At 31.6% G+C, this 144,179-nt stretch overlaps 12 protein-coding genes across 15 annotated transcripts; 3 read left to right on the plus strand and 9 right to left on the minus strand.

Moving 5' to 3' along the window:
• Positions 1-8,110: 8,110 nt before the first annotated feature.
• SPS1F (sucrose phosphate synthase 1F) lies at positions 8,111-15,267 on the minus strand. Its single transcript, XM_020381621.3, has 13 exons — positions 14,938-15,267; positions 14,772-14,861; positions 14,453-14,700; positions 14,238-14,301; positions 13,153-13,851; positions 12,494-12,610; positions 12,193-12,324; positions 11,898-12,074; positions 10,382-10,435; positions 10,242-10,304; positions 9,214-10,158; positions 8,964-9,091; positions 8,111-8,638 (listed from the first exon to the last, which is right to left on the minus strand). Exons 1-13 carry the CDS (start codon positions 15,115-15,117, stop codon positions 8,359-8,361), a joined length of 3,177 nt encoding a protein of 1,058 aa, XP_020237210.1. The 5' UTR covers positions 15,118-15,267; the 3' UTR covers positions 8,111-8,358.
• Positions 15,268-26,534: 11,267 nt separating this feature from the next.
• Positions 26,535-30,652, plus strand: CRCK3 (calmodulin-binding receptor-like cytoplasmic kinase 3). 2 transcript variants are annotated; one of them, XM_083075631.1, is made up of 8 exons: positions 26,536-27,002; positions 27,070-27,579; positions 27,660-27,875; positions 28,127-28,386; positions 28,573-28,738; positions 28,819-28,908; positions 29,351-29,649; positions 30,212-30,652. In XM_083075631.1, the coding sequence occupies exons 2-8, from the start codon at positions 27,315-27,317 to the stop codon at positions 30,419-30,421; spliced, it is 1,506 nt and encodes a 501-aa protein (XP_082931757.1). In that variant the 5' UTR covers positions 26,536-27,002; positions 27,070-27,314; the 3' UTR covers positions 30,422-30,652. The 2 variants fall into 2 exon arrangements, with proteins under 2 accessions (XP_020237200.1, XP_082931757.1); XM_020381611.3 differs by having other exon boundaries at positions 26,535-27,579; positions 28,136-28,386.
• Positions 30,653-31,428: 776 nt separating this feature from the next.
• Positions 31,429-37,417, minus strand: LOC109816553 (Voltage-gated chloride channel family protein). Its single transcript, XM_020381607.3, has 7 exons — positions 37,066-37,417; positions 36,753-36,953; positions 36,482-36,659; positions 34,735-34,997; positions 33,563-33,832; positions 32,327-33,458; positions 31,429-31,881 (listed from the first exon to the last, which is right to left on the minus strand). The coding sequence occupies exons 1-7, from the start codon at positions 37,209-37,211 to the stop codon at positions 31,759-31,761; spliced, it is 2,313 nt and encodes a 770-aa protein (XP_020237196.1). The 5' UTR covers positions 37,212-37,417; the 3' UTR covers positions 31,429-31,758.
• A 21,064-nt stretch (positions 37,418-58,481) lies between these two features.
• On the plus strand, positions 58,482-69,069 carry LOC109807983 (synaptotagmin-5). The gene is made up of 12 exons (XM_083075632.1): positions 58,482-58,870; positions 58,950-59,002; positions 59,081-59,201; positions 60,084-60,205; positions 60,704-60,805; positions 61,266-61,340; positions 63,542-63,621; positions 65,395-65,545; positions 65,642-65,872; positions 67,489-67,785; positions 67,865-67,978; positions 68,607-69,069. The coding sequence occupies exons 1-12, from the start codon at positions 58,663-58,665 to the stop codon at positions 68,751-68,753; spliced, it is 1,701 nt and encodes a 566-aa protein (XP_082931758.1). The 5' UTR covers positions 58,482-58,662; the 3' UTR covers positions 68,754-69,069.
• A 2,038-nt stretch (positions 69,070-71,107) lies between these two features.
• Positions 71,108-77,687, minus strand: LOC109808023 (bifunctional purple acid phosphatase 26). Its single transcript, XM_020370821.3, has 10 exons — positions 77,527-77,687; positions 76,502-76,730; positions 76,123-76,323; positions 75,803-75,914; positions 75,404-75,630; positions 74,126-74,264; positions 72,802-73,022; positions 72,537-72,658; positions 72,175-72,336; positions 71,108-71,349 (listed from the first exon to the last, which is right to left on the minus strand). The coding sequence occupies exons 2-10, from the start codon at positions 76,673-76,675 to the stop codon at positions 71,277-71,279; spliced, it is 1,431 nt and encodes a 476-aa protein (XP_020226410.1). The 5' UTR covers positions 76,676-76,730; positions 77,527-77,687; the 3' UTR covers positions 71,108-71,276.
• A 2,126-nt stretch (positions 77,688-79,813) lies between these two features.
• LOC109808171 (bifunctional purple acid phosphatase 26) lies at positions 79,814-84,853 on the minus strand. 2 transcript variants are annotated; one of them, XM_083075634.1, is made up of 10 exons: positions 84,708-84,853; positions 82,335-82,508; positions 82,035-82,235; positions 81,580-81,691; positions 81,264-81,490; positions 81,038-81,176; positions 80,725-80,945; positions 80,490-80,611; positions 80,217-80,378; positions 79,814-80,048 (listed from the first exon to the last, which is right to left on the minus strand). In XM_083075634.1, exons 1-10 carry the CDS (start codon positions 84,726-84,728, stop codon positions 80,021-80,023), a joined length of 1,407 nt encoding a protein of 468 aa, XP_082931760.1. In that variant the 5' UTR covers positions 84,729-84,853; the 3' UTR covers positions 79,814-80,020. The 2 variants fall into 2 exon arrangements, with proteins under 2 accessions (XP_082931760.1, XP_082931759.1); XM_083075633.1 differs by lacking the exon at positions 84,708-84,853 and adding an exon at positions 83,357-83,692.
• Positions 84,854-91,561: 6,708 nt separating this feature from the next.
• LOC109808519 (uncharacterized) lies at positions 91,562-93,307 on the plus strand. Its single transcript, XM_020371555.3, has one exon. It carries the CDS (start codon positions 91,944-91,946, stop codon positions 93,018-93,020), a length of 1,077 nt encoding a protein of 358 aa, XP_020227144.1. The 5' UTR covers positions 91,562-91,943; the 3' UTR covers positions 93,021-93,307.
• A 7,640-nt stretch (positions 93,308-100,947) lies between these two features.
• TOC90 (Avirulence induced gene (AIG1) family protein) lies at positions 100,948-106,075 on the minus strand. Of its 2 annotated transcripts, none has more exons than XM_020370748.3 (3): positions 105,751-106,075; positions 105,106-105,236; positions 100,948-103,824 (listed from the first exon to the last, which is right to left on the minus strand). In XM_020370748.3, the coding sequence occupies exons 2-3, from the start codon at positions 105,230-105,232 to the stop codon at positions 101,570-101,572; spliced, it is 2,382 nt and encodes a 793-aa protein (XP_020226337.1). In that variant the 5' UTR covers positions 105,233-105,236; positions 105,751-106,075; the 3' UTR covers positions 100,948-101,569. The 2 variants fall into 2 exon arrangements, with proteins under 2 accessions (XP_020226337.1, XP_020226336.1); XM_020370747.3 differs by having other exon boundaries at positions 100,948-103,830; positions 105,751-106,074.
• Positions 106,076-117,141: 11,066 nt separating this feature from the next.
• LOC109808132 (ubiquitin C-terminal hydrolase 22) lies at positions 117,142-121,650 on the minus strand. Its single transcript, XM_020370994.3, has 3 exons — positions 120,599-121,650; positions 120,328-120,452; positions 117,142-118,203 (listed from the first exon to the last, which is right to left on the minus strand). Exons 1-3 carry the CDS (start codon positions 121,480-121,482, stop codon positions 117,431-117,433), a joined length of 1,782 nt encoding a protein of 593 aa, XP_020226583.1. The 5' UTR covers positions 121,483-121,650; the 3' UTR covers positions 117,142-117,430.
• A 6,790-nt stretch (positions 121,651-128,440) lies between these two features.
• On the minus strand, positions 128,441-130,152 carry LOC109808663 (uncharacterized). The gene is made up of 3 exons (XM_020371747.3): positions 129,925-130,152; positions 129,093-129,148; positions 128,441-128,948 (listed from the first exon to the last, which is right to left on the minus strand). Exons 1-3 carry the CDS (start codon positions 130,012-130,014, stop codon positions 128,606-128,608), a joined length of 489 nt encoding a protein of 162 aa, XP_020227336.1. The 5' UTR covers positions 130,015-130,152; the 3' UTR covers positions 128,441-128,605.
• A 1,725-nt stretch (positions 130,153-131,877) lies between these two features.
• ARPC3 (actin-related protein C3) lies at positions 131,878-134,492 on the minus strand. Its single transcript, XM_020372148.3, has 5 exons — positions 134,334-134,492; positions 134,145-134,212; positions 133,918-134,026; positions 133,563-133,832; positions 131,878-132,127 (listed from the first exon to the last, which is right to left on the minus strand). The coding sequence occupies exons 2-5, from the start codon at positions 134,145-134,147 to the stop codon at positions 131,985-131,987; spliced, it is 525 nt and encodes a 174-aa protein (XP_020227737.1). The 5' UTR covers positions 134,148-134,212; positions 134,334-134,492; the 3' UTR covers positions 131,878-131,984.
• A 4,399-nt stretch (positions 134,493-138,891) lies between these two features.
• MGD2 (monogalactosyldiacylglycerol synthase 2) lies at positions 138,892-142,013 on the minus strand. Its single transcript, XM_020371020.3, has 8 exons — positions 141,549-142,013; positions 140,941-141,113; positions 140,504-140,665; positions 140,277-140,418; positions 139,980-140,204; positions 139,816-139,878; positions 139,506-139,580; positions 138,892-139,412 (listed from the first exon to the last, which is right to left on the minus strand). Exons 1-8 carry the CDS (start codon positions 141,810-141,812, stop codon positions 139,155-139,157), a joined length of 1,362 nt encoding a protein of 453 aa, XP_020226609.1. The 5' UTR covers positions 141,813-142,013; the 3' UTR covers positions 138,892-139,154.
• Between the last annotated feature and the right edge of the window lie 2,166 nt (positions 142,014-144,179).

Genomic DNA, 144,179 nt, shown 5'->3' on the forward strand with positions numbered 1-144,179 from the left:
TATCTATATATGATCCTTCCAATTTTTTTATAAATTCTTAAAATAAGTGTTTTGTATATGCCTTAAAATGGTCATTAAGGATAAAAAATGGTGACTTTAAATTTAGAGAGATGAAAATCAAAGAAAAAATATTTTAGAGAGACCAAAACTAAAATTTGTTTATTTTATAAGAACCAAAAACAATGTTTACAAGTTTTAAATGGATGAAAAATAAAGAAAAAAATTAGAGAGACTAAAATCAAACTCACTCATTTTATAGGGACTAAAATTATATTTAAGTCTAAATTATTTTTATTAGTTTATATTTTAAAATTATTGTAACAATCCGCCATAGTCCCTACACTCAAAGGAATCGCACAAACTATACTAGTCGACTAAGATAAAATATTAAACTAGATAACAAAATATACACCTATATATAAATGTAATGATAAAACCACATATTTATGTACAAAATGGAATATTATGTATATATAGTTATCCAAAATAATACTACCCTAATGTCAATCAAGCACACCTAACTAGTTACTTCGACACTAGGACAAAACTCCAACACCTCCAAAGTGGCCACAACAGCTCCAACCTAATCCTGATCTGCTCCCATACATAATATGATCATAGCAGTTCATCCACATGAAAACAGAAGGGTAAGTTAGAGTTCAATAAACAACCATACAAACATAAGACTCAACATCAATGCTACTCAATCATCAAATCACCAATCATGAAGTCAAGCACCATACACTTCATCATAACAACAATCATCAACTAATCAACACATGAAAGATATCAGTGCATATCAATCATCTAATGCGTCGTCATGCATTCACCTAGGAGATCTCTCTATCAATAGAGTAATATAAGTGACATCTCATCCTACCGAAATCACCCCAACCATTTTTACGCCCAATACGTCCGCTCAATCACAACAAATCGAGATATCAAATCCCTTCTCAAATTTACTCGGATCACGTCACTTACACTAATTAAAGTTTGGTTCCACCGTTAGGTATAGTACAACTGGGTATAGGCTTACCACGACCTTGACATGCTTTACCAAGTCACTTGTGGAGTTTGCCCATCGACTATCTGCAAGGAACCACGCAACCTTCGCAGGTATACTTAGTTAAGGGAATAACATTTGACCTCCTACCTTGCTCCAACATTAGTTAAGAACTTAGAGGAGACTCACCTCAGCCAAAACCCATTCCTAGAGACTTACCTCTCTAAGAAGGTTTTCAAATTAGTGATTTATCCAGCATCACTCTCAATAAACTTTATGTAAGCTCTTCAAGATTTAAAATATTTTTTTCTCTAATCAAGTCCTAGGCTAGACACATGTCATAAAGCATCACATGCAATAATGCGTTACATACATGGTCAATTCACCATCCTAGTCATCATCATCCTCATATCAACGTACATGCATACCAAATCATGTTAGAATATATGTTTAAACATTCATATATATCATTCTCAAGCACATATATGAATCAATCACTAGTTTACATCATATAACATGTATATGAACCAACTTTACAACATAGCATTGTATAACTTTAAACAATTTTTCAATCCACATGATAACACCTTAAACTATCATAACAAAATCAATTTTCATCATTACATTGCATAACAACTCAAAAATATCATAACAACATGCATCTCCTTTCAACAATTGTCAAAGAAAATAACTCACAAAGATTCATATTCATCCAAATAAGCTCAAACCTATCTCAAAAGAAAGTTAAGAGGACAAGCTACAACTTTTATAAAGACATGAAATTCTAAAAAGATCATCTACTTAGCTAAAAATTTCAAAAATCACAACAGATATAATCAGTATTGACAATTTCACGTCTGTTCACTAAAACAACCATAACTAGAGTTCCAGACCTATGTTTTAAATGATTCTAGTGTCATTGGAAAGTTAACATCTAGCGCTACAACTTTTATGAAGACAATAAAGACCTAATTTGGAAAGCACCAAAGTGCTCAACGCTTCCCAAAGCACTCAGTGCTTTGCCTCCAAGGGTTCCCCCTGTCATACAACCCCCAAAGGACTCAACCCTTTTAAATGACTTAGCCCTTTTAAACGACTCAGGCCTTTGGTGATAGAGAGCATCTTTGTTCTTCACCATTTTTGGACCTCCACACATGAAACTTACAAAAATTCAACATGTAATGGAAGAAATAGTACCCATGCACCAAAAAACAACTTAATTCAAGTCTCAAAAACAACATGCAACCATGAAGTTTCCCCAAGATCATCAATTCACCTCACAAGCAACAAAACCTCAAAACCCCCAATATTCAACAAGCAACCCCTTGAATCCATCCCCACAACTACATATTTCAGAGATTTTATTAACAATAAGCTTTTAATTCATTCGATAGTTCAATGATTCAACCAAAATCCAATGTTCTAGCTACCCTTACCTAAATTCGAGACCAGAACAACCAAGAGAAGGAGAAGAAGAAAGGAGAAACCCTCCAACCTCGAAACCATATCACAACGTTCTCAATCACAGCAATTCAATCTCCTAAGCCTGAATTCAAGAGAAGAAAAAAGAGATTGGGGATCTAGGGAAGAAAAGGAATCAAAACAGAGGAGTTTTGGGGAGAATAGAGCTCACGAACCGAGAGCTTTTCTCTCTAAAACTTATCTCTAAACTCTGTTGAGTTTAAAGATAATGGGCTCCAATTCAAAATAAAACCTTAAATACCTTTCTTCCCCTAAGATCACTAAACAACCCCAAACTTGCTCTCAACCTACAGTGTTATAATTATAGGTATATCTTTCTTTTATAATAATAGAAAAATATGATTATATGGCATTTATAAATTAATGCATACAACAATAAATTTAATATATTTTTTATCTAGTTATAATTAATTTTTTAATTTATTAATCGTTTGCTTGTTATTTTTTTTAAAAGAAAAAGTCTTTATAAACAACAATTCTTCCAATTCTAAATATTAAAAGAAAAAATCTTATGTTTATTAATTTCAAATATAAACAAATCACAATTAATTTCATTTCATTTAATGTTACCATATTCAAAATGTCCTTTTATTTAATTGAGATTGTATTTTTAACATTCTTTTTATTTTTTATATCAAGTTTTAAGGAAGGATAATTTAAGAAAATAAGTTAATTTGTTAACAAAATTGAATGATATTAAAATAAATTTCTTAATTAGCATGAAATAAATTATTTTTACTTATATTTAAAACTAAAGTATTATTAGAGAAGAAACAAAATTAAACTGATAAAATATCACTAAAAGAATATTACTTTGATATATTTGTTGTGTCACTTTGATATAGGTATGAAATATTTATAAAATAACGACATCAAATTTAAATTTTTTGTAATGAAAAAACACTTTCTAAGTCATTTAAAAAATTTATATTAAACAAAATAAAAAGAAGAAAGAGAAAAAAAATAACTAATTAGAAAAGGGAGAATTTCATTCTCTTAATTATATATTATAATTTATAATATAAAAATAGATTAAATTCAATGCTGTTTTGAACCGAACTTTAAAAAAAAAAAACTATCATTGGTAATTTTGTAGACCCATCGAACAAACACTTTTAGTGTAACACTTTTTAATCATGATACAGTTCTCTCTTCTTCTTCTTTTTCGTGAACATGATACAGTAATCATGGTACATTCATATTTAAGCTAGTAATTTTATAAATTTCTCTGGTGTTTACACCTAAATGAATAGTGGAAATAGCAGTTTATAATAAAATTAAAAAGTATTTTATTTTAAAAAGAAGCCAACAATGAAAGAATATAACTCTGCTATAGAAAACATGAATAACTTAATTAATACGATGGAGTAATAATTTAATTAACTCATGAATTATTTATTAGTTACTTTAAAAAATAATAGATTCTCCTTTTAAAAATAAATCTCATGTAGAAGAATAAACCCGGATATTCTATCACAAGTACTTGGGATTGGTTGTTCCACCTACTATATATCTACTATCTACGGTCTTCAAGGCATCATTAGGGTCAATTCTAATAATGTCCTTCACATAACAATATCAACATCACTAGGTCAAGTTGGGCAAGAATCTTATATTTTTTTTTTTCTAAAAAAAAGGTTGAATTAATTTGACCCATTTTGATGATGAGTAAAACAATAAACTCAAATGATACATGAAACTATTTTATTTCTCTCTCTTAAATTATATGTAAAAGTATTACAAATAAATAAATAAAATGACCTAAATTATTGGTTTGATGGATCAATGGACTAGATTGAGTTAGAAAAACATAATTCATACATAAGTTAGGTTAAACCGACACATTTAACAATTATAAATATCACACTTTTATCAATAAAAATATATGTTTAATATATGTCAGAATAGAATTGTTTATAAAAAAAAAAAAAAAAAAAAAACTAAGTAACACTTTTTTTTTTATTTCCTGTAATATCTAATGGTGATCTTGCTTTCCAAATTTTGAGTGTCTATATTTTACAAAAATTTATAATTTTGGTTAAATTATTAAATATTTAGTAATTGACCATTACAATAAAAATGTTGACCACAACTTGATATTAAGTAGATGATGTGATAACTAATATTTAATGATGTATAAGTTAAATTATTATTATTTTGATAGTTTAAGTTAAATTATATTATTAGTCTCTAATTTGATTTTATTTTATAGAATAAAAAAGAGAAATAAAAATGTAATTTTTAATTTAAAAAACTTACAAAAATGAGGAATTATTTTGTTATCATGTGTTAAATCAAAACTACACATCCAGCTAAGTATTGAATTAGAAGAGAAGCAAGATTGATAGTCGTAGCGGTCGTGGATAAGACAAGACATGCATCCATTATCCAAAGTAACACATGCATATGCGAGTTTCCGATACGGACACTTCGATTTATTAATAATAAAGTAATGTGATGCCACTAAGAAATTTGTCGGTTTTGTTAGTTTCGTGGCTCAACCACACTTCATCTACAAATATTGAATAATGGGACGAAGCAGAAACTTCTCAGTTTAGAGATGAAAATTCACACAGCCGAAGGACTTTGCGGGTGGGAAGAAAAAGGTTGAAAAGGGAAATTGAATGCATTAAAATAAATTAACTTGTTGTTTTTATTTAATGCCCCCAAACGCTACCAATTCAGTTGCTTCAAGGAACTAAACATTTTCCTCTTTGTATATCATCCATTGCGTCTTCCTATTACCTTATAAAAAATATATATAACATTTTAAAAATATAGAATGCATTGTAATAAGGGGATTTATAATTATTCAAGATTTATTTACAAATGTGAAGTTTGTTGAAATAAAAAGTTGTTCATTGGAATGTGGTAAAAAAAGAGAGTAGTTTTTGTGAGTCTCTATGGAAAAGGAATGGGGGGTATAATTGTGGTATAGTTTAGGTAAAATGAATTTATTATGAGAAGTAGATCGAAGTTAGCTGGTGGAGGCTCATCTGTCTCTGCATTAACTGATGAGAAGGTTAACATAACAGAAAAATAGGCGACAAGTGGCTGATTCTGACTCTTAACGCATTTCCTTTGCCCTGCGTTTTAGCCAAAAGACTAATAATAGTTGTGAACATGTTAGCAACAATACTACAATTTTGAATTCAATGGGACAAGGAAAGGACATCACTTTCTAGCCAAAAACCCTCTTTGCCAAACCAATATGTTTGACCAAAAATTAGCACCCACCTCTTTATTTACTAACATGACAATTTACAACTATTAAACCACCCATCTTAAAATAACATGGAATAAATCATATGGAGATGGAAGATCCTTTAACTAAGTGAAAAGATGTTTTTGGGGTCCGATTCAGATTCAGATTCAATTGAATACTTGCATATGGCAGTGGCATGGCGCACCACCTACTGCCGCTCCTATAAGTCGCTGTACAAACAGTAGCAGCAAACTAAGCATGTCTTTTTAATCTTTTACATCACTTTTTGAAGAAATGTTCTTTATTACAAGACCATGCAAGAATGCGGCTCAACCAGAGTTGACTTAGCCCCTCAGTAATTTTAAGATATCAAAAAAATAATTCAGTCTTTTGAAAAATAAACATGTTAATGTAAATTATTAAATGACAAATTTTATATATTATTTATAGCTATTTTTATTAGTAAGACTATGTTGTCTAAAATATTAGTATAAGTATTGTGATAAATCATTTAAGTGTAGTATATATTATTATATATTTTTAAAAGTTAAGAAAAATAATTTTACATCTATTTTTTTTATCTATCAGAATTTACTTTAGCATTATTATCTATACTAGAGTTTTGCGACTCTGTTAATTAATTTACATCTATTTTGAATTGTCTTCGCCGTCCCATAAAAAAAAAAGTTGTTGAAATTATTATAGAACTTAAATTTTATGAATAAATATATGATCTATAAAAAGATGTTTTCGGTGAGAATATTAGTAATAAAATCACACATTTAACTAAAGATTTTTGGTAGTGTTATACATGTTAAATCAATTTACTTCTTTAGAATATGGAAATTAAGTTTGATTTTTTTATTTAAATTCTATAAATTGAAAACATTGGATGAAGATTAATTTAAAAATATTGTATTCATTTTAATTTTTTTTTATATAGTGGGTATTATAATATTGAATTTTTATCTATTTTTAAAGATATTGTAAGAAGTCGAAATAATAAAATACATGATTATAGAACTTCAATTCATAATTTTGTTGTAGATAAAAAAATAATAATAATAATTAACAAATATTAAATTAAATTTTGTAAGAATTGGAGTTGCATACACGAGGTCGTTGGTTGAAACCTCTAAACTGTGCACTCAAAAATTAAAAGACTTCTGATACAAATTTTATAAGGTCTCAATTTTTAGGCACTACAACTTTGGAATAAATAAAAAATTACTTGAGTCGATTTCGTTCTTAATAAAAGTTGTAAAATATTAAGAGTGTGTTTGTTTCACCGATTAAAAACTTATTCGCGAAAATATTGAGTTTAAAATGTCATATTTTTATGATTATTTAGAGTTTTAAAAAAAATATTTCTAAGTGTAATTTTCTTTCAAAATAAAAAAACAGTCCCAATATGATTCACTTCATTTTAATTTTCAAGGTGGAAGATGAGAAAGTTGTATTTCCATAGAAATATAAAAATTATATTTTAATTCACTTTTTCAACTCATTTTTATTTTAATTAATTTAAATTTTAAAATACTTTCAAAAATGTTAAAATTCTACCAAACACATTTTTAAATATTCCTATGAATAATATTTTAATAATAATATTTCTAAGAATATGATTCCCAAAAATGTGATAAGTGATAACATACTTCAAAACAAATGTCCCTTAATACTTTTAAAATCATTAAAAAAAAATTTAACAATTTCAAAGACCAATTTAAATTACTAATGATTTTGTCCAAGATTAACTAATACAGTTTTACTTTTTAAAAAACTAAATATGTCTTTCTAAAAAAACTTCTGAAATACTTCATATTTATAATTTTGAAAGACTATTAACTTTTTTTAAAAGAGTAAATCAAGTAGAGTGATTTTTTTCACAAACCAAATTGGGCGTTTATTCTAACTTCACTAAACATCCGAAAACTTCAAAACTGAGTAACTAACATACAATTGAATTGCAAAATAATGGGGCTAACAGATAAAACTATATCAAACAAGATTTCTCACATCAAATGAAACATTATGGGCCACTTAAATTAGCAACCAAGTGTGCCACAAGATAAAAAAAGATGTACTTGACATTCAAGGCATAAGACCTTTTTCGAGTAGAAACCATCTGGTTTCGTTATGATTCGCAAGGGCCACGATGCACGATGCACGATGATCATTACTGAGCCGAATTGAATCTCCTTTGTTCTTGGTTCTTGAATCTTCTTTGTTTTTGACTTTGTACTATTTTTATAGGTTTGCGGTACTATAATAGCATAACTGGACAAGTGAAAGGTAAAAAAGTGTATGTTGACTGTTGAATATAAGACAAATGAGGATATTTGTTTTGTCTTCAAGCAAGATTGTGACCACGAATCACAAGAGGTTGGCATAATATTGACAAAAAGAAACAAGGCACGAGAGATGGGAACTGGCCTTTATTAAAAATGTAACATGTAGATACAGAACCAACAAGGAGATAAGGGGAACGAGAGGAAATATGTATCTTGAGGAGGTTGTGACGAAGAGAGTGATGATATAAAGAAGAGAGAGGAGGAAAAAAGCTTTATGAACATTGACGATAAATGTCAGATAATATGTTCCCTTAGAAGTAGGTTTCACAGCAGACACACACGAAGAGGCATATATTAACTAAAATGATTTTCATTTTTCATCCCGTGAGGTATCCCACTTTTTCAATCAAAGCCTGGATATCAGCACCGCTACTACCCTCGGTTGCCTCGATAATGTTGGGGCTGTCTAAAGGCATGACATCTGAAAGAGGGTAGCTTCTGTTGTTATGGAGTTGACTGATTGCACTGCTTCCCACTCCCTTCAGTATCACACTTTTGTGTATTCCACCAAGAAGTCCTTCGTAATCCGTGTCTCCACATTCTCCAACGAACACTACCATCTTTGACAGTTCAAAACCCCATCGAACATACAGGTATCTGAAGGAAAAGCACATTCAGTCATCAGAGGTCACAATAAGTAACATAACATTATCAAGAGTCATAGTGGTCCAATAGAGGAAATCACGTAAGAGAAAAGAAAGTAGTTCATTTAGATAACTTGCTTCTGTCGTTCTAGCACATTTGCAGACATAGCATAATTTCATACAAGAATGTCAGAAAGAAATGCAATAACTGTCCGCCTACTTAGTCCTCACCCCTCCATCCCAAAGAAGAGAAAACAGGAGACGCCAATGTATACAACAAGATGCAACATACTAGCTTTTGGCATGATGGACATTTTGGAATGATGATTCAACAATACCTGAGGGCTTGGGAACGAGATGCCAGCACTGGAATTACATTCAGTCTTGTCCCATTTTGACAATATATAGGATGGCAGCGCAGAGCTTGGATCCTCAATAACTTACGAAGCTCCTTCACGGGGAGAGCCTGCAAAAATAAAATATTAAAATTCAAGTGAATCAGGAAAGGAAAAAAAAAAATTCAAAGCAGACTCTTAATAACCAGAAATGGTTTTAAATACAAAATCATAAAGTAGAATGAAAAATTACCATTCCTGGCTTTCGCACTTTGAAAGCATAACAGTAGTCGGTAGAAAGCTGTTCAGCAGGACACACAATTTGTTCATCTTTCTCACCCCTCTTATCAGTGATTGAATCAGCCCAACGCACTAAAGTCTTCCTCAACCCTTCTCCGCCCCAACGGTATTCAATGTGTGAGTGGTAATACAAGTCAACCACAAATGGACGATCTTCTGGATTAAGGGATGGATAGTAGAGATCACTGCCACTGTTGCAAATATAAGCATCAAAATCAACGGGACTCAAGCCACCTGAGCTTAGAAATGACTGTATCTCGGATATTGTTAATGATGTTGATAATATGAACCCTACAGAGCCCTCAGTCCTATCCTTTCCAGCAGACTCGAAGATGTCTTTAATAGTTTCAAGAAGACCTGAAGTAGTATCACAATCCACGGCAATGACAAAGAGATGTTTTCTTCTCCTTAATGGGGGAAATTTACCAGCATTTGGATTTTGATCTGATTTATCTGTAGCCCCACCCCTGCGTATGTCCTTAGAGATGCCCTTTGACCATGATAAAACAGCATTCTCTAGTTTTGCACTTCTATCAGCAGCATTTCCATCAGAATCCATAGAATTGTCATTTCCACTACCCCCACTCTTCTCTCCATCCAATGAAAACTTCAGGTTTAAAGACAAGTCCTGTATATCTCTCAAGGAATCACCAGGTGATTCTGATTCTGAACTTTCACCTCCATCCTCACTTCGCTGCCATTGTGGATGCCTTGGTTTGCAAGTAGCTATTTTAGACAGGTAAGTTTTACAGTGCTCAGGCCACGAAAATAAATGAATATTCTTCAACCCATTCTGTCTACATTTTGCCCAAAGTTGCTTGTTGCTAACAAGCTTCAAAAGAGCATCTGCAATAGAGTGCTGATCATGAGGATCTATGAGCAGACCATTGTCAAGTACCTGTATTAGCCACAAATCAGGTATGGAAATTTCCCAAGGGAACCTTTTCAAATCAATACATAACCACTAATCAGTAGGCATACCCTATGAATATCAACAGGACCTCCATTTCTAGTAGCAACCATTGGCAAACCATGAGCAGCTGCCTGTTCAACAAACTCACAAGTTTTACATCTCCAAAAATAAATTACCAATAATAATAGTTCGAGATTGAGAAGATCACCTCAATTAAGGTAAGACCAAATGGCTCGATGAAAGCTGGATTAATGAAAACACCCTGCATAGATATTGTATCTGAATGAAATGTAAAATGACAACATAGTTTGCATAGGATTCTAGGAAAGAGAATTGAACAAGATATGTTAAAAATATATAGATTGGCTGACACAAGTGCATTCTCACCAAACTATTATATCAGGATAAATATATATAAGAGTGCATTTTCACATGACGGGTAGAGGAGGTAGAGGATGCATTCACACAAGACACTTGTGAATGTCTCATATGAACAAATGAGTGAAGAAACAAAGAGAGAAGGGGAGGGGGGTCCATGTACGCAGCTACCCTTGGTAGAATCACAATTTGCAATTCAATTTGCATGATCTGATAGGATTGATATGCATTGCAGATGATTTTTAACTCCTGAAATTTCATATCATTGATATGAATCATGCAATCAATCAAAGATGCTTACAATCTTGAATGAAAAGGAACCAGGAGCATTGCTGACAACACCCTGTTTGATTATTCCATTGCTTCATTTTCACTCTTCTAAAACATGGGCATCAAGATCAAACACCTATTCTACATAGCAGTACGTACCCTATTTGGTTGTTCTATTGCTTTGTTTTCATTCCTTTAAATCAGAGGTTTCGCACATTTGCTCGTTCATATACATACTTTATCTAGCTATATAATTACTCTATTTTTGTTCGTCTCAAGCATGGGCATTATGCAGTCACTTTTTAGGTGGCTCCTAAGTCCCAAGGTGAAGAAGAGAAGGAAAGGTGATGTCTTAGAATGGTTTTGTTAGAATCCAATTGCAAGGTGTAGGGTTTATAAGGACTTGAGTTCCACATTGGAAGTATGGGATTGTAGTGTGGGGTTTATAAGGCTTTGGAGACTCTGATTACAACAACTAACTTCTGTGGTATGCTTCTCCCAAGGTTCTTATCAATTGGTATCAAACCTTTCACTATATCTCTGAGTTGCACGGGTGATGATGCCAACATTGCAATGTTCGCCTTGAACTAGTTAAAGGGTTAGTGCACAGCCAGCTTGTGTAAGCACCAGGGTTGCAAAGCATGGTGGGATGTTAGGATCCAATGGAAGATATGGGACTTGAGTCCCACATTGGAAGTATGGGATTCTAGTGTGGAGTTTACTAAGTCTTGAGCTCTCCAACTACAACAATTAGCTTTTGTGGTTTGGTTCTTCTAAGGATTTTATCAGTTGATAAGCACCCAAATACTTGGGAACCCTCCCCCTTAATGTTTTAGGTGTTGAACCGTGTGTGTTGAAGTTCTTCGTTAAAGTGTTTGTAATCGTATGATAAGTTATGGTTCACAATTCACAATTAAAAGATTTAACAAACAATTCTAAAAATAAATAAATAAATAAAAATCACAATTCAACAACTATGCTTAAAAAATGTATTCAGTTATATCAATTTTCTTCTAATCTATTTTAAGTTTAAATTGACAGATCCTCATGTATTCCGATCAAACAGATGAAGTTACCTTTGTCTTTGCAGCCAGACGATATATGTCAGGAACATCAGATTGTTTGTGATGTTTAGGATATGCCACTTGCCCATACAGATCATACTTGTCAATCAGCTTAAGTACCGAGAGAAGAACGGAAGCACTTGTGCTTGACATCTCATCAATTCCATCTCGGTTACCCATAATTAATGTCTGAAAAGCCAATGGAGGGATAAATAATTGATCAGTCAAGCAAAACAAATCAGATGACCGGAAAATCAGGCACAGATGATACTCAAAAAGTGCAGGCTGATCATTCATAGTTTCGTACAAGGTTGGCAAGCTCTCGCAGAGGTCGACATTCTCCAAATGCTTTTACCAAAGTTGTGATGTTCTTTTTGGGATCCGGTCTAGCAAGGGCAAGTATCATAGGCTTGCGAGGGTTGGTAAAGAAGCGCATTATCTAGCAATCACAAAGTTTAAATTGGCATTAAATTCCATTTAATATATTAAATTACGGGCAGCACTTGCTAGTCAATACACATCTAACCTAATCAATGATAAAAACGAAAGCATTGAACTGGATAATTATTCAGAAAACATTAAAGAAAGGCAGAAGACATATTTATAACCTCGGACCAAATAGGTGGATCTTGGGGGGCAGGATGGTCCAAATTCCCTTCTGGTTCACCTTCTATATCACCATCTTGTGGAACAATATGATGGAACTCCATACCAGGTGGAATTGTCTGCAAAGTGAAATGAGATTATAACATCTAGTTTTACATGACATACCACTAGCAATGAAATATTACTAAAAGAAATTCGCATCAGGAAAAGGACTCCACAATAGCTGCTGTTATCAAGAGGTACCATGCAAACTAAAAGTTACTCCATGTCTGAGTTTTCTGTTATACACACAACACCAAGGTTTTTATTTTCTGGACAAACTAATAAGCCATATGAGTACAAATATGGAAAACAAAACTTCGTGTCTCATCCCAAGTTAAAACAAGAAATCACGTGACAAGAAAAACACAGCATATCCTCATATATGACCCTATCAAATACAAATTTAGCAAGCAGCAAGACGTTTTTCATTAGGAGTGAGGTTAAACAAAACAGGCTCAAATCAGTCACCAAGATAGAAAAATGAACTTGCTATATCTTGATGCAAGGTATATAAACTTGAAATTTTAACTCTAGCCACCTGAAATCTATAACTCAAAATCATGGACAAGAAAGGTCACTAAGATGTAGCTAGAGAGTTTAATTTCGATCCAGTACTTACTGCCATGCGAGGCATGAATCTCCCATAGCAACTAACATTACGCCTGATCCTTGCTCGAATTTTACGCTCCAATACTGGATCAAAACCATCATACAAACGCCATTGTTCTTCTATTTCCTGTCTAGTGCTTGTTATGACTATTTCAGAACCATCAAGGGCTAATTCCTCAGCTTCTATCCTACGCATAATCTTGTAAGTTGCGTTTATTTCATCCTTCGATAGTCGACCTTGCTTTAGAAGTTGTTCCAACTTATCTCGACCGAGCGAGTGGCCAGTAAAGAGCATGGGAACATTTAACGCGCCAGATAGAAGCGCAGCAGAGTCACCTGCATCTGCATAATGTCCGTGGATTGCAACAGGCCAAATAGCATGTCCACTGCCAATCTGTTCCCCAAGAGACTTTGACATCTGTATAATGTGGTTAAGCGCTCCATCAACAAACTCAGGAATGTAAGGCCACAGAAGCTCTTTGGGAATATATTTATCTTTTGGACCGAAGGGAATACGAATGATGTAAGAACCACTGCTCTCTCCCATGTCATCTCCAAAATGATCTGCATCTCTTGGAGTCAACATTTCTGTCGGCTCCCCATAACTCCAATCCACATCCGGTGCTGACACTTGTCTAGTCAGCAAATCAACCCTATAAACTCCAGGCATTGACCCCAACGCCCTTGCAAGCTCCACCACATACTTAACCTATTCAGCAGAAACACACATTTTAGTTCCCCACACACTGGCAGAGGAAAAAACAAAGAGAATCTTAATACAAAACGTAAACACCCAAATTGGCCTTTGAATATGGAAAGCGCTATTATATTAGTCTCTAAAACTAAGAAATTGTTAAAAACATCTCTGGAAGTGCAAATTTACAATCATAGTAGTGCAAAACTAAAACAAAAATGACTAAAATGATAATGTTAATATATATTTAGAGATCAAAATGACAATAAGTAGTTAAATATAAGGACTTATTCGACATTCTAGGGACTTGAATGACAATTTTTTAGTTTCAAGGAGCAATATAACAACGCTTTTCAAAATTAGGGATCATAGTGAGTGTTTACTCAAAACGAAAGTGTTACCTGACCACCAGTATCAGAATCACGTCCTAGCTCCATATTCTCACCTCGAATCAGACCATGAAGGCTGCAGATATACATACTCTTTGTTTAATTCAAGAGTAACAAAATCAAGAAACTAACAGAGTAACTAGAAACATTAATCTGATCATCATCATTCAACAAAGCTCGGTTCAATTATGCAATAGTAAAAAAGCGAAGGAGGTGAAGGATGATACCTTATGAGCACAATGTAGAGCTTCTTCCCTTTCTGACTGTTGGCCCAAGTCTCCATGGCATCGGCGGAGCTGATCCTAGGCAGCCTGGCTCTATTGGCGGCATCGCCGCCGTGAGCCGACACGTCACTGGGCGGATCTCCCTTCTCGCCTTCCGACAAGTCCTCGGACATATCCGCGGTGGCTTCCCTGCGGCCTCGCTCGCGCTCCAGGCGACGCTTGTTGATTCTCTGCGCCGTCTCGCTCTCCAGCTACTCAAATCCATGACATGAGAAACACAATCTATAAGTGATAATCGAGAGATGTGAGTAGAGAAGCGAACCTGCTTCTTCTGACGAGCGAGGTTCCAAATCCGCCAGCACATGTTCTCCAACCTGGTGTTCCTCTCCTGAGGGCTCCTGGTGGAGGAAGCCTAGAATAGGGAAGTGATGAAATCATGCAATCGATTAAACGAGTGGAAAGGAATGAGAGTGAGAGAGAAAGATTACCCGAACCCAGGAGCGATAGAGATCGGTCTCATCGAAGCCGATGACCTCTTCGACGAAGTAGCGAGTAGGGCTGAACCTGCCTCGCTCTCTGAGAAGCAGAGAGGACTTGGCATCGTCGAGGCCAGGCCCAACGTCGAGTATGGCCTCCAGGTAGCTGTTGAGCCAATCGTTTCCTGCCATTTATTTACTCTCTACCTGCTGATGCTGCTGATGCTGCTGCTGCTGCTTTTAAAGAGAGTATTCGTATGGAACGAATATTCGCCCAGAGGAGTCTGGACTCTGGAGTGTGTTTGCGGGACGGGGCCTTTAAGCGGTTAACTATGTCTTTTGCTTTTCTTTTTACTCATTTTCGATTCGTTTCCTTTTGGTCCTAACAAGTCCTGCCATCCATCGGATGGGACCCACGACCAATCCTCGCCCTTTCTCAACTCTTACATGGACTACTACTTTCTTACATCTCCTTTATTTCTTCTGCTTACCACTTACCCATACATCTCTTACTATTACCACAATTTAATACTTTCATTTAAGTTAAAAGTTCTATTTTATAATAATTACTCTTTTCATTAATGCCCTAAGTTATTTTACATATATTAAAAAATTAACTTACTTTCTTCATCTCATTAAAAGTGTCCGATATATAAATATTATACTTGTTTGTGTTTTAATATGAAAATATATACTAGAGTTAATTTAGTCATTCAACTAAAATCATAATATTCAAAAATGTATTTTATCCTCTTTATTTTAGGGTTTAAGTTTTTATATTTTATTATTATAGATTTATAAGTCTAGATAGTTTTTGGGATTTTATAGAATGTAACTCATTATTTGAATATCATGTTTTGTATAACCTTAATTATTCAAAATAGGATTTAGTATTTGATTACAGGGGATCAAATCAATCTTGGGTCAAACTAATACTGGCCTTCCCTGAATTGACTTGATTGATTTTATGTTAGATATGGAGTTAGTTATAAAAAAAAGCACTCTAATTAGTTATAAAAAAATAAGTATTAATTAAGAAAGAGAAATAACATACAACATACACTCTAATTGGTTACAACATATGTGAGTGTTAATTAAAAAAAAGTAGTATAAAAATAGTTTTAAAAAAGAATATATATATATATATATATATATATATATATAATATAAGACAAACTTATTGTTTTTAATGAAATGAGCTACTTTTCTAAATCTTGGTAAATTAAGCTATTGAATCTTATATATAGGAATGAAAGTAGTACATGAAAGTAAATAATAATTTTACAAAATTAATCTTATAATTAATTTTTTATTATTATGAATAATAATACATAATAATTACTTTTAAATAATATTATTAAGTATTTTTTAAATAATAATACATAATAATTACTTTTAAATAATATTATTAAATAAAAAATAAGTATTTTTTTATCATAAAATAAGTAATTAATATTATATTAAAAAACTAAAATGACATTTATTTTTATACTTGTTTTTTCTTCTTATACTATACTCCCTAAATCTCATAACAAGTGTCGTCCTAAATTATTTTTCATAGACAAAGAAAAATCTAATAAATAAATAAAATATAATAGTGATTTTACAAAATTAATCTTAAATTTTTTTTTACTCATAACAATACAACACAATAACCATTTCTCTAAACAATATCATGAGAGATATATATGAAAAGAGACAATTAATACGATATTGAATAACTAATACAACACTTATTTATGAACCTTTTTTTTTTCAAATATGACATTTATTACGTGGTGGAGAGAGTAATTAATAAATAAAAATGATTAATAATTTTACAAAATTAATCTTATGATTAATCTTTTTCACTATAAATAATGAAACATAACAGCCACTTTATAAATAACATTATTAGGGATATAAATGAAAAAACAAGTAATTATACTATATTAAAAAGTTAACATAACATTTATTTTTAAACTTTTTTAATAAGAGACTTATTATTAGATGGAGAGCTTAAAAATTATATTTAAAATAATTGTTAATTAATTAGCATTTTAACACGTGCATTGTATAGAATAAGTATTTATTCTATATACTTAACTATTTTACATATAAATTATAATAGTTATTTTATATAAAAATATGTTTAATCAACATTCATTTATTTTATTAATACCGTGATTAACCCTTAAACTTCAAAGTTTCAAGCTTGAATAAGAGAGACTAGAATCCGACAAAGTTGATAGATGTTCTTATCAATACATGGTAATATATATATATTGCATTTTATAGAATTTTATTTAATTTTCTTTCTTTGCTTACAACAAAAATGCTATTTGGCATTCCAAGCTACCACCCACCGAAATACAGGTCTTTTTTATTTATTTAAATATTTATTGTAACTTGCAAACAACACCTTGTTTTAATTAATGTTATCTTCTCTTTTTTTTTTTTTTTGTACAGATGATATCTAATAAGCATTACCTTAAAATTTACTTTAAATCAAATTCTTAATACGTTAAAATTAGGAAAATAGTTATGCAACACAATATTCCTGATCGTTGAAAATTTAAAACGAACCCATTAAAGAGTAGTAAGTGTCCTTAATTAGGTTTTCAATTTATATTTTATATTCGAAATTTCAACTAAAAGAAGTAAGTTGTAATTATATTTGTGCATGTGCAAAGTAATACCTCTATAAAACTCTAATAATTGTTTAAGACTATAACATTCAAAAATTGTAAAAGATTTATTTGTCCTAATTTTGAAACTCATTGATTTGCATATTTGTGTCTCAAATTTCGGAGAGATAAGTTTATAAATTTTGACTTTATTACCATTATCAAGGATGATCTCACAAATCAAGGTGTCATTGACTCCCAAGTCTCAACTCGTGTAAGGGTTAAGACGATTGTTCTTCAGCTTAGTTTATTAAGTATACTATATATGCTCACGAGACTCGTAACTTATCAAATGTGAATCTCCTTAATTAAGGCCTATGAGTTGGAAGATTAGAGAAAGTGGTTCAGTTCACTGAAAATTTAGACAATATATTCCTCGGCCTCGAGCAATAAAACAAAGAAAGATTATGATGATTTGATCTTGGTTTAGTTGGATAATACATTACTCATTAATTAACTAGAACACTGAAGCGTGAAAAAATTATTACGATTTAGTTCAATAAATCGAAGACTTAGATGATATATTTTTTCATAATCTTGAGTACTAATACAAAGAGATTATGACAATTTAATTTGGTCGGTCAAAAATTTGAATGATATAATTCTTAGAATATTAAAATGTGTATAATTAATATAAAGATTACATAAATTTGTGTGTATGAATTATTTAAAATTGATAGTTTAATTTAAACATTATTCATCAAATAATTATCTTTTTACATGTGTATGACGATAAGAATGATAATGGAATTAATCACTCGTGTAAACTACTAATATTTTACATTAGACTGACCCAAGGATTTTAACTTTTTAATTTTAAATTGGGTTGTCGTTTTCATATTAATCCCTCGCTTATCAAACTCGAAGGAGTCGATGTTTCGGTGGTTATTATATAGCATAAATATAAACAAACAAAAAATTGGAAGAGTAGCAGACACTTGGCACACTTCCAGTGTGATTGCTTTCTGTAAGGTTAATAATAATAAATAATAAGTATTTAAAGTTAATTATTGAAGAATTAAAAATACAAAATAAAAAAAAAACTGGGAGAACAGAAGACACAATTGATACTCGTAAGTGCAAATATTTTCTGCAATGTTAAACTGTTAATCATCTCAATAAAAGTTTTGCTAATGAATATTTGAAATTACTAAATAAATAAACAAATAAATGTTGAAGGAAAAGTATGGAATTTAGTATGATGAATTTTTAAATAGTATTTTCTTTTAATCAATTAAAAATGTGTTGTGTACAAAAAACAATTCTAGCTACTTTAATAATATTAAACATAAAAATATCTTATTTAAATTTATTTTTATTAGTTAAAAATTTAATTTAAAACCTTTATATGAATTAACAAAATAATAATGAATAAATTATAAAGTAACAAACCATTAGAATTAGTTTAGTAATGGGAATTAACGTAATATGCATTAATAAACAGAATCTTAAGTTTGAAAATTATTGTCATCATTATCATTTCGATAGATAAAAAAAAATTACAAACCAATGATAGTTAACATAAATGATAGTGATTTATATCGCTTAATTAAGATGTACATGATTCAAATCATGACATTGGATATGAAATAAATGATGTTTGGGAATACTTATTTTGTGTGTGGACACGATATTATGTTAGAGGAATACCTATCTTGTGTGTACTTATAGTCCCAAATGATGACTAATATCATGATTATTTAAAAAAAATTATAATATAATTAAATAATTATATATATATATTTATAATTTTCATTCTTTATATTTAATTCATATTTCAGTTTTTTTAGAATTTTTAATTTATAAATATTTTTTAATTCTTGAAATAATTTTTATTTAAATTGAATCCTTAAAATAAATTTAAAATAATTGACATGATTAAATTATATTAAAAAATCTTTTATCTTTTAAAAATTATACTCAACGCTAAAATAGAAGATTTTAAATATTGATAACTTATATATAAATTTGTCTAACTAATATTAATTCATACTTATCATCTAATTAATATAAGTGATAAATTATTTTTTTATCAGACAACTTTTAACTTAAAAGGAACCTAAAACTAATAAAAATAAAATTTATCAAGCAACTTATACTTTTCTAATGAAACACTTATATTTAACTAAATTTTTAAGTAACTTTTAAACTTAAAATAAGTCGGAACATAATCTTAACATTTTTAAAATCAAGAATTATTATGTATACTAACTCATCTCCCTCTATCTTTAAAGTACTCATAAAATAATTGAAAGTCATTGTGACAAGTAATTTGACATTTATATTATTTAATTAAGGATTAAAATTAGATTCAAAATTTAAAAATTAAATTAATTAAAAATACCATTTTAATCCTAAATGATTTATTTTAATAGGAAAAAGATTAGTTCAATACCAAATAAAAATGTGAGATACTTGCTGATTATGTCAAAAATATGTATATAATAATAATAATAATAATCTATACTTATATATAAATTATATATAAAGAAGATGTATTAATTTATCATTTTTTGTCTTTTTGTATTTTTATATAATTTTATATTTAAAAATTTAAATAATAAATAATAATATTGAAAGCTATTTTTATTTTCAACACTTAAATAAATTAATACCTATAAGATTATAATCACTCAAATTTATACATTATTAATCACCTTTTTTTATATTATGATATTGATAGGAATCTCTATCAACTTCATTAAAAATTAGTCATTTTCTAGACTTTAATTACATTAAAATTATTCTTCTCAACATTATTATTAACCATCTATTTTAATACTTAACATTAATTTTTTATTTTATTTTTAAATTTTAAATAAAATATAGAATTACGAATTCCCTCATCTTCAGGGTAATAATTATATAAGATTGCACTCAACCGCTGAATTATTATTATCTTTTTTCAGTAATAATAAATTAATAACTATAATATTGTGGGTACGGGTCATTTTCCCCTACAAGTCCAAAACGATATCATATTGAAAATACTTTATTTTTTGTTTGCTGATTTGAAAATACTTAACCACCCCTGCATTGAACGGTGGAAATCGTTTTTTGAAGTACACAACACGGATTATAGAATATGATCTCAATTATTAGAATACAACTTTATTAAACAATCGTATAATTGATCAACTTATCCAACTGGTTTACTTAATATTTGACGGTACATATATTGGTAAATATTATTTCTTTTGTGTATGTTAGGTTACCAGATGCTTTATTATAGGTATATGTTTAGAGAAGATATTCTAAACACAAATATGCTTTTATCATACAACTAAAGTATTTTAAAAAACTAAAATCATCATAAATGTGTAGAAGGAAAAACTTGAAATATAATATAATAATGCATTGTTAATTGTTTTTTTTTTATAAAATTTCAAAATATGACAATAATATCTATGTTTCCAGACTTTGTTAACCTTTTTATTTTTATAATAATAATAATAATTTTAATCCTTTTATGAGATTCTTTTTAATAATATTTTTTAAATATAATTTTTTATTGATCTAACTGTTCAATAATAATTTTATATTATTTTAAATATTTATGTTAAATTTTGTTAAAATTTCACAATTGTTAAAAGTAATCAAATTATTTGTATTATTATATTTTGAAAAACATGTATTATACTTATTTTTATTTATATGAAAAAGGTATCAAGTAATTTTTGTAACATTGTGAGTTGTAGAATGTTGTTGTTTTAATCAATTATTTATTGTTGTGTAGATTATTGCTTTGTGTTGAGAAACTCTAAAATCTGAAAATTCCTTATAAGTTTTAGTAATTTGAGAGTTTCTCTTGGTAAAAAGATCCAATTTGACCTTAAGAGAGTTAGTATATAAGGTTTTTTTATATTTATAATTGAGCGTCATAAATTTAGTTATTTAGAAACTTAGAGAGAGGAAGTTTAGAGAGAAGTGTTATGGTCTGTGAGTTTCATTCTCCTTTAAACCTTCTCTAGTTGGGTGATTCTTCTTCTTGAATCTCATTCTTGTAATGTTGTTTGTTGATTTAGGTCAGTATGAGCCTTGAATCAAGTTGTTGATCCATTCAAAATAGTGTTGTGAAATATGTGAAGTCTTGTTTTTCTCCTTTCTTGATTCACTTCACCTTCGAGGTAAGGGGAGCTAGAAATTTGTGTTTTGAAGAAGTTGTTTGTTGAAGTATGCAATTGAAATTTTGTTGTATCCATGGAAATTGTGGTTATGTTGCCTAATTTGGTGTGGAGTGAATGTCAAATTGGGGTTTTGGTGTGGTGAGAAGCATGATGAAAAGCTTGATGATTTGGATGAATTTTAACTTGCATGTTTGATATGGTGCTGAAATTGAGTATTATATAGTATGCATGAGTGTATTCTTGTGTTGTACGTTGATTTTACTGGATTTTTAGGTGAATGGAAAGGTAGATTTGTGTTCTGCTTTGGTGCAAAATGCTCATTACGTCAGGTGCAATTTCAACATGAGGCTCTTTGTCTTGTCATGTTGGGCACAAAATTGGTGGCGTCGAGTATGAAGAGAGAGACTCATCTTAAGTTGAAATGGCTCTATACGTGATTTAAATGACATCAAGTGTGAGAACATATGTGGACAAGATTGAGACATACATTTATAAAACGACCACAATATAAGAGCAAGACTCATATCCAAACTGTTATATTTTGACAATAGTACTAGACTTTATAGTTTAAGTGATGACATCCAAGAAATCAAGTTTTCGTATTGTGAATTGATATTCAATTTGTTGTTGATCTAACAAACCCAGAAAGACCACTCTGTGTTGTTGGTTTGGTAAGGTAAAGTCATTTAAATTGCTCATCCTGTGTTATAAGAGATCGTCTAGTTAAAATGACACATGTAATTGCTAGTTGTATGTACTATGTTGTTGTAATGAAAAAATTGTATTGTTGTAGAGATGTTCAAGTTGATCTAATGTTGTAATAGATCGAGTTGTTCATATTGATAGTGTTAGTTGTGTTGTGATGTTATAGTTTTAGATATGTCTTGATGTTAATGTTGATATTGTTAACAATAAGACATGATCCATATTACTTATATTAATGTTATATATGTTGTTTTTTTGAACTCCAACTTCCCCTTAAATGTTTGTCAAATTTTGAAAGTGGTTAGTCTTGATATTCAACATAAATTATTTCTTGGTTTATATATATATATATATAATTTATGTGAAAGTTTATGAATAAAACGTTGATTTCATCCATGCATTAATTTGATTTATAAAACTGACATATTTAATTAATTTGATCCTTAATATTAAAAATATAATTTTATTCCCTACAGTTGTTGAACTTGGTTCCCAACACACCTACTATCAAATTAATTAGCTTGACGAATCAGAATTTGTTTGGAAACATGTTTTCTCCTTATACTTAAAAGATGCATCGGATCAAAATCAACCATATGCGCGTATATTGATTTAGGATTTTAAATATTTTAATAAAAAAATTGCAGTACTCATCAAGAATTTTTTTAATATAAAAATTTTGTGATATTCAATCACGATAACTATAATTTTTAAAGAGTATATTAAAATATGATTCTATTTGATTGAGATTTTTCCACTTAAATATTTTGATATTAAAAAATGTAAATTTTGATGATTTATTTTGTAAGATTAATTTTATGAGATATTTTAGTATAATTTATATATAATACTTTTATTTAAGAAGCAATGATATCCTTATCTTTAAATAAATAGAATATTTGTCTTAAAATAACAAAAGGTTGTTATTTCTATAATAAACGGTATATAAAATAAAATATGACTCAAATATTATTATCTTTACAATTTTTGTAGTTCTGATAAATATAATTATTGTTATATGTTTTTTAAGACTAAAATCCAATACCGAATCAATTGTGTTTGGGACCCAGGAATAAACTAGGTAAGGAAAATGGAATAGGAATCTATACCCACCGGCCACCACAGACAAAGGCAAATCCTTCTTTGTATGATTTGATGGATCAAAATCAAAATAGAGTGAAATAAATAAAAAAGATATTAAATTCTATCAATTTTTATCTTAAATAAAACTGAAAATGTGTATAATTATATAGATATAAATATTTTGGAGGTGATGAAGGAATTGTAGGCTTAGGATTGGGTGATAAAGTGAAGGTGCATATTACACGTGTAGGGTTGTCCGTTGTCCCCTGCCCTAGTGGTGCATGTGAAAAGGGTTTTGTGGTGAAGAAAACATGTGATGATATATCATATTTGCTCCAACATCCTCCCGATATTTATTAGGCACATATGTCACAAAACTCAACTTTACACCAAAATGGATTCACGGGGCATTGTAAAACAAATCTAAAATATATCCATCTTTTTATTCTAGATAACCGTAACAAACACTTTTCTCAATAATCATAACATGGGTTCGTCTCATCTCAGTGAAGAACCAATTTCATTTATGCAAAATACTAAAACTGAAAGATTCATTTTTTTAAGATTTCTTTTATTATTATTTGGGTTTTTTAATTTTATTTTTCTTATATAAATTAATTTTTTTAATGTTTCGTTAATTATCAAATTTATATGTATTATTTTTCTTAGTTTATATACAATAGTTATAAATTAAATAAATTTAAACACCTGATAATATTAATTTAATTTTTTATTTGATTAGAAATAATTTAACAATTAAATAATTTGTTTATTTTCACCCACACTCGTTCTACTAAGTTCTTTTTCATTATTACTATAAGAATTTTGTGATTCGTTAAATATATATATATATATATATATATATATATATATAGAAAAAATATTTATATTCGATCAACACATCCTTACTTGAGATATTTTGGAATGATCACTCATTTTACTAAATTTCAAATTTAATAATTTAGAATTTACAATCCTAAACCTGTAAACATGACAGATGAATAGATTAAGGATAATTGAGACAAAAAAATTTAACTATAAAAAATCCTACGAAACCCAGCAACACCTTCTATTTAACCAAAATACTCATGGTTGAAATATTTAAACATGAAAAATATTTGTTATTGATAGAAAAGTATCAAAACTTTGTATTATAGTTCATATTATGTAATTAAGAGAGAAAATAACTAACTAGGAGAAAAAATAGATGTTAACCTAACACTTAAATTTTTATTGTTTGAGAAACTAACAGAATTTTAGTTGAGGATAATATAATGACTAACTTGCATAATAGAGTTAAAATTTAGGAACTTATATGCCGCAAAATCTTTCACAAATTTATTGACCACCTCCACCATCTTTTAGAGATAAACTTAGGTGTTTACTAAAAAAAAACCTCATTTAATTAAAAAAAAAATCATGATACACTCATTTAATTAAGTTTGAGTTTAAGTAAAAATAAGTAGACTCACCTAAAATAAGATATTTTGTATATAATAAAATCACACATAAACATTATTAATTGTTTCACTTGAATTTAAAAATTTAAATAAATGAATAACTTGATTTTAAAACAAAAATAGCAAAAATATCATGCCAAACATATATTAGTGTTTTTTTTTTACTGAAATAATATTTTAAGGGTTGTTTAATTAACTTTATTAAATAATAGCCAATAAATTATTATCATAAGCACGTTCAAACAACACTTATTACTTTTTTTTTAATGATACCAAATAGTTTTTAATTTTTGTAAAGTTACTTTGATCTATTTATTAAAAAATTTTAATTTAAGAATTAGATTGTTAAAATTCAATATAAATAATGTGTTATTGAGTGAAATAACTATATTGAGAATTACTCTTAGAATAAGTGTTTACTCTATATCGAGAGTTACTTTATCAAATAATTTTATAATTTTATAAAAGTTTATAAATTTAATTTATTCATTAAAATTTTTTAATTTAAAAATTAGATCGTTAAAATTTAACTTATGAAAGACTTAAATTTATACTTTATACTCAGGTGAGGTTAGGATTTAAAAATAGAAATAATGTGATTTATTTTATTTTATTTTTTATAAGTATAAATTTAGTTAGTAAATTTTGAGGGAAAAGAATTTTGATATATTCAATATGTAATTATAACACATAAAAAAATAAACAATTAAAATCCAAGTAATTTGATATTTTTGGTCAATCATGTTTTTTAATTTGTTAAAAATCTGAACATAACTCGGGTATGGACTGAATTGATTGGTATTTAAACATCTGGACCACTTAATTAGATCCGTTGCATAACTCAGGTATGGGCTGTCGGCCCAATACACATCATGTATCTTGAAATTACTCGGACTGTCGGCCTTGAAATTAAGCCCAGTATTTGCATGGAACACCCATTCTCTCTCGTTGACTTGTGTTTTTTCTTTCCCTTCTTATTTCTCTCTCTCCTCACACCAACTTGTTGCATCGTGTAAGAAAACGATGCTCTTCATTTAGATAATTCCAATTGGAGTTCAACCATCGTGTTCAATTCAACCTTATATTTTTTTATGTCTATAAAATTATCCTGAGTCTCCTACAAACTTACTCTAACACAATTTTCATTCCCCCTTATTCAACATGTAATAAATAGCTACAATTTAATAACTTGAGAACAAGAACACCAGCTTCACTCTGAGGCTACTCAACTGAATTACCACTTTCAAATTTCAATCACACGTGAAAACTGAAAACCCTTTTCAGATTACTAAAAGTTATAAAGTTCAAAATCACATACATCAGGGAATGACAAAAAAGCCCTCCAGATACTTTCCTAGCAATTCAATTAGCTTTCCACGCCCAACTTCCGAGGCTCACGGTCAACCACGGCACCTTCGCATTTTATCCCACAAAGTTAAAAAATACATGTAACAATTACTATTATACAAGCCAAATATTCGGGTGTTAAATACAACACAAAACATTGATAGAATAATAATAGATAATAAATAAACAAAAATATTTATATACGATTATATTACGTAGAGACGGCAATTGGCTTTACGTCAGAGTCCACCATTGCTTATTTCTCTCTCTCTCTCTCTATGTGCAGACTATGATTGATATTAGTATAGTGATTAATAATGTTGATTCTTATCTCCCAGTTTGCTACTACAAAGGGCAATTGTGAAGTGTATAACTGGGTTTGCTTCAATTAATTTTTTATTATTATTATTGTTTTCATTTTTCCATAGCCGCCTCTTGTGTTTCTCGCGTTCTTTCAGCTCCAAGCTTTCTTCTTTTACACACCCCAGATTCCGAGGTTCACACTTTTTCTTGGTTCTCAGTGGAAAGTTTTGTTCTTTTGTCTTTTCTGTGAATTGGGTATTCTGAATTGAGTTCCATAGTCTTGGATTCCTAGCCAGCTGGCTCCTTGAGATATTTTGTCCGATTGGGTGTTCGAGGTTTTGGAGAAATTGAGGAAACACTGCACAACTCTTGTTACTTCATCCAAGGCAACTCCTCTTTTACGTTGATCTTTTGTTCTCACTGTCAGAAACTGAACTTGCCCTTTTTGTGCAGAAATTGGATTCATGGTGGCCCAATTTGGTGAATTGGGCTAACTCTTTGATTGATCGCTGGGGGGATATTTCAAAGAAGTTAAAAAAAAAAATCTATTTTTGTTAATATTTTGGAACCGTGAAGATTTGTGTTTTAGGCTAGAATATGGTGCCTGAGAAGGATTGTGGTAGTTTTGTTTGGTAGTTTTATGCGCCAGGTTGTTACAAGGAAATGATTTCCTATTGGACTGCACTGTTTAGTTAAGAATGATGGCTATCACTGCTTTATTTTTGGTGCTATTGCTGCAATTGTCGACAATTTTAGGCTCTGAGGTTGTGTTACAGTCAAGGGATTGTGGCACTGATTGGGTGGGACATTCATATTCTAGTCATGGCCAGGAACTGTTCTACATAAACGGCAATGTAGTGAACAAGGTTGCTTTTTGTGAAGCTCTTCAATTGTATATTGCAAAGGGGTGTGATGTGAAGGACTACTTTGGAAGTGTCAAATGTGTGACGGATGTCTCTTTTGGTATGGTCTCATATGATGTTGATTTGTGTATGATGTGATGCATTTCTTTTAACTTTTGTATTGGCTTTATATGTTTGCAGGGAATTTACCTTTAAAGGCGGGGAGGAAACTTTTGCAGAAGGATTTAAACAGTGAATCCACATCACAAGAAGATTCCAAGCCTCTTTCAAGCAAGGTAGTTGGTATGTATGCAGGGGGAGCTATGTTGGTATGTTGTGCTGTTCTTTGTCCTTGTTTCTTTGCCAAGAGACGGAAAGCAACTTCTCATACTGTTCTCGCCAAGGACCCAATTTCAAGTAAGTTGATGTCTATGTAAACTTTTACCACCTTTTTTTGGACTTTGTCTGGATGACTTCCATGCTAGACAAGTGCATTCATGTTATGAATTTGAAGAAGGGTTTTCTTGTATGCAGTTTGATAAATAATCTCTTCCTGTATTACCTTAAAACTTTCAGTTTCTATTGTTATTATATGCCTTATTTTTTGTTTTTCAAGATTTTGATTCCAGTTACACATGGATAAGTAATTAACAATTTTGATCTTTTAGTGGATTCAGTTTCCTCCTTTGAAGCTTCCGTTAATGATAAGGTTCTGGCAAGTCCACTTCGCGTGCCACCTAGTCCAGCAAGATACTCAACGTCTCCAAAAATCAGTAGACTTCAATCATTGCATCTCAATCTGAACCAAGTTACAAGAGCTACCCATAACTTCTCAGAATCATTACAAATAGGAGAAGGAGGTTTTGGAACTGTCTACAAGGCCAAGTTGGAAGATGGCTTGACTGTGGCTGTAAAACGAGCAAAAAAGGTAAGAAGTAACTCTTAATATGTAGTTTAAAAGTCTGCAGCTAACCTCAGAATGCTCAAGTTCTGGATTCTGTTTTGTTAGGAAAATCGTAGATCAACATTGTATTATGAAATGCTTTAACTGTCCTGTGTCACTAAAAATGGTAGAAGTACTTATTTTTTCTGTGTGATGTGGCTAATCTTATAGGAGCATTTTGATAGTTTGAGAACAGAATTCAGCAGTGAAGTTCAACTTTTGGCCAAAATTGATCACCGGAACCTGGTGAAGCTATTAGGTTATATTGACAAAGGAAACGAACGTCTTCTTATTACTGAGTATGTGCCAAATGGTACTCTTAGAGAACATTTGGATGGTAAGACTATTGACTGTTATCTGTCAACATCTGTCTTTGGATATTGAATCTAATTCTTGTCATGTCAATATTACTGGCAGGTCAACGTGGAAAAATCCTAGACTTCAATCAGCGCCTTGAAATAGCAATTGATGTTGCTCATGGCTTGACCTATCTGCATCTGTATGCTGGTCAGTGAGTCTATTTTATGTATTTTGTTCACTTTCTGCATTTTCTATTGCATACAAACCAACTATAAGTTTGTTCAGTTGTTCTATACACTACATCTTACAAAATTAGATTATAAATAGATGCTTTGAAATCTTGAGTATATACAAAACTGCCTTAAATAGGTTTATATGATGTTTGTTTATTGAAACAGTCTATTCACAATGCTCAGTAGTGACCATTGGTACCTTTTCAGCATGTTTCTATGGAATCAACCTTCTCTATGCAGGGGTGAAAATGTGCATATATTCCTAACAATGTGCCCAATATTAGGTTTTCAGTTCTTAACTTATTTTATTTCTTGTATATCCGTGCAGCATGATTTCCCTATTGTCTAATAAAATATATAGATCTTCCAATTGAAACTTGATGCCTAATCCTAACCTTTCCCTTCTCTTGGAACAGAAAAGCAAATTATCCATCGAGATGTGAAATCATCCAACATTCTTCTGACAGAAAGCATGCGAGCTAAGGTTGCTGATTTTGGATTTGCAAGGCAAGGGCCAGTGAACACTGATCAAACACACATTTCTACTAAAGTGAAGGGAACAGTTGGTTATTTGGACCCTGAGTATATGAAAACATACCAACTCACTCCCAAGAGTGACGTTTACTCATTTGGAATTTTGCTTCTAGAAATTGTGACTGGCCGCCGTCCTGTTGAGTTGAAGAAAACTGTTGAAGAGCGAGTTACACTCAGATGGGTAAGCTCAATTTTTTATTTTTTATTTTTATTTTCAACAAGTGTTAATTGTTTATTTAATCTCGACATGCTTAGAAAAGGTGATACAGCATTTAAGGTCTAACTTATAGTTTCATGGGACCTCTTTATGAAAGTCCACTGTAAACATGAAACTGAGTATGCTAAAATGTCACCTTGAAACTGTTTGTGGTCTCTCTTTGAAGATCTCTAGTGAACTAGAAATCATGCTGTCCCGACCTGTATTTTTTGCTTAGTCTAAATTGAGTTTGTTAATAAAATTCTCTTAGTAATTAATTCAAAAGGTTAATTTCTATGCACTAATAGTGTAAAAAACTTACATTGTCAATCAATTAGAAATCATGGTAGGTAAAACTTTATAAGTAATTATTGTAAAAATGAACAAACTTGCCATACATGACAATTTGTAATTGAATAACAGTGGAAAAACAACACTATCAGTACATACTCCATTTTCTCTTAATTCAATGCTAGATCAAAAGCTTTGTTATCTCTTTTCATTTTGATGCACTCAACCTATGTCTATGTGTTTGATCTGTATCCAGGCGTTCAGGAAGTATAATGAAGGCAGTGTGGTGGAACTGGTAGATCCTTTGATGGAAGAAGCTGTAAATGCAGATGTTCTGATGAAGATGTTTGATTTGGCATTTCAATGTGCAGCACCCGTTCGAACAGATAGACCTGACATGAAATCCGTGGGCGAGCAATTGTGGGCAATAAGGGCAGATTACCTCAAGAGTGCAAGGAGAGAATAAGTGGTGCTATTTCATGATGATAATGATATTGTGAAGTTACTTTTTTTTTTTATTTTTTTTTTAAAGATTTCTCTCTATCTATCCATCCTATCTAAAGGTGTCTCATTATTCGACAGTAAATTGCCTCATTAATCATTACTCTCAAGTTTGAGCATTAAATAGCAAGTGGCAACCAATTGCAACTAGCGCACAAAATAAGACCTGAATAAAAGTAACAATCTTTGACCAAAATATTTGTACGCTCAGGAACTTCCTTGTCTTGCGACTGGAGTATTTTTCTGTGTATGTAGAGTGTGGATTTTGTAAAAAATGGATGTGTGGATTTTGTAAAAAATGGATATGTTCTTTTAGGTTGAAGGGGTACAAGAGAATGGCTTCTGACTATCTATGATTGTGCGAATTTTCATGTTATAGGACGATTGTTCATTCACTGGTGAAAAACGGGTGAATTCTAGAACATAATTGTTAAATGGCACAGTTGTAACTAATAACAACAATATCATTTTTCTTTATTTCTTTCCAGCCATAGACGAATGGTCAACCAACTAACAATGTGGCTAGTTCATCAATATTCAAGCTTCGGATTTCTAATCAAAATTTTAATATTTGACATCCAACCATATTAAGAAACACAGTTGTGGAAAAATGCGGTGAAATCAGTCAAGATGTTTTCAGCTTAAGCCCTTGAGAAGCCAATCCTTCTAGACAGATATTGTATGCTTTCTTATTTAGGGTAGGAAATTTAGAAGGAAAAAAAATCATTTATGGTAAATATTCTCTAGTAACGTTTTTGAAATAAATTATGATAAATTGACATAATGTACAAATCCTTCATTTTAATAAACAGCATATAAATCTTAATTTAAAAGTAAAACTTTATTTCTTCTTCATTTTCCTCAAACATATCCATGAAAACTGAATATACGGAAACTGTACTGTATTTCTATAATTGAGAAGCGAAGCACCCTCGGCTAACCACTGATCATTTATCATGACAGAATGTATAATGCAGTTAAAGTAAAATTCAATCTTGTTGATGAGAGGCCATCCTTTGCCTCATGTTATTGTCAAAGAACAAAATTGTGTTTATATCCTATGGCAAGCATTTTATGTACAAAGTGGAACAATAATTGAAGAAGGGCTCATAGAATCATACTTTGATTAAAGTAATATGACTCAGCTCCGGATTCCATGCATAAAAATAAAAAAACTATCACTATCATTCTAGTCTCGTGAATAAGAAATCCTTCTGCAACACAAGAATCATTAAGCTGGCTAGCCTTGGTCAGATGCCCTAAAAGATTATTGCAAGAATATGTAGGCCAAATTTTTTTTCCCTACGCAAGGGTGCTAAAAAATCTTAATCTTTTCCCCCTGTTTCTTGCCAAAAACGGATGCAAACCCAATATATGTTCTGGCATGAAATCGTGCCGCGTGAGTATACCCACCACAGGTGATCTCTGCAGTTAGCATTCACAAAACTTAGATGAGTGAGCATCAGAGAGCAATAAAATAAATTGTTAACATCAACTAAAAGTACCATGGCAAGGAAGACTACACAAGGCATAAATAAACGATCCAATTGGACCCATCAACCCATGTGAGGTTGCTACAGATATTCAAAATAAATCTCTCACCATAATTTCCTCTCCTATCAAGACAAATAAGACTTTAATTCATCACATATGCACATATAACATGTTTGGATACAAACTCAATAATTTTTAAGAGCTTTTCTACTTAAAAAAATTCTTTATTTTTAGTACAGAAGCTCTCAAAAGTACTTCTGAATCATATCCAAACAGGCTCATAACCCACAACTAAATGTAGCACCCTATTTAACTAACAACAGAGCAGTCAACTTTCCAGATAAAAATTTCAACAAGGCATCAGAAAATTACTTACACCGGAGAACTTGGGTACCACTAGCAGATGCCTTAAACCAAGCCCTCGAAAAAGAGCAAGGGCCTTTCCCAGTGACATTGTCTCCACAACAGTATAAGGAGAAGCATTAGCAAATGGATGTAAATCTATGAACATGTCCAACTCTTCCTCCGATAACAGAATATCCTCTATCTTTAGAGTAACTCTGCTTGAACCCTTCTTTGCAAAATCATCAGCTGAAAACTTGTTGAAGACTTCATTACTTGATGCAACAGGTAAGGACAAAAAAGCTTTCTTCTTCAACAATGTGAGAAGATGGTCACGTAGGATTATGCCAAATAAAACTGGAGCTTCCGAAATAGGAGGCTCATCTATAACAGGAAACCCGTTATGTCCAGTAGTTTTGAGAATAAACACTATGTTACGAACCTTCTCAATGCCATTAAACGTCTGAAGGGGGCCTGTGACTACATCGCCTACTGTTAGCTGCCTTGTATATAGTTCAGCATGAGTTCCTAAATAAGGCAAACCCTTGGCTTTCATTATAATGTCATATATATTTGCATTGAAAGCGTCTGCTACAGTCTTAGATATGAACAGCACCATCATGATTAAGGGTAGCAATAACAGGTTATTGGTCAGTTCTAGAATAATTACACATAGAGAAACCGTTGTCCTCATGGATCCACCGAGAAAAGAAGCAGCACCAAGTACAGCATAAAGACCATGGTTAAGATTGGAATTTTTGCCAAGCAACATTCCAACAATGCGCCCATAAGATGCACCAGTCACAATAACTGGCACAAAAAGACCAGCTGGTGCAACAACTCCATAGCTAAATATACTTAAAAAAAAGCACATGATGAAAAAGATGAGCACTGATTTAACCTCAAACTCATCATCAGTATTCTTGCTAAATAGATTTCTGATAGCATCATCATTTGTATTGAAAATGAGGCTGGCAAGATCATTGTAGTGATTGGGAGGGCACTGGAATTTCTTGTAGATACCAGACCGACCTATTGTAGGACAAGGCTCAGTTGGATCAGGTGGACATGGTCGGCAAGATGTCAACCATGGCAATCCAAAAAGAAGACAGGATGTAAAAATGGAAATAACACAGGCAAGCAAAATTTTGAAAATGGTGCCTTTCCTGCAAGGATAAATGATAGGAAGAATGAGCTTGGTAGAATGTATCATACAATGTTAGGAAAAGCTTAATTTTGTCACATTATCTTAACTAAAAGAGAAGCTTACTCGTTGATAAAATTGTATATGCGAAGAACTTTGCTCAATATCAAATTAAATAAGCTTCCAAGTATCCCACCTATAACACCGAGAATAAAGACAGGAGGAATGTCCACCAAATGATACGAAACACTTGCTGAATAAGCATCAAACATTATTAGTCCCCCTTTACCAAATAACCCACATCTACCACTTAAACATAAGTCAATCATGGCACGAAGCAAAATTGCAACTATTGCTGCTGTGAAGAAAGCTCTCCACAGAAGGGCACTTCTCCACCTGTAGGACAGAAATTAAATACTTATTAATGTATATTTTAGACATTGAAGGGGAACAAATTGACTTACGGAGTTTCAGATTGATAAGATAAAATAAAACAACAATTCATCCACTGTAATTAAAGGAAAACCAATTCTAACAAATAACAAGATAAGCCATTTTATACGAAGACAACTACAGGGAAACTGGGAAACAACAGATTGTGTCGGTGCAATTCTGAAGGCTGAAGGATCTCAACCAATCCTTGTACATAAACACATGAAAACCACCCTGCAGGACAATTAATCAACAGCCTTCAGCATGTCTAGCGCTTATTACATATTATTGGTTTACTGGGAAAAAGATAGAACAAGAGACCTGTAGAATGAGGACTCAGCAGTGAGGGCAAGGCAACAGAAGCCAGATAAGTGGTTGAAGGCCTCATCAGGTTATTATACACTTAACAAACCACCCCCATCCAAAAAAAAAATGAGAATAATTATATAGGCACATTCATTTCCTGGCTGATTTTTGAAATTGATGTTTATCCTGATAAGAAAAAGAAGCTGCCATAGTTTTAGAGGAGTTTGGTTTAAAATGTTTGCTATCCATAGTAAAATAAGAAGCAATGGCTATCGAGAAATTACTGCAATCAAACAAAATGGTTCAAAATAAAATTATATTGGGTGAAATTCAGCCACAAGTTAGCAGTTGACAATAAACACAATAATAAAAGTAAAGGCATGAGCATATTTTATCTATTTATTTTTATTTAAAAATAGAGGGGAGGGAATTAAACACCTTCACAACATCATTGACAAAACCCATTCAGAGTTATGATTCCAATTCTCAAACAAAGAATAATGAAAATTTTGCAGAGTATACAAGACGAATTGTAATGTTTAGTAGATGGGCAAACCAACCAAGATGTCATCCCTTCAAGAGCAAATAACACACCACCAACAGGGGCACGAAAGGCAGCCGCAATTCCAGCTGCTGATCCACATATTATTAGATCTCTCCGGTCTCGGTCATTCTTAAAAAACTGAAACCATTTCCAGGTTAACCCATATCTCTTTGATCCACCCTGACCTAACAATGCTGCCACGCATGCACCCGTATGCACCATAGGCCCTGCCTTCCCGATAAGAAGTGATGATGACACCGCTGTAATGCTTCCAATAATCTGTAGATAGAACCAACAATAAGTAAATTTCTTCTCCAGATAACAAAAGGATTCCTGCCTGAATCTTATAAAGGATACCAGTGTACTAATGAAGAGACTATGGCAATCCTATATTATGAGGCTGAACAATAAGTCATTAGACGAACAAAACAGTTTAATATTATTGCTCACAAAATTTCTATCAAGATATGTGCTCCGTGCATTAAGGAAGGAAAATAAAAGATAAATACTAAAAAGCACCATAGTAGGTGAGACTACATTGATACAAGGAAATAAGAATTGTCTGCCTCATGTATGGCATTTCGATTTAGATTAGATAATATTTAGATGTCATAATACATTTTTGCAAAATAGATTATCTTCACTAATTAGACATGCAATATACACCCAAAAGATGATATTATCATAGCTAACAGGAAATATTAGTAGTAGTCATCAATCTTTTTCCCCTAATTCATAAACATGTTCAGAAGGATGACATTGTATTGCAGCATAAAAGAAAAGATCTTACCAGAGGAAAGCAGAAAAAAATAAGACATAAAGAAAGAAGTGCCCATGTAAGTAAATGAGTAAATGAAAGGTAATGTGGCTAAAAGGTAATTGGAAACATCATTTGCACGCCACAAAAGTTGCATAAATTTTACATCACTTTGTGGTTGTTATTAACTTAGTAGTATAAGTTAATAACTTTTGAAATGTTTTACTGGCTAACTTTATGCAGAGACAAAAAGAAGTTATCCAAGTAAAATGATGCAAGACTTACACTTTTGTAATGTGCCAATAACAATGTCAATGAATAATGATATGAATGGGAAGTTGATTCTGTTGGGTTAAACTTAAAAATGACTTCAACAATGTAATTGACACTTGACAGATTAGTATAAATCGACCAAATATTGGTAACCTCATATCCACCTTTCATTACCAACCAGTGTTCACGCCATTTGTATACTCCACATGGTACCTAAAAATTTTATTTTAATATAACATACTTAAAGAAGAACACTAGCAACATGCTTCTTACTGCTAAATTATGAGTGGAACTTGTTAAATTGGGAGTGAGATCTCCGTGATTTAACGGGTGCTATATTAATTTCAAACAATAACAGAGTATATCAGAAAATGTGTTGATAGCCTTCCTTTATATTCTAATCCTTTATGGGTCTTATAAGCTTTATTATATTAGCTTTTCTAAAAACTTATTTTTAACTTAAGCATAAACTAATTATAGCTTATGGATAACTTATTTCATTTTTTTTTTCTTAGGAGGGATTCCGGATAAGTTTATCCACACACACCCTAAGTAGCTTAAGAACTACAAAAGTGAATACAGCAGACCTTAGAATACATCAACTCATATCATATCATATGAAATACTCCCATCTTAATAAACAAGATCACATGATTGTAAGTAGAAAATAGTGACAGTATGAACCCAAACCAATCCCAACACTACAAGAGCGTTGTATTAATGCATTGCATACCTTAACAATCAGAGTTCGTATAGTAAATATTCCAGGCGCGTCCACACCATTTAGGTAAGCCTTCACCTCAGGTATACCCGAACCGGTGGCAGTAGGTGCTATCAAAGCCGTGATTGTGGCAGCAAAAAGCGTGAGAACTAAATTTGAAACAAAAAATACTAAAAAGGCCCACAGAAACCTGCGAGAAATTACAAACTTCCAAAATTTATTCGATCCATTAAATAAAAGCAAACACAAAAATATGGAGTCAAACTTAAAAACTTGGTCCTACCTACTCTCCAACATCATATTGGAAGTGACCACGAACTTGATGCCGGCGAGATTCTCCACGGCGAGATTGTTGCAAAACCCAACAAGGCAAACGATCATGCCAATGAGAAAGCACAAGAGCCACTTCATGAAAATGAACTGAAATATTTGCGCCTTCCCACTTCTCCTCCAATCATGCTTCACGAACTCGTTCTCGCAAACCCTGCACACCCAGAACAAAAAGAAAGAGCGAGACCCGTAACCGCGTGAGGGAAAAGACTCAAACTTTAGAGAAAGGAAAAAGACCCAGATGGAAAAAAGAAGGAAAGACGGACTCGTAGTCGAGGCTCTCAATTGGGCTGACATTGGAGCCGACGATGGCGACCTGGGAGGAGGAGTTGATGATGGATCTTTGGGAAGATAACAAAGGTCGACGAATGAGAGATTCGGAGTCTCCATTGGTGAAGTGGTTTTGGGACATGGTGTGCAGTGAGAGTGAGAGTGAGAGTGAGAGTGAGAGTGAGAGTGAGAGTTGAATGGTGAAGTTTGAAGCATGAGAGTTTGACCGGAGCACGTGAACAAAGAAATGGCGGATACCAATTACCTACCTAATAGCCAGTGTGGGAGAGAGAAGATGAGAGAGAGTTTTAGGGACAAGAGAGTGACCTGTGTGGTGATTATTAGTGTGGGGTATCCTTTGCCAATAAAGGTTAAATACCGAAAGTTCTCCTTCGCCAATAAAGGTCAAATATTAAGGAAATTTCTTGTTACAAATACAAACTTCACATAACATAATAATAGAGTTAATCAATTTATATAATTAATTATCAATGTAAAATAATTTTATATTAATAATATATAAATGATTAACTCTAATATAATATATATGTCACATGCCATATGTAATGGAGATAGAGTTTGATGCCTTCAATAAATAAATTATACTATTAAAAAATAATAGTTTTAGAAGGGTTTTGCTTGCTATTTTAAATAGTGATCTTTTTGATTTTTTGCCATGAAAAAAAGGCTTATGTTTCTAGTTTGACTAATGTAATCAAATATTCACCTAACTCTTATTGGTGTAAAAAGGAATTATTAATTTTTACACCGAAACAGGAATTATTTCAAAACACTGTAATTTATAAAGATATGGTGATTTTCTTGTTACATCACTTCATATTTTCAACCGCATTAATCTTAATAATTATTGTATATATTTACTTAAACAATATATTAATAGAAACAAAAAATAAAGTATAATTATTGAAAGTTGGTAATATAAATATTCTAATAATTATATTTGTAATACTACATGTTTTTTTTTAATTTTTTTTATAATAATTATATGTTATGATGTTTTAAGGTGGAATGACTAGAGACTTTAAGAGTTAAGAAACATTTGAAGAGTTTTAGAGTCTTTTAAAGAATTTCTTTATATAGATCTATAGTTTAATCCTTAAAAGAAAATATATAAGTTTTTTTGTTAATAATTAATTCTTATAAGTTCAATTTCTCAAAATCTTAGAAAGATACTAGAGACAAAGGCTTTAGAGTGTTGATTATTCCTCTTCTTTCTAGACTCCTCCTAGGTGTAGATGATCCTTGTTGATTAGTTGAGCAGTAATTTAAGGTTGTTAGATTATTATTATTATCTTCGAATTTAATTTTAGTCTCTTATGATAATTATTATATGGAATTTTGTTTTAAAAATTTTATTTTTAATTTTTTAATTTTATAAAAATTATAATATTGATTGTAACTAAATATACATTTATTAACTTAAAGATGTAGCTTTGACTATGACTTTTTTTTTACACCATATGATTTTTATGTAATGACGTCATAAATAATATTTAATAAAATTTAAGTTAAATTATATTTTTAATTTCATAAAAATAGTATAAAAAAATTGAAAATGATAGCAAATATTAAGATTAATAGAACAATTCAACGTTACAATTTTAATAATTAATATATGAATATTTAATAATGATTTATTTTTATAAATTTTATAAAATTAAAGACTAAAATTATGAAATTAAGAACTCAAGAATTAAAATTATAGATACAACGATATAAGAGTATAATTTAGTTTAAAATTATTTATTTAAATCTGAATATGATTTGATTAAGATACAAATATACGATAAAATTAAGTTAACTTAATTTATTGATATATTAATATTAGTATTACACAGAGTTAAATCATAGAATTAAAATATATAATCATGACTAAAGTACGTTTTATTATTTTATGATAAGTAATACTAATGCAAAAGTAACATTATTTTATATAAAACAAAAACTTTTAAATTAAAATTTTGTATGATTATTAGTATTTATTATTAATCGAGTTTAAATAATCCAAAATATATATTATCTGAATAAATTCACAAAATATATTAAATTTATTTTTAAAACGTAAAACCGTAAAAATAATTTCAACACGAGTCAAATTAATAGAAGGAGACGAACATTAATACAAATAGATTGTAGTTTGTTTGTCTCGTGGATTGGATGTATGCAGCGGAATGAGAATAAAATCTCGTGTACAGCAAATGTATGTTAATTATCATTTTAATGATTTTTTTTTTAAGAAATAATCCAAGAAACAGACAAATTAAATAAATAAATGAAAATGTATATTAATTATCATTTATTTGTCTAATAATGTTAGCTCTACCCTGTGTTTTTTTTTTGTTCCTCCCTGGAGTATCCACCGCCGACAGCAGTGACTAATCTCCTTGCTACGTTGGAGACACCTCAAAGAGTGAGATAGTTGGCCCCAAGATTTAACGCCGCTGCATACACAATGCAGGATTCAAACCTCTGACCATGTGTTTGGTACTTAAGGAGTGGACAGGAGAGAAGCTAATGTTTATTTATTTTTAGTTAATTTAATTAAAGAAGAATTGGAGATGTGTGGAGTAAAAACGAGGGGTTAAAATTTCGTTTCTCCTTTTTTTTTAATATTAAGAAATATTTAAAAGAAAAAGAAAATGATTTATAATTTTTAACTCACTTAAATATATTTTTAATCTCTTAAATTAAAGAAAAAATTATTTTTATCTCTTAAATTTAAAATTATTTTTTATTTTTTAATTTTTAAAAACTGTTTTAATATTTTAAATTGCTAATAATACATTTTTTTAGGGGAATTAATAATACATTTAAAGGCGATAAATTGAAACACTTATATGACATCAACTAAACTTAATGTTATGTTCTTTTATTAACAGAGACAAGAGTAAATAGATTTTTTTTAATAATATTTAAAAAATTCTTTAAAAAAATTAAGTAAAATAATTTTTTTTTAAATTATAAAGACTAAAAAGATAAATTTTAATTTTGGAAAACTAAAAACAAACTTTTCTTAAATTTAGGAAATTAAGAACATATTTAATTTTTTTTGAACGCACATATTATATTATTATGAGATTTTATTTTATTTTTTTGACTCCTCTATTATTATTTCATTAGATCGTTTCTTGTATAAAATACGCGTGTTCTTTAAAGAAATTATAGTTTTTTTTATAATTAATACACTTTGATCATATGGTGCGATGCTTAATGATAGTAGGATAATTATTATTTTGAGGATTTGCTTGATTTGGAAATAGAAAGTAAATCCTTAAACTTAGATTTGCACCAACATTTGTCTAAAATTTAACCCAAAGATGATTTAGATGAATTAGTTTATTTTACTCAATGAGTACTTAGCTTCCTGATTTCGCTTCTAGCGGTATATATGAAGTTTATAAACCAACAACTACAAAGTGCAGGAAGCGAAAACATAATTAAACTTGTGCTTCTCTTGTTTTTTTTTTAATAAGATTTTATAAAATAAAAAAAAACGTGGGTAGCTAATTAAAAGGTGTGAGTAATTTATGATATTAAAATAACAAAAAAAAATTATAATAGAGTAGTTACGGAGATAAATTTATAAATAAAATATTTATACTAAAAAGGTCAATTGCTTTTATTGTAATTATAGATAAAATGACATATTTAATTTAATATCTGTTTAATGTTTTACCTTTTTTATTTTCCAATTTATGCAATGTGATGGATAAATTTCTTTATCCAATTAATCTTTAAAATATTTAAAGAATGGAAAGAAAAAAAAAACTACTTCATTTGGTTGAATTGTATTCTATTTCGTGCAATTTCATTTTGTTTTTCCTCTATTACAAATATTAACATCCTGGTTTAATTAAGAAGTACTTAACCAATAATATGTAGTACAAATAACACATAATTTTATCTCTTAAATATATAATTTAGAGTTCATTCCTTGTGTCCATGTATTAGAAAAATATTTATAAAAAATAATACTTTTAAATTGATTTTGATACTCTAAGAGAATAATAATTGACTTTTAGCTTAAAGACGCCTAATTCATTTTAAAAAAATATTTAATTTTTTTGTTTGTACCAAATAATAGATAATCATATACTAAATTCTTTAAAGAATAGACATGAAGAAAGTGAGTTTTATTTTCTAAAAATATAAGCAAAAATGGAAGCTGGGTTGTACAATTAAGGTTTGAGGTATGTACTAATTATGTTGCTCGAGAAGGATTGATGGTGTTAAGATTAAGGGTCCACCGTCCACACTGAAAATAATTTAAGCACAAAACAAATGACAGAAGAAGAGACTTGAAGAATCCAAAATCAAATGCACAAATTGTGTTTTCCACTACAACCACTGAAGTAGGAGAAGGACCACACCAAACAAATTTGACTACGCCCTGTTTTAATACACACAACATTGTTTTTATGTTTTAATTCGGACTCCAGTGATTTCTTTTCTTTGACTCATAAACGGTTATCCGTATGATCACCATTCATATACTATTAATAAATGAATTATTCTATCTATACTATTAATAGATGGGGTTATCCTTTCTGATATTTATATTTTTGTACAATTTTACTCTTTTCAAAAATTACAATATTTTTTTTTTATTTTCATTATATAATCACCTGTACTTTTAATAATTATTCATTATTATATAGTTTTTATCATTTATTATTTTTAAATAATTCACAGAGACACCGTGCATTTTTTGTGACATTGTACATTTTTAGTTATTATTGTTGGTTTTGTTGAAATTATTGTGTTGTGGTGGTTTATTGTTGATAAATTCTTAAATTAAAAAAAAAATTCTTTATGAGTTTTAGTCTTTTAGAAGTGTTTTTTAGCAACAGCCTAAATTGAATCGTAGAATAAGGTATAGAAGACTTTTTTTAAGAAGTGGACTTCATAAGTTCAATTTCTTAAGAAAGTTAGAGTGTTTAGAGAAAAAAGCTTTAGAGCTGTGGTGAAACATTTTTCCTCTGATTTCACAAAATTTCTCCTACTTTTCCCCTGAGAGCAATTGTAGTTGCTAGTTGCTGATTCAAGATTCCAAGCAAGAATCATATTTGTTGTTGGTGGTGGGGTAGAGTTATTGGAGTTTCGACCTTCTTATTCTTCCTTTGATTCTCTTGGAGCTAGAGGTAAGGGGAGTTGGAATTTGATTTCTTGTTGATTTGTGAAGTTATGTTTTGCATGACTATTGCTAATCATGGTTGTAATGATGTTTGAGATAGAAAACTTGAAATTGTAAGTTTTGGGTGTTTTTTTTTATTTGTTGAGAGAACTTGGTGATTTGGAATAAATCGTGGTTGCATGTTGTTTATGATGATAGAATGAAGTCGGTTGAGATGTATAAATGTTTTGTTTTGTTTTGTATTGCATGCTTAGAATCTTTTTGAGTTCCAGGTGGACTGAGCAAAATTGTGATTTTGTTATGTGTAGAATCACCATCTCACCAAATATGCTTTCATGGCGTTGTGCATGACTCGAATTAGGGGTTCCTTACTTTGATCACGCTGGGTGTGGGATTGGTAACGACAGACGTGAAAAGAGATAAATGTCTTTAACTTGGTCACGTTGGACATGATTTGAATGGCGCCAAACATGAGGAGAAAAAATGTATTTGACTTGGTGGCGTCGAGCCCTAAAAGAAAGGGCATTAGGCATGATCCAGATAAAGGCTTTTTGCTTAGACGACATTGAACATTATTGAATGTTAGTTCAATGATGCTAAACATGAGTTCGACAAAGGCTTTTCACCTAAAATAAGGTTAGGCATGGAGTTCGGTCACACTAGGCGTGAGAGCAATAGAGGTTCTTTGTCTCGTTCACGCCATATGCAAGTAGAGTGATGTCAGGTATGGGCGATCCCAAGAGATCTCTACCTCAATGATGTCAGGTGTGAGAAAAATGGCATCAAGCGTGGGTTGCCAATTTAAAATGTGTTATTTTTGGTTAAGTGTTAAACATTGTATGAGTAAGTAAAAAAAAAAAAAAAAAACTTACATGTTGTGAGTTGTCGTGTGGTGTATATAGATAATTAAATGGTTGGAATATAGCATGAGTTGTATGTTGTGTAGAGTTGAATAGTTGTGTTGAAAATGCTAAAAATATGATATTGAAATTATGTTGATTGACTTTAGATTAAAGGAGATGTTGTTTTAAAAGTTAAATATCTCATTGTGAGGAAGATATTGTTGTGGTACTCTACGAGCTTAGTTGTTAAATTTTTTATATTAGAAAGTTACCTTTAAAGTGAATTGTTGAGTCTTCTATAGGGCCTTAATTGATGTGGTATATGGGCAATGTCAAGGCATAGCATTTATAAGTGACCACTATTGATTCGTATGGGGGTTATATCGAACTATAAATGTATAAAGCAACCAAATTAGAGTAATGTATAAGGTTGAGGGCCAAAATTCCTAAGTATTGGAAGAGCATAGTATTTAGTGGGTAATTGACAGACTAATTTCATAGGTGGCTTAGTTATGTAAGCTAATATCATGGTAGACTCACATCTAAGTTGTTCTACCCTAACAAGAATACTAGACTTCATAACTTAAGTGGTGAAATCCAAGAAACCATGTTATTGTGGATTCTTATCCAAAATGATTCTTGATCTAGTTGGATTGAAAATATCACGTTATTACTATTGGTTTGGTAGGATTAAACTACTTAGAATGTTCACTTATATTGTAACAAATCTTCTACTTGAAATGTGCGACAATACATATAATTGGTTTGTTGATTTGTGTGATGCATATGTCATGTTGTAGTGTTGTTCAAGTTAAATAATAAGTTATGCATATGATATGTTGATGTTTATGTTGTTCATATACTATGTTAAATTGTGATGAGTTACATATTATATATATATATATATATATATATATATATATATATATATATTATGACGTGTATAAGTATTGTAAATATTTAATTATAGGTAATTACATTTATATTTTTTACTGTAACCATTAAATATAATGACTTGGTATGTCATTACATTTTGCATGCTAGTTAATTATAAAAATGTCTTATCTCACAATTATTAAATTGGTTCACAATTCAAAAAAAGAAAAAAAGTTTAAATTTTTTTTCATACTTTTATTTAATTATGATTTTTATAAATAATAAGTTTGTTTATTTTCATAATACATATTTTAATATTTTGTTTGGTTTAAGAGAGGAAAAAATAAAAATTGAAATGATTTTTCGGTTATTTGTTAAGAAAGAGAAGAAAATTTAAAAAAAAATCTTATTTAATTGTATATAGGAAATAAAAGAATTCCAAAGAAAAACATGTATATAAAATCGTATAAATATATTTTAAAAAAATTGTGTTAAAAAAAGGGTAATTTGATATTTTAACCCACAAAAACAATCTTCTTTCCTAACATATTGCCAAACGGTGGAATGGTTCGTTTTTAAATTGTTTTCCTTTCGTTATGTCATCTATCTATATAAATTCCAAACAAACGCTAAAAATCATACATATAATGTTTTTTTATATATTAATTTATTGTGTAAATCATTCTATATTAATTGTGTATAGAAACTAATCTCCAAAAAGTGAATGGATTAAATTGATATTTTTATTTTAATTTTTAAAATAAGATGGAAAATATATTTAAAGATTACATATAGGCATATATCATTTTACTAATTATTATTCATTTTGATCTCATAAAACATATAATTCAGTCATTTATATTAATTTATATTTTTTTATAAGTTAATTTCTTATTTATATTATATTTTTACTTAATTATAATATTAAAACTAATAAATTTAATTACCATTTTAAACACAGTTTAAAAAAGCACAATTGAACCAATAAATTGTAAATTAATGTCTTCATCAGTTTTTCTTCTGATCCATTAGAATCAAATTTATATCGAAAGAGTTTATAACATTTTATAACTTTTTTCTATTTCTCCACACTTCCTTTCCTTTTTCATCAATTTCCAACCACTTCGTGAGATCATTTTCAACGCCCAAAAGAATTCATTTGCTGTAACCACATTTATTATCCTACCAACATCGCCTCCAAAGTCGAAACCATAACATCCCGTCACGTCACAATTCACAAACCAACAAATTTATGGATATAACCAAGCTCGTTATGAAAATTAGATTTCTAGTGCTAGTGCAAACTGTGCAATATTGGTCACATTAATATTTTTAGGTCCATAAAATAACTTATCTATAAAACACTTCACACTTAAATAATTGGTTGGGAGGAGTATTCAAAGTTTATGTGTGAAATAAATAGGGATGATATAATCGAGAGAGTGAAGATACGTCTAAAGTGGATAAAAGATGTTGGATTGAAGATTTGGTATGCTTGATTGAAATGAGTTTTTATTTTTTATTTAATATTGTTATTAATAAAATGACAGGGTGGAAATGGTATATATTTCATAATTATCAAATTATACTATATATTATCAAACTAAACATTATTACTTTTTTTTTAGATAGTCAAAACTGTAACAAATATCTAATTTGATCAAAAAATTTATTTGTGGTACTAAAAGTTAACAAAGGTATATTAGAGGTCTTAATTTTTACCTCTAACACCAATATATTTTCTTGAAGAAATATGTCAGTAAGATTTTAATGATTGATGTAAGACCCACTTTCTCACTTTCTCCTCTTTTTCTTTTTCCCCCCCAAACCCTCACGCTCTCATTTTTCCCATTTACGCTTCTCCTCCATTTGCTGTCTCTAGGTGGTGGTGCGGAGTAGCTTCTTGGGAGGTGCTAATCATAGAGAGCAAGAGGTAGGAGAGCTGATTTCTTGTCCGAGAGCTGAGTCCCCAAGCTTGTTCTTCCTCTTTGTTCAAGCTCTCTTTCGTCCCTCTCTTCCGTTCTTCTTGTCCCGAAGCTCCAATTTCTGGATTCCAGGTAAGGGAAGCTAGTCCTTGGGGTTTTGTGTGGTTGAAAATGAGTTATATGAACTCTTGTGGCTGATGATGAGTGATTATAATTGTTGTGTTGCTGGAAACTTGGGGTTCTTGGAGTTTTGAGGGTTTAAGTCAAAAATTTGGATTTTTGCTTTGATTTGTTGTTGCATGCACATAAAGTTGGTATCTTTGAACTCCTTGGTGAAAATGTGACATTTTGACTCGGTTGCATGCAAATTTTCTGTTAAGATCTGCAGGATTTGAACAAATTTTTTGAACTTGGGGAAGTTACTGATGAGTTCGCGCTGGGCGCTGTTCTTCGCGCCGGGCGCGCGACCACCAAGAGACTCTGTTTAGGCAAGCCCGCGGGGCGCAAGGCTGTGTGCGCTGGGCGAGCTTGCAAATGGGGGTCTCTGGTTGGCCCGCGCCGGGCGTGACTCGAGCTGCGCTGGGCGCAATGTCAAGAGTAACATGTGTTTTGGGATACTTGGACTGCGCTAGGCGCACTTTTGGACTCGCGGGGCGCAGAGGCTCCTTGGGAGTCTCTGCTAAGGGCACGCCGGGCGCAATTGTGAATTGCGCTGGGCGCGAGACCCTGGTAGGTCTCTGCCTTCCCCACGCTGGGCGCGGGTTAGGCTCCGCTGGGCGCACGAGACTCCTTGAGTCTCTGCCAGACAGGCGCTAGGCGCAATTTGGAATTGCGCCAGGCGCGGGAGAGCCTTGGTGCTCTCGGGTTGAGTCGCGCTGGGCGCAACCTCGAGTGCGCCGGGCGCGCAAGGAGATGATGATCTATAGGATGTTGACTGTTGAGTTGTGCCGAAATTGTTAATCAATGATGTTATATGCTGAACCAAGCGAATTTGATGAATATGTTGTGATGATTAGGGGATAAAGCTGAGATAAATATGTTAGTTGTATTAGAGGTGTATTGTTGAGCTGGAATCAATGGATTAATAAAAGAAATTATATAGTATAGCGGAATTATAGACCGTTGGGCTGAATCGTAGAAAGTAATAATTTTGTTGAATTGTCGTGCTGTGCTGTGCTGTACTGTGCTGAGATATGCTGGGTTGGGTGATATTATAGCCGCTAAGTCGGTGCTGTTGTTAGCCACACATGTGGTGCTGATTCTAACCGCTAAGGCGGTGCTGTTGTTGCCGCTTTGCGGTGCCGTTATAGCCACTAGAGTGGTGCTGTTGTTGCCGCTTTGCGGTGCCGTTATAGCCACTAGAGTGGTGCTGTTGTTGCTGCTAAGCAGTGCTGATATTGCCGCATTGCGGTGCTGATATTGTTGAGTGGTATAAGCTGTACAAGTGTGCTGATAACTGTATCTGTTGTTATTTATATTGACATTTATATAATTGTATGCTGAATTTTAATTTCACTAGCTTACCCTTTTGTTGTTTTCCATGTTTTTGGACTGCGATGATCATACTATGTATCGGAGCAGGGCAGGAATAGATGTGCGTCTTGTGGTGAGGTTGGTGGACTTTGCAGCTGTTTTGCTTGGCGATGTTGTTTTGCTTGTGGCTACGCGGGATAGTAGCATTTGGTTGTATTTTTCTTTAGTACATTTTAACTCTAGTCAGACTGGAACCTTGTATATTTATATATTCTAGATCCTATATTCATATACTTGTTCTATCTGTCTGGTGTTTCTAGTGTGCTATGCCGGGCGTAGAGACCAGTCGGGTCGTTACACTTTAGTGGTATCAGAGCAGTTCGAGTCTAGTGGACACTCTTTGGGGGTGGTCCCTTTAGGCTTTTTGCTGTGTTAGCTCTGTGCTGTGTTGTTTTGCTGTGATGTTTGCTGTGCTGAAAATTGCTGTGCTGAAATTGTTGTGGTGATTTGTTGTGCTGTTGTTTTTGTGTGGTTTAGTTATTGTTTACTAAAGATGTTGTTACCTTTGTAGAAGATGACTAGGACAAATGAGCAGATAGCCCGTGCCCTAGAGATGTTGGCCATGACTATGCAACAACAAAATGCCTATTTTGCTAGGATGGAGGCTGAGAGAGCTGCAGCTGGTGCAGCAAGACCTGCAGGGTCACAGGAGAGCCGGGATTTTGCTGAGTTCCGGAAGTGTAATCCTCCACAGTTTGCAGGAGATGCGGATCCAGAAGTGGCTGACCGCTGGATCCGTGAATTAGAGAAGATCTTTACAGTACTGGGATGTCCTCCAGAGAGGAGGTTAGCATACGATGTATACATGCTTGTTGGGGAGGCTGAACATTGGTGGAGAGGCACCTATCAGATGCTTGTTGCTAGGGGAGTTACAGTTGATTGGGAGTGCTTCCGGACAGTGTTTATGGAGAAGTTCTTCCCGGAAAGCGTGAGGCATGCCAATGAGGCAGAGTTTATGCGATTGCATCAGGGTGGGATGACAGTATCAGAGTATGCGATAAAATTCGAGCACCTAGCCCGTTTTTATTCGCAGGGTATGCCTGAGGCTTGGAAATGCAGGAAATTTGCAGATGGATTGAAATATGAGCTGAAGAGGATGGTGGTGCCTATGGCCATCACGGAGTTCCCAGCCTTAGTGGAGAAGGCGAAGGTAGTTGAGCAGTTGGAAGGTGGCAACCGTGCGGTGAGGACTATTGGGGGACCATCTGGGTCCAAGAAGGGTGAGAGTCAAAGGAAACCATATGACAGGCCCCAACCACAACAAGGGGGTTCTGTTTCTAGGCGATCTTCCAGTGCTGCTAGTGGAGGTAGACAGAGTGGAGGTGCTACTCTGAGATGTTTTAGGTGTGCTGGGCCCCACTTTATCAGGGACTGTCCGCACACGGAGAGCCGTTGCTTCAGATGTCATGAGATGGGCCACGAATCGGCAAATTGTCCTACGAGGGATAGACCAGAGAGGAGCACTCAGAGGAGTAATGTACAGAGGGCTGATACTCAGAGGAGTAGTGCACAGAGAGCTGATACACAGAGGGGTGACAGACCTACTACTGCTGGTAGGGTATTTGCTTTGACGGGTGCTGAGGCTTCGACTTCTTCTGATCTTGTGAAGGGGAAGGGCAAGGCCGCTGGTAAGGATGTGATGATTCTATTTGACTCTGGTGCTACGCATTCATTTATATCATATGCATGTGCTGCTTTGTTGGGTGTGCCTGTATGTGAGTTGGGGTTGAGACTACTTGTGTCGACGCCCGCTTCTACTTCTGTGATCGCTTCTGAATTATGCGTGGGTTGTCCAGTTGTGGTGAATGAGAAGAAGTACAAGGTGAACTTGATTTGTTTACCTTTGGTGGATATTGACATAATCTTAGGGATGGATTGGTTGTCTGCCAATCGCATCCTTATAGACTGTGCCAATAGGCGGTTAATCTTTCCTCAAGAGGAGGATGAGCTGTTGATCTCAGCTGTCCAAGCTGAGTCCTTGCTGAGGGATGGGGCGGAGTGCTGTCTTCTGCTTGCTGCCACGAGTGTGGAGACCGAGAGGATCTTAGCTGGTATCGATGTGGTGAGGGAGTATGCCGAGGTGTTCCCTGACGAGGTGCCTGGGTTGCCTCCTGTTAGGGAGATGGAGTTCAGCATTGACTTGGTTCCAAGTGCGGGACCAGTGTCAATAGCTCCTTATAGGATGGCTCCTGCTGAGCTGGCTGAGCTGAAAGGTCAGTTGGAGGACTTATTGGAAAAGCAGTTGGTGCGACCGAGTGTTTCGCCGTGGGGTGCCCCTGTGTTGTTGGTAAAGAAGAAGGATGGGGGTAGTCGACTGTGTGTTGATTACCGGCAGCTGAACAAATTGACCATTAAGAACAAATATCCACTTCCCCGGATAGATGACTTAATGGATCAGCTGAGGGGCGCGTCGGTGTTTTCTAAGATTGACTTGAGGTCAGGATATCACCAGATTAGGGTGAAGGAGGGTGACATACCGAAGACTGCTTTCAGGACTAGGTATGGTCACTATGAATATGTTGTGATGCCGTTCGGTGTGACCAACGCCCCCGCAGTGTTCATGGACTACATGAACAGGATCTTCCGGCCGTTCTTGGATAAATTCGTAGTAGTGTTTATTGATGATATCTTAATCTATTCAAGGACCCCGGAGGAACATGGAGAGCACTTGAGGACAGTGTTGGAGATTTTGAAAGCGAAGCAATTGTATGCTAAGCTTTCAAAATGTGAGTTCTGGTTGGATGAGGTGAAGTTCTTGGGCCACGTGATTTCAGCTGAGGGGATTGCTGTTGATCCGGCTAAGGTGGAGTCGGTATTGCAGTGGGAGCGCCCGAGGACTGTCACGGATATACGGAGCTTTGTGGGCTTAGCGGGTTACTATCGGAGGTTCATTGAAGGGTTCTCTAGGATAGTAGCGCCTCTGACCCAGTTGACGAGGAAGGAGCAGCCGTTTATTTGGACAGATGCCTGTGAGCGGAGCTTTGAGGAGTTGAAGAGAAGGTTGACTACTTCTCCTGTGTTGGTGTTACCAGATTCTGGTGAGCCTTTTGACGTGTACTGTGATGCTTCTCATCAGGGTCTGGGGTGTGTGCTGATGCAAAACGGGAGAGTGGTGGCATATGCTTCAAGGCAACTTAAGATTCATGAAAGGAACTATCCCACTCATGACTTAGAGTTAGCAGCTGTGGTGTTTGCCTTGAAAATTTGGAGGCATTATTTATATGGTGCTCGGTTCAATGTTTTTAGTGATCACAAGAGTCTGAAGTACTTATTTGATCAGAAAGAGCTGAACATGAGGCAGAGGCGGTGGATGGAGTTTCTGAAGGATTATGATTTTTAGTTGATGTATCATCCGGGCAAGGCCAATGTGGTGGCAGATGCACTAAGTAGGAAATCCATCCACATGTCGAACATGATGGTGAGGGAGCTGGAGCTGGTTGAGAAGTTCAGAGATTTGAATCTCTGTGTGAAGTTAGCTCAGGATCACATTAGTTGTGGGGCAGTTACCATAACTAATGAGTTCTTGAGGCAGGTTGGACTCAAGCAGTTGCAGGATGAGGAATTGGTGAGACTTCTTGGTTTACTGGGCACCGAGAAAGCTGCTGGCTTTGAGCTGGGAGAAGATGGGATCTTGAGGTTTAGGGGCAGGATTTGCCTACCTCAGGATGCTGAGCTGAAGAGAGCTGTGCTGGAAGAGGGCCACAAAAGTAGACTTAGCATACACCCAGGTATGATTAAGATGTACCAAGACCTCAAGAAGACTTTCTGGTGGTCTGGTATGAAGAGGGAGATAGCTGAGTATGTGGCGGTCTGTTTGACCTGTCAGAAGGCAAAGGTTGAGCATCAGAAGCCGAGTGGGTTAATGCAGCTGATGGAAATTCCGGAATGGAAGTGGGATAGCATTACTATGGATTTCATTGTGGGGTTGCCTAGGTCCGCTAGGAATAGTGATGTTATCTGGGTAATTGTTGATCGGTTGACCAAGTGTGCGCATTTCTTGCCTGTCAACATGAAGTGGTCCTTAGAGAAGCTGACACAGTTGTATGTGAGGGAGATAGTACGGTTGCACGAGGTGCCTTCCAGTATTATTTCCGACCGAGATCCGAGGTTCACTTCCAGATTCTGGCAGAGTCTACACCAGGCTTTAGGCACAAAGCTGAAGCTGAGTTCTGCTTATCATCCGCAGACGGATGGTCAGTCAGAGAGGACGATTCAGTCTTTGGAGGATCTGCTGAGGGATTGTGTATTAGACCATTTGGGTAGCTGGGAGGAAGCCCTACCGCTGGTGGAGTTTACTTACAACAACAGCTTTCATGCTAGTATTGGTATGGCGCCATTTGAAGCCTTGTATGGTAGGAGATGTAGGACTCCTCTGTGTTGGTATCAGGATGGTGAGTCAATGATTGTGGGACTAGAGCTGATCCTACAAACCACTGAAAAGGTGAAGATGATTTAAGATAAGATGAGGACTGCTCAGAGCAGGCAGAAATCATATGCGGACAAAAGGCGTAAGCCTTTGGAGTTTGCTGAGGGGGAGCATGTGTTTCTAAAGGTGACTCCGACTTCTGGTGTGGGCAGAGCGCTGAGGGCAAGAAAGTTAACACCAAGATTTGTGGGTCCCTATCAAATCATACACCGGGTAGGTCCAGTTGCTTATCGGTTGGCTTTGCCACCGTCCCTTTCAAACCTGCACGATGTGTTCCATGTCTCCCAGCTGAGGAAGTACGTCCATGACCCGAGCCATGTGGTGGAGCTAGATGATGTACCGGTGAAAGAAAATTTGACGTATGAGAAGTTGCCAGTAGTTGTGGTTGATCATAAGCTGAAAGAGTTATATGAACTCTTGTGGCTGATGATGAGTGATTATAATTGCTGTGTTGCTGGAAACTTGGGGTTCTTGGAGTTTTGAGGGTTTAAGTCAAAAATTTGGATTTTTGCTTTGATTTGTTGTTGCATGCACATAAAGTTGGTATCTTTGAACTCCTTGGTGAAAATGTGACATTTTGACTCGGTTGCATGCAAATTTTCTGTTAAGATCTGCAGGATTTGAACAAATTTTTCGAACTTGGGGAAGTTACTGATGAGTTCGCGCTGGGCGCTGTTCTTCGCGCCGGGCGCGCGACCACTAGGAGACTCTGTTTAGGCAAGCCCGCCGGGCGCAAGGCTGTGTGCGCTGGGCGAGCTTGCAAATGGGGGTCTCTGGTTGGCCCGCGTCGGGCGTGACTCGAGCTGCGCTGGGCGCGATGTCAAGAGTAACATGTGTTTTGGGATACTTGGACTGCGCTAGGCGCACTTTTGGACTCGCGGGGCGCGGAGGCTCCTTGGGAGTCTCTGCTAAGGGCACGCCGGGCGCAATTGTGAATTGCGCTGGGCGCGAGACCCTGGTAGGTCTCTGCCTTCCCCACGCTGGGCGCGGGTTAGGCTCCGCTGGGCGCACGAGACTCCTTGAGTCTCTGCCAGACAGGCGCTAGGCGCAATTTGGAATTGCGCCAGGCGCGGGAGAGCCTTGGTGCTCTCGGGTTGAGTCGCGCTGGGCGCAACCTCGAGTGCGCCGGGCGCGCAAGGAGATGATGATCTATAGGATGTTGACTGTTGAGTTGTGCCGAAATTGTTAATCAATGATGTTATATGCTGAACCAAGCGAATTTGATGAATATGTTGTGATGATTAGGGGATAAAGCTGAGATAAATATGTTAGTTGTATTAGAGGTGTATTGTTGAGCTGGAATCAATGGATTAATAAAAGAAATTATATAGTATAGCGGAATTATAGACCGTTGGGCTGAATCGTAGAAAGTAATAATTTTGTTGAATTGCTGTGCTGTGCTGTGCTGTACTGTGCTGAGATATGCTGGGTTGGGTGATATTATAGCCGCTAAGTCGGTGCTGTTGTTAGCCACACATGTGGTGCGATTCTAACCGCTAAGGCGGTGCTGTTGTTGCCGCTTTGCGGTGCCGTTATAGCCACTAGAGTGGTGCTGTTGTTGCCGCTTTGTGGTGCCGTTATAGCCACTAGAGTGGTGCTGTTGTTGCCGCTTTGCGGTGCCGTTATAGCCACTAGAGTGGTGCTGTTGTTGCTGCTAAGCAGTGCTGATATTGCCGCATTGCGGTGCTGATATTGTTGAGTGGTATAAGCTGTACAAGTGTGCTGATAACTGTATCTGTTGTTATTTATATTGACATTTATATAATTGTATGCTGAATTTTAATTTCACTAGCTTACCCTTTTGTTGTTTTCCATGTTTTTGGACTGCGATGATCATACTATGTATGGGAGCAGGGCAGGAATAGATGTGCGTCTTGTGGTGAGGTTGGTGGACTTTGCAGCTGTTTTGCTTGGCGATGTTGTTTTGCTTGTGGCTACGCGGGATAGTAGCATTTGGTTGTATTTTTCTTTAGTACACTTTAACTCTAGTCAGACTGAAACCTTGTATATTTATATATTCTAGATCATATATTCATATACTTGTTCTATCTGTCTGGTGTTTCTAGTGTGCTATGCCGGGCGTAGAGACCAGTCGGGTCGTTACAATTGAAACAAAATTTAAGTTTTTCAAAAATTGATCAATGCTTATATCATGAAAAATGAGTGACTTTTCATCTAACATTCAAGTCAACTATAATTTATTTAGATTAATGATGTATATTAAATATTTATTTATTATTGTGCATTGATAATCAAGGAAATCCAAATTCATAAAGAGTATTCTAAAAAATATGAACATCTTTTACTAAAAAATATTTATATACTTCGTGAGGTCATAGTAAATATGACAGGAGATAATCTAGAGGTGAAGTGTGTCCATATACTTCGTGAGGCCAACCAGGTAGCAGATTCCCTAGCTAAGAGGGGTATAGATTTTCTGGATGGGATTCAAATTTTTAGCTCACCCCCTCCGTGGGCGAGGGCTCCTTTATTTGTTGATTCTTCTAATGTAATTTTCCCTCGTGGATTTTAGTTCTTGTTTGGGCTTGTTTTAGCCCCGTTGTTAATAAAAAAAAAAATATGAACATCTTTTACTAAAAAATATTTATATTAAAATTATCGATAACTTTATTTGTCTCTTAGTAAATGTGTGTACAAGTTACGTTATGATTATGTCCAACAATAGTTATTACTTTATTTACCAGAATAACTCAAATAATATATACAACAAACATTATTTAAAAAAATTATTGTCAGAGTAGAATAAGATTCTACTAACACAACTTCAAAAAGATCCTTATCTCAAAAGATTTTTAGATCATAATATATAGTCCAAAATTTTGCTTATACTACGGAATAGTAACCTAAATTATATATAAAAAAAAATCACAATAAACTTTTCAAAATTATCATAAATTACGTTTTCACAAGATGTAATTCTAACACTTAAGACACTATCACAATTTAGTTTATATGTCCCCACACGAGGTGGAATCCAATGTACAGAAGACTTTTCCTCGGGACAATTTCATTAAATGTTTATAAATGTATGTTGAATTTGTTATTGTTGTTGACTTCAATCAATACTCCTGACTTTAGATTGAAAATGGATCATTTACCTATATGGAGAAAAAGTTATGATAATTTAATATATTTAAACTGTTAAATTTATAATAATATATTATATTGTGACACGTGTATATTTAAGTCAAAATATAAATTATACACGTGTCACAATCTGATCTATTATTTGGTCCTAAATGATTTTGGATATGAATTAAGCTTAAGTGTAGTCATAACTGTTGCCCCTAAACTTATATACACGTGTCACAATCTGATCTATTATTTGGTCCTAAATGATTTTGGATATGAATTAAGCTTAAGTGTAGTCATAACTGTTGCCCCTAAACTTGTATGATTGTGAACAACCGTATAAGTTATTTGCTTGAAACTATTCGAATTTATACTTAACCTTTTCAATTTTTATTTTGTTTTACATACGCTTCTAAACTTATTTCTACATTATACTCATTTTACTGATTATATATTAATTTATCTCAAATTCAATTAAAGACACCCAAGCGAACCAACCCACCATTCTGCCCTACAAGTCAGTATCCCCGTAAGCTCGTTAATTGCATCACGCCAATGTCTGACATTTTCATCCATCTATCGTACCATACTATCGCAGAGAAAATAAAGAAAGGATATTCTCATTTTTTTTATATCAAATAAGATGAGTGACATAATAATAAAAATGTAAAATTAGTTTTAATACGTTGGGACAATATTTAAAATATTTAATTTTACATTTTAAAAGTATTCTTTAAATTTAAAAATATTTTAGATTATCATTAGAATGCGGTTTATGATTAAAGTATTATCTTTATTTTATAATAATTTTGTTTCTTCTTATAATTCTAAGATGTAGCTCAATAAATAATTAACAACAAATTTATAATACCAGAAAAATCACTTTTTTTTGGGTGGTGCTTACCATTTTAAATGAGAAAACATCTTGTTTTATCGTGGACATAGACATGAATATTGAAGGTCGGATCATGATAAATTTGTACAATTTTCTACTTATTTACAATGTTACTTTTTTTGTGTTTTTTTTGGTTGTGTGTAAAAAGGAGTTTTGTTCCAAAAATGTGATATTAAAGTTAGGTTTGTGTGGCCTGATGACTGATCATACAAGTATTGAAAGTTGATATAGATTCATGTAAAAAAATTTATGTCAAAAAACCTTTTTAGGTGATATAAAAGTAACCAACATGTTCAATTGGTAGTAAATAACAACAATATAAGTTAATATGAGATTGGGGAGTAAAGATGATAAACACTTATAAGTTTGTAAACATTATTTAAGATGATTGTAATTAACATTCATAATAATAAGGTTGAAAATTAATTTTAAAAATTTAATTAAGAGAGAAATTGTTAGAAAAATAATTCAAATTTCAATATTTCAAAATATTGTTTAGAATAAAAAATATTCAAATATAATGTTTATAGTTAAAATATTATCTTTATTCTATGATTTTATTTTATCTTATAATGTTAAGAAGTTAACTAAATAATTAGAGACTTGATATGATAAAAATTACTCAACTCATATAGGGGAGTCACAATCACAATCCTAAATAAGAGAATATGTATATTAAATGTTATTGTAGACATAAACATAATTACCCGGATCACATTAAATAAATATGAGATAATAAATATTCATTGAAATGCTATATATGTATTTATGAGAGACCAAATTACATTGAATAAGAATATTTTCTCTCTTTGTGACTTCATGGTGTTAGCTTGTGTGTGTTTTCTCATTATTGATTAAAAAGAATTTTGTTCGCAATAGAATTGGTGACTAAATCAATTGTTAGAAGATATGAAAGAGTTAAACATCACGAAGAACTTCACCAATAATTAGAATGAAAATAGGTTAAATAATCTATTAAGAGTTTATTACATAACTTACTTAAAGTATAACTTGTTCTATTTATTTAAAAGGTCATGCTTAGATTTTTTTTAAGACTCAACTTTTTAACCCTTTAAAAAGGTCTAACTATATTATTTTATAATTAATATTTATATGTATTATATAAATATTACTAATAATATATTTAATATTTACGCCTACATATACATATTTGTAACTATATATACATATTATGATTTCAAAATAATGATTCCTTTGTATATTAATTTTGAAATAATAAACATACAAAAAATATATAATTTTAATACTTTTTATAAAAGATAATATATATATATATATATATATATATATATATATATATTCTATATATTTTTATATTTTAATCTTCTTAGACTTTTTAGTTTTTCACATCATACTATTTTTCATTTCCCCTTCAATCTATACAACATTTTATATGGAACCTCTTCTTTCATTATTTTTCATTCTCTTTAATGATATTCTTTAATTGTCCTTTTTTTAAGTATATATAAGACTATAAATATCTTTTACATGAGGCTATCTTATTTAAATTAGGTAAGACAACTATCAATAACAAAACATTTTCATAAATATTTAACATAATTGCATCTCAGTATTCAATTGGGAGACAAATCATCAAGTTATCACATGTTTGTACTAGTGATGAAATATCTCAAAACCCTCATTTGCCTATTTCTACCCCAAACCCCTTCCACCATTTTTGTGACATTTTTATCTCTCTCTCTCTCTCTTTTTATGCTTCACAAAATACCATATCTTTTACTGGACATATTTTTTTTTCCGTGACCATTGAAAACTTCTGGATGTGATGACAACAATTTGCAACAACAAATTTGTTAAATGCGATGACAAAAACCATCGGTGGTCGTAGAATGGCAAGGTCTCTTCTTCTGTTTTTCTTGGTTTTTTTTTTGTTTTTGTTTTTTGTTTTGAAGTTACCTTTTGTCGATTGTTCAAATAATTTTTGATAGGTTTTATTATTGATTTGAGTTTGTTACATCCTTATCGCATTTGTAATTATAATAACCAAACTTATATCTAAGAGCTAGGTTAGCCTTCTTCAATGTTGAACCACATAATAACATATTTGACCCTAAATAACCTCAGTAGAAAATCCTCCATATACACATTTCACTTAAAAATTTACAATCCACCACTATTGTTCTTTGTTCATGACAAATAATCACCAATCACCCACAACAATTTTAAAAGAATCCGCACTCAATCAACATGTATCAATGCTGTTGACTTCACTTGATCCATAAAACAATAATAAATATGAATATAGTTTACATAATTATATCCTCCGTTTTTAAATTTTTTAAACAAACAACAAGAAAATGTTTAATTTTTATTTTATTTTATTTACCAAACCACATCACATAAAACAATTTTTTTGTATATTTTTTCATTTCCTTTTATTTTTCTCTCCACAAAACCCGTGAATTATTAAATTAAATTAAATTAAATTAAATTAAATTAAATTGTACCTTATCCGAAGAAGCAAAATTGCGATAAGGCAACATTTGATTGGTTGGGCGGCAGAAACAGTAGAGCGAATCTACCCTGAAATAAAAAAAAGGAAAGAAAAAGGTAAAGTCAATCCATTGATTTACCAAAGAATGCACGAACACTCATATATATGACTCCGACAATTCAAATAGCCACACACCCACACCGTCTCTAACAACCCAACCTCCAAATAATCACTACAGTAAGTAACGTATCCAAGTAACTATCATTATTCATTATTACTACTTTCTAATTATCACTCACACCTTCAACGCTTTGGATTCTCGTTAAGCCCACGAGTCTCACGCGTCTCATTCTCACACAGTCACACACATCGATGGGCTTCGTTTTCGGAGTGGTGGTCGGAATAATTGTGGGCCTGGGCATCATAGTGGGCTTCGTCCGCGGCGAGAATGCGCGGGCCGCCCAACGCTCCAAGCTGGCCACCACCGTCGCCGCCTTCGCCCGAATGACCGTCGAAGATTCCAGAAAGATCCTGCCGCCTCAGTTCTACCCATCCTGGGTCGTTTTCTCTTCCAGCCAGAAGTTGAGCCTTCTTCTCTCTTCTTCTACCGATCCTCTTAACTTCGTTTTGTTGTCTCACGTTCTCGTCTTTTCGTTTTCAGTTAACTTGGCTCAACTCGCATCTCACCAAGATCTGGCCCTATGTTAATGAGGTAGATTTGTTCTGTGATTTAGTTGCGGATTTCGCTGTTCTTGTTGCTCATTTTTTTTTTTCGCATCGGTTTTGTTAGGCTGCTTCCGAGCTCATAAAGACGTCGGTGGAACCGATTCTCGAAGAGTATAGACCCGTGATTTTGGCTGCTCTCAAGTTTTCTAAGTTTACTCTTGGAACTGTAGCGCCACAGTTTACAGGTCCGTTTGTTTCATTCGATCCAATTGCTTTCGATTTTTGTCAATCCGCTTTTGGTGCAATTGGTGAATGTTATTATTGTTGCAATTTTTTTTTTTTTTTGCTGAATAAAAACTTAGATAGGACCTATTTAGAAGTATTCTGTGATTTGCCAACGGTCCAAAACTTGTTTGCTTTAATTTAATTTCCCTTTTGTTTTTCGTTTTTCTTTGACTGGCTTGTAGTGCCGAGTGGAGTGGAAACCTAGAAGATGGAAAATGGGAATGTTAAGTATTATATATTTGGTTTAGTAAAACAAAAATGTGGATAAATTGTCATGAACCAACTATGCCAATAGTTTAAGCTGGAGGCACATATATGGTTTTATGCTTCTATAACGTCTCTATCATGATTTGAGAACGGAGGACAACTAGATTTCAGTTTTGCACCAACTCTACCAGTTTTGGCCTCTGTTTCTATGGCGTTAAAATGATTCTCTAGTTTCCACCCTAGGTCAATCGCTGAAGAGTGAAAATCACAAAATTTCCATTCTGCTTCATTTTTACCCGTTCCTATTTTTCAGTTGCCACAGGAGTCAGGAGGCATGCTCTTAAACTCATGTCTTGTATAATTGAATTGAATTGAATCCAAACAAGTTCATAACTGTGGTTAGTAGTTGATCCCTTGCTTTTAAGTCCTAACTTAACTAAGTAGGCCAATGCAAAATATTTACACAAGTGGTTTCTTGTGTGCAAGGAAGGACATTTGCTTCAGTTCATATTATGTTCCGCATTTTATGCCTTCATGTTATCATCCTACTAAATTTACTTTTAAAGGATGAAGATTTTGCTAATCAATGTCATAGATTTCTTTGGAGCTTATATTTTGTTAGTGTTATTCTTTAGGAGTGTCTATAATTGAGGATGGAGGGGATGGTGTTACAATGGAGTTAGAAATGCAATGGGATGGAAATCCAAGTATTATACTTGATATTAAAACCTTGCTTGGTGTTGCACTACCAGTGCAGGTACTTCTCTAAACTTTTTACTGCCACCGCATGTCTGATTACTAGTTGTTACTGGTAGCTGCTAGATGCTTTCAAATGCTCTAGTTGTTCCTGGTTATTGTATTAATATTCCCCCTTTCCTTATGTTTGAAGGCTCCATGCCAAACCATGCCTTTTATTTTCACACGATCAAACTATTGTAAGACCCAAATTCTTTAATTCGAGATTTAATCCATTTAGTTTGAAACTGAATGCTATATTAGACTTGTTCGTTCTTTTATATTTCATTAATTGCTTCCTATTGATATGAGGATAGAACACCATATCACTAGGTAAAGGAAAGATTCTCCTCCTCCTGCCTTATCATGATTATTATCATGCATAAAAAAATTTGATTTTTGATTAAAAGCTTTGATTATTAGACATCAGTCATCGTGCACAACAATGTAGATCAAGTTTGTGAGGGTTATTCCTTGAAAGAATATAGTTGATTTTTGTGTTCTCATACTCTTTTTTCAGGTAAAAAATATTGGATTTACGGGTGTTTTCAGGTTGATCTTTAAGCCGCTAGTCGATGAATTTCCTGGTTTTGGTGCTGTTAGCTATTCATTAAGGCAGAAGGTATGATATGTTAGGACATGATTTCAATGGATTTATTCATTTACTTTTGTAGCACAATGGGGCCAAACACCTTAAGGTTCACAATTAAGCTAAACTTATAGGTTGTATGTTTTGCAAGATCTAGCCAAATTAAAACAATTGCATTAGTCCAATGGATAGAATCTAATTAATTTTAGATTTGTATTCATTTTTTCTTGCATAGTGGGTGAGCCTTTGTGCAACGGCAAGGTTGCCACCTTGCGACTTGGTGGTTACAGTTGCTAATTATGGAAACAGCTCCTCTTCTCATGACATCTCTCTCTTGAATGTGGTCTAATTACAGCCACCTGCAATGCCCTCCTTTCTCACATTTCTTTATGCATGTCTGAAACACTTGCCAAGCCATATTTCTACATAGACATTAAACCTTATGCACCCATATGTGATATATTTAATCATTTCGGAAAATTTTAACTTTCAGAAAAAGTTGGATTTTACTCTAAAAGTCATCGGCGGAGACATATCAACAATCCCTGGATTATATGATGCAATTGAGGTTTGGACTACTCCCATTATCTGTTAATGATACCCATTTGCTGCTTTTCGTGATTCTTTGCTATAGCTTAACATCTCTCTGGATCTGATAATGAATATGTCAAATAAATCGTCATTTATGTTATTTGAAAGTATTTCCAGTATTGATGCGGAAGCTTGTAACTTAAATTTTTGTTGTCTTCCAAGTAGATATTATGTTTTCGCCACCCTTTTATCATTATAAAGACATGAATCTCATACACAGCACACATATGTTGGTTAGATAATAAATTATACCAGCTCCAGTTGATTTTTTAATTTCCTGTCATTTTTTTTTCGGATTTACCATTTATTGAAATTTGATAGATGATTGTTTTTTCAATTTTCACCATTCTCTGAAAAAAAGCCCATATCTTGTATTCATTTTACTTTAGTTAGAGAAAAGCCATTTGTTCTTAAGTGAATTTTTGTAACCGGGGTTTAGCTTTATTCACCAAATATTTTTACTAGCAACTGTTTGTGAAGAAAATAAAAGGCAGGTTTTCATCCTCACCTTTTGAAAAAAAAAAAAAAAGAATTCCAAAAGTTCCTTATGTATTAAGTCATTGTTGAATGAAATTATGAAAGATGTAGAATTATGAATGTGAATTTGAAATTAAAAACAAATAGATTTTATGATTGCATCCCTCTTCCTCTCCATTACTTATCCTATCTGTCCATTTTTTTTATCTCTTCATTTTTTAGCTCACATTATGTATTCAATTTCTAGTATTAAGTAAGAAAATCTAGTGCACTGAACTCGTGCATATATTTGCGACTCGTGAATTCATTTTTACGTCTGTACTCATATTTTTGTCATTTTAATTATACCCTTGTGAAATCTTTTGAAATGCACCTTTTAAGTGTCTATATAACCAATAAATTTTCAATCTAAGGAACGCTTCATGTAATTGGTTTGATATATAGAAAATATAATAAAACTTATAAAAGTCATTATTGTGTCATTTCTTTGTGTTTGCATGTACCAGTTACTTTTGGTGTTTACTAGTGTATCTATATTTGGTACTGCACTGTGTTTTATTTATGAAAGACTAAATTGAACTTTTGGTGCTTCTATGATATTTAATCTACAATTTTTTGGCTACTTAATTTTATATCTGCAATCTTATGCCCTTAATTTTATAAAATTTGTAATTTTGGTATAACTTATAAGTGTTCATCTGTCAACTGTTAAAATTGTAATATTAATCATAATCTAACATTAAATAAATGATATGACAATTAATGTTTAATAATATTTAGGTTAAATTATTCTTTTGATCCTCATTTTTAATTCACTTTTATCTATTTTTATCACTTTTTTGGGATAAAAATGAGAATTAAAAATGCAATTTAGTTTAAATATTATTAAATATTAATTGTTACATTATTTATTTAATGTTAGATCATAATTAATACTACAATTTTAACGGCTGACAAATCAACATTTAATGGTTGAACTAAAATTGTGGGTTTTACAAAATTGGAGGACTAACATTGCAGTTTTAAAAATTAGGAAGACCAAAATTGCGGATTTGATATTATAGGAGGATCTTAACCTTAAAAAAATTGTAATTTTATTATACCTAATTTAATCTTTCATGAACAGAATAGTTTGCCAAGCTTGTTATCCTTTATTATATGAACCTTGAGAGAACCACACCACAAAAGGCTAGTCGTTGTAGCAGGGCAACTCATGGTCTTATAATTATAAACCCTGTATTATAATCCTATACTTCCAATGATAGACTCAAATCCCATACCTTACAATTGGATCTTAACATCCCACCACCCTTTGCAGCCCCAGTGCTCCGTGCAAGTGGGTTGTCCACTAGCCATTTGATTAGTCATTGGCGTGGACACTAACAATGCTGATGTCACCACTCTTGCCGCTCGTTTGAAGTTGAGAAGCATGGTGGATAGCTTTGATACCAATTAATTAATAAGAACCTTGGGAGAACCACATCGCAAAAGCTAGTTATTGTAGTTGAAGAGCCCAATGTCTTTTAAACCCCATACTAGAATCTCATACTTTCAATGTGGGACTCAAGTCCCACACCTTGCAATTGAATCCTAACATATTGTGTCTATTTTTTTTTTGTCCTTTTCTCTCTAATTAGATGAATTAATTAGTGTCTGGAATTCAAATGTTTTATAATAATTAGGTCTAGTAAATTATTACAGGGGACAATTCGGGATGCTGTTGAAGATTCTATCACATGGCCTGTGAGAAAAGTTGTACCCATTTTGCCTGGAGATTACAGGTAAATCAGATAAATATAGAAGGATCACACGAGTACACTTCAATTTTATCATTGTCCCTTTTGGTTATTTCCAGCCTTCAAGTTCTACTGCAGTTGAGTACAATATATTTTATTAGAAATTGAGAAACTTAAACAAAATGAGATGACAATGTGTGTGTGAGAGAGTTGAATCTTGCACCAGAAGACAGAAATTTTCTGATCCGAAAGTTAAAATTATTGTGTGATTGGTTTAGCTTATTTTTGAATAATTATCACATTTTTTCTCCAGCTTCTATGAGCACTTTAAAAAAAATAAGTGATTATTTTGCAAAAAAATTATTATCCAACATACAGTAATGTTCTGTTTGGAATAGATGTGAAATAAAGATGAAAGAAATAATAAGGACAAAATTAGGAAGGATAGAAGTAAAAGAGAAATAGGATAAAAAAGATATGTCGTTTGAATGGATATGCATTTTTCGCTGCTTGTTTGGATGAGTGGATAGAAATAAATTATATAAAAAATCTTTTTATACTAATTAAAAAGAAAAAAAAAATAGGATATGCATTCCTAGAAATATTTTTTTTATAATGTCATCTAATAAAAAACTACCATGTGTGGGAAGTTTGTTGACTTTGATAATATTGATTTTAAATATCACAGCAAAGACGACTTATAATTGGTTGACATTGTACAAATTACAGTAATAGTGCATTCCATTAAAAGAATAAATTTAACTCAAATTTTTTAACTAATTATTTAATTTTTTAAAACAGTAACAAAAAAAATCAAAATTTAACAAACATTTCCCCAACTTTAGTTATTTTTTTTATGTGGGGCCCACTAAATTATTCTTCTTTTTTCTTCTCTCAAACAAATAGTAAAGTTTGATATTTCTATCCTATCTCACTCACCTCATACGTTTCTATTTACACTCAAACAAGCATAAGGTTAGTGTCTCTGAATGATGAGAGCACTTGTAGAGTCTCTAATAACAGAACATCCTACACAACTGAGTTAGTTACAGCTGTCTCAGGCTGTTCTAAGTTCTAAGAAAATCTAATAGCTGTCAGTGTAACAAAACTAACTACAATTTCACATGACAAAATGTGTTTAACTAGAACTTTAGAAGAGGTCCAACACAATAAAGCAAGCTTCTCGCTTTCTCTAATTAAAACCCTTAACTATTTACTTTTTTAGATTTGAGAGGAATTGGAATTGTTAGAAGTTGTAATCTAAATTATTTAAGTAATGACTGCCAGTGAGCTATAAGCTTGATACTGCAACTAGTTTCATGTCACAAGTTATGGTTCTAAAAAATATCATCTATGAAATAGTGATGCATAATACTGAGGAACATGCATGGATACTAGACAAAGGTTGCCTTTGGAAATAAATAAATATGTACCTCCACGTTGCTTTATGGCAGTGCTAGTCAATGTGGCTGTATCAATCATAGTATATTTTTTATTTTTCCTGTTCTTATGTTGAAATTAAAGGGTTTAAGTATAGAGGAAGGAAAAAAATTAAACACTCGGATAATATTGTTACGAAGGATGCGATTCACAATACACAGCATGACCCCTATCTATATTAATACTAGACTCCTAATCCTAATTAAATTGAGGCTAATCATAAAATTTAATGAAATAAAAAAAACTACTAAGACCATCTAAGATATTCTATTCTTAAGATACAATAACAACTTATGCGACATCTTCTAAATTTTATATTGACTTGTTGATCATGCACTACTTTTACTATTTTGAACCTCACTGTATTTTCTTGTTCAGTGATTTGGAGTTGAAGCCTGTGGGGATATTAGAAGTAAAGCTTGTGCAAGCCAAGGAATTAACAAACAAGGATATCATTGGAAAATCAGATCCATATGCTGTAGTATACATACGGCCTTTACGTGACAGAATGAAGAAAAGCAAGACAATTGTAAGTTAGTTTCTTTTTCCTGTCTGTCTTTCTTTCTAGAGAATTTATTGGATTTCAATTATGGAAGAAATAACTAATTTTGTTTTCTCCATCCAGAACAATGATTTGAATCCAATTTGGAATGAACACTTTGAATTTATTGTTGAGGATGTGTCCACTCAGCACTTAATTGTCAAAGTTTATGATTCTGAGGGTTTACAGTCATCTGAATTGATTGGATGTGCTCAGCTGGGGCTTAGTAAACTTCAACCTGGTAAAGTAAAGGATGTTTGGTTGAAGTTGGTCAAGGATTTGGAGATCCAAAAGGATAACAAGAACAGAGGGCAGGTAAGAAATACATGTATGACTTACTATTTTAAAACTTAAAACTATTGATGGCTAGAAGATTGTTGGTTTAGGTGAGAAATACTGACTCTGAATTTTACCTTTTGAACCCCCACAAACGCTATAATGCTTAGCTACTCTATTCTCTGAAAATAGGTAAACAGAATGCTATCCCTTTAGCAGCATACCTAGAGCTGGATAAAGCTGAACTTAATACACTTGTCATATATCTCCTATTTCCTCTGCCTTTTGAAATTGCGGTTTCAAATTGATTTTTAAACATTAGTATCTGCTAATTGTTAGCAAATATTGATTCACTCTTTTAATACATTATACATGTACAAGGTGGCCAAGTGTTAGAAAAAGCAAGATTAGTTCGCATCCTATGGGCCTTTAGTCAGCTTCTTTCTTTTCTGTCTTCCGTTCTTTATGGACAAAGTATACTGGAGTCATCATTGACCTATGCTTCAACTCCATGAATTATCACTTGTTATAAGCATTGGCTTTGTTGCTCCAAATACAGATCGATGTATAGATTGTGTGTACAAAGGTGATATGAAAACTAACTTGGTTGCTTCATGTGCAAATGGGAGCATGCATTAGAAATTTATTCCGTGAAGATATCTTCCTCTTTCATGCACACTTTTTGAGTTGTATGCATGTATGTTGACCATGTCCAATTGTCCATTATGTGAAAAACTGGAAGTCAAAACCAGTTCATGAGCCATGAGTCGGGAAACCTTTTTCTGTACTCTGTAGAAAACTAGTAGGTAAAATTGGTGCATGAGTTTGACATCTTTTAGTAGCTAACTAAAAGTTTTAATTATAGAGGATGTTTACAATTAAATCAAGGAGCTATGGGGCATAGACATCACATGGGTGATGGAGGAAGTTTATAACATGGACACAACATAGTCCAATGTATAAGGCTCAATTATACATAGATCATATGCCAACATCATCATCATCATCGTCATTATCATTATCATTATTATTATTATTATTATTATTATTATTATTATTATTATTATTATTATGTAACTATATATTTAAGAGCCTAAAATGAAAACATGCATACATGTACGAAAATATATCTACAATATGTTGAAAAGAAAGTGTGGTTCCAAGTGTCAGTCAATCTAGATTTGCCATCAAGAGGGTAAGAGCCATAAACTTTTGGTTAGGTCAGTCTTGTCTTGCCATATATTGACCAAAGAAGTGGTTAATTTTTTTCTTTTCATACTATAATATTAAAATTTAATTCCGGAAAGTACTGTTCAAACTTCTAAGTTGTCAGCCTGTTGTATTAATTTGCACCTAATGTTTGACAAACCCAACATCTCTCTTGAAGTGTTGGTGCTTCAATGTTTCATTGTTCAAAAGTAGTATCAGTCAATATGAATTTATAATCATTTCCTTTTTTTATAAACAACTGTGAACATATTTTCAATTGTATGTATGACATAATAAATATATTTGCTTCTTAGTTAAGTGTATTTGTATTGGCTTAATTTGAGTTCAAAATAACTCGTAATCAAAAATTTTCTGGGAGACTTTTGATCAAGGGTAATTTTCCCGTAATAATCAGACCCGCTATAATTATTGGTCTTTCTGCTTAGGTACATTTGGAGCTCTTGTACTGTCCATTTGGCATGGAGAATAGCTTTACAAACCCATTTGCTCCCAACTACTCAATGACATCTTTAGAAAAGGTTCTTAAAAATGCAACGAATGGAATAGACTCTAATGGAAATGAAAATGCAGTTACCCAAAAGAAAAAAGAGGTTATTATTAGAGGAGTCCTTTCTGTTACTGTAATTTCTGCCGAAGACTTGCCTGCGACAGATTTCATGGGGAAATCTGATCCTTTTGTTGTTCTTACCTTGAAGAAAGCAGAAACAAAAAACAAAACCAGGGTATTCCCTATTTTGTGGCTTATTTAATTATCAACCTTTTACGAACTTTTTTGGCCCTAAAAGTTTGTCAATTTCTCAGGTTGTGAATGACAGCTTGAATCCAGTTTGGAATCAGACATTTGACTTCGTTGTGGAGGATGGATTACATGACATGCTAATTGTTGAGGTTTGGGACCACGACACATTTGGAAAGGTAATTCTTTTTGCTTTATGCTGAATTAGTAAGATTGCCATCTTTTTAAGGTCTTGATGACTTCAAGTCAATTTGCCATTGAAGTTTAATACAAATTATGTGGAGTGCCAATTATGTATTTAATCAAAATAACATCGGGAGGATAGAAACTTTTAATTGGCCCTTTAAAACTTATAAATATCCTCTATAATTAAACATTCAGGACCATTAAAACCTATAAACATTTTCCTATTGTCCCTTTAAAATGTATACGAGCTTATTATACTTATTCTTTCTTACTCTTATTTATTATTATTATTATTTTTTCATCAAACAAGTCCTTATTGAATATGAGATGGTTTGTGTAAGGTTTAAAAAATGGAAGGATATTGTGTACTGAGTCAAAACTTGTATTAAGGGTATTTTTGTTAATTCATCATAAAGTAACGTTTAACAATTGACTAAGAAATCCATAAAATAAAAAATTAGACTTAGGGTTAATGTATTTACTTCAATCAACTGTATGAAGGGTTACATTTTCTCACTTTACAAATCTCCTCACTAAAAGGAGTTAATAAAAGGTTAATGCGATGAAACGGAGTTATGGATTTTTGGTACCTGGTGATAGCTCTTTCCGTCATGCATGCAGGATTATATGGGGAGATGCATATTGACGCTTACAAAGGTAATACTGGAGGGGGAATACAAAGAACGCTTTGAGCTAGATGGTGCCAAGTCTGGCTATTTGAATTTGCATCTCAAGTGGGTGCCGCAACCAATTTTCCGTGATTCATAAGTTTTCCCATCCACACTACAAATTTATAGAGGTTGTAGTTGTGGCCCTGGACCATACTTCCCCACACACTCATCGTGTATCTTAACAGCACTTATAGTTGACAAATGTACATATACCAGATATCAGATTATCCTTTTCCATCATTTTCCCCTTCATTATTCTGGGATGTAAAATTCACGTGCTTGAATAGTTGTCTTTTAGCTCTATTTTTGGTTCATTTATTAGTCGCCGTGCTCCGGAATTTTACACATGAAATACTGTAATAATCTACTTTGCATTTGATAATTTAATAATTTCAAATCTTTACTACAACAAAGGGATTTAGTCGGAATGTATTCTTTTTTTATACTAAGATTTAGTTTTAATGCATTTATATAGTAGAAAGGGTTTTGTGTAACGATTTAACAAACGACGAGCAAAATTTATAGTAAGAATATTTTTATAATTTTATACAGAAATATTAATTCTGAGTTCAAGTGCAACATATTTATAATATTATAATATTTATAATATTTTGTGTAGGTTTTAAAAATAAAGGAAGTTGTCAAAGAATCCATAACAGAAGGAAGTTAGAGCAATTTACTCAACTTTTAAATAAGGAGAGAAGTATTTTGTGTTTATTTTTTGGTACTTGAAAAGAAAAAGTAAAACAAAAAAAAAAGTCTTAGCACAAAGCACATTGGACGCCGGCTGAAACTTACTCCCAGATTGAAGGTATTTAATAAGCTTTTATTGAAGTATAAACAGAATATATATATATATATATATAGAGAGAGAGAGAGAGTTAATCATTTATACATTTTAGTGTAAAATTTTTTATACTGGCAACTAATTATATCTTTTAAAATTGCTTATTTTATTATTATTTCATTAAATAAGCAACTGACATGACATTATTAAAAGATATGATTAGTTGCTAGGGTAAAAAATTTTTACATTGACAGTGTATGGATGATTAACTCATATATATATATATATATATATATAAAGAAAGAGAGAGAGAGAGTTTAAACGACATCGGTATAATTTTTATTAAGTATTTCACCTAAATAACTTTGTATTAAAATTTTGTAAATCTTATCACTTTATATATTTATATTAAATTTTATTAAAATTGAACAACATGAAGGTAATCAAAATGTTCACATTTTATTATATTTTGAAATATATATATTACGTTAATTTTATTTTATAAGAATAAAGTATCAAATTATTTTGGATTAATATAAAATTTTGTATATATAATTTAAGAGTAAAGAGTTTTCAATCTATTAGTTGAATTTATAAAATTCACATTTAATATAAAATTATTGAGCAGTGTAATATTTAGTAAAAGTTACACCGGTGTCGTTTGAACTCTCCTCATATAAATTTGCATATTTGATCTATGTATTAAGAATTTAAATTTAACAATTGGATTATTAAAATTTGATGTATAACATGAGTTATTAAACAAAATAAGTCTACATAGACTTACTCTTGGAGTAAATGAATCCTTCCTACACACACGCATGCATATATATATATATATATATATATATATATATATATATATATATATATATATATATATATATATATATATATATATGATGCCACTTTTGTATGATGTGGTGTTATATTTGCACAAAATAAAATTGTGCTCTAACATGGTCAAGAGTTATGTAATGTACATTATACTCGAGTGTCATTGAACATTATTTTGAGAAAAATAATTGTTCAAGAATATTTTATTCGACAAGAATCACAAGATATGCAACGTACATTATATTTTAATTGCATAAATGAATTGATTCTGGAACTAATCTAACGAAATACAAAAATTAAATTTAGTAAAAAGGGTGAATAATTAATCCTAAGATAAGAATAGAGTAAATGATCAAACTAATAATTTAAGAGACATTGAGAATTGAAGTTGTTTTTGAAATCGAAGAAACATTGAGAATTAGAGTTCAAGTGAGAAATAGAATTAAGGGTTTGTTTAGCTTAAAGAAGGAAATTAGTTCATGTGGGAAAAAGAGAGATTTTAAATACTAATTTACTTTTAAATTTTATAATTTTAAATTTAATAACATAAATAAAGATATTTTAAATATTATATTAAAATTATTAAAATAATTTTAAAATCCCTTCCATTCTCTCCACATCTCCTCAATATTTTAAAATGGAATTAAGAGGAATTTTACTCCCCTTTCCTCTCCTCCCTTTCCCTCCCAAAAATTGAATCATACAAAAATAAATAAATTTAAAAATCCCTCCTCCTACCTCTAACCAAAAATCATGTAAAATTATACAAGGAATGTAAAACATAGTAACTGCTACCATATCTCATCATTTGCGCTGCAACCATGATCTTGTTCTTAATTTTTTTTCTTCATTTAATACTTAGTAGCGTTATAGTACAATACAAGCATACGCATAGAACCATTTCCAACGTCTTTCATTTCCCTCACTCGGAGACTATTGAACTACATACATTCATAGGGGGGGCATTTATATATATGCGAGTGCTTCAAGTTCCAATTACATGTTGGCAACTTCGTCAACAACTCTCAATAGAAAATGCTTCAGCTTTCTTCTTCTCCGATTGCTTCCCCTGCATGAATTACCAGAACTCAACCGTGTTACAATTATTCTTTGAATGTGTGTGTATCAAAAAACATAATAACAAAAAATTGCATCATTGATTTATGTATCTCTTAATAAAAGTGGTTACGAGCTACTCTTAACCAGGTTCAATGCCTTGATCCCTCTTTCAAAAGGGACTAGAAAAGGATTAAAAATCAATATGCTTAATTTAGTTTATTTTAGAGAGCAATCTTTTTTGTTGGTTTCTTGAGTCTTGACTGAACCTTTTAAAAAAAAAATATTTCTCCAAAAATAACCCATACCAAAGAAATCAGTATGACTAGTAGATATTAATGCATATTTTGCACAAGGTATATATTACATGCTAAGTAGTATGTAGTACACATCTTGTTATTCTTGTCAACCAAAATATTTTGCGTGCAGGTTACTGTAGTAATCTATTAGCAGAGTTATTTGGCATGTGCTAAACAAGCTTCAAGTTTTGAGCACTTTTTTTTTTTTTTTTTTGGGTGTGTGTCGTGCACCAGATAAGCAAACGTTCACTTGTGGAAGTTTCTTTGTATTCATCCCAACAAGTACGAAGAAGAAAATGCCGCACAAACCAACCCTCACTATTATATAGGAATGTAGTCCGTAATGATTTTAAACTTCTACCATTATTATCTTCAGTAAAATGCATGTGGAAGAGAAAGTCTATATTTTGTGCCTTGCCATTTGTGCAAATGCAAGGACAACTTTCAATCTTATAATTAAATCATCAGAACAGCAAGATAAAGACATTTTTCCCTGTCACTTGATAGCTATGACAAAGGAAAAGGTGGAGGGAACCTACCAATACTGGTTAAGCAATACGAAAGAGTCAGTTGGTACTTTCTTGCCATCATCATTGCGATTCCAGTGGTAAATAGCATGGGTCCTATTTTTTATCTCCAGCGTGGAGTGTCCATAGCTAGCTTCTCGAAATGCAGAATATTCTGGCTGAGGTTCCAAAAACCTGCACAACCAAGGATAGGATTAAAACTTATATGACAAGACATTTTGACAAACGATAACTATGGATATTAACCCCTTACGAGGATTGAATCATATTTATAAATAATTAAATAGAAATCCAAGATAACAATAGTAAAAAATACGATATTAGATAATCCTTTTTAACTGCCTATCCATGACAAAATGATTTGTTTAATTTACCTTGCAGCAAGACCTTCTTGATTTCCACCATCTCCGACTGTTATGTAAACAGGTGCTGATTTGTCGGGTGTGGGGTACCTGTTGCCGCTTGTTATGTTGTAGTCTACATTGGAGAATCGATACTGAAAGCAGGACAGAAAAATTCAACACATTAGAATCCACTGGGACATGAGATGACAAAACAGAAGAACCATATTGCCAAAGTTGGTGGTGTACTGGTCTTGTGCCAGGAGCATAATAACTGAGAAGAAAGTGAAAAACATACTGATCTTTCATAAGCATGGACATGGCCAGCAAAGATCACATCAACTTTGTATTTAATGAACCAGCTCTCAAAAACTGATCGCATGCTTTCACCCTCCATATAGTGAGCTCCATTACTGTTGTAGAGCGGCACGTGCATGAGCACAATGAGCCAAGGTGTCTTCTCCCTATCAACTCGCTTCAGCTCTTCTTGAAGCCAAGTGTATTGAGGTGTGTACTTCACTGTTATGGAAGATCACTATTATTAAAAAATACCATACAAGAAAACATAAAATTTTGGCAAAAATATGTTTAGTCCCTGAAAATATCACTATTTTTTGTTTTAGTTCTTATTAAAAAAAATTCACTTTTAGTCCCTATACTTCACAAGACCCTTTTTTTAGTCCTTGAAAATGGTTTGTTGAGGAACTAAAACCACACTATTTTAATCACATTAGGGACTAAAAGTGAATAAATTTTTAATGAGGACTAAAACAAAAATAATATTTTCATAGACTAAAAACATACTTAACCCTAAAACTTTTAAAAGAAATGAAATACACTTCAACAAAACATGGCAGCTGACAAGCACACATAAATGGCAGTGACTATTCAACCAAAATAGAAACAGCTCTCAGTAACAATATCTAACATTCTTAAGTCCTAGAAACATCAAAATTCTGGGTCTCCACCATTCTTAACTACAAACTTGCACTTGAGCTCTAAGGCATAGAAGTGGAATTTCTTTTATTTTTTGTTCTTTTCCCAAGACATCAGAATGCTGGTACCCTGTTCTGACAGGACAATGTTGCTTGTATTTAGGAAACCTTTTCTTCATTTCTGTTTCCCTATTAGCAAGCATTGGAAAATGCTGAAAAGTAGAGAAATTGTTTTGGTGCAACACACAAAAGTAAAATGTCTCTCGTGAAACATTATTTTCTCATAGAACAACTTTTTCTCTCCAACTCATATCTATCCTCTCCACATTGGTTAAGAAGTCATTCATAACACTTTTCCCAAAATGTCAACCGTGCCAAATAGCACCAGTAATCAGTATTCAATAAGACACTTCTGCCGTGAAGGAGAAATAGCATTGGCTATGTATTGCTTATTTGCTTTACATCTTGTATAGTTTCATCTAACAATAGAAACAAAGACATACCAAGAATAATAGCATTTTTTTATGTATTTCTGTTCCTAAGTAAAGAATCATTATTATGTCAATGTGCAAAGTTTTTAGTGCAATGAAACGCTATATGAGAACCTAAAATTGTGAAATAGAATAGTACTACTGTCAATCAACATGTAAGGAATTTTGATAAGTAGATAAAGACGAAATTAGTTACCAAACGGCGAATAGCTGGATAACACAATTATATGAGCAGATGCACGCCTGATTGCGTACCAGAGGGGGCTGCTGCTATTGGAGGCCAAATAAGGAGTAGTATATCGGTAAAGATAGTTTTTGAAAGGAACAACTTCTCCCTGATCAAGCATATTTATTTAAGAACATCAGAACCAAGTTTATAACTTTAAATGCAAAGAGTATGAATTTTTCATCATAAGCAACAGGAGAAGATCAACATCTGAAACTGAAAGAAACTTCTCAAAAGTCAACTTAGTTTTACAACAAATCTCATGAATATTTTCTTCAGCATATGCTATTTGCCACTTGAAATATGAAATGACTCAATCCTATTTCTGGTGGAGATCTCATTCACCAACTAAATAGGAAATTACTTTTTCTGTACAAAACATGCATTATTTGCCACTTGAAATTTGGGGTATCTTAAGCTACACATTCTTAGAAATAGAGTTTGAGCCTAACTCAATCCTACAAAACCAATTTATAAGGTGAGGATTGTCCTTCACTTATATACTTTTTATTTGTCATATCTCCTGCCAATGTACGACTTGAGTTTTTTCCAATACTATTGGGCTTGATAAGTGAATAAATGATAAGTGATCCTTTTTAATGATCTAGGATAGGCCAAGCTTGGTTTTCTCCAATACACCCCTCATGCACAACACTATTTGGCTTGGTGCATATATAAATGGTGAGTGACCCTTTTAGCGGATCTATGGTAACTTTGATATCATCCTAGAAAATAGGTTATGAACCTAATTCAACATTACAAAAAACCAGCTTATAAGATAAAAATTTCCCTTCATTTATATACTTTTTATTTGTTTTATTAGTTGATGTCGAGCTTGAATTTTTTCTAATACATATTATAAACAAAATTCTAAAGGAATCGTATGGAATTTGCTCTAAAACTACAGAAATAATATGATGGCATATAAAAGAAGATATCTAGTTCAAACCAAATAATTTGATGGAGCTGAAAGTCAGCTAAGTCATATTTTGCAGATGAGCATGCATAAACCAATAAAAGGAATAAACCATTCTGTTCTATACATAGTAGTTAAGAAGAATAAAAAGTGCACATGTCTCTTATACTTTCCAATTCCAAAAAGAGAAAAGGGAAAGCTAAAACCATGATGGTTGTTTATTATTTTATTGGTCCACGAAATAATGAGTTCATTTCGTTCTATAGATGATAGATGATTTAGTACAAACAAGAATAACTAAGACACATGCCACATTCAGGTTAGTGCATTACCATGTAAGGCATATAATCTACTTCGTGATTTCCAGCAGACCATATCCATGGATGATATGCTGTACTCCTTTCAACAAATCGGCCCCAAGTATCCCACCGTAAACCAACATCATTGTACTTGTACCTATCAGCATAAGAAAGATCTCCAACAAACAGGACAGTCTGTGCTCCACTCTGTATATAATGCTCAAGGGTGGAAAGTGAATTAAATGTTTGGCCCAAATCACCTGCAATGTTTATGCAATGATCCATTTGTGAGAAAAATTAAAAATTATGGGAAATCAAAGCAAAAGGAAATTCTGATAGACACTTTGTGAATTAAAAATAGAAAGAGTCTACAATTACAGATACAAAAATATAATTTCTAGTAGAACAAACGTGGGAAAACAGACAACTTACCAATGACTCCAAATTTGTAGGGAGCATCTGGCTCAACTTTTGGAGGTGTTTCAAACCAAAATTCTCGAGAAGAATCACCACTTCCAATTCTGTAGTAGTATTTAGTCTTATACTGAAATGGGGAAATCAATTAATCAACTAAATGAACACATTCTACCCAGCAAGATGAGAATTATACAAGCATGTATGATTATTTGAAAAAATGATAACATATTATATATCCTGCATTAGAGTTCACTTATCAATAGATTTTATTTTTAATATTGCAAATATAGTGCCAATAAAGACAATTCTACTGCCGTAATTTGATCAACAATTACCTCAAGCCCTTCAATAAGACAATGGTGAATGTAGCCAGACTTGTATTTGTAGAAAGTATAGTTTGTTACTGTGGCTTCAGCACTACTTTGAAATGTATTCTCTGATGTGCCGTATTGTACATGGTTGGGTCCTGGTTCATCTGGGGTCACCCATGAGATGATTACTGCTCTTCCATCATAATCACCTTGTGTGATGTGCACCTAAAGTGGAATTAATCAATGCAGCAAAGCTTCATTGAATAAAAGAATAGCTGTAGAATTTGAAACTGCTTCACATGTCCAATTTGGTTGCCGAGAAGTAGGATCCTTATCCGAGTTTCATTAAATACTATTGGCGAATAGATAATAAATTCAACTTTGTTATTCTTGTAAGACTTACTTGTTGAGGTGCATTATGACCCTTTGGAACTGCAAATGCTTCATGACCAAGGGGGATGTCAACTGCTGGCCACTCTGCCCGAATGAATGAGCTAGTGATCCCTGCACTCCCATCTCTGATAGAACTCGAGAAGACAAAGAAAGCAAGAACAAAATTAAGCAACATGGTCTGCATCCTTCTTTCCAGCGGTATGAGTGTTGACTTTATTAACCTACAGAGTCCTAATCCTCTGCATTTAAGAATCCCAATGAATTTCATTCATTCTATACAAACAATATGCTACAATTTTTTATGTAATCAAAATCGAAATGACTTATTTCAAGGTAAATCTCCATTGTCCTATCCCAATGTTCTCTCACTGATTTATGGTTACATTTTTCAGTATTAAAAAAGATTCTCACGCTCATATTAGCTTTGCTCTCTCCATGTGTGAATCCACCGAATATGATGTCTAAACGGGCAATCAAATTTTTTTCCTGATCCGTAGGAATTACAATGACAGCAACAATGTCCAAATTTAGACCTTATATCTACTATCTCCAGCTCAACCACTAAGTCGACCTAGTGATTCAAGGGAAAACAATTTAAAGCATGAGCAAACATTTTGCACATAAATGGAAATCCAATCGAATCATAACACAGGAGAAGTTGCACAAGTCAAATCCTAATTCCCGTTTGATTTTTGAACATCTCCACCCACTGATAACAATCCATCATGCATCCTTTACGATCAAAAACAGGCGAGTGTATGGTATGGTATGGTATGGTATGGCGGAGTCAGGTTAACGGGTCGAAATCCGAGATTTAAAAAAATATAAGAAAAATGTTTAGTGAAGTATGCAACAACGTTGGCTTTGACCTATCTATGACAGAAGTTGAAGCGAGATCCCATCATCAGAGTAGAACAAGTGTAACAAGTAATAAAGGAACGAGTATTGATAAATCAAAACGAAGCATGTTGTATAATGTATTCTCTTCCGTTAGTTGCGGGCATAGTGATAAATTAGAGGGAGAGAGAGGCTTACCTTGCAGTTGGAATGAAGCATTTGCGAAGAAGATAGGGCAACCAGATTGAAGAGAGGAAGACAACTCAATTGCTTGATTATAAAGGGAAGAGGTTGGTTGGTGCATTCATTCATTCATTTCAATGCATGCCCCCCATGCTTTGTCGCCTTCTCTTTCTTCTCCAATCTCAATCATTTCATCCACGTGATGGATCATGTATTGTAACCCTATTTTCACCATCCATAATTAATTAATCACTAAATATCTAAATTAGATATGCTAATTATTCCTTTCAAACAAAACAAAAATACCGTAATTATAATTGTAAAACCTTTTTCTTTTTACACCATTATTGTAAAAACTGAATCATTTATTATATACCAGTAAATATGTAAATTAGATACGCGGTAATCTTATTTTAAATGTCAAGTTAACAATAATTTAATTTTTTTTATCGGTTTATAATATAAAATTTTGTATGATAATGTATAGAAATTAAAATTTTATTTTTGTTATTCAATGAATTTCACTCATAAATTTCTAATAAAAGTGTTAGAAAATATGTGGTTAACACTCTACAAATTTGTATATATTCACACTTGATTTATTCATAAATATATTATATTTTAAGCTTATTATACTTTTGAAAACAAATATACATTTTCTTTTTTTAGTTAGGAAAAAACTCACTTAAAAAGTGTTTTTCTAGTGTGTTTATGTGCACATTGAATACGCTATATTATATGTGTTTTAATTATTTAAAACATAATAATTCATTTTATGTTATATGTTTTATTTGTGGAAAATATAAAAAAATTTAATATGATAATATTTAAATTCATATAAACATTTAAATACCTTATCCATCTGATTCATGTATCTTGGCCAGTGTGTAAGTGCATTGTTCTGATCATGTAAGGAATTAGTGAACTATTGGCTTTTAGCATGCCACTCATCCATTTTGGCACACTACAGATACAAACAATAAAATACTAGCAATATACAGAAATAATGATAATAGTTATTATTTTGAATTTAGATGGTATGATATTTTGAATTTAATTTTGATTGGGTAAATATATGTACACGTTCAATCCATAATAGATAACTCGCTTGTAACATTTAAAATAATTATTATAAAAGTCAAATATTTTATGATACATGATATTTAATTACTGGGTGATGATATTATTCCTTTACATTATCGATCGTATGTTTTAATCAAATTCTAATATATTTAGTACTTTTGATTAAATTCTAATATATTTAATCAAATTCTAATATATTTAGTACTTTTTTTCCCCTAAAAAAAATATATTTAGTACTTTTACCATTGCTTCTAATATTTTATTTTTAGAGAAATTTTATGATACTCATCTTATTTGAGAGGGTACTGGTACAACTTTTTATATTTTATATTTTTAGTAATTTATTTAAATGATATTTATGATATTTTATTCTTTCAATTTTTAAATTATTTAGTCATTTTTTTTATTTTATATATTCTAATTTATTTGGAATAATATTATTATATATTTAAATAGTTTAATTTTAATAATTTTTTAAGTATATTTTTATTTTTTCACTTAAAATTTTTGAATTTCTATATTTTAATTTTAATAATTTTTTAAGTATATTTTTTTTTCTTTTTGTCTTAAATTTTTGAATTTCTATGTTGTAATTTTAATAACTTTTTATTTCTACTATTTATTAATTTTTTCTTTTTCTTTAATATTTTATAATATTATTGAAAACTTATAATTTTAATCTCTAATTTTATCTTACTTTTTATTTTATAAATATAATTTAGATTATTTATTTTATAATTAAATTAATTTTTTTAAAAATTTTTATGAGTTTACATAGAAAAATGTATTAAAACCCTTTCATTTTTGAGGGTGCGTAGCAACTCCCTTATTTTTATAATAACACATCGTAATCGTATTGTATAGGTTTTTAATAGTATTTTTGGAGACACATTGAAAAAAAAAAACTTAAAGAAGAAAAAATGTCTTTATAAATATATAGATATGAACAAATAATTAATACCAAGTAAATCACAAATTATTGGATGTATAATTGTTTTTATCATATGTTCACACGTACATACATCATCGTTCAAATGGATACAGTTTAACTCTAATGATAGTTATTGTGAAAAAAACATTAAATTTATGCCCTAATAATTTATGAATGGATGTGTCTGTTCATAATAATACCAACTGAATCACGCAAATTGCAGCATAATAATTCACGCTTAAAAAATTACAAATAGATACGAACAGATAATTAATATGTTGATCTCAATTTTTTTTTTCTCCTGCTAAAAGAAAGTTTATTTAATATTTATTATCGTCGTGGAATACTAGCATAGAAGTCAAGTACACAGCACCATTTCTTACGACCTTCATTTGGCAAACTCGGAGAATATAGAACTACATATTCGAAACACCAAATTACAGAGTGCTTCAAGTTCCTACTAGCTAAATGCTGGCAACTTCTCATCAGTAACTCTCATTCTGTTTCCATCCCCGATTGCTTCCTGTATCACAAAGAACTCAACATGTTTGAATTACCCTCTGAACGAATAATATATCAAAAGTCGTTGATTTATACATGACATTTGTGCAAGTGCAATGTCATATTTTCATCATATAAATCATAACAGCAAGATAATAACATATTTTTCCCTGTGGAGTGAAGTACGTACCAATACTGGTTATGCAGTATTAAAGAGTCAGCTGCTACTTTGTTGCCATCATCATTGCGATACCAGTGATAGATAGCATGGGTCCTATTTTTTATCTCCAGTGTCGCGTGTCCATAGCTGGCTTCTCTAAATGCAGAATATTCTGGCTGTGGATCATAGTAACTGCACCACCAACCCATACAAATACAATTAAAACCTACATCATATATGGATATTAACCTCATTTTCATAAAGATTAAATAGACACTTGAGAAAATGATTAGTTTAATTTACCTTGAGGCAAGACCTTCTAGATTTCCTCCATCTCCGATTGTTATGTAAATAGGTGCTGATTTGTCAGGTACAGGGTACCTTCTACCGCTTGTTACGTTGTAGTCTATATTGGAGTATCGGTACTGAAAAGCAGGACACGAAAATTCAACACATGACAATATTTATTAATCCACTGACACTGTGACATGGTCAAATGTATGAAGATGAGCATAGAAAGTGAAAAAGATAAACATACTGATCTTTCATAAGCATGGACATGTCCGGCAAAGATGACGTCAACTTTGTATTTGACGAACCAGCTCTCAAAAACTGATCGCATGGCTTCACCCTCCATAAAGTGGGCCACATTGCTGTTGTAGAGGGGCTTGTGCATGATCACAAAGAGCCATGGTGTCTTCTTTCTATCAACCCGCGCCAGCTCTTCTTGAAGCCATATGTATTGAGGCGTGTACTTGACTGTTATCATCATCAAACATCACTATTATAAAAAAACATACCATATAAATTAAAACTCAACATGCAAAGAATATGAATTGGAGATTAGTTACCAAATGGCGAATAGCTGGATAGTACAATTATGTGAGCAGAGGCACGCCTGACTGCATACCAGAGGGGGCTGCTGCTATTGGAGGCCTTATAAGGAGTTGTATATCGGTAAAGATAGTTTTTGAAAGGAATAACTTCTCCCTGCACCAACAACATTAACATTAAATATTGCAACAGAATATATATCAAGTTTAATTCTCAGCATAAGTTACTAAGTTAGTAGTGTACCACTTCAGGCAAAAACTCTACTTCGTGATTTCCGACATTCCACATCCAAGGCTGATATGCTGCACTCTTTTCAGCAAATCGCCCCCATGTATCCCAACGTAAACCATTATCCTCCGCGTCGTGCTCATCAGAATAAGAAAGATCTCCGACATACAACACAGCCTGTCCTCCACTCTCCAAGTAATGCTCAAGGGTCGAAAGAGAATTAAACGTTTGCCCCAAGTCACCTGGCAATTATTCATTCATAAGAGCTAGCCACACAAAAAAAAACACCATGGCTGATAAAGCCAAAAGGAAATCCTCATACACAACTTACCAATGATCCCAAATTTGTAGGGAGTATCTGGCCCAACTTTCGGAGGTGTTTCGAACCAAAATTCTCGAGCAGAATCACCACTTCCAATTTTGTAGTAGTATTTTGTGTTATACTGAAATGGGAAAATCGTTGAATAAACTAAAAGAATACATTTTACATACATAAGTGAATATTTGAAAAAACCAAATCATATTGTATAGGATAAAATTTATATGTATACTATTCTTTAATCAGAGTTTTATCTTAATAATATACATAAACATATAATGAAATCCTTTATTATGCATATTAGTAAAGTGAAACTTATAAAAACAACACCTACAACACTTAGAATAATATATTTTAGTTTTGTTCTATATAGAATTCATTTCTCAACTGATTTTATTTTACTTTTGACATTGCAAATACAATGCCAGTGATGACAATTCTACTCTCCTAATTTGACCAACAATTACCTCAAGGCCATCAACATGACAATGATGAATGTAGCCAGACTTGTAGTTATAGAAAGTGTAGTTTGCAACTGTGCCTTCCGCACTAGTTTTATAGTTCTTCTTTGATGTGCCATATTGTACATGGCTGGACCCTGGTTCATCTGGTGTCACCCATGAGATGATTACTGCTTTTCCATCATAGTCACCTTGCGTGAGGTGCACCTACAGTACGTGGAATTAATCAATGCAGCAGAGTTTCATTAAATAATATTATGAACGAATAGATAATAAAATCAACCTTGTTATTTTTGAAAGACTTACTTGCTGTGGTGCGTTATAACCCTTTGGAACTGCAAATACTTCATGATCGACGGGCATGTCAACTGCTGGGAACGCTGACCGAATGTAAGAGCTAGTGATTCCTGCATTACCATCTTTGATAGAACTCAAGAAGACAAAGGAAGCAAGAACTAAATTGAGCAACATGGCCTGCATCTGCAAACAAGAATCCATATGAATCTCATTCTTACTTTTCCCAACTTTTTTTTAACTCAAATTTCAGAAACACAGTAGTAACTAATAAAGGCGTATAAGCACCGAAAACTTTTTTTTTTCCAAGAAAGTTAAGTCCGTTTAGGTTAATTGTAAGTTTTTAGATTTTTTTCAAATTTAAATTTGAAAATGAATTCTATTTGGATAAAAGAATTAAAATGATTCAATTCATTTTTGAAGATAAAAACAAAGTTTTTTAATTTTAATTTTAAGATTTTACTAGAAAGTAGAAACTTTATATACTTTTCTCTACCCTTCTTTACTTTCACCTTGTCCTAGTCTTTTTTCCACAATCCATTTTGTCGTTTTGGCCCATCCATTCAAGTGTAGGTGGCAAAGTGGATTGGCTTGAGTGACTTGGTGCAAACTCATGATAAAAATAAGGGAATTGCTACTGTACTCTTGATAAATGAGGGATTTTGGTACTGTAGTTAATGTGTATATGTACACATCATCTAAATACCATGTCAAATGCCATGTCAACCTTTTAAATAAAAATTATTTTATATTTAAATTTTTACATTATTTATTTTTAAGTTTTTATTAATATTTTTATAATTATACGATCTCCTCTCCCCTCCCTCCGTCTCCCACCTCTCCCTCTCCCCTCCGTCTCCCACCTCTCCCTTGCCCCTCCATCTCCCACTCCCCTCCCCTCCCCTCCGCCTCAACCCCTCTCCCTACTTCTTGAACTCCCTCGCCACAGCCATTTACCACTCCTCCCTCCCCTCCTCCTCCGCCCTCCACTATTCCCTCCTCTCCACCGTCGACCATGACTCCTCCAAGGTTACCTTTGTCTCTGACGACATCCTCGTCCTCCGCGGCACTATCGGCGTCAACCTCGGCTCCTCCGGCGCCGACGCCGTCAACCAGAATCTCGTGGAGGAGACCAACCGCATCCTGGCCGAGATCCGCTCCGACGCCGACCCCAACGACCCCGACGAGCAAGCCCCCTTGAACCCTAACGTGACCTACAGCCTGGGCCCCAAGATCCGCAATTGGGACGAAGAACGCAAGGCTTGGCTCCTCCAAAACCCCGAATACCCTAATTTCGTGAGAGGTAAACCCCGCATCTTGCTCCTCACTGGTTCCCCTCCCAAGCCCTGTGATAACCCTATTGGGGACCATTACCGCTGAGAGAAAGAAACACGAAGCAAACATTTTGAAAAAAAAGAGAGGAAGAAACACGAAGCAAACACTCTGAAAAAATATTAAAAAACGTGAATTTCATTATAATTGACGTGGATATTGAATTGTAAATAATTATAAAATTATAAGTGATTTGGATCACACATCATCGACACGTCATCGACAGTACCGGTACCCTTCTTTTACAGAGGGTACCGTAGAAATTCTCTAAAAATAAAGGTTTGACCTCAACAGCAATGTCCTTACACTCTCCTCGTACTTAAATTCTTTTCTCTCCACCAATGAAGTATCATTCAAAAGTAAATGTTTTTTTTTCCTTCTTCTTATGGGCTGCATCGTTATCCCAAGTTTTCTCATTTTAGTCTCACATGAAAAATCTCAAATCTTTAGTAATAAAAAGCAAATTACATAACACTCCAAAGATTTCATGTAATTGAACGCTTTATATTTTTTTTAACGTTTATATTAATCTCCATTACAAAAGATTAGATTACAGTATAATATTTTTCCGATAATTAAGAAAGTTAATATAATGTTTAAAGGGTATTAATGTAATATTTTTAAACAATCAAAGAGACTAATATAAGAATGCAAAAATATAATAAATATTTATGAAATCTCACAAAACTTTAAAAGGGGTTCACGTAGTTTACTTTTAAAAGAAAAATTATAAGAACCATAATAAGTTTTAAAAACTAAAAGTAAAAAACTAAAAACTCAAAGTTGATTATAGTTTTAAAATTAAATATTTAAAACTAAAAATCATCCAAGGGTAAGCTAGGTTTTGGTTCATATGCATCCTTGTTATATACTAAAGGATTTTTTTATATACATTCTTTAATGCATGATATGGAATGATAATGTTAAGTTATAATTTAACAAAAGGGATGAAAATGCTAAGCATGACACAACATTTGCATGGATAGAACTTATTCCATCACGAGAGAAAAAGTGTAATGAATGACGCTTGAAGGGGACTATAAGTTAGCTTACCTTAGAATGGAGCATTAGCATTTGCTGAGAAGATGGTGAAAAAGAAGAAACCAATTGATTGATTTATAAAGAAAAGGGAAGAAGTTGGTGCATTTGGATCCAATAATTTTCATCACGTGCCTCTATGCTCTATCTCATTGATGCACCAGACCCACTTCATTTGTCCTCTTCTCTCTGGACAGAATATTGTTTTTTTCTTTTTTTCTTTTTTTTACAACCATCAGAATATGGTTTAAATCTATAAAACGATACATATATAATAAAATTATTCATAATTTATATAATATTATTTTCTGTCAATTTTTTATTAATAAATATTTTATAATAAAAAAATTGATAGAAAAATAATATTATTATACAAATTACCATATAATTTTTTTTTGTATATTATTATTTATTTCGAAACGATACCATATTATAATTATTATTTATTTATTTTTTGTCTCATCTAACTTGCCTTTTAATTTCCCTCGTGAGTCGTGATGGAAACAAGTGTATGGTTCCAAATCAATTTATCCTTTATCATATCTCCGATATTTTCTTCTTTTTTATCTATCCCCCTTTTTAAGTCATATCAATTATTTTTCTTAATAGTTCGTCTTTCTTTTTTGTATGTACTTTTTTAGACCAACTTTGTGTATAAACATAATTTCTCAAATTAATATTTTACACATTTGCAGCGTGAGGCCAACACGGTCAACATACCATAAAATTACTTTTTGAGAATTATTTAACATTTCTGTCTTCACATTAATTTTGTATCTATAATACTTTTTAAAGATTAAAATTTAAATAAAGTTATAATAATTTTAATAAATTATTCTATTAATGTAAGAAAATTTACTCACGGAACTCAAATTTTTTTATGAATAAATAACACTCTCATGACTACTAATCAATCAATGAGTTAATGATTTGTTAAAAGAATTTAAATCAAACACCGATATTCATTTAATGATTAGTTGAAACTTAAATGATACTCACTTGGAATTCACATCATACCATTACAAAAACATCAGAGAGACTTTAATGGGCAATGCACATGTGCATTTGATGGTATGGACCATGAGGATGAGGTCCTTATTAAATATCGTGAGTCCATATGTGATTAATCCTTCTTTTTTATGGACAGCAAATTTTATTAATAGTAGCATTTTTTAATATATAGTATATAATTATAGAACATGCATGGAATGGGATAACTTGAGATTGTGGCATAAGAAAATCTTAGTTAGATTTAAGTAGGATGAGAGTGTGGCATGAGTGAAACTTGAACGGCCAATACATAGGTGCATTGCTCTGATTTGACAGTATGGACCACGAAATGGATCCAAATTTGGACCATTTCCATGTGTAAACAGGTTCACAATAATAAAATCAAATCCTCATAGACAACAAATTTTTTTAACCAACACTTTAAATATATGATTATCGAACATGCAACCACGAGAGATAATAGTGTGGTATAAGAAAATCTTAATTATACATTTAAAATTAAATTTATTAAAATAATTTTAACTATTTATGTATACGTATACGACTAAAATTAATTCTTCTCATTTTTATGTTCTTATTTAATGAAATTCTATAATTATAAATGAATAAATAAATACTGATGTATCGTTATTAAATAATTTAATATATTAATTAATTAAAAATTTATTTGTCCACTTTAAATGATTATAAAGGGTTAACTTATCTTGAAATAAAGTTATAGTTGTAAATGTAACATTACATTTATAAACACTAACACGGACATGTCAATTGATTGATTATAAAACTTTGGTGCAATTGATTTTTATATGTTTAGATAATAAGGAATGAGGGGAAAAACTAATTTTTTACTATTTGTACAAAAAATATTTGGAGGGAAAATTTTATTTTATGAGATTTATCTAAAAACATTTATCCTCCAAATTTAAATTAAATAAAAGAGAAATAATTTTTTGATAAATAATTTTATGTTAAGAAAAAAATTAAGAAATTACATTTTAAATTATTATAAATATATTAATGTGGAATTTATATAATTCATTTATTTATTTATTTTCATTCATCCAAAATTAACATAAAAAAATCATTCACTTCTTTCTTTCATTTTTTTTATTTGTCCAAAAAAATACACACACACACATTTATATATATATATATATATATATATATATATATATATATATATATATATATGTGTGTGTGAACTTACTTTTATATATTATTTTATATTGTCAATATCAAAAATTAAGATTACAATGATTTTTTATATAATTATTTTATCATGCATAATAATTTATATTAAATAAAAATATAAATATATAAATATATATTAATCAGTAAATAAACTTTGTTTTCTAATTTTTTTCCTATTTTAGTTATTCTTGTTTTTTTCTATTGTTTTTTCACTATTTCTCTGTTAATCTATAGAAAGCATTGGAACCAATAATTTACGAGGTGACGTGTCTCTTTTATTCCTTTGGTTCAGAATCTCCCACGTGCTCTGTCACCTTACCTGTGAAATGTGGATAATTTGATCCACATTTTGATGAGTAATACCGTTCCAAACAAACTTAGGTATTATATTATTTTTTTCTTATGTCTGTCTCATTGTGACACCATCTCAGTTTGGCTCTCGTGATATAAAAAATTATGTGGTTTCAAATCAATTTACTAGATAATAGATATGATATCATATATAATAATTTTTATGGTATTCTTTTATCTTTATTCCTTTCAAAATTATGTCATTTTTATTTCATATTTATCTATTTTTCTCATTGTTTATTATATACTTTTTTATATGAATTTTTAGTATAAATATTTATTATCAATATAATATGTTATGTATCTACTCCCATGAACAATAGGAAGAACATTATAATACATCAATAAATGTTAAGAGATTTTACATTGATTAATAATATAATTAAATTAATATATAATTAAAAAACAAAACTCACCTTATAAATGAGTTTTATAAGGTTAAAATAGTATCAAATTTATTTTAATAAGTATTGGTAAATTTATTAAGTCATCTGTTATAAAATTGTTATTTAACTATTAATATTTTTGTAAATTTTACACTTGAGATGTTCAATTTACTATATGAGAAGTGTGTATTAAATATGTCACATCAATTGAGTAGATAATTTTTTTCATAAACATTTATAGAATAAAAAATATGAAAGAAAATCAAAATAAACTTCTTGATAAACTAAAATTAGTTTATACATGAATTAAAAATAAAATTTTAGAAAATTCAATAGGAGTTAGCTTATACATGAGACAGTTTTAACTTATAGAGAAACTTATTTAATTTATCTTTTCTATTTTACTCTTGTAGAAGTATTTTTAGATAAATTTACCCAAACAAATTTTAAGGTCAATTTGTTTTTCTAAAAGGTCTTGATTGATTAAAAAAAAGAAAAAAGTTAGTGGTATGTATGTAGGAAATTCTTCTTCAATAGGAAGTTATAAATGTCCTTCAACATATTGTTTGATGTGTTTTCCTTTTTATTTATTCAATATATTATAAAGAGATCTTATTAGAGATGACAATGTGTGTTGAATTCGATGAGTCAATTCATTAATCCATCTAATTTTGATGGATTGAGTTTGACAAATAAATCTACCAATCCGTTCAGCTCATTATGCTAAACCTGTCAATTTGCTAGGTTTAACCTACCAACTCGGTTAATCAATCTTCTAATCCAATATTTTTTTATGTTTTTAAAGAATATAAACTTATAGTGGACTTATGTTGATCAATATTTTTATTTTATAATTCAATTTTTTCTAGGTAATTATTATCATTTTATATGAAATAGAAGTTTATTGTTTTAATAACATTTTTTATCGGCACATTTTCATGTATAATATCTTTTTTAATTGGAATATATATTATTTTATCTCTTTTCATGAAAATATAACATCTCTATTTAATTTTATAAATAATAATAAAATACATATTAAAGTGATATTGAAATATTTTAATTGAGATTTAAAAAAATTGAATAAATTGAAGGTACATCAATTTATCAACTTATCATTTTTAACTCATGAATCTACTAAAGTGGGTTAAACTGTGAATCCAACACTAAGTAAGACGATTCACATTTTTCAACTCACTTCCCTAATTTGGTGGGTTATGTTGTCTTGTGTCACTTCTTTGTTGAGTAAACCCACCCTGTCTCGCTTAAGATGAATTGGCCCATGTTGCTTAAGTGTTATCAATAATTTCATAAATTTAAAGATAATTACCTATTTAACTAATAAAAAAGTTATTACTGGTCCCGTGAACCATTTTATGCACCATGCCATACTGGTATAGAGTTGCTTAATTGACATTTTGGTGAATACTACACACCACATCATACCGGAGCAGGTTTCAAAATTTTATCTCATTACACTGGTTTTAAAATGTTCTTATTATTTATTTTATGGACCAATGTGTGTAGCTGCATTACTCTGATTCTGATCTCATAATTTGCACTGTGGGGTGGACTATGGGCCGTTAGGCTGCCACTATATTATTCCGTTTTGGGCCATATCCACATACATACAATAAACTATTATACAGTAATAATGATTAGAAAAAATAACTTGTCAGAAAATGGGTAATGTCGTAAATTTTATACTATTATCTGATCACAAATTATTATTTATAATATAAGTTATTAATTTTTATAATAAATAATAAAATATTATACATAATATTTAATTAGTTACATTAATACACTACCATTAAATTCATAACTTATTACGCTTTAACAGAAGATGTAATTTTGAGATGGTATGAGATTTTTTAATATTATATTTTCAATTCTTCTGTTGTTTTACTATTATTTTAACATCAGATCATCGTCATCGTATTATATTTTGCTCTTTTTATTGTAGTTTTCAGTAATATTTTTATTTTATTGTTTACGTATTCCATTATACTTTTATCTTTGTACGCTATTATCATATTTTTAATTTTAACTTCTAATTTTTCATTTTAATAAATTATTATTTTATTTTATTCATATTTATATATTATTAATAGTATTTTGACATATATAATGTACATGTTAAATGTTTATTACATATAATTAAAATTTAAAATAAATTATGTATATAAATAAATGTCATATTTGAATATATAAATTATATTTAAAATTTAAATAATTATATTTTTTAATATATAAATTATATTTTAAATTTATGTTAAATAATTTAAATTAATATAATATTGTTTTTATTTATTGATAATTTATTTTAATAATATTAAAATATTATATTAATCTAAATCTTTATTTTTCCTTTGTAGTTTTTAAACTTTTGATTTTCTTTTAAAAAAAATTAAAACACCATTTATGAATATTGATGTTTTGATATTACATGAGTTTGTTTGCATTAAATCAATTAGTTCATTATAAATTTATTATAGTCAATTTGACATTTTAAAATGGTATGTTAATTATTTATTTTCGTAGTACTAAAAGTTTAATCTAGTTCATCTTAACCTTAAAATCAAGTTATATACATGTACGTTTATAAAATAAAATGATAAATTCTCTTAAGATAACTTACCTTGTAGAGACCTTTTTTACCTTCTTGTACGTTGATAATTTAAATGACACCAAAACTAACCCACTAAAGTTTTATTCTATTTTGTCCGACCTAAAGAAGATCGACCAATTGGAGATAGACTTAAGGAGATCACTTTATAACCTTATAGAGTACACAATCTTCTAACCTTGAGTACAAGGAGTAACATCTCAACCACATCAAAATGAGAGATCTTGAAGTTGAGAGATCAATACTCTATAATTAAGAATGACTTAAGAAAATTAATTACTATTACTTATGTCAACAATATGTATCCACCTTTGGATAGTTTATCACTTAAAAACTTTATAATTAAGCGTGTTTAACTTAAAGTAATTTAGTGATGAATGATTTTTTAAAATTTTTCTTTTAAAAAAACGTATAAGTGAAGACAAAATATATTAAAAATTCTTATATTGGTTTGTAGAGACAATCATCAATTGTAAAAAAAAATGGTAAGGCATTTCATAAAAGGTTACTTATTGGGGTTTTTGATCAGTAAAAGATTCTATTCAATAAAGAATTGAATGAAATTTCACCAAGGGAAGTATTGTGAAGTATAGCGTTGCGATATCAAATTTAAGGAATGTTGCAAGAAGTGCAAAAAGGCTAACAAGATCAAAATAAACTCGGATCAAATTTTAATCTAAAAAGGTACATAAATCCATCAGCCTTGAATACATGGTGTAAGGAGTTTTTATGAGATTGAGAAACTCATCAAAATTCTATCCTAAAATGTTTCGATATGAAAGACATTGTAAAAATGTCTAATGGCTGATCAATTTCAAAACACTCAAAAGAGTATTTTGACTGGTCTTAACCATAAAACTAAGTTATATATGTGTACAATTTCATAGTAACTTCCTAGGTTCTCTAAAAATAACTTGTAAAAATCTCAAAGTGATCCTTTTTATCTTATAATTAAAAAATATAACTCATTTTCTATAATTAAAAGATATAACTTGCTTCCACTAGATCAACTCATATTATAGATAAAGAGGTGTTTTCGGTCTCAATTCCATATTCAACGCAAGTCAACCTCCATCTTTAATTAAAAAAAATGTCAAACTATTTTAAATTTTTATCTTTAATACATATCTTAACATTCATAATAAATTAAACTTCCCACATGAGCTTTCCAATGTCGAGTAAGAATAAGTTGCTGACAGTGAACATTTAAATAAGATAAAGTACGAAAGACAAAAAGAAAATAAACAAACTCAAGAATAAATATAACAAAAAGAAATAAAAGAAGATAAACATTTACTGAAAATGTCGTCATTATTTTGATTTAGCCGACAGTAAAAATGATAAGAAAAAACAAATAAATTAGACAAATCTTAATTGGTGGGGAGGAAGTATTCGACAGGAAGGGGTGGTTGATTAGTTAGAGTAGTAGTTGACAATTAGGAAACGAAGACTGGGCGAAATGCCATGCCACCACCACCGAAATTTGGACGTGCCCAAAGTTAAAACAAAATAAGATTTAATTTTATTCATGGGAAAATAGTGTAATTAGTAATAATAATTTGAGTAATTAATTGGCATGGTGTGTATGAAGTATGAATTATGAAGCAAATAATAAATGAAAAATAGGATTAATATAAAAGGAGTCCGTGGAGGGAAGGATTGTGAAAAAAAAAGAGAAAGAATATGGAGCGAGGGAGCATGGAAGAGAAAGAGATGGAGAGAATACCGCAAATGGTGCAAGTTCTAGAAGCTCTGAAAGAAGCCAGCCACGAAATCCAACGCCACCACTCCCCTGATTCTCCGGCCACAAAAGCGCTTCTGGAACTCCACACTATTCTCTCCTCCTCCGACCCCAACCTCTCCGCGCTCTACGACCACCTCCGCCGCCTCAAAACGCTCCTCCACTCCCTCCACCACTCCACCGGCCTCCGATCCTTCCTCACGCGCCCCCTCTCCTCCCACTCCCTCTCCCGCGTCGCCGCCTCCATCCACTCCGAAATCCAAGCCTGGATCGACCGCGAAACGCTCCGCGCCCTCTCCGCTTCCCTCCGAAGCCCTAACCCTCACCAGGACGAGTTGCTGGCGCTGTTAACTCAGTTCGAGGACCGAGTCTCGCAGGGCTTCAGCCGCCAGTTGCAGGAGCTTATTCTGAAGCACAAGCTCTTCAGCTCCCTCGAGTCGGTTCTCTTGGACGCCAAGTTCCCGAACCGGGTTCGGGAGCAAGCCGGCGTGGCAGTGGCCGCGTTGATCCGCTTTAATAAAGACGTGTTCGTGGGCCAGGTCTTAATGGGCCCGACCGTTGGGGCTTTGGTTTCGATGGGCTCGGTGAAGTCGATCTCGGTCCTGTGCTCTCTGATCAGGTCCATTAGGTCGCCTCTGGTGGACGAGATCGAGTCCAACGGGGAGATTCCGAAGGTGATCGCGGTGTTGGATTCGGACGATGTGGGGCTTCGTGTGGCGGCGCTGGAGTGCGTGCTGGAGATAGGGTACTTCGGCCGGAAGGAGGCGGTGGAGGCCATGATGAAGGAGGGTTTGGTGGAGAAGCTTATGGAGTTGCAGAGATCGGAGAAGGGTGAGGGGAACCGTTTTGGTAGCTGTGTGGCGAGGTTCGCGGTGCAGTTGGAGGTGGGGGAGGGTTTGCGGCAGAGAGAGAAGAGGGCTTTCAAGCCTGAGATTTTGGGGAGGGTTAGAGAGGCCTCTGTTTCTGATGCCGAAGCTGCCACCGTTGCTGCTGAGGTTTTGTGGGGTTCTTCGCCTTGACTCTCTCTTCACACTATTCATTCGCCTTCTTCTTCTCTAACTATTCATTCTTTCTACACTCACATGAGTGTCTGTGGGTGTTTCATTTGATTTCCTCTTCAAATCATCATGGGAATGCATTTTCGGTGTTGCATTCTGTAAAATTGTTACAAAAGTTACTAGTTTTTAGTTATGTGTAAATTGGTAGCTAAATGAAACTCTACAACGTCCCAGTATTTCAGATTGGATTAATTATTTTTGCTGGATTTTCAGCTAATCAAACATGAAATTAAAGAGTTTTTTTTTTCTTTTTCCTTTCTAGTCTAGGAATATAGTATATACGCAGTATAATAAAGTTTAAATAATTAAGGATTCGTTTGCATTACAAAAATGATCTTGAGAATGAGAACACTAATTTATGTTTCAAAAAGTTGAAAATTAAAATCTAATTCTGAATAAATTTTATTCTGGGAACAGAGTTCACCGCCTTTCAACCTTAAACACTTACTTTGCTATGTTAATTTTAGTTTTTTTTTGTTTTTTCGATAGTTGAATATGGGTGGATAGATTACACGAGATTTTGTAAAAACGTGAACGGAAACTGGAATGTGAGGGAAATTATTTGGATACGGAATATGCTGAAAACAAGAGGACTGGGGAATCTGGAATATGGAGGGAATCGTTTATGGCATATGCCATTCTTGTGGTGGGGGAACTGCATCGGAGGATGGAAATAAATAATCAGAAGGTTACGTGTGTTAAATAATCTGAATAAATAAACAAGATTTTCAAATGCTCGATGCATGGCATGCACACACTTTTATGCTCGCTGTTGCATTTCTTAAACAAAGTGCTGTGTTGGAGCAGAATATGATGTCATCTTTTTTATAGGCTAAAAATTGATTTTGATCCTTTATAATAATTGTTTGTTTCAATTTAGTCTCACTTTTATTTTTTGTCTCAATTTGGTCCCTAATAAATTAATTGATTGCAATGTAGGACTTCTGTCTAAATTATTTAAACAGAGTTAACCGTTGGCCACGTGGATGTCACGTAGATGCATAGGTGGATGCCAATTTTTTTTAAAACACCTGGAACCAGAACAGCCCGTTCTGTTCTGGGTGCACTCTTGGTGTGTTAATTTTGCATCCGGAACGGCCCGTTCCAGGTGCAAAATTAACACACTAAGAGTGCAACCAGAACAGGCCGTTCTGGTTTCAGAACGGGCTGTTCTGGTTCCAGACTGTTATACACAATCTGTCGATGATTATAGTTCACGGTTGTGAATCATGGAAGGAAAAAGACCCAAGGTACAAAACATTTCAAACACTGAATTTGGTAATATTGTCAATGAAAATTGATAACTTCAATTGCTAAATAGTTGGGCTATACACTGTATCATTAAGGACAATGCAGTGTATCACTAAAGACAACGATAACAGATTTTATTTCATTGTTAGTCAAACTGGAGTGAACCACTTACTACCAAATTGACACTATACAGTAAATGATGAAATGACATGGTATTTTTTCTTGAAGTCATTAATGATGTATCCCAACAACAACAACCTGTTCTTGAAGAGGTAGAACTTGAAGTAAAGGAAGAGGATACACAGGACTAATATTTCACCACACTAAAATTTTTTTCATTCTTTTTTTTGTATATAAAATATTAATAATTTTATAAAATATATATTATTAATTATATTTTAATTATCTTGTTATATCTAATATAATAAATACATTAATATTTTTTTATATATTTTATTTTATTGTTTAATTGTTTTTTATTTTTTGGTAAAATTATCTTCATTTTTTAATGAAGAAAAAATTTACTTACTTCAAGATTAAGTCTTGATAGATTTATTTTACTTAATAATTAATGTTCTATATCAAATTTTTAAAAATTTAATTGTTAAATTAAAAAGTTTTTCATATATAGATCAAATTTATAAAAAATTTTATAAAAATTAAAAATCATATGATACTTCGTTAAATTAATTCAAAATAACATATAAAATATTTTTGTTTTAAATGAGTGTAAAAATTTAGAGGACACTAAAAGAAAACAAATTAATAATTTTATTATGTTTATCTTATTAATTTTTATCATTTTATTCCTCTAATTTTAAATAAGTTGTAAAAAATTATTAAGTGACACTTAAATATTTCTTCAGACAGAAAAAGAAAAAGGAAAATTTATCACTCTATTTATAAGATAATTGTATTTTATAAAAAATAAGTAATTTTAAAATTTTTATCATAAAAAAATATTTTTTAAAATTATTATAGTTCTGGAACGGGCTGTTCTGCATCTAGAACGGCCCGTTCTGAAACCAGAACGGGCCGTTATGGTTTCAGAACGGACCGTTCCTTTGTACTCGTGGTGTGTTAATTTTGCATCTGGAACGGCCCGTTTCAGATGCAAAATTAGCACATCAAGTGTGCACTCAGAACGGTCTGTTCTGGTTCCAGGTGTTTTCAATAAATTTGGCATCCACGTGGCATCCATCCACGTGGCCAACAGTTAACTCCGTTTAAATAATTTAGACGGAAGTCCCACATTGCAACCAATTAATTTATTAGGGATCAAATTGAAACCAAAAATAAAAGTGGGACTAAATTAAAACAAACAATTATTATAAGAGACTAAAATAGGTTTTTAGCCTTCTTTATACAATAGACATTTGTTTAAGACGTTACAATTTTTGGAAATTATATTTTTAGGAATGACATTATTAAGAATAATATGACATTTTTTTTTGAAATTTGTACTGTCCCGGTCAGAATCTGATCTAACCCCTAAATAGGTATTTTTTCGATTCCATGGCTAGTTGAGCCCCTACGCCTTACAGGCTCGGGGCTGGAAGGCAAGTGCATCTTCCTGATCAAAATCAGATCTGACCTCCCTACATGGGTGCACTCGGTCAGAATCTGACCTGTCTGCAGGAGTAACTCAGCAAAAATTCGATCTGACCTTCTCACGTAGACACTGATCCGATATCAGGGATAAAATCCCATCTTTAATAAATATTTTTTAAATATTAATGGTTATGAAAATCTCTGCACTCACGGGGTCCATGAAGCCCAGAAACAAGAAAGTATAAGACCTAAAACCCTAGAGTTAAACGAAAATTACACATTACTCACTTGAATGCTCTGGCTAGAGAAAGTCGACCTAGGAAAAGAACCTTAGACGTCCTTGGCTGGAACAAAATTATAATCATATTCTTAGATTAGGAACATTTTTTAAAGTTGAAAATAATTTAAATAAAAAATAAAAGTTATAGCTGTGATAGAAATTTTTTTTTATATATATATTTATAAGAATATCTCTTTTCATCAACATACATAGATATAAAAATTGTCTAAAACATGAGTATGTACTTTTATTAGAATAAGGATGACAAAAAAAAAAGTTGTACTCATCGATACATGTAGATAAATAGAAAATTGGTTGCCTTAATGTATTCTTGTGAGTGATGAATATGAATATTTTTTTAGCTGCTTGTTAATGGAGCATGAATAAATATCTTGATATCCATATTTTCATACTTGCATGTATTTATACCCCCTAATGCTAAATTATCTAACTAGCTTTACATGAATACATATATACACGTGTATGTAATTATGCATGTAAAACTGGTAATCCTAATTTTACATGGTTCTTTTTTCTTTTTTCTACGAGCAATGAAGCAAGGCTCACGAGACTAAATTATTTTAGTTTATTGATTTTTGTTTGTACGTATAAGATTTAAGTTTTTTAGATATATTTTGACTAGTATCATTGTATAGAATAATGATGTAAAATATTTGAAAATAATTTTAGTTTTATGGCAGTTAAACTATTTGAAAAAAAAAATCAAGAATAACTAGAAGTTATTGTTAAAATGTTTTGATTTTAAGGCTCACGAGACTAAATTATTTTAGTTTATTGATTTTTGTTTGTACATACAAGATTTAAGTTTTTCAGATATATTTTGACTAGTATCATTGAATAGAATAATGATGTAAAGTATTTGAATAATTTTAGTTTTGTGGCCGTTAAACTATTTGAAAAAAAAAATCAAGAATAACTAGAAAGTTATTGTTAAAATGTTTTAATTTTTTTTCTTCAATTTATATGACTTTAGTAAATTCATTAATATCCATAAATATTCACAAATATTAATATTTTTTTCTTTTTATTGTTGTAGTATATTGCATGTTTAGAGTCATGCCTTTACAACATCGAGCATGACTCAAATCATATTAAAATAAAGTCATACCAAAATAATATTATTTTTAATTCATATTTCCGCATTTATATTATTTAAGTTTTTCTATACCAAAATAAAGATATTAAAATCATAAAAAAATACATTAAAAAAATATGTTTTATATTAAAATTTTATTAATGAATGAAATAGGCAATATAAAAAATGTTAGTAATATTAAATAAGTCATAAGGTTGACGTTATTAAAAACTACCTTAAAATACAATATTAACATAAAACTGTTCATAATAACTAAATAATTTCCTTAATGTTTTTTAATTAATAAAAAATTGTAGATTAAAATTGCTGATACTTTGTATTGACTTAAATTCAATAGCAATAATGAAATAAATAACGTCAACTAATATTTGAGATTATTGTAATTTTTTATCAATATTAAATAAAAATATTATATATATATATATATATATATATATATATATGTTTTTCTTTAAAAGAAAATTGGAGGGATATGACCTACTATGTCCTTTTCTAAGCTTTGCCATTGATTTTGTGACATAGTTGATCTAATATAAAATTTAGGTAATCTTAATTTTAAAAAAAATCTTTCAATAATAACAATTATTTCTGATTAAATTTAGTTACTAATAAAATTAGTGAATATTTTATACTAATGACTTGACGATAAAAATAAATAATTTTGTTATATTTTATAAGATATTATATAGTTTTAGTGTTTATTATTTCAAAATAAAAAGGAAATTGGTTTAAAATTTGAAAGTTAACATGAAAATGAGAATTATATGTGAGATAATTTGTATGAACTAAGATAAAAATAATATGTCATGATGAACCGTAACAAAAAAAAAACAAAAAATACCCATATAAAACTAATCTAATTACACGAATACAGTTCTGCATCCGTGACCGGTTTGTTTCAACGGGAACTAGTCAAAGCTTCGGTGTTGCGTATACAAATTGGCATTATGGAAACCTTTACCATCTGTTTCCATGGTAGGATTCGAATATCCTTAATGTTAACGTCAGCTGAATTAGGAATTTTTAAATAATAATTGGAAATCTTTCGGGTAATCAAAACCCAGTACATTGTCTTGTATTTAATAATTTTTAAATAATTATATATTAATGATATAACTTCTTAAATTAATAAATAATATTTTATTTAACACAATATTATATTTGTATTGTATTATTTACCTTGAAATAGGTATTATAAAATATATCTTAATTATATTTGTAATTTAAAAATATATATATATATATAGTTTAACATCTAATGTTAAAATTCTTATATTATGTTAATAAGTTGGATTGACCAACTCTTATCTTTATATTTATCGAGTTTCAATTAGGTCAGGTTAACAAAATTGATCTTAAGAAACTTTTGAGGCAGTTTTTTTTTTTTATCAGCTAAAAGAAATGTATTAAGGAGACACTAGGGGTGCCAAACCCAAATACAAGAATGTTGAGAAATAAGAAAGAAGTTACAAATAGTCTTCTTATACTACTCCAAAATTATATGTTCCTATCATGAGTAATACAAATTTCTGTTGCGATGTACTGAAAAGCATGTCTCCCACATGACCCATTGCATTAATAATGACATTTGATGTGTCCTACTGCAATCATTGAGTGATGAATTACACTGAAGCGCATAGAGTCTGTCATCCATGTGTCCACTTTTTATTATCCTGAAAATGTTGCAACTCAAACTGCAAGGCAATATAACCCCTTACTTCCCACAAAAGATTACCAAAAGAATTCCAACCTGTTTACAAATTACAGTGCTAGGATACACACTTGATACAAGAAATAGGATCCATAAGCCAATTAACATACAATAATTGATCTCTCTTCAAATCCACACTCAACCATTTCCAAGATCGATATTTAATAGCCTAAAAAATTTCCATTATATCCAACATCCCATTATTAAAAACAATACGGTTCCTATGAAGCCATAAACTCCATATAACAAAAATCCAAATAGTTGTGAATATCCTTCCCTGCTTCTTCCCAAGTGCAAATCCACCCATACTTACCAATAATTTATCCAAAGCATTAGGTAAGCACGCTGAAAATCCAAGCCAATGAAGAACCAAATACCAGATTTTACATGAAATTTTGCAGTGTAAAAAAAGATGACATACGTTCTCTGCCTCAATATTACATAAAGCGCAAAAATAATAACAGGAATACCACGCCTTGCTAAACTTGCTCGAACTGGTAGCGAATTCAACAATAATTGCCATGCAAAAACAATTGCTTTCTTTGGAGCTTTTGCCTCCCAAATGCATCGAAAACTTTGTTTTAAAACCGTCTCCAAAACATTCCCTGCAGAAAAAAAGGAATGCAGCCAAATATATGCTGATTTAACAGTAAAAGCCTTTGATGAATCACATTTCCATAGCCACATATCGGGTATATTTAACCGGAACTCCACCCCACCAACTAATTCTCCTAATTCATTTTCCAAATCTTTTTCCCATTGAAGTATCAATCGTCTCCGCCGCCACTGAAATTCCCACCGCCACCATCCTTCCACAAACAATCCATTTTCACCTATTATTGATTGTTTGTTGGAATATAAGCAAACTTGTTTCCATCCATCCAATGAAACACCCTAACCATGAATACCAAATAGGGGCAAATGCAAGTCACCATCCATCAAAGTTGTCTGTCCCAAATGTCTCTCCATCCCTTAACCTCGTCTTTTTCTACTCAGTCTTAGTTCAATCTAAATTATTATTGGGGTAAAACATATACATAAGAAATTAATTTTCAGATAAACTTTGAGATTTTTACGCTAGGACAGTAGAGGTCGATAATTTTTAAACAGAGTAAATTAAATTAAATAAAAATTTAGCAATTACGATAACTTCCTTGAATGGCAATATAATATTTTTTTAAATGATTAAAAAAATAGTGTATAGATAAAAAATAAAAATAAAAAAAGGTAAGAGGCGTGTAATGTCACTAAACCCCGATGTATATACTATATAATGGTAAAACGCTGTGTTTTCTTAACTGCCCATTCTGTATACTTTATCGTGATTAATAATGAAAGGAAATTGAGGAAGCCCCACACCACGTTGCGTCATTGATGACTAGCTAACAAGACAAGGGCAGAACAAAATAATAATGCTAACTTCATAAGCACACGAGGCCAATCGATTTATTACCCCACTCAACTTTAGGTGCATCTGGGTATTTTTCACGTGACGAAATTCTCACGATAGAGTTCCCTTGTGATGGATAATCACACGGAGGACAATTTTTAGAGTGCTAAAGAGGAAAAGAAAAGATATTCAAAATTTCAAATTGTAAGAGAAGAAAGTGCAAATTTTATATTTTAAAATTATGTATTTGTATTAAAATTTATAATATAAGAGTAGTTATTAGATTTACGATGTTCAATTGAATTTGTATGGGAAGTATCAAATTAACTATTACCGATTATTGTGAATTTATTCAATCAAACCGTTTTAGGATAATGTTATCTTAAATGTTTATATTAAATTTTATTAAAATTAAACAACAATAAAAAAGTAATCAAATTATTCAAATTTTAGCATATGTATATATATATATATATATATATATATATATATATATATGTATGTATATATATTATCACATGATCATTGCTAAATAGAAAAAAAAATTATTCTCCTCACCTAAAGACATTGCCCCCAGACATTGTTGAGTGACTTGAGTCACCTGAACCAAAAACACATGAAAATCCTGTTTAATGATAGGCCTGCCAATAAATGAAGAGCCAGGGTTTGAACATCAACACAAACCTCAAATTTAAAACAAACTGCAGCTATTTGCCCTATCATCGACAATATACCCAGAGCCTCATTAACATTTTCCACATTGTGCACAGGAATTCCTGTTGAACATCGGTCCGCAATCATATTCGAACTTACTAATACTCGAAACAAACCACAGAAATGGGAGAGAGAAAAAAAGCCACAAAATTTCTGTGCTTTACTGTACAGTTGTGACTTCATTTTACTAGAAATGAATATCAAGTCCTCGAAGCTCCCTGATACTGATTATTAATCAATAATCTACAGATAGAAATAGGATCAAGATGCCTTACCTAAAGAGACTTCCAAAAATAGGCATCTGAAGTATCACGGAAAAGAAAATTCCAGCTAGCCTCTTCAAAAAATTAAAATAAAATAAAATTCTAATTTTTTGTCTTCCTTTTGCATGGGAAAAAGGTCCATTATCTACGTTTGGCTTGCATAATGCTTCACTGCTTTCATGTCTTCATTGAACCAAAGTAATATTGGTAAAAGTAAACTACCAGAACAGACGTCAGTCCATTACTTCATTCACCAAGTTCCTAGTTTCCTTTCTACGTGATAAGAATTTGAAAATCGAGAAAAGTGCAACCGAGGCAATTTGTAAATGCTCAGAGCTACTTGTCTTTATACATATTTGCCCCATTTTACGACTATTTAGATTAGCACTTACAGATGCTCTCAAGCTTCTAGATAACCTGAACTCCGATTGTAAACTTCCACTCAACACCATTTCTTTATTCAAAGAGAGGACTGTCATTGTCAAGCTTACATTGTCATTTCTTACAGGATAATCTTCCCCACGAAAATTAGCTTCAAAACTCCCACCATATGCCATTTGCCCGGCACCCTCCATGCGGCCAGCATTCAAGACAAATTTCAATCTCTTCCCAACAAACACTGTATCCTCAAGTTTTGCACCCACGTAGTACTTCTTAGCAAAAGATGTTAAAGAAACACCACAGTCAGCAATATTGTGCTTTATGTTTTTTATCTTTGTATTGCTATGAATGGTACATACCAAATCTTTACCAGAGGATTGAACATCAACACCCATAGAATATGTAGGTCCACACGGATCAACATAAGCTGCAGCACACTCAGATTGAACACTGAAATCCTGCTTGTTCTTATTCATCTGTCCCACAACTGAGGTATATACATTCTTCTTTATTTCTGTAGTTGTCTCCAAGTTTATACCATCAAAGCCAACATCATGATCCCATCCTTGGGGATCAAGAACAGGTCTCACTAGCCATTGTTCATTAGAAACAAGGCAACGATATCTATGGCTATGACAATCTGAGTCAAAACTTGGAGGAACAGCCATATCCGGTAAGAGGACAGGTTCAGGAGTTGGCTGTGGATCATCAGGGTTATCACTATTCAAAAACTTCTCCTCTGTTAAATGGAACTTCTCTTTGTGCCTACGAAAGTCTTCTTTCAACTGTTTCTTTAAGTAAAGAGTCTCCCTGTAATCCATTTCATCCAGATAATCTTTTTTCAGTGGCTCAGGCAACTGTTCAAACTGAGATTTTGTCAAGATTCGGATGGGTGGAAGTTGATCATATTCATCTTCCTCATCCTTTTCAGAGAGTAATATTTCCTCAATTTCATCATCATTTCCACTTAGATTGGATACAGGACGATGGCGTAAAAGAGACGAAAGGAGATGGGGCAGAGAAGGAATTCGGGCATTGTTTGCTGGTCCCAGTTCTACACTGTTCTGAAACTTGAGAAGAGAGTTTACATCACCCAGAACTTTTGTACATATGCAAAATAACAAGAGTTGAGATCTCCAAACTTGCCCATTTGGAAGAATTTTCTCACCCATAATATTTTTTGGGCATTGAGAATGATTCTCAACCAGAAGTACAGGGTTTTCAAGCCTAGAATCAAGCACTGCCTGATGTATATGCTGTTGTATTATATTAGTACAATGAGAAATATATGACTCATAATTAAATGTATACCCATCAGGTCCATCTGGAATAGCAGAGGAAGAATGAGTCATGACTATGATGGTGTTGAACCAAATTGCTGAGCCAAATACTTCAGTTACAAGTTTCAAAAGTGGGAAGTCAACATAACCAGCATTGATAAAATCAAGTCGTTCAAAGTATAAAACAATATCTGGAGGGGACTTTCTAATGAATCTCTTTATAGAAAGCATGATCCTCTTATTTCTCTTCATATTGTTTGTGGAGGAAGGCAAGAAACCAGGGGTATCAATAAATGTAATGTTAAGCCCATTGATATTTCCCACAACTTCTTGGATGCAATTAGTAGCAGGTTGAAATGCACCAGTAATGGTTTTTGCTTGACCAAATATAGAATTTATGGTAGCACTTTTACCGACTCCTGTTTTACCAATGACAAGTATTCTGCAGGAGAAATCCAATTGGGGCATACCAGTAGCCTCCTGATGGCTTGCTATTGCTCGGGCTCTACTGCTACTATGATTAACTCTTTTCAGATCTGATTCCTTGGCACGAATCAAAGTTGCCAGGTGCATCCGATAAAGAACCTTAGAAACCAAAAGATTATCTTGGGACTGGCCAAGACGTTGGAGCAATCGGAAGAATTTAATTTGAAGATCCTCAACCTTAACCAAAGTATCCTTCCGTCTTCCATTGGTGTTATGTTGATACTGACTGATTTCTGTATCTGAAACTAGCTGCAAGGAGGAACTATGCTGATTACTCTGATTACCATAAGAAGAGTTTGATGAGCCAGAAGGAATGGGTGACGCTACTGAACTAGCAGAGTCTGAACCTACCAAAAAGCATCTATATCAGTTCTACAATTGTACTGACACACCGGCATTACATTCACAAAAATCAGTTTTGACACAAACATTGATTTAGGAATGATATTATGTGTGGAATTTAGCATCACTCAATTCAATCATCCTCAATCAGAGCAAGAAATAAAACGCACAGAATAGCATCAGAATACATTGTTCACTTAGTAGGGTATCTTGCATCACTATAACTGTAAGGAAAACATAATCTTTAAATTTAATTGCAACCCGAACTAGACATGAAGAAGAAACCTTCTATTTCTCCCAACATCAAAGAACTAACAAACAACAAAAAACAAGTAAATTCATCACAGCAACAATTTGATAGGACAGTTATTATGTGTTTAGTAATTGAATGACAGTGATTTGCTATATTGTATGACAGGTATGTGTGTATTTCTTAAATAGGATGTGCGAGATTTCTGAGGATTGTGCATGCCTGCATGTTAAATTGTTGGCGTTGGTTTGAAGGAGGAGATTCCTTGTAAAGGCAGAGGACTGTGTTAGTGTTCTGTTCCATAGATTCTGGTTTAATTGATTAATTCCAGAATTATTCCAGTTAGTGTGTCCAAACTCTTGAGTTAAACACATTTCCTGTAGATATTAGCCTCACAGGGAGGCCAGCAGTCCCAGCTACCCTAATATGCAATTTTAAGTTCTTGAATAGAATGGTTATCTAGAATTTGATTTCATTATTAAGCTCGATAAACACATTTCTTTTAAATAATGAAAGAAAATTGTTGAATGATAGAAGGGTCATTCACCTAACTCAAATCTTGGATTTGAATCTCCCACCTGTAGCCTTCTAGCATAGTAGTATATATCTATGTCTATAAATTATCATATAATAAACTGTAAAGGCTCATTCACTCCATTATCAATTCCAAACATAACTTTCACAGTTCCTCTACACGCATGGTGGTGAATCATGGCACAATGTTCCCTACTGGATCTTAAGAATTGAGAGACCGACTACTAGTCTCAAAAAGGTGGCCTAGGATGATGAACATACAACAATATCTAATTTGAAGGCATTACTTTTTACTAAATAATAACTATTTATCTGCTGAGCTTAACATGCAAGAAATAACAGAGCAAAACGAGAACCGCTACTAGTATCATCTTATTTCACCAACCACCATTTTGGGGAGTAGGAGAATTCCGTTGAGACCTTCTCTTATGAAAAGCTACCTAAGTCCAATTTTAGTGATTCCACTAAAAGTCAAACAGTGAAATCAGGGATGTACCTTGCTGATTAACATCTTCATCCCGATGTTCTCCGGCATATAAACTATTACCGCCTGATAATGGTGAAGGCGAGACCAGCGATTTAGATAGTATTTGAGAGAAGACCCAATCTCTAACACCTTTCATCCTACTGCAATAGATGAAAATAAAACTCCATGACTCCAAGTAACTAGAAAATGATAATTTAAAACGGTGCGGCAAATAGATATTTTGGTTCTTCTTAAAGTGAAAATAACACCTCAACACACATCAGTCAAAATATTCATCACATGCAATCAACCAAGCATAGTATTTCTCCACTCGGGATCCTCAATTCAATCAACATGCATAAACACAAAGCCAATTTCCAGTCAACTTTGAAATCGTAAACCCTTTTCAAATTATTAACTATTAAAAAAAAACATAGTCAACCAGTGCCGGTGCATATACAATTTAGTATTCAGACTGTAGTTGATTCTGATGAGCCATAGACAAAATCGGCACAGACAGAGGATGAATGACGTGTAAACCTAAGAAACAGAGATAACCAAACGAATTGTCGCAATCGTTCAAATTCAACATAGAAAAAAAAATAATGATAAAAAATGCAATGAAAACAGCAAAAGCAGTCTCGGCTATAATATGAGATTATTGGAAACGCTCACTTTGATATTTGGGCATCAAACACAAGGACGCGTAATACGAAAAGCGAAAAGCAGCAGAAGAATAAGCTTCGGGATATACTCAAATCCCGAGAAGCATTTTACGAGAAGGCCAAATCATTACAGAGGGGAATTGGTCGAGAATAAGCGAAGAAAGAAGGGGAGAGAAAACCCTAATTTCAGAGGAAGGAACGGAATTGGGAAGAGGATGGAAAGTTGAAGGAGTGAGTGTAGTATTAGGATTTTGGAAGAATACGAAGATAAATGGAAAAATGGAGATTACGAGATAAGACAGATTCAGACGACGCACACCTCACCCTCTTATTTATTTATTTTTCTTTAACTGCAAAAAAATGAAGAAAAAATAAAGAGTGACGTATTGAGAAAAGAAGCGCGCTCCACCTACACACACCCCACGCCACCAACCATTGACATTTAGGGCATCTCCGGTGGGGATTACTTAAGCAACTCCCTGTGTCACATCATTATTATATTAATTCTGACTTATTTTATGAATTGTTTAAATTTTAGTAGAGTTGTTTGTTTAAATTTTAGTAGAGTTACTTCTACAAGTAATTTTACTAAAATTTAAGCTACAAACAACTCTACTAAAATTTAAGCAACCCATAAAGTGAGTTAGAACTGATATGACAGTGATGTGGCACAGGAAGTTGTTTATAAACAACCTCATTGCAGATGCTCTAAGGGAAATTGTGATTGGAGATTCCACCGCGAGTTATTTCTTTCACTCTCTTCATGTATAACACGTGTCTATTACTAACAATTAATTACTAAATATCCTTTGCAATGAAAATTTAAATTTAATTAATTAATTATTAATTTAATGATAATGCATGTATATACATGTATTTTAAATTTTTAAAATTTTCAAACCTTGTATTTTTAAATAATAAAAAATCATTTGTTGATGATTTATTAATTAACATCCTATTAAATTTATTATAGATTAAAGAAATTTAAGTATTAATTAATAAAATTATGAAAAAATATATTTCTTTTTATATTTGAATAACTAATTAAAAAAGAGAGACTAATATTGATTTGGTTTTATTCGAGTTAATTTAAAATTAAATAAATATTAAAATATATTAAAAATAAATTATCTTAACAAAAGTTTCAATGGATCATATTTTGGGTGGTTTATAGTGTAGCACTCTATTTAACTATTAGATTAGATTTATATCATTCATACTATCATATCATGAATCCAATGACCAAATAAAAGTAGTACATCATAAACTACTTGTAAAAAAAAGTCCATAATAACTTTCCTCCATAATTTTGTGACAATGAAAAATGTCAAACAATTTCATAAAAATGAAGAATAAGTTCTCAAATTTAATATTTAAATGGAAATAATTTAATTTTGATGAGTACATTTTGATTGTTGGGTTTAAAATTTAATCTCAATACTCATGTGACATTTATTTAAATTAGTAATTTTTTACAACTATTTAAGTTAGTAATTTAAGGAATTATTGCTAATACTTAATAAAAATTAAGTTCTATTGAGATAACTAATATTGGAATGTAACTCTTATATATTAATAATGTAATTAGTTTTAACTATCATCTAATCATGAATTTTTTTGTATGAGAAAATTTTAAAAAACTAATATAAAAATAATAATAATTACTTAATGTCATATTTATATCTATTAATTTAACTTAGACTATCTCTTCGTTCCTAGTACACATAAATCTAAGCAAAACAAAAAAACAAGGTTACAAAATCAAAAAATCACCTACAAAAAGGGTTACATGACAAAAAAAAACTACAAAGTTTTGTGAGCTAAAGTCAAAGTCTGAATTTTTTATTTTTAAGAAAATTGAAGTTATTAAAAGTTATTTTAGTTTGAAAATTGGATGATAGATATATATAAATTAGATATTGAATTATGTTCACAACTAAAACATACAATATTATATTTGTAGGATTGGAAAATAAACAATTTTTGTTCATTGTTACTCAATATCGAGAAGCCTTTAATGTAACCAACAAAGTATTATAATTTGAGGAAAAGCATATTACATTTTAATTACAAAATAAAAATTCCAAACATTTGTTATCTATTACAATGCTTCTAAGATGAAGTTTCCATTTATACCTTATCTTGCATGTGAGATCTTGAAATCTTGTAGTTGGTAGTGACCCGGTTAGTATGTCTATAGTTGGTACTTTGTGGAGACATGGGACATGTAACCTGCCTATTTTGAACTTGTTCTTTAACAAAATATTAGTAAATAAAAATGTGTTTCATGAGAGGGTGCAATACAAGGTTAGACACAAAGGTATATGTGACACTAATGTTATCTTAGAGAATCTTCAAGGAGCTTCGTGTTGGTACATGTAGTTGCATAAGTAGATTAGAGAACCACAGTCTCAAAAGTGATTGTGACTAATGTACTTGTGTTGAGATAAGAACCTGCCTAAAGATGTGGGGATAAATTCAATTCCAAGAAAGTGGTGAGGAGCACACGTTTTTAAGGGAAACTCTCTATGACATTGAGTGAATCAATGCACCATGAAATTTCTTATCATTTCTAATGAGAAGGTGTCATCGACGTACACCAAGAAATAAGTTATAGAGGTGTCAAATGAGTAGATAAAGAACAATAGATGATTTTTACTTGTGTGAAACCTGTAAGTACCAATAGAGGACTTTAATGCATCATGTCATGCATAAGGAACTTGATAGATGCTATATATTTCCTTGTGAACTTGATACCCATAGTTCAAGTGTTTTAGGTCCTTAATTAAGGCCTAGTGGTTAGTGCATAAATACTTGCTTACTGAGGGACTCTTAAAGAAAAGCATTGTTGATATGAAGTTGGTTCACAGGCCATCAGTTTCCAAGAGCAAGTGTGATAATAATTTTATGGTTCGTGAGAAAATCATAAGAGAAAATGTTCATTTGAAATTTGATCATAAAGCTTAGTGCCTTGTAATTGGAGATGGAGCCGTATAGATTCCTTTTGGTCTTGAATAGTCACTTGTAGTTAACAATATTATGATCTTTTAGAGTCGAGACTAAAGTCCAAGTCTCATTTTGAATGAGTTCATCAAACTATTTAGCAATTGCATGTCTCTAGTAATAGTGTATAATTAATACATACTTTAGTGTATGAGATTGGACTTGTTTTACATTTAGAAGTGTTTTTAATTGTTGAATTAGTTGACATTTGTTTTATTGAACTACTTTGGTTTCAATTCTAAATTATAGTTAATTTTCGTAATTTTTGTCCATTTTAACATATTATCATGTGTAGGCCATATTTGGAACTCCCAAACTCGGAATTGGACGTTCTTGGTGTCCTTGGAAAACTAAGATAGAGCTCTACAACTTCTCTATTGGAAGTTTCACCCAGCTTAGATATTTAAGGATCCAAAAATGCATGTCAATGTTATGCCTCATCACTTCGATCATTTTGGGTTTACTTTAGGAATTTATTGCATTAGTAGTCCAACTTTGTTAATTAGTTGATTAGTCAGTGATGCCTTGTAAATATTATGATTAAGCCCACTATATTGCTCTATTAATAAGTGTTGTAAAACTTGTTATATGCACTTTACACTTATTTTCTAGATTTGAGAGTTGTTTCTTCCACAAGTTTCTCTAAAAAAAATTTCTTTCTCCAAATTTTCTCTTTACATTTTTTTATACGAAGGAATTGTTGTGTCTTGATGAAAATGTATGGCTAATCCGTTTATTCGATTCGAGGTTTTATAAATTATGGTTAATTTTTTGTGAAGGATCTCAAATAATGATTTTGTGTAAAGGATGGGTGTGGGAAACTTATTTATAAGGTATACAATTATTTTAAGTGCAAATAATCAATATTGGAGATGTAAGTTGGTGTGATGCTCTATCACATTGACCAATTAAATCATACTAGTATAATATGTTAAATTTATTCAATTAATTATATATGAATAAATAATTAATTTAAGAATTTGAATGCAATATTATTATTATATATTTTTTAAAAATATTGTTATTATGAATTTAATGTGTAACACATTAGTATGAAATTAAAATAACGCCATTATAGGATAATGTCATATAGAGATAAATATAAACACATGATTGGTTAAGTCATAGATCATCATACAGTATCACAAACATATTTGTAGATCATGGACTACAACCTATTAACATAAAGAGTTTTTTCAAAAAGGACCTTCGTGCTTACTAACATCAAAAGGATATACACATACCAATAAGTCTTTCACTACCTTAATATAAACAAAATATGAAGGTATCTATGTTAGAGCAATCAAATATCTACAATTACCAACCCTCCTTCCACTGCTCTAAAGTTAGCCAACAAACCAGGCGTGTCACTCTGAGGGGTCCTCCTCAAGATATGATTTCTCCTTCTTGTCCCCGTTATTGGAAACATCATCTTTAGCATCATACTCTCCATCATCAAAGTATTTGTTGTAAGTGAGGCCCAAAGTTCGATACATGTGGAAGTGAAAGGGTATGAAATCCATTTTGCTCATAAAGTTTAACTACTAGAACAACTTGCTCATCATCAGAAGTGCCAAGAGATGATGAATCAACTCTATCATATCCAGGAGTAGGTGGTAGTGTTAGTAAAAATGGGAATGGTCAAGATGGTAGGTTGCATCCTAACTTGAGGGTCTATATACAAAAATTGAAATAACACAACCCTGTAAAGGTGCCATCTTCAAAAAAAAATCATCATGGGTCCAATAACCCTGGTTACTAAGCTATACGGAAAGTCTCCCCATCACAAGAATTGTCCCCTATCAATGTCACTTACTAATCATGAAGTTGTCCCACATACATGGAAGGAAAAGAAAAGAAGAGAAAGGGGTAAGGTGATTTAATTCACTACCACAAATAGTTCGTAGGATATAACTAAACAATCAATTATAATCAATCAATTAATTAATATTCTATATGTTAGGGCTCTTAGGATTGACCTAAGTTATTGTAAGACATTCTAGACTCATATGGATTCATATAAGTTGATAATCATCACCAAGTATTTGATTTGTTTTGAGAAGTGATTGGAATCTCATATCCTCCTCATAATGGTACCATTTTTTATCATTATTTTTCTCAACAATTAAACACAAGACTTCTGTAACATTCCAAATTTTTAATACAATGTTCAATTATAATGTTATATAATTTTAACATTCTTAGTTTTTACTATTATTATCATTATTATTATTTTATTCTTAAAAATAATAATTATAGTTATCATATTTTAAAAATAAATAGAGATTCAATATAATGCTTTTATATAATTGTAATATTTTAAAAAAATTTATTACAATATTCTGAGTAAACGAAAATGGAAATATATACATATATAATATTTAATTATATTATAAAATTTTAAAATCCTATTTATAATATTTTCATTATAATATTTTAATTACATTATAAGATAAATTTTAATATTTTTAATTTATTATTTTTAGTAGATTAAATATATCTAAATACTATCTAATCTTAATAATTTTAACTATGCTAAATTTTTTTAAGGAATAGAAAAAATATATATACAGCAGCTATGTGAAAAACTTGTAATCGAAATCTTTGTGATATATAATATATATATATATATATATATAATTGAAACCGTTAATAATAATAATAAAATGCATTAAATGAGCGTACAAAATTCATTGTGCTATCTTACTGTCATCCTTTGCTGATTATTCCTTATCTCTACAAAATTTTATGCTATTATCCATCTTTACGTAATCTTATTACGAAATTTCATCTCTACAAAATCTTACTGACACCTTGCTTTGCAGTAATAAATTAAACAAACTAGAACTTATCTCTATGTAACCCCTGGTTGGAACCAAATGAAAAGAAAAAAAAATTGATTTAAAACCAATTGTGTAATGATTAACCCTTTGCCTATAAATAGATATGAAAGCATCATATGTGGGAGGTAGAAAATAAAAGAGAAAAAGTGAAAACGTGAGAGAAAGGAAGAAGAAAGAAGAAAAAGTAATAATAAATGGAAGATAAATTTTTACTCATTTTTTTTACAAGGGAGAGGAAACTTTTATCCTTTTAAATTTTATATACTATTATATTTGTTTATTTTATGTTTTATCCATGAATATTTATTTAGTGAGATATCTTTAACCTCATTTACTTGCTTAATTTACGATATTTTTTCCTCTAAATAATTAATGAAGTATTTCTAATTTATGTTATTTATTTTTTTATGATGTTTATTACTGTTATTTACTATATTAATATTCTTTAATACATTCCATTTGCGTAAACTATATTATATTAAATTTTAAACAATAAAAAATACTCAAACTCATTTAACTTAATTATTTTTACATTAATATTAACTATAATATAGTTTTGTTAAAATATCCTAAGCTCATCTCGTTATTTTTTCATACATTATAAAGATAAATGTTATTCTATGCCTATAAGGAATAAAGTTTGAATTAATTTGTAGTTGGAGGTTTAACCTTGGGGATTTAAATGAGTACGGACTTAAGGTGAAATATTATTTTTTTTGTTGATATTATGATAATGCTCATTTATCCCAACTAGTGACTACTAAAATAATTCAAATTTTATTATAAAATAAAAATCTAATATATATATATATAAAATGTTGATTATAATAATTATGTACATTCTATTGAATTATTTGTATTTATTGGATAATTGTTCTCACTCCTTGTTTTTCTTATTTTTTTAAAAAGAATTTGAATTAATTATAATGAAAAATAGATGGATCTACCAACCATACCAGGACATTTCACTTCTGTTATCACTGTTTCGAGTACTAGTTGGAGTATGGACGCAACTACAAATGTCATTACCTTTCAAGGCATAGGAGTATCGTCATTAGTGTTTTCACTAACCCAACAAAACTCTATTGTTATAGATAACTAAATAGTAATTACTTTCTATCTATTTCTAGTCAATCACGTTAATCTAATAGTAAACCTGTATCAACCTAACATATAAATATTGTAATAAGAGTGTGAAAAAAAAATTTATAAATAAGTATTTTATTATAGATATTTTAGAATATTACGTGATATAAATAAAATCTAACTATATGTACATAAAATTACAAAAATCTACTTTGTTTTTATGTAAAATATAATTAAATTCTTTAATTGTGTTCATATATTATAAAGGTATATATAAATTTAGTATTATATTTAACATCTTATAATTAGACATTCCAGCTTCTCTTGGGGGTATATATTTAACCAACCTTGGTGGTGCTAAGTAGGTGTCACGATTATCAAATTGGTTTATGTGATTATCCCAATTTCAATGTAGCTAGCCTAACCATTTGGGCTCACACAACCTAATACCATACCCTCTAGACCTCTTCAATGGTGCCTAACTTCATCTTACAATGTATCACACTATAACTTTCCAAATTCTCTTAAACACTTGCCTCCTATAAATGGTTTACTATTAAATATTTTAACCCACGGTTTCATTAATTTATAAATGTTTTTAAATTTTTTGATAGAGTTTCCTTTGTAATATGATACTTTCCCCAAATATCTATCACATTTATGATCAATTAAACATTAAGATCAAATCATAATAATATATATTTTCATAATCATAAATGTGTGAAATATTTAGATTTAAATAAGTGTTTATTAGTGTAAGAAATTTTATGTTAAAAAAGATTATTCTCAATTAATTTATAAAATAAATATTACAATTATTATTTGAGTTACAATTAATATTTTATGTACTTGTAAAGATAATATTTTCTCTATTACAAATTACTGCTACTGAGAATCTATTATAATTACTTTGGGTAGTTTTCTATCATATATTCTAGAACTTAAGAGTGTAACTAGATTATATAGTTTCTCATCTATATTTATTATTGTTACATATTTAAGAGTTATAAATTCATTTACAGATTTAATATATATATATATATATATATATATATATATATATGCGCATATATTTTTATTTATCTTAGAGAAAATGTTAAACAAATTACTATTCATAATCAATATAATTTCACATATCAATATACATGTGAAATAATTATTATAACTATTTGGTATATAAAATCTAGAACAATAAAGTAAATCCAACAAAAATACATAATCTAAAATTTAACTTTACTATGGCTATTGTAATTATAAGTATATATAATTATGAAACAAAATATAAATAGTTTTCAAAAAATGTATATGTTGATTTCAATTAACGAAATAAAATATTAAATGGTTTTCAATTTTTAAAAATTAATTATAAACTTAATCTATCATTAAAAACTTTAAATCTTAAATGATTTTTAAATTTTTTTAAAAATTTACAGACTTAATTTATACATTAAGAACTTTTAATTTAACGATTGAATTATCAAAATTTGATTTAAAATATGAGTTATTGAATGAGATTAGTCTTTTAGAGTAAATGGATCACTCTTTATATATAAATAAAGTCGACTTGAAGAATTTTGAATTGATGATGAAAATTTATATTTTATAATAGTTTTTGGATATATCTAATAGTCTAACATCGCTTATGAATCAAGGTTAAATGTAGTTTATAAATATCCTCCATTTTTAATTTATTAAAACATCTTTTAAATGATAGAACCGTAACTACTTAATGACAATCAAAGTAGACAACATCTCAAACACAATGACTTTACAATCGGTCGATTTATGATAGATCTAATGAAAATTAATAAACTTATCATATTTACCGAAGACTTTAATTCTTTATATTAATGTTATGTATTATACAATTTTGAGATAATTTAATTTTAATTTTAATACTTTTAATATTAAGAAGAAATTTACATCAGCATCGATGGAAGCTTAAACTTTATATAATAAAATTTTATAGACCTATCATATTCAATGAAGACTTAAATCGCTCATATTAATTTTATTTATTATAAAATTTTGAAAATTATTTTTTAATTTTAATTTTAATATTAAGTAATAGTATTAAATATTATATTATAATTTATACTCAAATTTATTTTTTTAAGAATTAATTTCATTAAAATATATTTCACAAAAATAATATCTAAAAATAATGATTTTATAAATATATAATTAAATTTAAAATAATAAATATTTAATTTTAGTTAATAATTAAGATAGAAATTAGAAAATACTAGGGATGACAAAACGAGTCATGACCCACTAGTCGATGTGACTCGTCAAAAATTGGTAGGTTGGGCTAAGTATTCTAACCTATCATCTTGGCCCGCTCTACCAAGTTATTCAGCCTGTTGGGTCAAGTGGTGGGACTGGACAGGTTAGTCTGCTCTATCAGCCTACTTTTTTTTGTTTATTTATTATTTTAAATATAAATTTAATTAACTCACTTGATATCTATTTTATGTATAATTTGTGTTTTATTATACAATAAATATATTGTGCATTTGATTTATTTTATTATATGCAATCTAAATTTTTTATGTGTGATAAATTTGTTACAAAAATTATGAATATTATTATAATTAGTTAATTATATATCTATTTTGTTATACAACAAATTTGAGATATGTGCAACAAATCAAATCAAATAAGTTACAGTGTGATATATATTTTATTATATAGGTACAATAATTTATGTAAATCCTTTAGATATCGAAAAAAAAAACTTGCTAGAAGAATAACTTAATATATATATATACATATACACATTTTTTTTCTTTTTTTTCCTTATTTATTTATTTATTTATACATTTTTTTTGGCTAGTTGGGTAACTTGTCGGCTCGCCCTTAGATGGGGTAGCTAAGATTTGTAACTCATTTTTTTCTAGCAAGCTAGCTCAGGCCATCTTTGATGGGCCAATGACAGATCAAATCTAATCAAGTTCGACTAATCCATTTTATCATTCCTTAAAAATACATAGTCTTAATACTTGAACTTTGCATTAACCATTATAGACTTGAAAAAATTTGAATTGAGATGAAAATAAATTTAATAATAGTCATTAAATTTAATGGACCTATTATATTTAATTAAAACTTGAATTACTTACATTAATGTTATTTGTTATATGATTTTTTAATTTAATTTTAATTTTATTAATTTTAATATTAAATAGTAACATTAAATATTATACAAAATTATTATAATTAATGTTCTCATTTAAATTTAAAAAAATTAAAATATTTTACAAATAATAAAAAACAAAAAACAATAATTTTAGAAATATTAAAAGTATACAATTTGGCCAATAAAATATTAAATTTATTTGCATAATTAACAGTATACATAATTCAATTTAATATCTTCAAAATAATTAACTACCATTTCTACTTATTTGTTATAATTCCCACTAATTATACAACAACTTCAATTTCAATGTAAATATATAAGACAAGGAAAAATGAGAGACTCCAAGTCTTTATACCGTTTTTTCAATAAGAGAAGGGTTATAATAACACTTGTGTAACTTTTATTAAATATTACACTGTTCAATAACTTTATATTAAATGTGAATTTTGTAAATTTAACCGTTAGATCGTAAGATTTTTACTCTTAGATTGTATATACAAAATTATATGTTAACAAATTTATCTAAATTTGAGAGACTAAAAATATATTTAAACTTTAAAATTTTTATAATTCTTTTTACAAACAATAAAAATATACAATATAAACAAACTCGTTCATTGCATGAACTGGTCTGGTCTTTCATACCCCTCAGTGTCAAAAATTCAAATAACATTTGAATAACTCAATTTCTTCTGTGTTTTGCCGATGAACGTGGGAAATTTAACACATTTAAGTTCTGACGGACTTGGTACAGATTGAGTAAATAATGTTATTTGATGTATATTTATTATGAACTAATTGGTGACAATTTGCTATTGGCGTTTGACATGAATTGGGATTAAAAAAAAAAACTGTATGTGTATGTGTGAATATTTGTTATACATAATAAATCAATTCTTATATATTAAATAGAAATATCTATCTTGCGAGAATAATTTAAAAAAAAAATATTCTAATAAGAAGATTTGTAAATTTTTTTAACTTTTTTATCCGATTCAATTTTTATTTATCATAACTATTTATTAATTATATATTAATATTTAAAAATAAATTATTTACACAAATGGGTAGACAATTTTTCGGCTCATATTTTCGGAGGAATTAGAATTTCTCATATATTATTTACACAAATCCCAATTTGATTTCAGCAACCATGTAACCAACTGGCATTTGAAGATTTTGTAATTATAGCTCTTACATATCATATGCAAAATCAAGGCGATCTAATAACCTTTAGTATCCATGTCACAATAAATTGTCAAGAAGTTGATTTCCAGTTTTGGTATATCGTGCTTAATTTATCTTGATATGAAGCAACATCTGCAAGGACTCCAAGCACCGGGTGCATAAACAACATTTTAATTTTTAAGAAATTCACACCCAAGTTTCCAAAAAGTTGGAGTGCCTAAAAAATTCTGGCTGTTTGTAGCTCCAACTTGAAAGTATAAATTCATTTCTGAAAATCATAGATTCGCTAGTAGCGATACAAATACATTATATTTTCCTTTGCTTTTTTTGTTTCCCCATGTATGAATGTAAAAGCCATGGCATATCATTGGAATGAAAATTGATATTGACCATGGTATACAAATGATTTGGACCATCTCTTATGCCAGTCATGAGGCGACCTGTTTATCAGTTGCTTTATAGTAAAGCATCTTCTGTACATAGAACATCATGTAACACTGTGCAGCCCTTACAATGTTCTCATCAACTTGAGTAACCCAAGCATCATCACATTTGTACCATTGATTACTTAATCGCAGATAAGTAACATAATGGCCAGCATCTAGCTTACCAGAGTGCGTGACAACAGCAAACAACTCCAACTCTGAACATAACTCTTCTGTAGCATCAGGCTCATCCCCATCAAAAGGAAAGATCCTGTTCCCAAACCGGCTCCTTAAAATAGTTGATGAGAGATAAGGTGACATGTCCAGTGAAAATGGGAACTGCAGGTAACGGTCCACCTTCCTTGACATCTTTCTTGTTGAAGAATGCTCAAATCTTTTTATATGGAAACAAGAAACAAGGGGAAGCTTCCTTATGGACATCTGTTTGAGAGTTTCTTGCCTCACCTGACACTGCCGACAGAAAAACTTTTGGTCTGACCCCAATCTCTCTGCTCTTGTAAATCTCTTCAAGCATCCCATCAGGGTAGATGTTCCACAGTTTTGGCTTGGATTCATGCAATCAGCCTCGCCATTGCAAGAATGATTGGATGTTGCAGTAGCCATCTTGGTAGAACCCCCTTGATTCGGTTCCAAGTCCAGTGAGATGTCTATGCATGGGTCATAAGTAGTTGATGTGAAACCACAGGCCATACACGTGACATCTGATCGCAAGATACCAGAGAATACTTTATGAGCAATGCAACAATCACCATTGCCTGCACCGTTAGTGAAAATGTGGTCATACAAGGGGTTACCTAAAGAAAATGACATCAGTTTAAGAGCAGACCTTACATTTCTAGAAGATTTCAGCTATTTTGTTAAAATCCTTCAGCACACAAAGAAGGTAGCAAATAAATACCTTGTAGAATCATTAAAATTATAAAACATGGCGGACCCTGATGAACTGAGGTGTTCAAGAGCAGAAAGGATTTCTAATTGTATAATCATTGTCCAGGTGTAAAAATAAACTTTTAGAAATGCACAAAGAGAAATAACTCTTTTTCTTTGCAATTTAAATTACTGAGAAATTTTGTATACAAGAAAAAATACATAAAATTAGTTTGGCATTCCTTTTTTATATTTAGAAAAACAGAAAATAAAAATTTAAAGAGTTGAAACACAAAAACAGGATCGACTGTCTAACTTGACAGTCTCAACAAGTTGGAACTTGGAACTAAAATTTCACTGCCATCAGAATTTGTCTTAATATCGCTACACGTTATAAGCCAAGTATGACAAGAATTTGACTACAGGTCCAATGAAAATTAACATCTTATAGCCTCTTAAATATTGTGTAGGGGAGAACTTTGCACCTCACAGTTAAAACCAGAACAATCTTTTAGCATTATCCCTAGGTCCTCCAGAGTTCAGGAGTCCACTTCAAAAACACATAATCTTAAATACATAACTGATTCTTGAACAGTTGACAGTTGACCTAAATTTTGTCATCCTCTAATTAAGAGAATAAGGAAACAGAACCTGCTTCGAAACCAAGGAACGCCAATACTTGAGACAGGACAGAAAATGGGTGTTTTAATGTCAGATGTAACACATCAAAGAAGAAAGAACTACATCTATCAAGGCTAAAATCATACCCAGCAATTAAAGGATTACTCAGAGTTCTGCAACACATTCATGGAGGCTGAAAACTAATGCAACCTTCTCTCCAGGATAGGGAAAGCTTTGGTTAACTAGAGCCTAAACAAGGCAAATGGTGGAGTTAACATAAGCAGCAATTGGTCTAGAATCTCTTGTTTGATTAAACGAATAGGCTAAGCAGAAATTGACTTACTGGGACTCACAGGAATGTAGCAGCTAACACCATCACGACAGCAGGTTGTGGTTGAAAATTAGCCCTAATTGTTTGAGCAATTGTCAACTCCTAGGGCAACAAGCAAGAGACCTAAACCCTCACCCTGCAGTTAAATATTATGATAACTCTGTTATCTTAAATAGTATTTTGAACCGTTTTGAAAGCAAGAAAAAAAAAAGTAAAAAGACATTGAAGACAGCAAGACAGTGGCAGTCTATTGATCATCTTCTATAATCAGTTTGGTTGCAACTATGATTAATTTGAGCTAATTCATCAACTAGTCACCTGTTGAAAAGGGTAACAGATTAACCTCTTACAACATCTAAAGGTTTTGTGCTCTTAACAATCCAATGCTGCTGCTCAATACCGTAGAAACAAGTATCCTATTACTCTTTTGGTTTCAAATTCTCTCATAATACTAAACCATACAGTGAGCTTTCACCTATAAAACAGGATTAAACTAGGCCAACATAGATTTTGGTCATTAAAGAAGCCCCCCTTGACAACAATAAGAGGACAAAAAGACTTGCATTGATAAATCCTTATATTGTTTCTTAAAAGATGGTACACTAATCCTATGAAACATGAATAAAATACACAGAAATTAACATAAAAAGATACACAGAAATAAACACATGTTAAAAATTTGAGTGAAAACAAAAAAGAAACCATGGCTTCCACAAAAGTTGGACAAACGTTCAAACCAATGTCATGCTACCCAGGACCGGCAGACTTCATTTTGTCCATAAAATAATTTGTTGTATAAATCAAAAGTAGCCCAGCTTAAAGTTTCTAGTAGAACAAGTTCAGAACATTCCTCACAAGTTTTAATTTTATTTTGACATTCTGTTTAAACTTTTAAATTGAATATTACAAAAGATATTAATTATATACAAGAAATCCCCTTCGTGCCAAAATATTCAAACCAAATCCCCTCTTTCCGAACCAAAAAGTATTACAACAATAGTAACAAGCCCTTCAAATAAGGTGAAAAGAATAAATTGGTGTCACTCTCAGAACATATTACCTTCACTATGTGGCTTAGCCCGACCCTTCTCCACCTTCTCATGGATTCCATCAAGCATGGAAATGAAAAACTCATGCGCATCCTGTTGTTCATAACTGGCAAGGTTGGCTGCGTGCTGCCACCAACTGAAACATAACAGCAATATAACTAACCAAACAGATAAAACTTTCTATAACAAAGTGACTATAATGAAACATAAACCCTAAATAATGATTTAAAACACCATAACTACATTAACTCAATTAAAACTTACACACCATACCACACGCACCTGTATAAAAACTTCGCGGGGCTATAAGGTGCACGATCTCCAGAAAACACAGCAGAGAACATAGCATCCATATCGCAAGCTAAGCATATTCTCCCATTCTTGTTCCCACTGTTGCCGCCATTTCTCTTCCCAGCGCCGCCACCACCATCACCGTCACCGTTGTTCCTCCTCTGACAGAAGAACCGATTATGCCGATCGCTCAAGAAGTAATTCCGCAACGGCGGCGTGTGGAGCAGCGCTTGCAGCACCGAGTTCATGAAGCACGTGTTTCCCAAATTGTTCAATCCGCGCAATCCGCGCGGAAAATCCGGCGAAGGATCGGTGCCGGTACCGTCGATCGGACCGGAGCAGGTTCCGATCAGAGCGCGCTCGCGCAGATCCGGCGCCCAAGGCCGGTAATCCACTCGGCGCTTCTTTCGGAGATTCTCCGGCTGCGGCGACGGAATCGTCGCCGATTCGCCCGCACCAAGTGAAGACGCGGCGGTCTGCGCGATCACGACGGCGGCGTCGAAGTCGCGATCGTAGACCTGGTCGCGGCACGCGCAGCAGAAGAGCTCGGCGCGGTCGACGTCGACGGCGATCTGGTGGCCGGGCGGCATTGAGGCGGCGTGAGCGGCGGCGTGGGAGGGGCAGCTGGCGGCGGCGGAGTGGCAGGAGAGGGCGGCGCAAGTGACACAGGCGAGGAGGCGGGAGGGGGCGGAGAGGCCGCAGGCGGCGCAGCGCGGGACCTCGTGAGGATCGCGGCGGAGGGCGGCGCGGCCGCCGGGAGGCTTGATCCGGAGGCAGTTGTGGAGAGCGAGGAATGGCTTGGTGGAGTTGCGGCGGAACTCGGCCAAGTGGGGACAGGGCTGGGGAGAAATCTGAGCGTTGATTTTGGAGGACATGGCGGTGATAATGTGGTAACCCTAAGTCTGAGTAGCTTAAGGCTTAAGATTCATGGATCGGAGAATGAACGGCTGAGATTGGAGGAATGAGAGTGAGAGAGCATTGAGACTCCACTCCGTATGGTAAGTATGGTGCTAAGCTTCTGCTCACTACTTTCTGCCTCGCTTCTCCCACGCTTATTGCCTTCACATTCTTTTCTACCATTTGCTTTCTATATTTTTAATAGGTAAAAATATGTTGCTATTTCGGTTCCAATTCGGTCATGTCTTTTTGTTTTTTTTTAACCACAAATTTTTAAGGATTTCAAGTTTTATTGATTGTTTTTTCAATATACATTTCTATTTAAAATTATTAAAATTATATTATTCTTTCAATTTTTAAAATTTTGATTTTTCTTTCTTCTTAATTTTTTTTGTCAATTTTCAATCTTTTATTATTTTATTTGTCATATATTATGACCAATAATATACGTTAAATCTTTTAAATTAACGGTTGCTATGTGATGATAAATTATAACTAATTGGATTGTTGACATACATATAAATATTTAATAGATGACAAATCATATGACAATGTTTCTATTAACTCTTGGTTAGACTATTTTTTTATTATAAAAACATTATAAAAAGATATGTCATATGATTTAATATCTACTAAGCAACAATATGAATATCAATAATCAAGTAAATTGTGACTTATTAGCACACATCATTATTTAATATAAGAAGCTTAAACTCAAAAGCTAATTTATGTGATAAAAAAATTAATAGAAGACTAAAAGTTAACAAAAAAATTTAAGAGAAATTAAAATTTGAAGGACTAAAAACTTATTTAACCCTTAAATTAATCTTTGCAAATAAGAATCCTACATATGTTAAATATTTAAAAGTATTTACATTAAATAAATCGTATTTATATCTTATATTAAATAAAGTTATTTTAGACAATTCACAAGCATTATTAAACATCCTAAAAATACTAAATATAATTTGGTAAATGCTTAATATAAAAAGTAGTGTAAATAATTCTAGATGGGAGAAATTTGGTGGTATAAAGATAATCATGGTCATTTTTTGTTGGCGTATATGGAAGTGTGAGAGTTTCCTTTCCTTAGTGTATTAAGTAGAGACAAATAGATTATTACAAAGAGCTAACTTTTAAGGATGTTCAATATAGACATTTGGATTGCTTATGAGACTCACTACATATTATCAAGTTAGTCTAGGAAGCATATAAGGTTCAATATGTTAGCTAATCGTATCATGAATATTATAGAGAATATGTTGTTAATCAGTTATATTTTCAAAATTCTCATATTCTTTGTAAATGAAATTAATTTGTCAATTTTCTTGCCTAAGTGGGAGCCAATAGAGTGGAGTCTTTGTTTGTTTTGAATGGTGGCAGTGAAAGTGATGTTATTAGTTGACGAGGTAAAATGTGTTTCTTGTGGGATTAGTTTTGTAACAATGTCTTTGAAAGTGCTTGTTCCTCATAAGTCAAATTTTCAGGAAAACCTTGAGAGAAGAAGTGGAGAGCTCTTTGGAGAAAATCTTCTCTCCTCCTTGTTGCTACCTTCTTTCACCATTTCCATAGCTGATATGAATAAGATTAGTGAAGACTTAAGGCTAATGGCCGAGAGTTTGCATTGGTTGGAGTCGTATGATAACCCAAAACTCTTCTTTTCTCTTCCTCTATTCGTGAACTAGGAGTGGAGGAAAGGGAAGCTTGTTTTTCTTCTTGTTGTTGGATGTTGAATGTGTTGTTGATTTGCCCATTGGTGGCCTGATTTGTCGTTTTTTAGATGATTGTTTAAGTTGAAAAGTCGAGGTTTCAGGGAAAGATGAACCCAAAATCCAAAGTTGTTAATATCTCATTGTTGAGGGCATGCATTTTTCATTTGAACTTGTTTCGATGTTTTATACGTTGTTTAGAATCATTTTGATGGTTTAGAATCATTTTGATGGTTTAGATTTGAGTTTTATGCTTGTAGGTGGGCTTAGGATGGATTAGAGAGGCTTAGAAATTCCAAAATTGCAGGCAACAGAGATTGTCTCTATGACGAATCTGCTGAGCAATTTTGAAACAATCAAGCAGAATTGAAGATTAAAATTAGAGGTGTCTTTAGAAAAAATTCGCTGAGTGATTTTGAAACGACAGAGCAAAATTGGGGATGAGAATATGGGTGTCTTTAGAATAAATTTGCTTAATGGATTTGAAAGGACCGAGCGATCAATGCTTTTTGAGTTAGACTTTGTTGTCTTGATAAAAGTTGTAGCCCTAGATGTTAACTTTTCAATGGCTTTGGAATCACCTAAAAAAGGAGGTTTATAATTCAATTTATGACCTTTTTTAGTGAGCAAAGGTCGTTATTAGCATTTAGGCAAACTATTATGATTTTTGTGATTTTCAGTATAGTAAATGATGAAGTTAGAACTTAAAGTCTTCATAAGAGATGTGGATAACCTTTTAGCTTTCATATGAGATAAAGATAAGTTTGATTGGAATAGTGAAACTCCAATTGTGTTATGTTATATGGAAGTTGTCGTTGTATGATAGTTGATGATTATATGTCAAAAATGATATATGTTAATTCTCTTATAACATATGGTAATATATGATATCCTAAGTTATTAAATGTTGAAATATTACGGATTTTTTTTTATATGAATGATGATATTTAAAGTTGTTTATAGATGATAATTGATGAAGTTTATTAAGTTATAAGATATACATTGTTTTAAGTTGTTTGTACAATTGAATGACAATATGTTAAGTGTCAGTGAATATGTTGAGAAGTTGGAAGTTAATAAAGTTGTATAAGTTGCATGCTACTAAAGTTGTTTAAGCTGTAGACATATGAGTTAGATACATGTCTTAGTTACGATATATAAAAACTAGAGGAAAGTAAAGTTATTTTCAAAATTTGAGTATTCCATTGTGTGAATATACGTTGTGATGGTCCAAAAGCTCAATTGAAATCCTTTAATAAGTAAGTTGGCTTCTAAATGGTTAAGTTATTTTCCGTTGTCCCCAATAGGTTTATGTGATATCCGTATATGGGGAACATCAAGGTATTCATGTATAAAATGACCAGTCAAGTAAAGCAATAGGTTGGGGACTTAGTCTCTAACCTAGTATCAGAGGGGCGTAGTACTTGGAGGGTAGTTGATGGGTTAATCCCATAGGGGGTTTATTGTTGCAAACTAATGATGTGGTAGACCCATATCCAAACTATTCTACCTTGATAATTAGCAGGGATCAACGGTCGAGTACAGTCAGTTTCGGACCGATATAGCCCAAACCGATATAATCCGTGATTTACATTATTTAGACCCAAACCCGACCAAATAACTTATCGATTTAGGCTGATTTTGGTTTTACGGGTCTCGATTTTATCGCACAATTTTCTACGAATAGGAATGTATTGGGCTTTGAATAATTTAATTGATCCAAATAAAACTTTTATTCAATTTATTATCACTTTCTTTTCAATTCTTATATCATTTTTAACACGTTCAGTCATTCAAATATTACTTAGTTTGTTTAGAGTCAAAATGAATAAAACTATTAAAGTTTCAAATAATTTAAATATTATAATATTTTTTTAGGTACATGATATAAAAAAGAAAGTTACAAATTACACCTTCAACCATAGTTATTTGTGCATCAACAATAAAGATTAAAGATGAGTTTTGGGCCTAAATGATAATCACTTTAGCCTTTATTTTGTTTGGATGATTGGATTCGAGTACCGATGAGTCCAAAAACTCGAACTAAATCCGATCAAAATTAACCATTTTAAACCACACTTTTAACTCGCCTAAATTGGTAACCCGTTCGAACCCATCCATTTACCTTTTTTTTCTCGATTTTTTTATTTTGGGTTGGGTTTCAAGTTAGTGTTCACCCTTACTGATAGTAGTACTAGACTTCCTAATTTAAATGGTAAAATATGAGAAATCAATCTAGTTTATACTAGTTGTTGTTTTTAGCTTTATGTTATCTTGTCCTCAGTGTCAACCATTATTTATAATTTATTCCAACTACTGTGATTCAGTAAGGTCAAACTACTTAAATTGTTCACCTCAATTATAAAATATCTTTATACGTTGATATGTGTGACAATGCATTAGTGATATGTTTTATATATGTTGATATGTTGAATGTGTTAAGTTTATCATGTTGTATAAGTTGTTTAAAGTTGTTTCTAATGATATTATTATTGTGTTGAAAGATATTAAAGTTGACATGTTTAGTTGTAAGTAGTTATGTTGTTATCAATGCTATGATTATATGTTGAATTCTTTTCACAACCTTACCCTGTATTTTTCCCTGTGGTTGAAACTATGCTGATCATGATTTTTTCATGGGAGTAGGACAAGATTACGGGGATGGCTTGTGCAGTCGGTGGTGAGTCACATTGATGGTGGCTCTATTTTATTAGTTACTCAAATGTAGTCGGGTAGTGTATAAATGCTTGACTAGTAGCGTAGGATTTATTTTGTATACAATTATGTATTTATATAGTGTATTTATATTTGTACATGGTATGTACATAGTCCGTGAGGTTTTTATTTTCAGTAGTTCATCATTCTACCCTATACATATATGACTTACATGTTGCTTATATAATTATTACATGACCATCCTAGATATGTTGTAAATTATATTTTCGTTGCAAAGTAGCTGAATTGTTGTAAGTGTAGTGACTTATAAGTTTTTCTTGTTTTGCTGTTTCTTTTTCTCTATTGATTCATTTTTTCTCTCTTTTTTGAAAAATAAACTAAATATATCAATAATCTACTATTATGAAATGCTTCTTAACTTGTGTGTTCTAACTTTAAACATTAATAAAATTAGGGAATTGGATCTCTTATCAAGTTCAACTTCTTAATTGAGAGTTTCCTTCAATTAGTTGGAATAAGGTTAACAAGAGTACTTCTAGATAGTTTGATGGTTAAAAAGCTTTGTGTGTAGGAATGTTTCGACATTCAAACTTCTTAATAAAGAGTATCCTTCTATTGATTGTTAGGATTATTTTTTGCATAATTTAAATTTCTCAAATGTGCTAATGTGAAACTTTAGAGAGCATTTTCTACTCTCAAAGTTGCATGAGATGTAAATATTAAGAAACTATGGATAAAATGTGATTCAAAGTACGTATCAATTTTTCATGTAAGATCTTGATTTTATTTACTTTTTTGTATAAATCAATGATGAATACTATGAGAGATTGAAATTTCACAAGTGCATAAAAAGGCTAATGGGTAGATGATCATTTAGTTTTTTTTTTTTTTTACTCATGCAAAACCTTGGGTCATATATTTTACATATGAAAAACACAAAATAATGCTTATGAAGGAGAATTGAATTTTGTATTTTAAAACTTTTTGCTTGACATTTTTTCAACACAAGTTAGCAAATACGTTAACTTAAACAAAACTAGTAAATTGACCAATAAATAAAAGAGAGCACGAAAAAAGAAGAAACACAAAGGTTTTTATATTGATATAGTCTTATCTAAAGCCACGTCCAATCTCTTCATCATTGAAGGATTTTCACTATTCAACCAAGAGTGTGAACCAAGTATTTTGTGTCTCTTCAAGATTTACACACCACTAGTCACAAACATGTATTGAATTTCACCCAATATTTTTTCTTGTTGAGTATCTTTTGACTCTTATAAACACAAAAATTAAAGATTTACAAGTGTTTAACTCACTAGGTGAATATATGTAAGTTACAAATACTTTGACCACTCAACGTGCAACTAAAGACTATGTTATAGTCAAGTTACACTAATCATCCACCAAAAAAAAACTTTGAATATAAACTTGATAGATTCTTTGAAAAGGGCTTACAAAAAGCGCATATGAATTTTCAATTTAGAATTCACAAACATCCTCAATGTTGTAAGAATCTTCTATATATAGGTTTGAGAAGGTGAACATTAGAAACACAACAGGAAGATAAAGTATTAGCAACAAACACTAACATGCATGTTTTGGACAAGTTACAAAATGTCTTTGTTGTTTTGTGTCACATAAATCCTAAACTCTTAAAGCAAGAAAAATGCTATAATTGTCTTAGCAAATGGAAGAATCCATCATTTTTTCTTTTTGGCTGAGCACTTAGAAGATGGTTTTTGTATCATTGTTATCAATGTATGTACATCAGAATTTGAATATACTTTTCTACACTCATAAGTGTATGTTTTCTAAAAAAAATGTAAAAAAAAATAAGAGCATGTTTATTAACATCTTAAGGATCATAAAGAGTAAGATATATCTAATTGCTTATTGCTATGCCTATTACGACAAATAATATACTTTTTTAACATTTTTTTCAATACTTTTTTTATTAGTTAAAATTTATGTGAATTTCATGCGTATGACAATCTAAAAAAGATATATCTAATTGCTTATTGCTATGCTTATTATGACTAATAACATAAATTTTAACATCTGTTTTTAAACACTTTCCTTTATTAGTTAAAATGATGTGAAATTTACTAGTTGAAGAATAGAATCCATCAAATGAGACCCCCACACACATTGAAGTAGTGCAGTAATGAACACGATGAACAACGCCACCTGCCTTTCTCATTGTAACCAAATTAAGCTTTCAAGTCGCCGGTAAGTAGTTACCAAATATAAATATCCTATTCCTATGCATGTAGACTCAGAAACACACCATGCATGGACAGAATCATCATCACAGTATCCTACTATTAGTAAAAGTATCAAATCATAAATATCAAGAATTACGCCAGTGAAGCAAATGACCTAATTTAGAAAAAAAATCAGCTCCGTCATCAGTTCAGCTAAATTAGATTGGACCCTATTCTATACGAATCATAAGCTCATTTTTTTAAAGTGCATAAAAAATAAACTGATTCGATTGAGACATTTTTTTCCTTCTAAAAGTATCAAACGATAATAACTGGCAGCAAGAAGGTAAAGTCGAAGAAACAATGAGAAATACTAATAGAATAATTATCATCGTTGACACATAATAAAGCAAGATAAGTCTACTCAAGAAGGTTGCTAATTTATCTGTCCTAATCACTAAAGCTCGACTCAAATGCATTCCCTGGAAACAATTTGCCACGAATATTAATTCTCACTTTCTCTTCTTAGCTGGTGGCTGTGGAGTCTCCTCCTCTTCCTCCTCCTCCTCATCCTCCTCTTCATCTTCCCCATCATCATCATCTTCCTCATCACCATCGTCATCGTCATCCTCATCCCCATCATCACTTCCTGCTCCACCATTAGCCTCAGGATCATCATCAGGATCCCCTTCTTCCTCGCCTTCCTCCCCTGAGAATTCTTCATCCTCTGCATCATCATCCTCATCATGTCCATCTTCATCGTCGTCATCTCCATCCTCATCATCCTCTGTTTCACTACCAGTTTTGTTTTCTAGATAAGCGTGTTTCCTCCCAAAAAGTTCTTCTAAAGGAAACCTGACCAGGATTTAACATAGACATAAAAATAATAAGTAACTGTATTACCTTGAAACAAGGTAAATTTGACTTCCCTGAAGTTAGAAGACATGTAAAGTGAGAAAGTAAAGTTAATATCACTGAGATACTTCAGTTTATTCTTACCTTCCATCCATTGAGGTCAAATTTGGTGACACTGAATTAGTCAGCAGATAACCAATCTGGGAGGAAAACAAACAAAAGTAAATTAAATTGTTTAACGAATTCATGCAATACATGACAAATGCCAAGGATATTCTATAGTTTGAACTCATCATCTGATAGATCTAAAACCAACTAAACCCATGGCATACATGTTGAACACTTGTGATGCCAGTTTTAAGATTTGTACATATTCAAGAAATAAACAACAGTTTAAAATTAGCTTGTAACTTGTCAACAGTTTCTCTCTCGCCTCAAATCCTAACAAAGACAAACTGAAGTGTTGAACAGACAGATCACAGATCAAACTAATGGGGGGAAAAACAAAAAACATCAAATCTTTGTCTGGAACCCTCTATACTTCTTGCTAAGACAATAGTTTATACTTAGAACAAACACAAAAGCATCTATAGCATATTTCCTCGTGACAAATAGCATCTATAGCACCAAATCACATCATGTTAAACAAAAGCCTGTAGCACAAAAACGGTACATCAATCAAAGACAAACTTAACTAAATTGAAAACAGGAGCTAGAAGAGTAATGAAGAACAAACAATGAAACACAATTGAAGACGATCCTTATAGTTAATGCGAAAGGCACTTGCAGGCAAAAAAAAAAAAATCCCTGCTTTGACCTAACTAAGGAGGCTGTTTCAAGCAAGTAAATCAGTGAAACACACAAACCCTAATTCTGCAAACGTTAACATAGTTGTTAATTTGGTAAAGGACAGAGTAAAGAGGTGGAATTGAAGGGGAAATGAAAAGAGAGGGTTTTGGGAGAGAAACTGAAATACCAAAGCGATAGATTGCGCGGCGGCGAGAAGTGTGTCGGCGGCGAGAGCGGGGAGAAGAGAGGGTAAGTGGGTAGGAACGTGAACCTCCATTTCGACGAGAACAGTATGAAGCTGAGGCAGAGAGAAGACAAGTCAATGGCTTTGGTCCGAATCTGATTACCGATTAGTGTAAACCCCACATTCTCCACCGTTTAGGGTTTTTGTGAACCAAATTGCTATTCACACTCTCAATTTCTTTACTTCCACCCATATTTTATATATATTACTTTTTCTGAAAGTGGGCTATAACTATTTTTCAATTTCCAAACTCCATTTCTGTCCTTTTTTTAATTATTGAGATTTTTTTTGGGTAATGAATTATAGAGATTTGCTACACATACAATATATAATGATTCATTGACTTGATGAAAAAAATAATGATTCATTGATTCATTCAACATTATCATCCTTCTATTATTTTAGTTTTGATTATAGAAAATATAGTTCTATTTTTAAATATATTAATTAATAATTTATGTTATATCTTTAATTTGTTATGAATTTATTAATTAATCATTCATTCATATTCCTTTATTAAATTAAATGCATTTATTTAACACTATAAGTTATTTTGGGATGAGAAAATTCATTTTTAATTTAATGTCTTTAAATATAATTACTATTTACACTATTTAGTTTTACTGATATTTTATAATAAAAATTTATATCATAATATTAGTAATTAAAATTAACTAATGAACCATTAAAATCATACTAAGATTGGAATAATATACGCGGATTTTTAAATTTAAAATGTATTTACGTCATTGTAATTTTTATTAAATAAAAAACTAACTGATTTAATTGTTTATATTGATATTGTTGAGTTAGATTTTTTTATATATATAATTATAAGAATGAAGTTAGCATTATTTTTTGTGTATTTATTTATATTTACCATATCATTTAATTTTTTCTTCCGTAGTGTATTACAATTTTTCTTTTTTGACCTTTTCACTTTCTTTGTTGTATAACTTATTATAGAATTTATTGTACAAATATAATTTCTCTTTATTATATACTTTTTTCTTCCATTTTGTTTGATGTTTAAACAAAAAAAAAATGTTCCATTTTAATTATTATTTCACAATATTAATTGACCATTAAATGTATTTTTTATTATATCCCAAATACTTTATTATAAAGTGAAATATATATATATATATATATATATATATATATATATATAAAGTATACATGAAAGTAATATGATTAATATTAAATATAAAAATATATAAAAAGAATTGCATAACAACTTTGGTGAAAAGTAAAATATTAACTACATTTTTTAATACATTATACATGTGTAAAAACCAAACAAATGAAATAAAATATATAAAAAAGGAAATATTACTGATTTGAAATTTAGATTTCAAATTGTCGCTTCGGATCTCGCGCCCCTTTGGGCTTTGGCCCTTTATTTTCGGCTATTATTTTACGTTCAACTCGTTACCGAACCATTTTGAAAACTGCATTAGTTCAAATAACAATTATCTTAGACATCAAACAAAAACAAAAAGGCCTTTTTTTTAATACACCACTATTTGATTATAATATATCCCCTATTGTCTTTTTTTTTTCTTCTCCAAATCCTCTTCAATTTTACTGTCCTGAAAAATACTTTCCATTAAAAAATTAAAAAAAATACTTTCAAAAATATCCTCCAGAAGAGTAAAAATATACTTCCAGAAAGTATTGTTTGAAAAAAAAAATTCCTTGAAAATATTTTTCAGGAAAAGTAAAATTATACTTTTAAAAAGTACATTTTAGAAAAATAAAAATATAATTCCAAAAAGTACTTTCTTAAAGTATATTTTAAGTTTTAATCCTTTCAAAAAGTAATTTCCAAGAGTTAGGTTAAGAACTACAAAACAATTTCAAAAATTAGTTTCCAATAATAATAAATAAAAAAAATTGTTTCTAATCATGTAATATTTTCATTATTGGCAGATCAACAATGTTTTAGTGTATTTTTCACAATATAATCTATGGTTCAAGAATTGCATGTTCTCCACAACACTTCAAGGGATGATTATATTCATAAATTTCCTCTTTGCAAATGCCAACCACCATTTATTTGGAGTGCCATTAGGTCTGTATGCAACGCTCAATAACCTCCCACTTGTTTCTTCCCTTATCTGCTTCAAATAATTTCTGAATAATTCTGCATCGTTGAAATCACAAAAGCTTGAAATATAAGAGCATATAAAAAAAAATATATATATATATATATATGGTAAAAAAAAAATGTTGATTAAATAGCAACTGCATAAGACAGTAAACACAACAATGCATAAAAGGTCAATGTATGCCAGCATGCAGTGTGCAATCTCAAATTCTCAATGTATTTATACAAAGTTCTAATCATTAATTATGTAAAGTAGTGGCAATTGCACCAAGAAACATAGATTACAATCATATTCAATGAGCTTGAACACAGAGTTCGGACAATGATGGATCATCAGCTCTTTGAAAAAATACGCAAAAACCCACTTGAGTGGAGTCTGGACTCTTTAAAAAGGCTCAATGACAAATATATACAAGGAGAAAAATAACCAACATGTACCGGTATAAATACAAGCTCAAAATTCTTCATAGATGCATAAAGTAATAGAACTGAAGTTTTTATTCCAAGGATTTTTTTACATATCAAGGAAGTACATATTATACTCTTTATAAAGTATTTATTTTCTATCTATTTCTTTCAGTTGAAATCCAAGCACCAGTTAACCTGAGCAACACTGTAAAATTTGGATTAGAACAGCCACATAAAGTCACTTAGTGTGTGTGTGGATTGCAATTTGAAAGCCTCTGAATGGAAGTCTGGGAATTCCAAAGCAGTAAACGGAGAAAGAACTACCTTGTGTCATTGAAGCTAATGTATGTTACATTCTATATAAGTTTTTTCCAAACACACCTTTACTGGTTAGTAAAAGTTAGTTGTTTAAAATGACTCTGAATGACAGTTTTCCAGACTTGAGTTCTTCATGTTTCTCATGATCAATGCATTAGCATTTGGCATCACTCCATTCCATGTTTCTATTCTTAAGTTCTTACGATACCTATCTAGCTTCATGCCTAGGGTTATGCTAGCATCCTTACCTTCAGAAAAGTAGAATACTGATAATGCATGGAAGGAAGGTACTACAAATGGTTCATTTTTTTGCCAAAGAGTAGACATTCCTTGTTGGGTGTGTACCCAAAATTCAAAAAGAATAATTTGTTGTCCTTCAAACAACACCAGACATTGAGGCTTAGACACCGCTCATTTGATCATGTAAGTTTAAAGTGTACTAAGCCGGCAAATGTGAAGATGGTATCAAATCTTTGGTAAGGAATTGATTGAAATATAATAATTAAGGAATTATTCAAATACAATTTACTAACTATTGTCCTAAGAGAAATGGTTAAAGAACCAATAAAGACAATGAATAGCAAAACCCATTCACATACTATAATATATCACAGTTCTTGGAAGGTGGGCACCAATTAAATAAAACTACACATTAACATGTTGAAGATATATATATGATTAAACTAAGCGTATCCATCTACTAATAAGAACATCAAGGTGAAGGAGTAATTATCACAGGATTCACCTGTTTCCTTTTGTGATTGAGGAAGGGGGAAAAGGCCAGGAAATGGAAAGCCAGACTCGCCGGGGACAGGAACCTTTTCGAGGCCCAAGTTGATGATTGCCTTGGTTCCTTCAGCCAAGGTCCTGCAACCTTCAAGCCTCTTGAGAGCAACGTTGATGTAAAAGGTCAAGTATATGAGAAGCTTATCCGCGGGACTCTTAATGTCAAAGTTTCTGAAGAACACATTGGCCCTAAAGAAGGTGATGGCTTCATCCACGATATCAGTTGTGTCTGCACCACACATCATATCACAGTAAGAGCATATTCCACATTCAGAAAACGCAAAAACCACAACACCACAAAAAGCAATAGAAACCTTGATCTGAAACAGGAGCAGGTCCCTTAATGTGGCTCTTCAGAGGAAGAAGAGGGCACCCACAAGCTCTATCCACTCCATCTTCATTCACAAAACTAGAGTGATAAACCTTCTCATACATAACAACAACAACAACAACAACAACCGTTTTCAATTGGGAATCAAAATTTGATAACCCCGCCCCCCAAATTATGAATTTTGAATAAGCATGAATTGAATCCCCGTACCATTTCTGTTGTGTCGGTGATAAGAACAAATTTTGCTCAGAAGAACTCAATTTCAATCCCTAACGTTTCTGGAAATGAAGGGAAAAATCAATCCAAGCATATAAATATGTAATTGTTTGGAATGAGAAGAAATTGATAAATGTATAACAATAATTGCAAAACTTAAAGTAAATTGATGAATTAATTTACCAAATTTGTTAGGTGATGCGAAGGTGAGCGTGAAATCAAGATTGTGGACGAAGTAATTTGTGGGAATGCGATCTGAGAACAATAATTAGAGTTTATTACGTTGTCGACAACACTTACCAGAGAAGTGAAGAGAAGCTTGATAATTTTATGTGGGCCAGCCTTCAGCTGAGCCCAAGCATTCAGCCCAAACCGGACACTCTTTGTAGCATGGCCTAGTTAGGTTTTTTTTCATCGATAACAACATTTTCTTTGTTGATTTTTATGAGTTGTGTGTTGAATTAACATAAATGCTAAGATTGCTATTAGTTAACAATTTTACATGCATGTGGATTTTTTTAATGTTTTTTTATTTAAACAAGGTCTTATAAAACTACTTATTAGATTTTTTTCCCCAATCTTTATTAAATTCTTTATTTTGAAGTTTCTACCACTTATTTTTTATTTTTATAGAATAAACATTCTTATGTATTTATTTGATCAATTAAATTGTGTCTACATAGTCAAAATTCTTATTTTGAATTATAAAATAGAAGGTGTGTTATCCCGGAAATACTTTTGACATTATTATTATTGCAAAAATAAAATACAAAACTTTATTTTGAGAGATTGAGTGTAGTTATATTAAAAAATATTTTTGTAACATATATTTATACTAAAATAAATAATTATGATACATATATTTAGTGTAAAATTAAATTAAATTAAATTATTTTATATATAATTAAAAGTATTTTTAATATTTTTAAAATGTGGATACCTGTATGTATGGTATCTTATTACTTTTTCTCACTTCATTATTAAGCAAGTAGCTATTTAATTATCCATTTAAAATTCATAGCCGATTTTACTTATTAATATTCGTGGAGATGAATTTTTTGTTATCTCTAATATATAGATTGATCCAACTTATTTAAGGCCTAATCAATGAAAATCTTACATTTTAAATAATCGAACATACTTACTTCATAAAATAAATAAACTTCTTTTTAAATTAGTTTTTGCCATGTCAAAAGCCGTGGATAAATTAATCAGTCTAAGAGTTAAAATAATGATTTAAAAAACATGCATAAAATTAAAAAAAAATTATTTTCAATTTTAAATTAAAATCTATCACACTAAAATGCACCAACATTTAGAATAATCTTAAATATTAAATACTAAAGTGTCATAAAACTAAAATTATTATAAATATTTTTATAATAGTTTCAAACTTCCAATAATAAAAGCATCAAAATATCTTATAAAATAATCTAAATAATAAATACAAACTAATTAAATATAATTTAAATGTTTTAATAATTTAAAAATTTAAATACACAACCAAATATTAAAGTATGAAACCTCTAATAATACATCCTTATTTATTTGGAACTTTTGTCCCTTTTTTAATTTTTCTTAGTTAGTGATAACAAACGTCATACAAATAACTTTCATTAGGAGTTAGTATTCGTTTATTTATTTTGTTATACTTTTTAGAATAATAAATATATATATATATATATATATATATATTATAGTCTTAATATCTTAAAAATTAATTAATAAAAGTTAACCTAAGAGTTCATAGATAAGTCTGTCAAATTTATAAACTTTACTATAGACCAAGATTCAAAAATTAAATATAATTATACAATTTTTTTTTAAAAAAAATCTCTTATCCGCAAAGTTCACAAGCTTAAAGGCCAGCCTATAGGACTTGAACCATCTACTCACCTCTAGTAAACATGGTGGCATCAAGAACCAACATATACGAGAGAAAAAAATTTCCAAAGAATAACATGTATTGTTATTATATCTCGTTTAAAAGAGTTCGCACTGTTTAGCGTTTTCCTATGTACAATTCTTGTCTTCATATTAATATATTAGATTGATCAACTTGGTTCTTCAATTTCTTTATTATAATATGATGCTTTTCATTGATTTCTTTTTTATTTAGGTCGCGTAATCCGAGTCAAGTTAATTGAGTTACAAGAAAACTCATTGTTGGTATGATATTTTATCATTAGTATTTATGCTTCTTTAACCTGGCATTATTATTAATAGACATCCGTTGTCATCAAAACATAGCATACTATAATATCATTCGTCACTTTGGGGTTTATGAAGAGAAAGGTATGCATCACTGCATCAGCAATACATTTCTCCCTTGGAAGTACTTAAGACGAACTTTCTCTGACATGTAAGCCTAGAGGGATCATTTTCCACGCATTGAATTCTAAATTCTAATGCCAAATTTAAATATCCCTGGTTTATTACTTGCTGGTAGACCAACCAAATCTAGCAATCCTTACATATAAAAGAACTAGAATAATGGTCCACATGGTTTTGGCAATAGATTTTAATTTAATCAGAAACTTACCGAAAAAAAGAAAATCATTTCCTCCTACCTTTGACAATGATTTTTCATCTAGACACCCTCAAAACAGCAGGAACAAAAGATGGAAGACACGATGAAATGCAAGAGGAAAGTACAGCTGGAAACAATAGTGCTGTTTTGTTTGATTGTCTTATGTAACATAACATGTCAAGTGCATGTGCTTTTCGTTCACATCATGTATTTTGGGATTATAATAGTCAATCGTCGTGTGCTGACAATAAACTCTCAAACTCAATGCCTTTCTATATATTTATTACAATTCATATATACAAATCAATATCATACCCCTCAAGTCCACTGTCATTTAACGCGTACGTAAACTTAATGGACAAGATTATATTAGCGGTTTGTGCCCCTTTCTCTCTTTGTCTTCATTTTCATAAGATAAAACATATTGTGATTGCGTCAACAACTACCGGTCCTATGAGAGTGTGATATCTAACCACTTCTCAAACTATCTGTTTATAAAACTTAATATATTATACTTCTTTTTTTAATATTGGCTGTACTTCAAAATATTATATATATTTTTAGAAAAATGACATAAATTGATTAAATATGAGAATTTTTAATTCTAATTTTATTTTCTTTGATTTCATGCATTAGAGCAAGAGATGAATTTTTGATCTATAAGAAATAAGATCAAGAGAAAGGATTAACTTGGTCGTTCCAAGGATAGGAAACTATTCTTGAAACATGAGAATCATGGAAATCCAAGACAAAAGTCCGGTCACATGAGATTAGAGGAGTCTAAGGTGAAAATACATTATTAGGTTTTAACACTTGGGCGGCAATGTGAGTATCAAGCGGTAGCGCAAGATTTCACCTATATAAAAAGTCTTCATTTTACACATTTGGAAACTTTGTGCTTGTTTTCATCATCCTAGGGCAATGTTATTTTATTTTTTTTCCCTTGAACTTTGAACACATGAAGACTATAGGTTGAAAGTCGTTCAAATTCTTAAAGGATCTATGGAGTAATGTTACCTTTTTTCCTTCTCTCTATGTTTTTATTTAATGTTTCTCAATCTAGTTAGATCTCCTTTTAATGGATTAAACCTTAAACCCTAAACCGTAAACCCTAAATTCTAAACATGTAATTCATAGCTCTTTGATGTTGGGGTTGTTAAAAAACATTGGTTTCTTTATTATTTTATTTATTGTTTTTTTGTTCTAAGCAAGTCATATTTTAGAACACTTCAACTATTGGTACTGCTTTGAGAAGATGTTTAAGAATAAAACAAGTAATATTTTCTAGTCATCACCCCCAATGTATGCAAGTGTCTAGAAGCACAAAAAGTAAACTCTGCTACTTCTGTAGGCAGACGATTCTCGAATGCATGCATACGTCGTGCATGTTTTAGAAGTTCAAAGTGAGACAAGTTCAGAACTTGCATATGAGCAAAACCAATGTCAAAAGATGGATTGAGTGGTCGAAAATCAAAGTGCGGGATTATATCAAAAACTACATGTGATAAAAAAAATGTCTAAAAATTGCAATTTAGATAAAAGTTGCAAAAGTAGTCTCAACAATGTTCCATAAACAAAGTAGATGTTGTATCAAAAGAAGAATGCTCAAAAATGTGTTTAGAACTATTTCAGAAGAAAATTATCACCACAAATGGTTTATATGGATTCAAACAAGGCAGAAGAATTCATGGAAGACAAATTGGAATGCGCTACAAGTTTCAAAAAATTGAATACAAGTATTTTGTAGAAGATTTGTTTTTTTACAAGTAGAAATCCTAGCAAATATCATAATAAACTATTAATGGTTTATTTGAAGAAAATCCCAAAACTCTATCTTCAAGCTATCTATAACCTTTAAATAACATTCAAGACGAAAGGATATTCCACATAAAGGATTTAAACCATCAAAAGAAAAATACTATAAGAAAATATAGTTAAAGCTTCGGTCAAAAAATTGTTGCAATGAAAAATGACAACTTGAGCAACTTCTGAACAAGGATGACTGACCTTAGAATTGTGCACACATTGCTTCATGTTTTCCTTTGGTTCTCATTTTTAAGCTATGCTATAACAGCAAACTACTCAATTTTCCAAGACAATAAATTATATGACGCACTTCCCAAAGGATAGCCGTAGATAACGTATATTGCCTTGTAAAGAAGCCCGCTACAAAGCCACATTTTAGTGCTAAATAAAACTCCAGAGAAAAAATTTAAAAAAAAAAATCATTAAACTGAAATGCACAGTAGAATGTTAAATCATCTTGCAGTTACAGACAACCCAAGCTCATTAATGTTAAAAATCACAAGCACCTTTAATTCTTATAAAGCCTGAGCTTGTTCACCACAATTTTGTAGCTCATGCTAGTTAAACCAAGCCACTAGGATAAAGAATGATATAATCAGAAAAAAACTAAACTGTACATGTCAATTCTAATGGAAGAAAGCTAATGTGAATGAAGCACAACTAGTTGATTAGATCAGGCTAGTAAATGATGAGGTCAACAAGTATGGAAAATTTGCTGGCTCTCGTTGCTGGGCAAGCTCATTAATGTCCCTCACGATGTCAAACACGGCCTCAGGTTGTGCTAATTTAAGTGCATTCTCTGACATTTTTTTCAGCTCATCTGATTTTGTGGTGAACCATTCGGCCACAATTCTTGCTGTTTCCTTAGGACTACGGGTGAAGACACCAGCTCCGTTGTTTACCACATATGGCACGTTACCCTTTTCCTGTTCCACCATTCAAGCTAAGAATTAGTACGCCATTATAATTAAAAAAGGAAGAGACTGAATAGCAATGAGGAGAACAATTTAATCACCCACCTGTCCGGGGATATAGTCATTCAGGACTATGGGAAGCCCTCTAATCAATGCTTCTGCAATTGTGCCCGGTCCAGCCTGAAAATTTCATAGAACCAATGAGTGCCTGTTTAGTATCTCATCACGTCAAAATAAACTCAAGTATGAAAGCCACGTCAAAGGCAAAGCTACAAGAAGTAGCTTTAGGTTTCTTCGTTATTTTAAGAGGTTTCACAGTTGGATGTGATTCAAAGACGCAGTTCCAAACATGAACTGAGCTTATGTTGACAAAACATACGAAGGAGGACATAAAGAGGATATTGCTATAACTTACTTTTGTTATGATGCAGTCACAGGCTCCCATCCATTTGGCCATCTGGGTCTCAAATCCTCTAACCTACATAAACCAAGAAACAAAGTTTCAGTGGATGGCATTCCATTATGCTCATCTGCAGTACTATTCACTTTCTCAGGTTTAAGGAAAGTGAAGCAACTTACCTTTACTGGAATCTTCCATTCAAGAGATTCAAGGGTTGATACTAAGTTCTTATTACGACCACATATGATGATTAACTGCCCAATTGGTTTCCCAGCTTCTTTATCGAAAAGTGATTCTCCTAGAGCCTTCGCAGTTTTCTTGACAGGACCCATTCCTTCACCACCCCCCATCAGCAAAACTGCTGGCAAGTTGGGATCCAACCCGAGTTCTTCTCTTAATTGATCCTATAGTAAAAGACAAAGTCAGTTCCAACAATATTGAAAACAAAACTACACCTATCACTTTAATATGCATACCTTCACAAGAACTGCCCTGGCAAAAGAAGGCCTGATGGGCAAGCCATAAACTCGGATTTGAGATTCCTCAAGACCATCTTGTGAGGCTTTACTGGCCACCTCCTGTGAAGGGCAGTAACATCTATTCACCCAAGGATGAAACCTGGAAAGAGCTTAAAAGATAAACTTTAGGGCATGTAATGGACTTCATTTCAAAGCAAGAAAATATGAAGTTGCAGTGAAATTACCATGTAGGATGGCACGTACTAAGGTCCGTGATCACAGTGACAAAAATCACTTTCTTCTGCAAACGTTGCCACTTTAAAACCCACAACGGAATATGCTGCATCAAGGGATGGACACTGATGATGATATCTGGCTTGTATTCCATCAGCCCTGCCTCCACCTCCCTGAAAAATAAAGAGTGCAGTGCCAATTAGAAAACAGAGTTATTATTATTAAAATTTACAGCTACAGAGAAACCAATTGTTATTAGTAATTATCTTGCGCGGCAAATGGGCACGACCATTATTACAATATTGACAAAAGAATAGTAATAATTAAAGGCCGAGTTGTCCATAAGGTCATCCTCCCTTTTAACCATAAAGTTACATCAAAATTTGTTGGCAAAACTACACTAATCAAAGTTAGTCACAATAATAAAAGTATTAGAAGAAAAATGTACCTGGCATAGTAAGCAGCAATGGCAGCCAAATACACAGAGTGAATCCATCTAGGAGAAGTACTATGAAACGCAACGTTCCATAGCTGTACATGCTTAACCATGAATTTATATTGCCCCTCCATGTCATTCAACGGCCACCCCGTGTATTCCTTCCAAACATCTTTAACAAAAATCTGAAAAATTAAAAATGTTCCCTAATCAATCAATCAGCGCCGAAGCATAAATGAAACGAACACTTGCTATTGGCACGAACTTCTTCTTTCCAAAAAACAAAAACAAAAAAAAAACTGCGCAAATAACTCCAATAAACAAAAAAATGAAACGTCGACAAAGTCCGTGTGACCACAAAGCAATACCCGACAAAAACACACAGACCGCACAAAAATATCTCCGACCAGAAAACTGTTGTACGGAGCAAATTAAAAAAAAAAAAACTAAAGAAAAATAACAGTGACAAACTTAACATAATTTTTAGCTGGAAAAATGAAACAGATTAAAATAAAAAAACCAAAACTCTTAACAACATTATTCATTTAGATTTTATCACCGATGGGATCTGTGAGAAAGCCGAATTAAGAAAGGAAAATGAAAAGTGATTAATAGAGTACCCTGTATTGGTCACCGAATTCAATTCGAAAAGCGTCACGAATGGCTTCAGCGGAAGCTCTGTGACCTCCACCGGTATCACTCATGAGAATCAACACGTTTTTGGTCCTCTCAGCGCCAATCTCCATGAGTTCCATGCCTCCGTCGTTATCATCGTCGTGCGTGTTGTGAGCGTCATTGCCGCGCCTCTTCTGGCTGCTACTCCCATATCCGAAGACCTTCTCCGCCAGGGTCTTTCTCGGCGTCGCAACCGAAACCTCCATCATAAAGGATTCACCTAACGGTCAAACCTCGTTCCCGCCACCGAAACGGAGTTTCACCGGCGGTGGAAGAGAGAGAGAGAGAGTGGTAGTCGCTGTTGTTGAGAGAGAGAAGAGAATGATTGGTGCAGATTCGGCGAATTACGGGGCTTAGAGAATAGTGAGAGAGGCTTGTAACGTAGGTTTGTTATAATGGTGGAGGCTGTGGGAATTATGCCATGGAATTTTTTAAGGCTATGTGGCATCGCTGCATCATGGCCGTTGGATATGCTTCTCGTGATAGAATGTTCTCATCCCAAGATTCGAATCTTGGTACTGTTTCAAACACACGAGTTGAGTTGTTCAATATGAGTTATTTATTACTTATTACACCACACTTTGTGGGGTATAAGGATGCGAGACAAAAAAGGTTAAACCAGGACCTACAATTACATCATACTCTATTCAATCCATGAAATTACAACAAAAAAATGAAGCATGAGGATATTAATAGTACAAAATTATTTTAACTTATTTTGCAAAGTTTTTAATTACAGAAAAATAAGAAAACGAAAAGGTGAAAGATAAAGAGAAATTTATATGATTATTAATTTTGGTACAATAATTCGTGTGTTGCAGCTTTAGTGTGAAGGATTCTTGGTTGTCATTTTGCTTTTGCTGAAAAAGACGGTCTTTTAGTTGATTGGTTGTTGAAACACTTCCTTGGACTGCTTTGCCCTTTCTATATTCATGCCTCGCCAACGCTTATAAGCAATGAGTTCGTGTCCATTTGCTTATAAGGAAACTCAATTCTTAATTTCACTTCAATATAAAATTAGGGATTTCAAAAGTGAACCATATCCTAAATATACTTGAATTATATTAGATACTAGTAGCTCTATTAGATTTTGGTGGAAGAATTTGTTATTATTTATTTAAGATTATCTCAAATTATAAATAGTTGTATTGATATGTAGGAAAGTCTATAAAAACAACTTATAATATATTGACAAATTATTTCAATTTATTTTAATATTTTCTTTAAAACAATTTATAGCAAACAGCTCGTAATTTAAATAAAATAAGTTGTATTTTCTCGTTAATTATGGAAATAGTTATACATAAGCACTTGCATGGTAAACATTGATTAAATTAATACTTAATTAAGTTATCTATCAAACACATTTAAAAATCAAAATTTATAAGAGTTGAAATTTATTTATATTCTATAAACTGATTTTTCAGTCTAGGGAATGCAGATAATTATTTGTTGAACGTTGATGATAGATAGGGAATAAATGGGTAAAAAAATAGGGGAGAAATAGAAAAGAAAAATAATAAGGGAATAGGAATAAGTAAAAAAAATTAAAATAGAAATAAAAACATTTGGTTTATGAGAAATAGAAAAGAAATAAGATAAATATACATAAATATTTTTTAAATCAATTTTTAATAAAATAATGAATTAATAGTTTTGATTTAATTAATTAAATAGAAAATGATTGTTTTTTATTTAATTAATTAAATGAAAGAGATTTACAATTTTATGTATAAAAATGATTTAATTGATTGTCAGTATTTTTTTAATCTATTGTGAATAGTATTTTAGATATATCATTCATTTATGTGTTGATTTGTAAAGAAATAAAAAAAAATGTGTGAGACTCGCACTTTCTTTTTTATTTCTAAGCTTGTAAACGACTATTATTATTAATTTATTCATCATTTTATTGTCTTTTCCACTATTTCATCGAAATTTTGTTGATACCAAATCAAACGTCACACTATCTTAGTATGTCATAATTGAATCATTTGGTTCCAATTATAAATCACCAATTGACGGTACAAAATTGTAAAATTAAATAGTCCATCACTTACACTCCATTTAATGCAATGAATTTGTGTAGAAGGGAGGATCATCATGAAATTGGAGGGAATATAGTGAAAAATAGATAATTTTTTTTGTTTGGTATAACAAAAAAAAAGGGAAGAAAGATGAAAAAAGGTTTGGTTCAAACGGTTATTTACACCCTTTGAAGATAGTGGGTTTGAAGGGAAGTATGAAAAAATTAATACTCTTTTAACCTTCTTAAACACACATGAGTACCTAATAAACTCACTTTTCTCGCTCAACTTTGAGTTCTAGTGATTCTATAATGTCATTGTAAACAATCACAATTCAGTGTGACAACTACATAATAGATTATAAAAATCAAAATTTGAATTTCAAAGAGTTTATGTGATATTGCGAGTAATCATAATCGATTATGTGATGAATATGGTTAATTATATCAACTGAGGCACATTTTAGTACTCTAAAATTCATTTAATTGATTATTTAGATTTAATTAATAATAAAAATATCTTAATATAAAACTTAATTATTGTAGAGAC

Source organism: Cajanus cajan, chromosome 5 (genome assembly GCF_000230855.2).
Source record: "Cajanus cajan strain Asha chromosome 5, NIPB_CcT2T_4, whole genome shotgun sequence".
Taxonomy (NCBI): Eukaryota; Viridiplantae; Streptophyta; class Magnoliopsida; order Fabales; family Fabaceae; genus Cajanus; species Cajanus cajan.

What these genes read in the sequence shown, in the direction of transcription:
- SPS1F (XM_020381621.3), bottom strand. Translation starts at nt 15,117, where the DNA reads ATGGCAGGAAACGATTGGCTCAACAGCTACCTGGAGGCCATACTCGAC. An exon ending in TCTATCGCTCCTGGGTTCGG is followed by an intron (nt 14,862 to 14,937) that starts GTAATCTTTCTC and finishes TCCCTATTCTAG; the next exon opens with GCTTCCTCCACCAGGAGCCC. An exon ending in GATTCATGCCTCGCATGGCA is followed by an intron (nt 12,611 to 13,152) that starts GTAAGTACTGGA and finishes TTCACTTTGCAG; the next exon opens with ACAATTCCACCTGGTATGGA.
- CRCK3 (XM_083075631.1), top strand. Translation starts at nt 27,315, where the DNA reads ATGATGGCTATCACTGCTTTATTTTTGGTGCTATTGCTGCAATTGTCG. An exon ending in TGTGACGGATGTCTCTTTTG is followed by an intron (nt 27,580 to 27,659) that starts GTATGGTCTCAT and finishes ATATGTTTGCAG; the next exon opens with GGAATTTACCTTTAAAGGCG. An exon ending in AGCGAGTTACACTCAGATGG is followed by an intron (nt 29,650 to 30,211) that starts GTAAGCTCAATT and finishes ATCTGTATCCAG; the next exon opens with GCGTTCAGGAAGTATAATGA.
- LOC109816553 (XM_020381607.3), bottom strand. Translation starts at nt 37,211, where the DNA reads ATGTCCCAAAACCACTTCACCAATGGAGACTCCGAATCTCTCATTCGT. An exon ending in TACGAACTCTGATTGTTAAG is followed by an intron (nt 34,998 to 36,481) that starts GTATGCAATGCA and finishes TTCTATCTACAG; the next exon opens with ATTATTGGAAGCATTACAGC. An exon ending in CTTGAAGGGATGACATCTTG is followed by an intron (nt 33,833 to 34,734) that starts GTTGGTTTGCCC and finishes TCTGTCCTACAG; the next exon opens with GTGGAGAAGTGCCCTTCTGT.
- LOC109807983 (XM_083075632.1), top strand. Translation starts at nt 58,663, where the DNA reads ATGGGCTTCGTTTTCGGAGTGGTGGTCGGAATAATTGTGGGCCTGGGC. An exon ending in TCTGGCCCTATGTTAATGAG is followed by an intron (nt 59,003 to 59,080) that starts GTAGATTTGTTC and finishes CGGTTTTGTTAG; the next exon opens with GCTGCTTCCGAGCTCATAAA. An exon ending in TGAAGAAAAGCAAGACAATT is followed by an intron (nt 65,546 to 65,641) that starts GTAAGTTAGTTT and finishes TTCTCCATCCAG; the next exon opens with AACAATGATTTGAATCCAAT.
- LOC109808023 (XM_020370821.3), bottom strand. Translation starts at nt 76,675, where the DNA reads ATGCAGACCATGTTGCTTAATTTTGTTCTTGCTTTCTTTGTCTTCTCG. An exon ending in GTCATAATGCACCTCAACAA is followed by an intron (nt 76,324 to 76,501) that starts GTAAGTCTTACA and finishes ATTCCACTTTAG; the next exon opens with GTGCACATCACACAAGGTGA. An exon ending in GTATTGCTTAACCAGTATTG is followed by an intron (nt 71,350 to 72,174) that starts GTAGGTTCCCTC and finishes TAATTCATGCAG; the next exon opens with GGGAAGCAATCGGAGAAGAA.
- LOC109808171 (XM_083075633.1), bottom strand. Translation starts at nt 83,464, where the DNA reads ATGCGGTTGGTCTCCTCCACGAGATTCTGGTTGACGGCGTCGGCGCCG. An exon ending in GGATGTCGTCAGAGACAAAG is followed by an intron (nt 82,509 to 83,356) that starts GTAACCTTGGAG and finishes TCTTGTTTGCAG; the next exon opens with ATGCAGGCCATGTTGCTCAA. An exon ending in ATCCAGCTATTCGCCATTTG is followed by an intron (nt 80,946 to 81,037) that starts GTAACTAATCTC and finishes TGATGATAACAG; the next exon opens with TCAAGTACACGCCTCAATAC.
- LOC109808519 (XM_020371555.3), top strand. Translation starts at nt 91,944, where the DNA reads ATGGAGCGAGGGAGCATGGAAGAGAAAGAGATGGAGAGAATACCGCAA.
- TOC90 (XM_020370747.3), bottom strand. Translation starts at nt 105,232, where the DNA reads ATGAAAGGTGTTAGAGATTGGGTCTTCTCTCAAATACTATCTAAATCG. An exon ending in TGAAGATGTTAATCAGCAAG is followed by an intron (nt 103,831 to 105,105) that starts GTACATCCCTGA and finishes GCTTTTTGGTAG; the next exon opens with GTTCAGACTCTGCTAGTTCA.
- LOC109808132 (XM_020370994.3), bottom strand. Translation starts at nt 121,482, where the DNA reads ATGTCCTCCAAAATCAACGCTCAGATTTCTCCCCAGCCCTGTCCCCAC. An exon ending in CCCGCGAAGTTTTTATACAG is followed by an intron (nt 120,453 to 120,598) that starts GTGCGTGTGGTA and finishes GTTATGTTTCAG; the next exon opens with TTGGTGGCAGCACGCAGCCA. An exon ending in GGCTAAGCCACATAGTGAAG is followed by an intron (nt 118,204 to 120,327) that starts GTAATATGTTCT and finishes CTAACGGTGCAG; the next exon opens with GCAATGGTGATTGTTGCATT.
- LOC109808663 (XM_020371747.3), bottom strand. Translation starts at nt 130,014, where the DNA reads ATGGAGGTTCACGTTCCTACCCACTTACCCTCTCTTCTCCCCGCTCTC. An exon ending in CCGCGCAATCTATCGCTTTG is followed by an intron (nt 129,149 to 129,924) that starts GTATTTCAGTTT and finishes TTTTCCTCCCAG; the next exon opens with ATTGGTTATCTGCTGACTAA. An exon ending in TTGACCTCAATGGATGGAAG is followed by an intron (nt 128,949 to 129,092) that starts GTAAGAATAAAC and finishes AATCCTGGTCAG; the next exon opens with GTTTCCTTTAGAAGAACTTT.
- ARPC3 (XM_020372148.3), bottom strand. An exon ending in TGCTCCTGTTTCAGATCAAG is followed by an intron (nt 133,833 to 133,917) that starts GTTTCTATTGCT and finishes TGTGTGGTGCAG; the next exon opens with ACACAACTGATATCGTGGAT. An exon ending in TCAATCACAAAAGGAAACAG is followed by an intron (nt 132,128 to 133,562) that starts GTGAATCCTGTG and finishes TCAACGATGCAG; the next exon opens with AATTATTCAGAAATTATTTG.
- MGD2 (XM_020371020.3), bottom strand. Translation starts at nt 141,812, where the DNA reads ATGATGGAGGTTTCGGTTGCGACGCCGAGAAAGACCCTGGCGGAGAAG. An exon ending in AATTCGGTGACCAATACAGG is followed by an intron (nt 141,114 to 141,548) that starts GTACTCTATTAA and finishes TTAATTTTTCAG; the next exon opens with ATTTTTGTTAAAGATGTTTG. An exon ending in AATGGAAGATTCCAGTAAAG is followed by an intron (nt 139,879 to 139,979) that starts GTAAGTTGCTTC and finishes TGGTTTATGTAG; the next exon opens with GTTAGAGGATTTGAGACCCA.